The 144179-nt window shown below is 43.3% G+C and overlaps 2 protein-coding genes and 1 pseudogene across 4 annotated transcripts; 2 read left to right on the top strand and 1 right to left on the bottom strand.

Annotated features, from left to right (window-relative positions):
• The first annotated feature begins 37909 nt into the window (after window positions 1-37909).
• Window positions 37910-98417, top strand: LOC147446074 (syntaxin-22-like). 3 transcript variants are annotated; one of them, XR_015189849.1, is made up of 10 exons: window positions 37910-38064; window positions 38291-38487; window positions 84076-84169; window positions 84268-84416; window positions 84538-84609; window positions 84743-84900; window positions 97118-97218; window positions 97340-97440; window positions 97593-97887; window positions 98066-98417. XR_015189849.1 is itself a non-coding variant. In XM_086525380.1 (9 exons), exons 2-8 carry the CDS (start codon window positions 38297-38299, stop codon window positions 97412-97414), a joined length of 840 nt encoding a protein of 279 aa, XP_086381506.1. In that variant the 5' UTR covers window positions 37910-38064; window positions 38291-38296; the 3' UTR covers window positions 97415-97440; window positions 98066-98417. The 3 variants fall into 3 exon arrangements, 2 of the variants coding, with proteins under 2 accessions (XP_086381506.1, XP_086381507.1); XM_086525380.1 differs by lacking the exon at window positions 97593-97887; XM_086525381.1 differs by lacking the exon at window positions 98066-98417 and having other exon boundaries at window positions 97593-97929.
• LOC147446076 (uncharacterized) lies at window positions 53258-54144 on the top strand (the record flags this gene model as incomplete). Its single annotated transcript, XM_086525963.1, has 3 exons — window positions 53258-53320; window positions 53411-53572; window positions 53686-54144. Coding segments are annotated over 3 exons (684 nt in total), but the record flags the coding sequence as incomplete, so codon positions are not given.
• On the bottom strand, window positions 78898-81562 carry LOC147446075 (uncharacterized; annotated as a pseudogene).
• Window positions 98418-144179: the final 45762 nt, after the last annotated feature.

The raw sequence follows: 144179 nt of genomic DNA, 5'->3' as shown, positions 1-144179 counted from the left end.
TGACCCTTTTGAGCTCGCTATCCGGGGCCGTCAAAAAACCAAGAAAATTACTTGCATTATCCTTCCTAGAACCTGCCGCCCATTTCGACTCGCCATATTTTACTGACCAAGCATCCAATCGACGAATTGTCAATTTGTGCTAACTCCACATGATGGATACTATCACCAAGAACATTGGTGAGGCCAAAAATATGCCAGATGGCGCATCCTCTGATGCAAGGAAGTGGACACACTCAGCCCCCAAAAAATCTTCAAATAGACATAACTTGCTATCCAGAGCTCTAATTCGCAATCTGAGAAGACATGCATGCTCCATAATTCATGTTGAAATTAGGGTTGCAGAGAAACGCACATAGCTTGGAGAAGAAGAAGGAAGCTCAAGGCACACAATAGAGAGTGTGTTACTTAGTGTGCAATGGAAGGATAGATAGCCCTAGGTAGTGATGGGCGTATATACAATTCTCGGGGGGAAAAACCTCCTAAAGAGGGAAAAAATGCCCCGGCGGTCCTAGTGTGTTCACACACGTCACTACCACATGTATATGGTAACAAATACCCCCTGGAGTGATGCGGTGAACAAGAGTTGGCACATGAGTAAAGGGAAGTGCCATGCCCGAGGACATGATCAGTCCACAAAGGGGAGTAAGCCCAAAACTTTGCAACAAGCTTCCAGCTTCTCATGAGACAATGCCTTTGTGAAAGGATCTGCAAGGTTGTCCTGTGTTGGCACATAAGCCAAGCTGATCTCTCCTACTGAGAGCCTCTCCCTGACATAGTGGTAATGCACCTCAATGTGCTTTTTACGAGCATGAACAACTGGGTTACTCACAACTGCCAATGAGCTCTGACTGTCAGTGTAGATAGTGTTGGCAGTGTCCTGTCCAACACCCAAATCAGCCATTAGGCGTCCGAGCCATACACACTCAACCGTAGCTGTGAAGACTGCCATGTACTCAGCCTCACAACTCAAAGTGGCCACAATAGGTTGCTTCTCGCTCAACCATGATATGCATGAACTACCAAGCATGAAACAAAAACCACTTGTGGACACTCTTGTGTCAAAACAACCAGCCCAATCTGAGTCCAAAAAAGCATGTAAGTCTGGCGGCAATGATCCCCCCTTGGGATAAAACAAGCCAAAATGTAAAAAGACACTAAGGTAGCGGAAAATCCTCTTGATAGCCTGCCAATGCTTAGACCCTGGGCTATGCAATTGCAAACGAAATATCCGGCCTCGTGTTGCATACATAAATGAGGCAGCCAACAGTACTTTGGTAAAGAGTGACATCAGCAGGATCACCAGCATCATGTAGACTCAAGTTCAAACCTGTTTCCATGGGAGTGGCAATAGGTTTGCAATCCTCAAGTCCAAACTTACATAGCAATGTCTCTATGTAACTTTTCTGACACAAGGAAATACCACCATCACACTGCCTAAACTGTATGCCCAAACAATGATGCAACAACCCCAAATCTTTCATCTTAAAAGTAGCATTCAAATCAGCTTTAATTTCAGCAATATGTCTCTTATTTGGTCCAGTGATCAACAAATCATCTACATAAAGAACCACAATGAGAAGTACATGACCCTCACACTTTACATACAATGTGCTTTCTGTTGGATGTTACGAAAGACTTGTTTGAACAAATGAGTGTCAGCTTTCTCATACCAAGCACGAGGAGATTCCTTCAACCCATACAAAGCCTTGTTACATTTGCACACTTTGTCCATTTTTCTTTTCTTGACAAAACCGCGAGGCTCCGTTACATAAACTTCCTCAAATATGTCACCATTCAAGAAAGCGGTAATAATGTTTGATTGATGTACATGCCAACCAAAATGAGCTACCAATGCACATAGAAAACGCACAGTAGTCATACGACAAGTGGGAGCAAAATTCTCTTCATAATCTATGCCTTTTTGCTGTGCATAACCCTTTGCAACAAGTTGAGCCTTATGGCGATCGATGTCACCATCCGGCTTGCGTTTCAATTTGTAAACCCACTTCGTTCCAATGACCTTTTTGCCAGGAGGAAAATCACATAAAGTCCATGTATCATTTTCTATAAGTGCATCATATTCTAATTGCATGGCAGCCATCCAATTTTCTATAAGTGCATTGCATGGCAGCCATCCAATTTTTTGAATTCTGTGCTTCATCAAAAGACAGAGGCTCCTCAACATCATGTAAGCTAGACACAGCCAAAGCATAACAATCTGATGCATAAGATGCATGGCAAGAGCCTGAACGAGTACGACTAGACAAAGGTGCATCCAATTTACTATCACAAAAAGTGTGCACCATCCATTTTTGCATACCTCTAGCCTGCTCATTTTCAGCCCTTTCCTCATCAAGTACATCATGTACATCTGCATTAGTAATAGGTTGATCTGTAACATTTTTGGAAACCCCCATAGGCTGTACATTTGCTTCATTGGAACTTACATTCGTATTTCCACCACTGAAAAGAGGCAACAAAGTGTCATAAATGTCATGTGAGCTTACATTACTGTCTCTAGTACATGACAGCAAGGGCTGAACAGAATCTTCCACAAACACTACATCCCGTGAAACCAGAATATGCTTTGTTTGCGGATGATACAACCCGTAACCTTTGCTTTCAGTACTATAACCAACAAAAATACATTTGACAGCCTTATCATCCAATTTTCAGCGCTGTGTTTGTGGCATCAAAGCATATGCCAAATAGCCAAAAACACGCATGTGCTCAATAGAAGGCTTTCTATCATTCCATGCTTCATATGGAGTAATAGACTGCAAAGCTTTCGTAGGAGACCTGTTTCGTACATAAGTGGCACACACGATGGCCTCAAGTAAAAAAAAATGCGGCAAAGCTTGACTTTTGACCATACATCGTGCCATTTCCGTAAGTGACCTATTTTTCCTCTCAGCAACACCATTTTGCTGAGGTGTATAAGGCACTGTACATTGGTGTTTTATCCCACGACTAGCTAAAAATGCATTAAATTCATGAGACATATACTCCCCCCCTCAATCGGAACGGAGGGTGCCCATAGTACATTATGATACATTTTCAACCATAGCCAGAAATTGTTTGAAGCACATAAGAACTTCGGACTTTGCTTTAGGTGGAAATACCCATGCATGCCTGGAGTAATCATCAATGAAAGTCACAAAGTACAGGTAATTGCCCAAGGACGGAGTTTGCATGGGCCCACAAACATCACTATGCACAAGCTGCAACCTGCATGTGGCCCGAACAACTGAACCATCCTTTGGAAACTTAGAACGCTGCATCTTACCCAAAATACAACCTTCACAAACATGTTTGACAGGTGCTTCAAGAGGCGACAAAGAAGCAACCATATCAGATTTTTGCAAACGCAGCAAACTGGCAAAATTTAGATGACCAAATCGTGCATGCCAAAGTTTTGCATCTGAAATAGCCCTTGAATCTGCAACAGCATCTGCAAAATTTTGTCTACACTTGTCATACAAAGTGAGCTTATACAGCCCACGGCACAAAAGGCCAGATGCAACAATTTCATCATCAGAATTGAGATCATGAACTATACATCTATCATCCACAAATTTGACTACAGGTCCAAGTCTAGCAAGTGCGGATACAGACAAGAGATTCTTCTTGATCCCAAGTACATAAAGTGCATCAACAAGTGTGAAAGAACTGCCATTAGCAACAGTAAGCACAATCTTTCCAACTCCCTGAACCGGATAAGAGGCACTGTTGGCACAAGTGACTGAATTTCCATGAGGGACAGACTCGAGAGAGGTGAACAATTCACGATGTGAGGTAATGTGCTTTGTAGCACCACTGTTGAAATACCACACATGTGAATCTGCAGCAACTGACAAGCATGCATCATGGACATCCGGATTGTAAGTGCACTCTGCACTAAAAACCCATTCTACATCAACATCAGTAACACAATCGCCTTTCACAAAAGACTCAACAATGGCTGCATTTGTAGTGAAACCAGTATTTACAGTGGAACCACCCTCTTTCTTCTTAGCCTCTTTGGCCTTCAACTTAGGATACAACTTGATCAAGTGATCATTAGCTTTACAATAATGGCAATGCATTTTCTTTTTGCCCTTATCACCAGAATTTCCAGACGAATTGCTGCCAGCAGAAGCATTAGGAACAGGTAGTAATATTGACACACAACCTGGGCCATTACCCACTATTTGGGCAGCCCAAACTGGCACAATCCTTTTTCCAAAGGAGGTGCACAAATTGTACGAAGGTGGCTATTGTGTCGAACATGCTACAGGGGAGTGTGCTCTAGATATTTTGGTACACCAGGGGAGCGGTCCTTTCAACACTTGAGATGGGTTGCAAACAAAGTATCGCACCACAATCTCTTTGGAGGCAAGTCAAAAATTTCTTCCACTCTAGCTTTGAAGGTGAGGGTGGTAGAGAAAATTTGCCGGGTGAAAAGAGTGAACAACGTCTTCAAGGTCAAATCACATGGAGACCATAATCATGTGACTTTGTACAAAGTTCAAATTTGCAAAGAGCCAAGCTGTACATGCCCAGATGTTCAAGATTGTAGAGTGTCATAATAACTAATATCTAATTCTCCTAAATGATTTTCTCATGTTAAACTGATCATTTAATATGGGGAAGTATCAGGGGAGAAAAAGCTAGAATATTGGTTAAGCAGCATACTAGCCACAGTAGGGATCCAAAGGAGGGAAAATAGGGATCCAAAGGGGGGGCCATATGCAAAAGAGCAATGTGCAACAATGGACTTTAAAGACCTTAAGGTTCAGCCCATTAAGACTTCCAAAATGCTGAGGTTCCAAAATTCAAAGGTTGTGTCCAATGGTGAAATCTTAGGGAAATTGGATGCTTTGTGAGTGTACACAAAAGTCTTCAAGACTCCTACATAGGAGGGGACAATCCCTGTAAGTAGAGGATGAAAGAGAAACACACACACACACACACACTCACAAGCTCCCTTTACACAAAGGGAATAGGGGACACATGTCAGCTCCCTAGCCCAGTTGCCCACAAAGTGCACGCAAATCCTATTGGAAGCCATAGAGGGGGACCAATGAGAATTAGGCTAGAGTAAATCTAGTTTAATTCATTTAAAAACACTTAACAAAATAATCAATAAGAATTAAGCTCTCTAGAAGACTATCGGATAGTCTCCCAAGGGGTCCAATGAGCATTCAGCAGCCCAATGGCTTGCCTGATTCCTACTGGCCAGAAGACAAAGGGGTCCAATGAGAGTTTAGTTGCATTATTTAATTAACTAAATCTCTCACAAAAGGGGAAAGGGGGACACATGTCACAAGGCTATCACTTATGCTTCTCAATTATGATTGGCTAAGCTTTGCAGGGTCCAATGGGGTGCCAACAAGAGTAATTTGCAAGAGGGGTTGACCAAGAGAGAGAGGGGGACTGATTTTGATAAGGCATTATCACACACACACACACACACTGACACAATCTCATGTGTGAAGAAAGAAGACTCTCTCTCTCTCTCTCTCTCTCTCTCTCTCTCTCAAGCTTTAATGGAAAGCTCATCATCTACTCCAAGCTTGTGAGAAGGGAGGCCTACACCAAGAACTCTTGGCTTTGTGATGCAAATCCAACCAAGAGCCAAGCTTCAATGCATGCTCATCTCCTCTACCATGCTAATTACTAAGCTATGGTGAGCTTTTATGAGTTATTATGAGAGGAGATATACTTCTTTCTCGTAAGACTACTCCTTCTTCCTCTCAATCTACACACACACACACACACACACACACTCACAGGCTCCCTTTACACAAAGGGAATAGGGGACACATGTCAGCTCCCTAGCCCAGTTGCCCACAAGGTGCAGTCAAATCCTAATGGATGGCCATAGAGGTGGACCAATGAGAATTAGGCTAGAGTAAATCTAGTTTAATCCGTTTAAAAACACTTAACAAAAGAACCAATAAGAATTAAGCTCTCTAGAAGACTATTGGATAGTCTGCCAAGGGGTCCAATGAGAATTCATCAGCCCAATGGCTTGCCTGATTCCTATTGGCCAGAAGACAAAGTGGTCCAATTAGAGTTTAGTTGCATTATTTAATTAACTAAAGCTCTCACAAAAAGGGAAAGGGGGACACATGTCACAAGGCTATCACTTATGCTTCTCAATTATGATTGGCTAAGCTTTGCAGGGTCCAATGGGGTGCAAGCAAGAGTAAGTTGCAAGAGGGGTTGACCAAGAGAGAGAGAGGGGGCTGATTTTGGCAAGGAATTATCACACACACACTGACACAATCTCATGTGTGAAGAAAGAAGACTCTCTCTCTCCTTCTCAAGGTTTAACCGAAAGCTCATCATCTACTCCGAGCTTATGAGAAGGGAGGCCTACACCAACAACTCTTGGCTTTGTGATGCAAATCCAACCAAGAGCCAAGCTTCAATGCATGCTCATCTCATCTACATGCTAATTACTAAGCTATGCTGAGCTTTTATGAGTGAATATGTGAGGATATATACTTCTTTCTCGTAAGACTACTCCTTCCTGTCAATCTACTCTCATACCCCACTAGCTCTCACCATCTTTGAAGGTGTGTGAGGTCTTGGGTCTAAGACCGTGAGGGAATTGATGTTGTGTTTTATAAGTGTTTGCTTAGTGCTTGAAGCTTCCATCTTCATTGCACTAGCTAGTTATTGAAGGAACACAAAAAATTGTATTGTAAAATGTCTCCCTTGATGGGGGAAACCTATAATACAAAGCCTTTTGGAGGGGGGACCAGCTCCATGTAAATCCGGTCCTCAAACTGTTGTCAATAGCTTAATTTCTCTCTCTTTTGAAGTATCGGTTATGCCTATCTAACTAGGTGTTATGCTTTTTGTTGCTCTCTCCATCCAAGCACTCTTGCTATGCTCATTAGGAATCTATTCTAACGAAATGCTCACTATGTCTATGTCATTTTTCCGCTACACACAAGTTACTAGGCCATTCAATGTTACATAGAGCATGCAAGCGAGCATATCTTGCATGTAAGCACATTGACTTCATTTTTTTGCATGCGTTGGGCTTAAGCCAAAACAAGAGTATGTTTATCTTCCATCCAATTATTGGGGAGATCCAAGTCTTCACTGCACTCAGCAGAGAGTACACCTATCCCACCATAGATATATAGCTAGTTTTTGGTCTGCTTTTTCTATAATGGCCTATGTTATCTCTCCTCAATGTGTTTGCCATGTAAGAATTCTATCGATGAAAGTTTTTTGAATATAAGTTTTTGTTTGGCCCCACTTATATAGATCATTGTCCAAGATTTTTTATTTTTTTTTGCATAATGTCACAAGGAAAGAGACTATTGAGCTATCAAATCAATCTATTCAATTGAATATCAATTTAATAGCTCTAAAATTTCATAGAATAGCTTTGTATTGACATCTTTTTTTAAAAAAAACCACTCAACAAGTAATGTTGTGCACTACTTTCTGTAACAACAATGCTTGACTATCTCAAGACGTTGGTGCAACCAAAGTTGGTCCGTGCTTGGAAGTGTGCAGTGCAGTGTTGTGTATGTTGACAGGAGCATGGTAAATACAAAGGCCATGGGAAGGATAGTGGTAGCGGAGATGTATGCGTAAAGTAGGTTTCTTAGGCTAGGAAGGCCTCCAAAGTGGGCTAATTGGGACGACAGGTTTAAGTGTGTGAAGTGCAGGGAATGTGTCTTGTAATGTAGTGCTCAAGGTGCTTGAAATATAGGTATGGACAAGTAGCCCGAGCTAGAATGGTTGGATAGGTGTGTAAAGCTCAAGTTGTGGAGCATGCCGATCTTCTCGGAACGTCGATTAGAATCCCAGGCGGAAAGCTATGCCAGATTGAAGTTTGGGGCACCAGTTCAGAGCAAGGTACCATATGATTTTTTACCATTTTGGCAGCCTCAAATGGAGGGCATGACAATGTCCAAATGTAGCAAGATTTTGGGTTTCTAGAGCTAGCAACAGGGAGATCCACCTTGGCTTTGCTGCTTGCCCATTGGGTTATCAAGCAGGGGAAAATAAATGCTCAAAGTTTACCCTTGAAATGGGTTATTTAGTGACTTTGAAAAATTTGGGAGCTTGGAGGGGTGGTTTGTTGGAGGACTGCCATGTGTTGTAGGGACTGAACCCATATGCACAGTAGAGGGCCAAAATGAAGGGCTATAAATCTTGGAGCATGTGCCATTTAGGGATATCACATGAGGAAAGTAGCTCATGGAGCTCATGAGCTATAACGGCAATGAATAGAACTATGCTAGTGGCGATCTTGGTACCGCGCGGCTCACGTGGGCAGCCATGGGACGGTTTTGGGTGGTGCTGCTCAGGCAGACAGGGTGATGGTGTGGCAACAGGCCCACGAGGATGCGTTCACATGGGCGGTCAAAGCCGCCCCTCCCCCAAAGGATTTTTGAAGGAAAGTGTGTCAAGGGAGCAATGAGGGCGTCGTCGTTGCCCCCACTTGTGTAAAGTGGGGCTCAATGTGTGCATAATAGAGAGAAAGGAACCATCTTCCAAAATTTCCAGATGGGGGAGTTGATGCCGTCGTTGCTCCCACTTGTGTAAAGTGGGGCTCAATGTGTGCATAGTAGAGATAAAGGCACCATCTTCCAAATTTTCCAGATGGGGGAGCCGAAAATGGACCAACCGGGTGCAAGTTTCCAAGTGATGAAGGGATCTCTCCATAAAAGGGGAAAAAAAAAGTTTTTTTGAGGAGAGTCTTTCTTTGAAAGTCAAGAAGGAGCTCTGTGGAGGACAAAGAGCAAGCCCAAGGGTGCATTCTTGGACAGTTGAAAGCTCACTGGAGCAGTGAGAAGAGAGAAAAGAGTTGCAAGCTCAACTATATATGCCTTGTAAACAAGTTTTACTCAGAGAAAAGCATCATTGCCACAGTCCGGAGTCATTCCCCCTTCCCCCTTTCTTTTTACTGACTTCTCTTGTGCAACCCACAATGTCGTGTACGTGTGCGGGTGTACACCGAGCCGGTAGTGTTCGTGTTGCAAAGAGGGTGAGAGAAAAGTTGTGTGTGTGCAACAGGTTGAGGAACACACATTGTGGGATGAGTGAGCTTAAGCGCAGGGCTACATGGAGGGTGTGAGTTTATGAATTGTGTTGGCAAGACCAGGCAGGCGTGAGTTGTGGTTTTTGAAGGTAGAGAGGATAGGGGTGTTGTGAATTCCCTAAGCTATATAGGGGCATTAGTGTATGTGCTAGGTGTGTTCCCTATTCCCCCTCGCTAACGTCCATCAAATCTATTTGTGATGCCCTCCCCCACGGCAAAACAACATATGGAAAACAATTATTCAAGTAAGGTGTCAATACAACGGTGGAAATGTATGGCCTTGACCAAATGTGCATGGAGCTCAAAATGTACTTGCTTGCAAAGCTTGAACAAGAAGGGTAAATCCGCCATCAATTTCTAGAAAAGAATTGGGATCTCACAAAGGATGATTAAGAGAAATTGAAGGAGCACCTAGGGTGCATGGTGAATAATCTCTTACCCACACAAGAGAGCAACACTACAAAACCAAGGCCTTCTAGCAATTGATTAAAGAAGCAATATATAAAGTGATGTCGTATGTACTACAATTGATATGAAATGTAATGGTTTCTATGAATAATGAATGTTCATCTTTTTGTACAATGGGTATGAAATGTAGCATTATGAGTTCTATTGAGAAGAATACAAATTTCTCATAGGATCTATTTTTTCTTTTACCCAAAATTTGTCCATATGCCGTATGTACTCCAATCAATATGAAATGTAGTGGTTTAATGAGTAATGAATGTTTATATTTTTGATGTTTTGATCTGATTGTACAATGGGTACCGAATGGAGCATTATGAATTCTATTAAAAAGAATGCATATGTCTCATAGGATCTATTTTTCTTTTATCCAAGATTTGTCACATGCCTCTCTGTCCATACATTAGAATGGACTTTGTGTAATGCATTCCCTCTCCTCCCATCCTCCTCGATCACATATCTTCTCTCTCTCTCTCTCTCTCTCTCTCTCTCTCTCTCTCTCTCTCTCTCTCTCTCTCTCTCTCTCTCTCTCTCTCTCTCTCTCTCTCTCTCTCATCTTTTTTGGAATCTGCTTGTCGGATTCCAAAAAAGCAATTGCCATGAAATACTCACCAAAAGAAAATCCCTGTCGTGCACATCTCCTCTGAGACAAGGGACTTGACACTCATCCACAACTCAATGCTCTCGTGGTATTGCTTTTGCTATGAGCAGAATGGCTCAAGAGGGACATCCCTACTTGAGGAATCCACTTCTGATACAAGTCTCTCCTTTTGCGTCAATCCCCCGTGGGTTGACTAGTTTTGACATTGGTTGATGGTGGGATTTCTTTGACTACAGCTTCACCCAATTTGTCGATGACCCATCTTCTGACCTTAAGGCAACTTGTTTTTAGTACATGCGCTCTTTCTAGCCGCCAGAGGCATTGTGGCTTTGGATACATCAGTAGCCTTTTCCTTCCTGTTGTGTGGCACAGGGATCGCACAGAGTGGACTTTGCATACAACCCTTGGCTAGCTTGAAGTCTAGGCTTTAGAGTTCTCTCACCATAGGAGGGACCTAGAAGTGATAGATTTGATATAGAAACTTTTACCACTAGCCAAATTCAATGTGATGCCACTGGATGTAAGCACATTATGGTCCATTTCTTTGCCAATACTTAGAGTACCCCTTGCTATGTATATGTACATGAGGATTGGATAGAGGATGTATACTACAGACTGCATTCTTTCCTTGGGCTTGGGTGGGACATTTACTACAGACACACCTATCTCAGGGTCGCTCGGATGCGGATTACTCCCCGTAGCCTTGAAGATAGCGAGGTTGAATACTATTGCAACATTGATCGTTGCCCATACTAATCCCATGAGTATTGTCTCATGGAATGTACAGGGTTTAGGTGGACCCCAATTTCAACGTGAGAGGGGTTGCTTGCGTCAAGAGCTTTAGAGATGCCTTGAGGATTGATATACTTATTCTCCAAGAGCACCATCTTTGTGAGAACCTCATTTGGCATTGTGATCAGATTCCACATGGCTGCTATGAGATCTTTTGGTCAACTGCTTTTGGTCCTGGAGGCATAAAAGGAGGTGTATGTATATGACCGTTGCAGACTCATGGCAGCAAACCACTGTGGGAAGAGGTATAATTATGCTAGGTAGGGCCCAATGGACAACTATGTAGGTGCACGATAGCATCATGGGCTTCTTGAACATCTATGCGCCCAACAATGCAATTGCATGAGCTATGTTTTGGTCACACATTGTGAGCCTTTGCCTCATGCAGAGCAATGGTGTGTTGGGAGGACTTTAACATGTTGGAGGACCCGTCAGATAGGATTGGAGGCAGCCATGCTACTGTGCATGGGGATTATTTGGAAGCTTGGGAGTGCTTATCTATGACCTTGAGAATTTTAGATGTTTGGAAGCATGCAGGCTTTGTACGGGCCCCATACAACCTATCTTTCTATTAATCTGACCTGGGAGTAGGAGGTGTGAATATTTCTCGGATAGATCGCTTCTACGCCAGTGACTGCATCTATGACATGGAAGGATCTGTATTCATTTTGGCAGGGACTACCTTTTTAGATCATGCATTAATGATTCTTACTATGGTAGACAGACAGAGGAGTGGGAGTCCAGGCTTCACATCCCCAAGTAGATTCTACTAGATATAGAGCTCGGCAAGTAGGTGGTGGTGGCGCTTTGAACAAAGAGTTTGGGCACTCAGGACACCCCTTCTAGTAGAGTGGCCATTGGACTTGCCTAGCTTAGTCATTTCTTCCTCCAGGATTTTGCAGCGTGCTCGGTTGTAGCCAATTGGCTATGGAGAAGCATCTTCAATGGGGCATTGCTTCCCTACAACGGATAAAGAAGCACAACCCTAATAGTCCTTGGTTGGATGAGCAAATACAATAGTCTTGTAAGGAGTTGATCATTATTTAGGAACAGCTATGAGTTTTTCTTCCATCGTCATGCATCTTAGTGGACCGATGTTGGCAAATAACTAGTGAGCTCTTTAAGACCATGGATCCTCACCATGCGGACAACAATGCTTGTCACTTGAGGAGATGTGATGGGTCAATTGCTATAGAGTCGGAGGATATGTGTGTAGTTTCTATAGACTTTTACCATGAGTTACTTTTAGCTAGGCCACAGTCTCACATGGCTAGGATGTATACAAAGCGCACATTTGGGTACAAATGCCTTGCCTAGTTACTAAGGAGATGCATCAGAGATTAGAGATGCCTCTCCAGCTAGAAGAACTCCATGAGGCCCTTAGGGGACTCCCCTGAGGTAGCTGCCCATGGGAGAATGGTTTGACTCTTAGCTTCCTATTGGAGTACTTGGAGCTACTTGGTCGAGATCTTTGTAGCACTTACCAGCACATTCTGTACACTAGAGAGATGATTGAGAACATGAGTGAGGGTTTGATATACATTATCCCCAAGGAGGGAGGCTCCTTGGATGAGATTTGGCAGTGGTGGCCCATTACCATTCTCAAATCAGCCTACAAAATCTTAGCAAAGGCTTTGAGTTTGAGAATTTAGCCACTCCTCCAGAGCATTATAAATGGGACCCACATAGGTTTTGTCAAGGAGCATTGTATCCTTGAAGCATGTTCACCTTTTGGGAGGCATCTGCCCTTGCACGTCTCCAAGGAGAGGATCTTGTGATACTCCTTGATTTTGAGAAGGCATACCACAAAGTTGACTTGGATTTCCTAGAGGGTTTACATATGATTGGATCAAAGGGTGTCAGCTCTCTACAAATGTGCACACAACTAGGTGCTCTTGGCAAGGGGAAGAGGGAAATGCCTCATGCTCACGTATTTGGTTCGACGAGGTTTCCCTCTTGTCCCTTTCCTTTTTCTCTTCTATGCTGAGGAGATGAACAAATTTTTTGACTTCACATGAGGTTGGTTTGCATGGTTTAGAGCTTCCTATTAGGGGAGATGAGCTAGGGGATGCTAAGTTTTCTGATGAATCAGACATGTGCTTAGAGGGATAGGTTTGTTGTGCATTAGGAGCACTAATCAACAGTAGGAAGATAGTGGCTTTCTAGGTTGGCAGTGCTCCTACACCCAATTGGTTGCTTGGAGAGGGCTTCAATTGGATCCCTGCAGGGACTTATGTATGTTACTTGGGCTGTGAGGCTGGTTTGGAACTATCTCCAGAGTATCGGACTACTCATTTTCGTTAGGAGGAAACTGCTACATCGGAGCTCAACACAACTGTCTTTGGTTGGCAAGGTTTTAGTGGCCAACCAGGTGCTTTTGGTTACTATGTGGCACATCACATCTTATTGGATCTTCTCAAGCTCTTGCGTTAGCCAGCTGGAGAGGCTGACCAAGAAACTCTTGTGGTCAAGGTGTGGCACCCAGTTAGCCCGGACCAGAGTGTCCTAAAAGTCATCACTTTACCATGTTCTCAGGGAAGGCTAGGGATTATTGACTTAGCACAATAGAGAAGATCCCTCCGTGGGAAGCTTGTGGTTAGAGGACTTCGTCCAGGGGAGGAGCCCTGGGTGGAGTTGTTGCGACACCGAATTCGTACTGCATTTCCTCACACAGGTGGTCCTTGGACCCTGTTTATCAACTGGATTTTCAGAGAGATGTGAAGATTTGGCCTGAGCTGGAGTTGGGCGGAATTCTTTGTTGCGAGCCTGCTTATGTCTTGGGAGAAGCTGCAAACTAGCCTCTAGAAGCACCAGCCCACATGCATTGAAGAGCGCTTGAGGCAGCCTCTTGTTTGGAACTCCATGGTCAGCACATAGCAAGGCCACTTGGTTGGTAGTAGGCCTCATGTTTCTTGGGGTCCCATGGAAGAGGATCCAACCCGTAACTTTGGAGATTGAATTCCATTTGCTAATTAGTACAATACCATGAGCTAGGTCTCTAAGATCTATGACTTATGATATATCAATAAAAAGCTCCTGAAACAAGGAATCCAAATATACAAACTCCGACAAATTTTGATACTATTTGTGAATATTTTACCTTGCACCCAAGGTTTTTTAAAGATATGCTAACTAGCATAAAAAGCATGTTACATTTACATGCTTTTACCCAGTAGCCGCTTCAACATATATGACAATATGTACATGATTGCTTTTATTTCCATGCATTAAAAGGTGTCAAAAGTGAGGTGAATGTTTTTATTTCACATTGTGTACATGCCACAACACAACATCTACCCCCCCTAAACATGCACTTCCTCTAGTGTGTGCCACAATAGTATTTGATAAACATCAAAATTCATGGTCGAATACCATATCTTCACTTTGATCCTTAGTTTTCATGTAGTTGGACCCATCATTCTCTTCACTGGGTTGTGCATAAAATTAATCAAGATCCCCTCTTTTTTTGAACAACTTAACTCTTTTTCGTGCAATGGGAATTTTCATTTCCGTCCCATCTAGTTCACACAAGATGTAAGTTGCATTTCCATGCACATGCTCGACAACATATGGGCCGAATCATCTCTCCGAATCATCTCTCTGTAAGCTTACTTATTGTAGAGTGTTGGTTTTCAAGGCTACTATCATACACCAACACCAAATCAATTTCTTTAATGGATTTTAGTTTGAGCCTATGTTTCTTGTCAAATCTATCTTTGTTTGTCAACCTTGCATCCCCTTTAGTCGAGCTTTTGCAAGCTCACTGTCTTCAAGCCTTCTATTAAATTGCGGTATGTGCAATGAAATAAGGTCTTTATTACTCATTCCATCTTCCCATGGTAATACATTCCATGTAAGAACTACATCTTCAATTGGCATCACAAGTTTTTGACCATACACCAATTCAACAGACATATAGCCAATGACTGAACAATATGTCGTACAGTTAGTCCATAATGCAAATGACAATAGCCTTGGCCACTCTCCAAGATTACCTTCACAAGCCTTAGACAAACCTTTAATTATAGGAGGATTCCCTCTTTCACTCTAGCCATATTCCTTTGGGTTATAAGCACAAGTTAAAGCTAGTTTGATGCCCATCCTAGAGAATAATTCCGTTGCTTCACAACATCCAATTCTTCTCTATATGGAATCATCTTTCAACCCATAATGATAGATCACATCTTCAAGAACGAATTTACATATAGCTTCTATATTCTTTGTCCTCAATGCATGCCTTTCAACTTGATTCTCTTGCAAGCACAAATACCTCATTTGCCGAAGTCTCAAAGGCATTGTGACTAAGTCCACAACCCATTTGTAATGTATGGCCAATGGATAAGTAGGAAGTATTCCATCATTATGCCGTACATTTGAATACATTTGGCATGTTATACAAGACTCCACAAACTCAACCACATCCTTATACATCCCTTTCCACCAATACCTTTCTTTTACTTTGGCAAATGTTGCCCATACACCTCAATGTCCTACCCATAAACTTTAATGGAACTCCTTGATAAAATATCTTGTTGAGTAGCCTTATCACACTCTACCCATAATGGTATTCCATCTCTTTGTTTAGGATGCTTCCATAAGTAGCCATCCTTCAAGAAGTACCCATATTCTTATCCTCTTAAATTCTTGCTTAGTCCAATAATTCTATTTCTACAAGGTACTTAAGTAGTGACCTATCAAGAGACATTCACCCTCATATAGATCCTTTAAAAAGTATTCAAGTGAAGATACAAAACATGCATGATTACTTTTTGCATGAGCAATAGTGTAAAACTTTGTGCCTACATCATCTCCCTCAACAATCATGTCATGTTCATCTTCATGCCTTACCCTAGATAGCATATCTACCATTGGATTGTCCTTCCCTACAATATGCTTGAACTTGGGATTCAAAGACTTTATATAGGCCATCCATCACAACATTGCAATGTTAGGAGGATAACAATTTATAATCATTCCAAAAAGAGGCAAACAATCAGTTTTGACAACTATTGATGCCCCTATCAAGTACTCCTTGTCACATCTCAATGTTGTGACCACTTCCCATAATTGCCTTTTTACATGCGCATAATCTCCTTGGCGAGAACTCAAAACCTTGTCCCCAAACCTCACCACATATCTTATTCCCGCATCATCGTCTTGGTCTATTGCCCATTCTATCCCTGTAGGACTCCTGTCCACTGTCATAATGACAAGTCTTTCACATGCATAATCTACATTTCTTAAGCTTGCTCACGGATTTTGTGTGATCTTTAGCTTACTCGTGGCTTTTGTGTGCTCTTCTTCCCATTGAAACTTATGATTCTTTCTCAAAAACCTATAAAGAGGATTTGCTACATGTGCATAATGTGGTATCCAAATAAGATAGAAGACACAAGAACCAAGAAATCTTTGAAATTCAATTATAGTTGTACATGTTTTTTACTGCATACATCTTTTTGGGACAAGTCTTTCTACCATAAGGACCACACATATGCCCCATAATCAACACTTCATTAACTCAAAATATAGATTTTTGTCCTGACAGGGTAAGATTAACTTCTTCCAACCTTGACAAAATCTTCTCTCACGATCTTCAATATGATTTGCAACAAACTTACGGCACCCTTCAAATCCATAGCTTCATCTGGATCAGAAACAATTCTAAGGGATGAACACCGTGAGAGATCATATGAGAGTAATGTGAAGAAACTAGAAACCCCCTCATTACGTAGAAAACCGGGTGACACTAAGGCCAATTCAGGGCTACATGAGTCACTATTTCCAACAGACTGGTTTGAAGGACTCGAAACAGGACCAACTCCCAGAAGACCGGGAGTTGAACCAAATAGACACGTCGTCAGACCAACTAATTTTCAAAAATGGATCAAAAAATACAGTGGATCAGGGGATCCATATGACCACTTAGCAAGCTTTAAGCAAGTGCTAAGAGCAGAGCGTATATTCGATTTCCATACTCAATTCGAGGGGTTTGGAATGACATTAGAAGGAAAAGCATTGACATGGTTCCAAAACATTCCACCAAGGTCAATCATGGACTTGAACACATTAGCTCAAGGATTTGTAGCTGCTTGTTCCAAAACGGGGATCAAACATAACATGGTAGCTCAAATCTACAGCTTTAAACAGAAACATGGTGAGTCTGTTAGGGATTGTGCAACTCGAATGAAAAACAAAGAACTTCATGCTATACTCTATAGTAAAAAGCATACAACCCTAGAAGCATGTGTGTCTCATGCTATTGACCTAGGGGACAATTGCGAGATGTTCAACGAAGAAGATGTCCCTAAGGATAACCAAAGTGAGAAAACAACATTCACTAAACTAGCACAAGTGGGGACGGATTTGCGGCACCACTCTTAGCAATAGAAGATATGCTAAAAAGGATGAACGACATGGATGAACAACATGCAAAAAGCACCTATAAGAGGACCAGCACAAGGGATACCTCCAAAGGGACAACCAATTAGGCCACAAAAATGGTGTGCAATCAAGGATAAATGGACCAACCATGAGACCCACGAGTGCTACTTCAGACCAAAGTATGATGGGAATGTTCAGTACGTGCCCATGAGGCCACAAGGAAAACCCATATACAGATATCAGCCTAATATGGCCCAAGCTCAAAGACCACCAATGGGTATGGAAAGACCTCAACCTGTGTTGGGACAACAACCTCCGTATCCAAGACATAATGCAGTGCCTGTAAAGTACATGCACTCTGAAGGAGTCATAGATGAACAAGCATTAGTTGTTATGGTAGAAGGAGATTGGTATAATCCACATCCACCACCAATGGAAGAAACAATGACTTATGCTCCACCAGAGCTAGCACCAATGTATTATGTAGCTAATCAAGGTGTCAGACCTCCCATGGGAAGACCCATGATGAAGCCAAGAACAAGAAACTGTCATAATTGTGGTGCTGATGATCATTGGAAAATGAATGCCCAGAGCCTGACAAAACCTCAAACCAATTGAAGCCTATTGCATATAATGTTGCAAAAAAGGAGGACACTTTCCAGAAGATTGTCTAAAAAGCCTTTGAACAAGGGTAAAACCGTAGTAAACGTAGTCCAAGTGATGCCTAGTAGCTCATCAGAGAGTGAACCGATTGTTCCAATCAAGGTAATCACTAGAGCCTAGGTAAAGAAAAAGAAACACAACTCCTCGGATGATTCGAAAAATACAAAAGTTTCTTCTCAAAGAATCAAAAGGAGCAGAAGCTAAAGATATGAGATGAGAAAACAAAAACAACGGGTTGAAATCAAGGAGAAAGCAAAGAAGCTAGTCCAAGATAAGTTGAAAGAAACTGGCAGTGAATTCAAGGAAACAACCGTGTAATCTAGAGAATCCATTCTGGTTGATAAAATCTTTGAACCTATTAATGCCGCTTTGGAAGCCTACCAAGCAGGACTTAAAGAAGGCCAAAACATGAAAAACAAACGGAAAAATTATCCATCTCCAGACATGGAAGCAACTAAGCTGGAAGCTTATCAAAATTCGGTAAGAATCGCGCAAGAAATGCTGGAAAAACAAAAACCCAAGTTTGAAAGTATATTTTCATGAGGAGCTTGTAGTAAAAGAAACGAAAGAAAAATACGATGTGGTGGTGGCAGAACCCCACCTTGAAACAAACGAACCAGAGCTTATAGTGCCGGACAACAAAGATGCCTTAGATGGAATTCCGTTTGTAGAGGAAGACTGGCCAGGACACTTATGGGAAAAAGTAAGAGAGATCAATGATGGAAGCCTAACTCTAAAGGCAGCTCCTATAGAAGAAGTCTGGTTGGATAACCTACCTTCTGATATGAACATGGATGTACAATCCTTGTATGGGGATTACGGATCGGAAGCTTCAGGAATGTCGAAACCATTGACATTAAAAGCATTACCTTCTTACTTGGGAGATAACGAAGATGAATCCATCGTGTGCAAGACCACTCAAGTAAAAAGAGTTGAACAGACCCTAGAAGTAGACAACATTCATTCAATCATGTCTGCACCCATCCAATGCACTCTTACCTTGGGAGAATTGTTAAAACTCATAACATACTTATGGAATGATTTACAGAAAACCCTAGAGAAGGTGGGGATAACGGGGTTAATCTCGAAGAATTCGGAAAAATTGAAAAATGAAATGGAAAACAAAGAGATTCCATCAGTTCCTATGAACAAAGTCGGAGAATATAATGAAGGGGAAGAAGGAAACACCACCCTCCTAGTGAAATATAATGACATTGAAATTATGGCAATACTGGATGGTGGATCTGGCATAGCCATAGCCACTAAAGCAATATGGGAATCCTGGGGACAGCCAACCATTAGACAAACTCAAATGAAATTGCAGTTGGCTGATGGACACATTGAGAGACCATTAGGGCTGCTTGAAAAAGTGATAGTCAATTCCAGTGGAATTGAATATCAACACACTTTTGCCATAGTAGACTTTGGAAAAAAACTCAACTATGAAATCATATTGGGAAGACCTTTCATGCGACAGGTACAACTTATCTAAGATTGAAATAACAACTATTTGTACTTGAAGCAAGTGGGATCTATAACAAGAGTAAATCTAAAAGATCACACTTATAGAGATGTCTTGAAAACACCCATCCAAGAGTTTGATTTAGTCTCTTTGGCTGAGACTAAACTCCCAAACTTGTTAAACAAAGACACTCCTATTTGGATGTGTGGAGCTTCAAAAAACGGAAGCTTAAGACGAGAAGAATGTATCCTAGAAAGGGACTACACAGATGAAGCCTACGTACCTGAACCCTTTCCAGAGCATTTGTTTGAGCCACTCGAGTGGGCTCAAATTTTTAGCAACAATGGATGTATGTGTGAATACGTCTATGACTACTCAATTTTTCAATGAGGATGGCTACGACATAATTCCCATCCAAATGATTTCAATCCTCAATATTGAAAACGAAGTTGAGGAATCCAAGGACTTATTGAAAGCTCAACTTGTCTTTTTAGATCTCTATTACGATGCAACTGATGAGTTAGATGAACACTCAGCTACCTCAGAAGATTCGGGGTCAGAAAAAGAGCATACGGGATCTAAGTTACTCATGAAAGGAGGGGAGGAAAAGTTTTTTAACTTTCCAAACCAAAAATCAAGAAGACAAAAATATTATAGACGAAAGAGAGACACCAAAATTGTGAAAACACGACCTATGCCATCAGTCTCCAGTAAAACACAATTCCTGATGCAGATCGATGCTAATGATTACGTCAAGGACAAAATAACTGGCAGATATCCTTCAAACAAAAATTCAGAAATATCTCAGACATCGAGAAAAACAAGGAAGGGTACTCAAGAAAAATCACAGGATAAGAAACCACGCATCACGAGAGTCGAGCGGAAAAAGAAATATCAAGAGTTGAAAAAAGCTCTAAAGGAGATATACACAACCGAAATGGAAACCACGGAAGAGGAGGGTAAGGATGTAATGCATGTCTCATCCCATTACAAAAAGTATACTCTCCAAAATCGGAAAATCATAGTTAAACAACCTGTTAGGGAACTACGGAAACAAGGCGAGTCTTACGAAGGGCCTGAAAATGCTAAAAGGATAGCTTGGCTAAACCAAGAGAAGAGCCTAAACCTACTTACATTGCGAATGACCTAACAAAAGAAGAAGAAAAGCTTTTGTTGAGCTTAATCAAAGAATACCGAGACATCTTTGCTTGGTCTTACAAGGATCTCAAGGGTGTTGATCCAGAAATCTGTCAAGATATCATACCCAGGAGAGATGACGCGAAACCAAGTAGATAGAGACCATACACGTATAACAAAACATTTGCAAGGAAGATAAAAGAAGAGATTGAAAAACTGAAGGAAGCCGAATTCATTTACGAAATTGAACACACCGATTGGGTGTCTCCAATTGTGGTAGTATCCAAGAAGAATGGAAAATTACGAGTGTGTGTTAATCTCAAAAAGGTGAATGCAGCTACCATCAGAGACAACTCTCCTCTTCCGATAACTGAGCATGTTTTAGAACGAGTTGCAAGAAAGGAAGCTTCAGCTTCTTAAACGGCTTTTCGGGATACAATCAACTTTTGGTTGATCCGAAAGATCAACATAAAACTGCTTTTGCAATAGAATGTGATATTTTTGCCTATCGGGTTATGTCGTTTGGGTTAACTAATGCTCCAGCCACGTTTGAAAGGTTGATGAGCCATGCTTTCAAAGAATATCTTAGGAAATTTTTAGAAGTATATATGGATGATCTATGCGTACATTCATCAATCCGGGCTGATCATTTTGAACACCTCAAAAAGGTATTAAAAAAATGTAGACTTTATAGGATTTGCTTAAATCCTGAAAAGTGCACATTCATGGAAAGATAAGAAAAACTTCTTGGACATATAGTGTCTAAAAATGGCATAGCTACTGATATTGAGAAGATTCATGTCATTGCAGATTTGCCTAGACCAACAACAGTCAAGGGGGTACAAGCCTTCATGGGGCATTGTGGATATTACCGACGGTTCATCTACATGTACACTATAATTGCAAAACCCATGTATAGCTTGATTATGCACTTTGAATGGACCGAGGCATGTGAAGAATCCCTCATGAAGCTTAAGCAAGCTCTCACCTCAGCTCCAATATTGAAAGCACCAAATTGGGATAAGGTATTTCACGTACATGTAGATGCTTCTAATTTTGCTATCGGTTGTATACTAGCTCATCCAGGAGATGGAAAAATTGACTTTCCTATTTCTTATGCTAGCCGACAATTGAACATGGCGGAAAAGAATTACACCACCACCAAAAGAGAAGGAATAGGAACTATCTATGCCGTTAAGGAGTATAGACATTACTTATTAGTCAACAAGTTTGTGTTCTTTGTGGACCACCAAGCCTTGTTGTATTTGGTTAACAAGCCCTGCAGCACAGGGAGAATAGTGAGATGGTTCATCATTTGATTTCACTGTGGTTGTAAAAAAAGGCACTACACATCAACGAGCAAATCATTTGTCAAGGATTGTTTTAGGGGAATCACCTAAAGGGGTAGACGATGATCTACCAGATGCCTATTTATTCTCCGTAGAAATGATAGCTAGATGGTCGGAAAACATTGTATCATTAATAACAATAGCTCAAGTGGATTCACAAATACCACTTCCTATCACAATCGGATTAATCAAGCAATCAGCTATGTATCAATTACTAGCTGGAAGGCTATACAAAAGAAATCGGGACGGGATATTGTTTCTATGCATTAATCCTGAAGAAAAAGAACAGTACCTAAGTCAAGCACAAGTTACCATAGTAGGACTTCACTTTGCGGAAGACCAAACTATGCAACGAATCTTGAGACTTGGAGTCTTTTGGCCGACTATGAGGAGAGATGTTCAATCTTTTGTAAAGGATTGCCCTCAATGTAAAAAACAAACACCCATTCCTCATGTAACATTGTTTCAAATGTCACTTGTCCCTAAGGGGAGTAATTATTTGGTTACTTACTTACCGAGCCGAATTTCCTAAGGATATGAGTAAACACCGTCAAAGAGCAATTGAAAATGAAGCAAGAGACTATGCTCTTATTGGGAACCAATTATATCGGAGAGATAAAGATTAACATTTGCGTCTTTGTGCAAATGAAAACGAGTATATTCCAATCATAAAACAAGCACATGCTGGATTAGCTGGAGGTCACTTTTCTAGTGAAACCACCGTAAGAGCAATATTGATGGCAGGCATCTAGTGGCAAACACTTTTTGCAGATGCTAAAGAATATGTTCGAAGATGTGATGCTTGTCAACGAGCAAAAATGCCAACACGAGTAGATAGCATGCCCTTAAGACCAATGATGGGGGCTAGAGCTTTCGCAAAATGGGGTATAGACGTAATAGGACTAAATTTTTGAAGTTCTTAAAGTCAGAATGAATTTAGTAGGCCATATCTTTCGTACCGCTATAGCCATCTGCTTATAGAACCCAATGTCAATATATCATTGTAGCTACTAACTAGTTGACCAAGTGGGCCGAGGCTAAAGAAACTCAAAAAGATGATTCCAGAACCACTGCTACATTCTTATATGAGTATGTATTCACGAGGTATGGACTGCCAATAGAGATTGTCAGTGATCGGGGAACTCATTTCCTCAATGAGGTAATAGAGTATTTGCTTAATGAGTTTATGGTCATCGATAATAAATCAACTCCCTATCACCCACAAGCAAACGGACAAGCTGAGCATACGAATAAAATTCTTAGCTCAGTGCTGACTAAAGTGGTTAGTTTAGGAAGGACAAATTGGGAAATGAATCTCCATATTGCTCTATGGGCTTATTGAGTTTCATTCAAAACAGATCTAAATGCTACACCCTTTAACCTTGTTTATGGTCTTGATGCCATACTGCCAATAGAATTCCTATTGCCGACATTAAGGGTAGCAAAAAATCTTGAGTGGACTGGACATGAATTTTTAGAAAGACTCGAAGATTTGGAAAAGCTAGAGGAGCCAAGGCTAATTGCTGTAGCTCATATCTATGCATAAAAGAGGAAACAAAAATAGTTTTTTGATTCCCACTTAATCACAAAAATCTTCAAGAAAGGGCACTTAGTTTTAGTCTATTCCCTTAAGCAACACATTCTCAAGTTTAAGAAAAAGGGAAACGAACCATTTATCATTGAAGATGTATCTCCAAATGGAGCAGTAAAATTGTCCACCCTAGATGATGAACCAATGTCTAATTGAATTAGTAGATGTCGTTTAAAGAAATACAATTTGCCACTAACCAATGAATTGCTAGAAAGAATGCATGCAACCAAACAAAGGAAGATCAAACGATAGCAGGTTATTGATGAAGCCCAAGAGGAAGCTAGGCTTCGGGTACTCAAGCGGAAAGCTGCTCTCAAGAATCAACAGATACCGATTTTCATCAACACTTTGGAAATAGACGATCGACAATGGAAATTACCTAAAGACGCAGTTTCAACAGATAATGACTGGTTAGATGGAATGGACATGCGCATCAAAGTACAGCTCAACAATCATAGCACCAATGCTTTGGTCGACACATGAGCTAGAGTAAATGCAGTCAGTTATTCCACATACAAGAAGGCCACAAGTTAAGCATTGACGGCATGAATAGCGACAATCAAAGGATGCAACAAGAACCCAATCCCAACATTGGGAGTAGTCAACTTGAACGTGATAGTACATAGATGTTCATGTCTTCATCAGTTTGTATGCTTACCAAATGAATACATGAATGAGACGATGATTGTTGGAATTCCCTGGATGCGAACATACAAAGCAGTACCAGATTGGGATACGAATCAGCTAAAGCTATCACCTACAGGAGGGCAACTCATTGTTCCAATTGCACCAAGCAAAGAGGAATGGAAAAGAAGCAATCAGCAGACCAATCCACAAAGTCAATCTTCTCCATCCCCTCGACAATCAAATGCTACATATAGCATACAAGGAGTCAGGAAAATTTGGGTACCAAAAGCATAGCTTAAGGATAAACCAATTCAGATCTGGGTGCCTAAAACTTCACCGACGAAACAAAAGAAGGTTCCAAGGGTTAAAACACAGAGACAAGCATCTCCGAGCAAGGAACCTAACATGAAAATGATTTGGAAGAAAAAGGAGCACTTATCTTCTCCACAAACTGCGAAACCAATCAAGCAATGGCTAGTTAAGTCTCAATAGACTCCACCACACCATGCAGCACCAAGCCGACCAAGCTACCAGTGGCGACAAAAAGCTCGACAACAGTCAAAAGTGATACCAATAGCTCAAGCAATAAAGTGTGCCAAAGCATCCTTATGGTACAATCAAACAGAGAGCACACAAGCTACAAGACTTGCTCTTTGGAAGACATCAGCAACAAACCTCGACATCGGAAACTCTTGAGTCAATTACTCAAGACCCAGCTCTTGCACAGCATATTGGTTTGAATTGGATTGATCTTCGTATTATGGTAGAGACAACCACGGCTATGCATAGACACGATTGTTCAACCCATAGACACAGTCCCGAAGTACGCCATCTAGAGGGGTGGAAGGGCACTAAGTACTAAGTACTAAGTAATTAAGGGCAATGTTTGAAGAGGGAAGAAAAAGTTCGATGTTAACGTGTGAATTTTTTACAAAATTACCTAGTAATGCCCTTATAATTGATCATCAAGGAAAAATTCACTGTTAATATCTTCCCGATGAGTGTAAATAGTGTATATACTATCAGAAAATCATAAAAAATAGTCATTTTTTGCATATTTTTCATCATTTTTATTGATGCTGAGGTTTAAAAATAGAAAAATCCAACAAAAAACAATAAAGCTGTGTTTTTCAAGGGATTTTCTTAACTATTGGATTTTTACTTTACTTTTTTAGAGCATTTTGCTATTTTCTTTGACTTTTTCAAATAAACAGATAAAAAATTAATAATAAATAGCAGGGAAGCTCAGATGGAAAAACGAAAAACACAATGGTCATCAGAAAGACAAGGCAGACAAGCGCAAAAATTTTCAATGTAATCAGAAGATGGAAGCGAGAAGCCTAAATTAAGCGGCCAGGCCTACTTATGCAAAATTCTTGCAAAATGAGCTACAAGAAACCGATCAGGGAAATTTTTGAGTCTAACATAGATTTCACGGCCTAGTAGGACTAACGAGGGAATCTGGAGGAAATTTGGTCGGGAGATTTCGGCCTCTTTTGCGCGACTTTTTCGGAGTCCACAGTTGACAATTTTCAGCGCCGTCTCACACAAGACATGAGGGGTAAGTTCTTTACTCGACAATAATCCATTTTGTACGGCCGGTAGCTAGTCTAAAGCCCTATAAAAAACCCTAGAAACCGAGCAGTGCACGATAACCTACAACCTAAAATTGACCATAGCGGCCTGCCAGCTTGACCAAATCAGATGGGATTTGAACCATAGCATGCCCTAACATAAGAGAACCTTTCTATACCATCAAATGACCATTCCGCTGGGGTCGAGGGGGTCCCCAGTAGAAAAGTTAGGTTTTTGGCAAATGCCAGAATTTTGACCTGACTCCACAGATGGCTTGCTTATGAGGTCCATATACAATGTATATGATTGGTTTGGTGAAATCCATCAAGCAAAGCCCTCGAACAGCACAAAACGGCTCGAAGGTTACAAAGCGTCAAATTCGACATACGAGGTCAAACTAACTCCAAATGAGCCAGAATTGGACAGGTTGCTTCATGACTATGTTGCAGACAAGTCCAAAGCCTCAAAGTTGACCGACAAACCCAACAGGAAGTGTAGTCAAAAAAAGCGATGATTTCAGAGTCGACAGAGCACAAAGTGATGCCGGCATGAACAAACTTGACCAAATTCAATTTTGGACTTGTATTAGGTGTATTGAACATGTCTAGGTAAAAACTTGTAGGTTTTGGAAAGTTTTTGTCACTATTGTAAATAATCGTGATTATTTACTTTTGCATCAGTTTTGCTTGGAAATTGTCAGATCATCTCACCTATCATGTGTACACACCTATTACATGCCAAAAATCAAGTATGAGCCAAAATGGCCACCCATTACTTGTAAAATTGTCAAAAAACTCAAAGAAGTCTTTGCAAGCCAAAATTTGGGTTATGGACAACATTTCTTGATCCAAATCACTTCATATCTCATACTCAAGGTCTATAAAATGCCTAGAACCAATTTGTACAAAAAAAAATTGTCAATTTTGGAAGAAAATTTAATAATCTCGATTATTTATTTTTTGGTCAAAATTGAGAAATTTTGATATTTTGCCATCATACATCCAAAGTACATGATGTGTTAAGCCCACTAGCCAATTTTGAATCAATTTGGAGCTCAAAATCTCAAATTTCCCTTATATCTACTGTTTCAGAGACCTAAAGCCAAAATCTGGTACCATTTTCACCCTATGCATCCAAATGAGCCCATATTTCACTCAGAGCATGTATTTGGTATATACTTCAAGCCTATAAAGCCAAGTTTGAAAAAAGTTGAAAATTTTTCTCAGCTGTAAATAATCGCGATTATTTACTTTTGTTGCAAATATTTGTTTTGACCATACAGTTTTGTTCCTTACATGTTTTTATACATCTTTGCTTGTTCAAAAATTGATTTGAAGCAAATTGGACCAAATTGTCAACATTTCAGCCTAAAGGACATTTCAGAGATAATTCCGACAAATCTGCTAACTTTGTACTCTATTCACTGAACAGGAGCAATGCAAGCAGCAGAGAAGGCTAAAAAGAAGCTCAACCAAAAGGAGAAACTAAAGGAACTGTTCGCGTATCAACTAGACCCCGAGTCAGTCAAAGCAGCCAAGGCATCATACCTCTCTAGAGAACAGTTGGAATAACACCACACTACAGTCTTCACTGGCAGATTCAAGAGTGAAGAAGGACATCCGGTGGAGTTGCAACTCCTACCCAAAGAAGTCTATGATGTAGCTGCCAAGCCAGAGACAAAAGAGGCTAACCGCAGGCTCGGGCTCAGGGATTTCTATGAACAAGAGCTTTGCGGAGTGGATTTTCATTAGCTTACGAGCTTCTATCCACAATCAAAGAAGAATGAACCGCACAGATATCCGACACCCAAGGGAACAAGGTCGAAGTAGTGATCACAAAAGAGATAGTGGCAGAGGCACTCGGACTGTCCACAGAAGGAATGACCTTGCGAGCAAGAGACACGAAAATTGCAGGCACATTTACCAAAGAGACAGTCGTGGCTACATTCACCGATCTCATTCACAAACAACTGGAAGAGCCAGCCCATTTGTACCATCAACACTTCCATTTCTTGGCAAAAAGGCCATCAAGGTACACTACACCAAATCACGCCGTGGCCACCACATTCACTCAGGTTCTCAAGTTGACAATAAGACGACCAATGGACCACGTGCAGTATGTCTTGACAACCTTGAAGGGCACCAAAAAGGAAGGAAAAATCACGTACTTGGGTGCGCCAGAGGTCTTGACTAGAATAGCATATCATGCCATCAGCATGGCCGACAACCTATTGCCTGCCCCTGATAAGAATACATGGATATTGGCAGCACAACCCTCTCCAAGAGCTACAAGGTCAAGTAAAAGATCATATAAATATGATGAAGAGTTAGCTGACAGCTCGCCGGAAAGACACAGTAGCGAGAGCTCTGACAACAAAGAAAAGAGAGCTCGGAGGGAAGAGATGAAAAGAAAAGTTGTGGCCGCACACCAAGAAGAGCCAGCTCAAAATCAAGCGCGCTTTGAGAGAGAGAAACAGGCATATCAGTGCAGTAGACAAGCACAAGGGAAGGACCCAGAAAAATGGGTACCTGTTGGACTTAAAGGCCCTCGAACAAAGCATCATACAAGAAAAAAGGTGGATGATCCAGCAGAGCATTTAGAAAGAATGTACCAAGAGATTGAAGCTCTAAAGCTGAAGGAGGCAGAAGAAGCTGCTAAGAAAGCCAAGGAGGCGGAAGACCAAAGACAAGCCGAGGAAACGGCTAGACAAGAACAAAGTTATGGATCTCCTCAACCAACCTCACCGCATACAGAACAACAAGACCATCCCATGCCTAGCCCACCACCATCACCTGCAAGCAAAGACACCAATGAAGAAGCGGAGCCTAAGAAAGAGAAAGATTTTGAGTCCAACAAACAAACAAAATCCGCACAAGAAGCTAACCACCCCGATGGAAAAAAAGAAAAAGAAGCCAAGCCGGAACAGGAGAAGGCAACAGAAGATACTCAAAAGCCAGAAGAGGAAAAGGCAAGTAGATCTGAACAAGAGACTGATGCAGAGAAAGAGTCTACCACTGCACATGAGACAGAACCTGAGCTAGAGAAGGAAGAAAGGCCGGCACCTGAAGAGACAGCAAGGTCGGAGCCAACACCCTCTACTTCTACTCAGCCAAAAACTGCAGAGGCATCCAGGCCTCAGGATACCCAAAAGAAGACCGACCATCTACCTCTACACAAGAAGCACCAGCAATTACGACGCAGCATGAAGCCACACATGAGGCTGCAGGCACATCCCAACTGGCAAGACAGGAGGAGTGGCAGTCAAACGACGAGGTAATCATCCAAGTCAATGAATATGCACGACAGATGTAGGAAATGACAGAGAGACTCCGTTTAGCAGCATTAAACTGCAACACAAAGGCCAAGGAACTTGAGATGGTGATCAATGATCTCCAAGGAGAGTTAGAAGATAGAATGACTGTCATCATTGATCTTTAAAGGCAGGTGCAAGAGCTGAAGGCAGAAGCGGAACAACATTAGTTAGCCAGAGATAAGCAACAAAAGAAATGGAGGAGCTAGGTGATCTACTCACCAAATTATCCGATGCCTACAAAGCAAAAGATGAGCAGCTGACAGAAGTTACGAATGAAATTCTTACGACATCTCTGTCAGCTCAAAAAATTCAAGTGCAATAAGATGTTGCCAATGCTTCTCTGCAGTATTCTGAACAGAGGATCAATGATTAGGCCATTTTCTTACGGCAAATCAGAGAAAATCCAGCCGTGGCCTCGATCAAAGGAACTCATGAAGTGTACAAGGCACTCGAGAAGAAAAACAAAGACCTTGAATTGGAATTAAAGCTAGGACAATCACAACGCAGATAGCAGAACTCAAGCACATTAACCAACTCCTCAGAGATGGGAAACCAGACACGCAGGAAGAGGCAGGCACTTCAGAGCTGCCACATAGATAGACATACCCTCGGCCTCGTTTACTGAGTTTGAGACACATTTCACAGCAGAGCCGAGTGGTGATGAAGATTTTCAGATTAACATCATGGACAAAGACACAGTGCCAATGATCCAGGTGTCAAAAGTTGAAGAAGACGCACTGAAGGAGAAGATCACCCTAGAGGTGGATGAGCAGTGGAAAGTCGCAATGGATTGGGAGTTGAGATTTTTACACTCTATCAACGCCACTCAACTTACTCCCAATCAGATCAACGCTCAATGGCATCAGCAATCCCTGTCGTACCCTCTCATCAAAGTGGAATTATTACAGGTGAAATAAAGGCTATACAAAGATATGCAAGAAGATGGCGTAGATAAAGACCACCCAAAGTGGAGGTTAAGCTGGTTGAACAAGAATCCGAGATACCTGATTCTGTTCACAAGAGCACCTGCAACCCTTCAAAGAGATCCAACCTTATGTCCTGTACCTAGAGTAAGGACATGGCAAGTGCATGAAGCACTGCAAAAGAAGAGGCCAACTTGGCTTAACTTCCCCAGGCTGCCAGCTCCAGAGAGAGGACAAGCGACAGAGGAATACATGGTGAAAACCCTAACGGACGCCATGTCTTTCTTCAAGAGTCTACCAGATCTCTCCTGCGCTATGTTATATAAAATCTGCAGAATGTTGCTAACATGTATACAAGTTTTGAATGAGCCTGAGCAAACAGGAGCCCCATGGATATCATTCTTGGAAGGAAAGAAAGGCTTATGCTACGATATGAGTGGACAGCCTTTAAAAGAAGTCCTTTACGGATTCTATGCCAGATGTATGTTCTTGCCATCCAATAATATGCTGGCCTTTGAAGAATCTACACTAGATTCTTCACCTGGCGACGAAGATATTTGCGTCGGTGATCAGCAACCTAACATCCAGGTTTGTAGGCTACTCAGCTGTGGAGTTGAAGAATAAAGTAACAATGCAATTTCTGCAAGTGCTCGACAAAGAAAGAAGAATCAGATACCAGAAGGCACTGGATGCGCTAAAAGACCGCCTCTCCAGCCGTCAACCCGAAGACTATTTCAACCCATAAAGTTGCGTCAAGGGACGACACAGGCGAGGAAGGGGGGAATGTTAGCTTGCAGCAAGCTAACACGGACACCATTTTTCGGAGTTCTCTTTGTAAAACATTTATTATTTTGATAAATCGAGAATATTGTAACTCCTATTTTCTCGGATAAACTTTGTAATTAATGAACCGGGGCTACAAGCTTCCAGATTGTATCAGCCAGTCATTTCCCAGCTTTGGTAGAACTCCAGATTATTAGTTTTGACCACCCAAAAACCTTGGCTAAGGTATAAAAGCCAATTTTTATAGTTTTTTCATAAGTTTTGGATAAGAAATACATAGCGTGAGCTAACGGCGCTCACTTCTCTCCTTCTCATGCTTCCTACTCTCTCTCCGGTTGTCACATTGCGATTGTGGTGTTGCATTGCAACCGTAGGTAAGAGCTCTACGCATTGACGTAAGCCATTCACAGTATTTAGTAGCTTTTAGGTAATTTCATCATAATTAGGAATTTACACTTTTAAATCAAAAACTAAGCATAGGTAGGGTATTGGGGCATCATTGCTAAGCATTTAAATGCATTCTGGGTCGAAAACCACTAAGTCAAAAATCCATTGCTGTTAATAATCGCGATTTTGGAACTTGACCTAAAGTGGGGTTTGAGACCATAAGCATGTGTGCTTAGGTCTTATAAACTTGTCCTAGAAGTTTCGTTACGTTTGGATGTCATTTGATATTGTAACGGATGTGATTTGCTTGCCGATGGCTTTTGGTGATTTCAGTCACTTGAGTGTAGCCTGAGTTAGATGCGAGTTTTTAGTTGTTTTCCGAGAGATTGACAACCTCTTGTAGACTGTATGCACTAGTCGAGTCAGCTTTGTCCCATAGTTTGAAATATTAATCGTGGTTCTCGCTAATACTGTAATAAGATAGGATGGTGAAGTTAGACACGCGTCCCACAGAGATAGGATTTTTGGGCCAGGCATGCTTTGAAAGCAAGTTTGATTGGGGCTTGTATATGGCGTTGTTTGTTGAGAAGTAAAGCCATCATTGCCCATCATTTTGTGTCTATTCTCCCTTCTCCCTTCTCTTCTCTACTTGCGTGCGTGCATTTTTGGACGTGTGTTGGTAGGTATGCCCCCCTGAGGTCGATTGTGCAAAGAGAGATTCAGAGAGGCTGTGTGTGTGTTGTGAAGGTAGTGAATCGGATAGTGTAGAATGATTGGTTGTGTTTATGGTGTTGCAGCGAGTGTGTGTGTATTGTTGTGTGCAAACAGTGGTTTGCTTGCAAATTGTGTCAAGTTTGAAGGTGAACTCTAATGAATTGGGGTGTTGTGCATATCTTGGGCTATAGAGAGGCGCTCGTTTGTGTTCCGAGTGTGTTTCCTTAACCCCTTTCCAACGTGAAAGGTGCTAGATTACTGTATGTATGGTATTTCTAATTTGATTTTCCTAGCCTAGTAAGTTTTGTCAGTGAAAATTTTTGGGTTTAGTGAGAGATTTATTACCAACTGACTACTTCTCTTTGGAAGTTTTATGTGTATGGATATGTGTGATTAGCACCTTGTGTGTGCTTGTGCTCTATTAAGAGCAATTTTTACTCCCTGCAAGGAGCTCACTTTAGTCTAGATTTTGCTTGCATCTCAACGGCGCCTATTTGAGCACGTGTCGTATGGTCTTGCAATGATAGTTTTACATTTTGTATGTACATTGAGTTGTAGATAGTACCTTGTACATCAATTGTGGAGCCTGTTTTGGCTTGTTTTGGCAATCTCATTCATTTTTGAGACTAGATCCAAAAGAGGCCCTTGTAAGACTATGGCTAGTTGTGTCTGCATAGCCTTTTGTGAGGGTCTTGTGTGAGGTTTCTTAAAGCTAAACACTGGGGGCAGGTTACCCCGTGAAAGGTGGATTAGGTTGTTGGAGTTGGCATACTCATTGCCTCACCATAGGACATGTATAGATCTAGTTAGGTGCTTTTGACACCTAGTTGTCACTCATGTTTGTCAATTATTTTGATCAATTCTATGTTGTTTATGCTCAAAGAGCACTCTTGATATTTTATGCGTTGATTTTGTCTTGATTTGGGTTGGGATTTGGAGGAGAAAGTGTTGGAATTTTCATCCTCTAGTTTGCTTACAACACTCTTTTGCATTGACATTGCATTGATTTAACTAAGTTTCTAATTGAGATTTTGATCTCCGTGCAGGGAGAGACTTTTTTGTCAAAAAAATTGCCATAAATTCTTAATGTTACTCTCTTGTAGTTAGATCTTGCCATGAGTATGGTTAGATCTTTTTAGGAAGAACATTACTACATTAAGAAGTTTGATGGCAAAAATTTCACATATGGAAGCAGAGAATGCTTGATGCGCTAGACAACAAAGGACTTGCAACACCATTAAAAGAGCACAGAGAGGGTTTGTACACTGATGATCAATGGGAGGAGCTTGATGCTCATGCCATGGAAACTATTAGGTTGCATCTTGGTGTCAGATGACTCTATATTCTTCACAATTATGGACAAGACCAATGCTAAAGAATCGTGGGAGTTCTTATGCTCATCATGGGATGGTAAGAATGCATCAAACAATGTTTTTTTAATGAAGAAGCTTATGATTCTTAACATGAAAGAAGGTAGCAGTGTCAGTTCACACCCAGATGAGTTTAATAGTGTGTTTACCCATTTGACATCAAAGGGGCTTAATTTCAATGATGAAATGAGAGCTATTTTCTTGCTATGTTCTTTGCATGCATTATGGGACACATTTAACACTAACATTAGTAACTTTTTTTCTAAGGGCAAGCTTATTTTTAGTGATTTTACCATTACTTTTCTCACATAAGAGATTTGACGTTAGTCTCTTGACACTAGTGGGCATGGTGATGCGTATATGGCAAGTGAAAGTAGCTAGAGGAACAATCAAAGGTAGAGAGCTTGTAGTCGTAGATGTGGTCATTCGCAAGATCGCAAGAATGCACGTAGTAAGAATCGTGGATGTGACACAAAGAACATTGAATGCAACCATTGTCACAAGAAATAATTCATGAAGAAACATTACTGTTTGTTGCAAGGAGAGCAGGGTGAAGCCATTGTCATGACTCACGCACCTCTTAAGAGCAGTGTAAAGAGAGAGTAACTCAATCTCATTGAGTCTCCACATGTTGATGTCGATGTCAATTTTCATGTTACTCCTCACAAGGAGTGGTTCTCCAATTATGCTTCTACACATGGTTCAATCAAGCTAGGCCATTCTCATCAGCTTGAGATATGTGGCATTGGGGATGTGAAGTTGTGTACCACAATGGTATTGAGTTCATGTTGCGAGGTGTCAGAGCTAGCTAAGAGCTTCATTTCAATAGGACAACTTGATGATCTTGGATACACTAAAATGTTTGGGAATGGTTCTTGAATTATCTGAAAAGGTAATTTGGTCATGCTCAAAGGCCAAAATTTTGGCTCATTATATTCCTTGTATGTCTCTTCTATGAAAGATAAATACTACAAGATCCATACAGAGTGGATTGTTTGAGTTCTTGCTTCCCAGTTGGCACATTCATAACTTTTGAGGACGGAATATATATCAAGAATATGGGCATGCTAACTTAGGATGGAATTTTTATTATTTGTCTTATATTGAGTCATGGGTTGAGTTTGTTGGTTCCACATGTGCATTGATTGGGTGATCGCCGATGATAGGTGTACCACAACATTTAACAAATAAGGACATGTTTTGATCGATCGAGTGTGAGCACCCGTTTGTGAATGGGACTACCCGCATACAAGTCTTGTAACCTAGTATTTCTTCTTTCTCAAAGTACTAATGCAATGCTCTTGCTAATAATCTCAGCCCACATGGCCTTTTGAACCTTCAAATTTGTTTGTCAAGTAAACTACTTAATACCTTCTGTCGGTATACTTGCAATGCCCACCTCTCTAAGTTTTGCCACCACACTATATGTTGCACAATTTGTAGGGCCCCCATATGAGAAGAAGCCAATGGTGCACATATATTTGGTGGATTCCAGCTTTGCACGCTGATAGTACGGAGCCAATTCAGGGCTAACTTTAGGGGTATTCCTTTTTGCCAGAATATCTTGGCCAGACGACGATCGAAAGACAATCAAAAAATGGCCGCCCAGTGGCTGGTGGCTGGTGGCCCGTGGTCGGCGGCCGGTGGTTGAATTCTAGGAGGACTTGTCTACCCAAAAGCGGCTACACGTGGGCGCATAGGAGAGTCCTACTTGGACTTGGCTCCCTTACATCTATATAAATAGATCCTTATTGTATTCCACATTTTTTACACCTTCATGGTCAAACACAATCTCAGACGCCTTATGGATTATTTGGGTGTTGGACAGGACACTGCCGAGTATGATACTCAATTACGATATCGCAAGGGTTGATATAATTTTGTAGCGGATGCTCTTAGTTGAATGCCTGAGATGAACTCTCTTAAAAGTGAGTTCCTTGAATATCTTAAAGGAAAATGTGAGCACGATGAGGCATACTCTAAGGTGTGGAGTCATGTTTTAATGAGGGATCCTTCTCACGTCAATGTTGACCATGCATCAAATTCTTCCACACACAGTTCTCCTCTCTTGAGTGACGAACTTACTCGACAATTTTTTTTTCTATTGAAGCTGGGTACTTCATCAAGGGAGAGTATGTGTACCGAGGGACGAAGGCATCGGCGTGCCACATTTTTTATAAATTTCATCATAGCCCAAGTGCAGGGCACCCTGGTATAAGAAAGACTTATGCACTAGTACGATGACAATTTTACTAGCCAGCTTTACATTGCAATGTTCAAGACTATGTGCTGCATTGCCAAAAAAGTCAAGTTAAGAAAGCAGAGCGCTTGAAAGCATGATGACTCTTGCATCATTTAAAGATCCCCAATGGGAAGTGGGAAAGCATCTGTATGGATTTTATTATTGGTTTACCTTCTACTACACAAGGTCATGACTCTGTGTGGGTGATCGTAGACAGGTTGACTAAAAACGTGTAAGTTTATACTTACCAAGTCAACTATTAAGACTCCCGAATGGCCACAAATTTTTGTGGAACATATTTATAGGTTGATCGTGATGCCAAGTTTAATAGCCATTTTTGGAGGGCTGTTTTTAAGAGGTTGGGAACTCAACTCAATCTAAGTACTTCAGAACATCCACAAAGAGATGGTCAAATTGAAAGAGTCAATCAAGTGTTGGAAGATATGCTACGAGCATATGTCAACAAAAAGCAATCGGATTGGGAAGAGTAGCTACCCATTTTAGAATTTTCTTACAATAGTACTAAGCATGTGACTACTAAGTTCAATCCCTTCATGCTTATGTAAGGTTTTCAACCCCGTTCACCAAGTTGCGAAGGGGTTGGCAATTGAAAAAGTATAGCAAGCTAAGGACTTTGTAGCAGATCACATGGATATGTTAAAAAGTACTCGTCAAAATGTTCGACAAGCACAAGATCGGTATAAGAAGTATGCCGATGAGAAGAGAGGAGTAGTGACTTTCAAGGAAGGTGACTTCGTTTTCTTACAAGTACTAGACAACTTAGGAAGTCTCAAGATTGGGCCTACGCCAAAATTGTCTCCTTTATTTTATGGACCTTTTAAGATCCTCAAGAGAGTTGGTTCTATGGCGTACAAGTTAGAGCTTCCAGCTAATGCTCGTGCTCGTCCAATTTTCATGTAAGCCGTTTACATCAATGCTTATTATTGGATGACAATGTAGTTGATCAAGGAGTCCTTGTTGACTACATTGAATGTCCCAATTTACCACATGAACCTGAACACATCATGGATTTCCATGAGTTACGCTCACGACATCATGTCCTTTGTCAAGTCCTTGTCAAGTGGAAGGATTGACCTGAGGAGGGTACCACTTGGGAAAACATCAGTGTCATAAAGAAAAGGTTTCCATTCCTTAAGGGGGGAGTAATGTTAGGACATAAGTCATGTTGATGCTTTGGACAAGGTTCGACACGATGGCTGGGTGGGCGTGGCCCCTAGAGTAAGGCTCTGCCCCATGGCAAGCATACATTTATGGGATCTCTTGGGCCAAGGGCTAGATAAGAGGATGGTTGGATGGTTAATGGTATGCTTGCCTCCCCCATGTTCTCTCATCATACATAAGATACGAGACAAGGTAGGCTACATAGGGTAACAATGTGTACACTTTGAGCATTAATGTAAATAAAGAAAGTCATTAAAGCAATCTGTGGTAACCTCAAAATTGTCAATACACACTAATAGATTTCCAAGTGATCGAGCATTTCAATAACTTGATAACAGAATGCAAAACAATTTAGCAAGTGAGAACATGCCATAAAGCTTCACGAGGGCTCACCTGCTTCAAAATCCATGCTCTTAGCACCTTCAAATTCACCTAGTACTCACATACCACTCGTCCGCCACAGTCGCAAAGGAACTTGCAATGCAAGTTGTTTGGAAGCCATTAACAAAGAAGGTGAAAGATTCTGAGATTTACATATTTGTCTCTCTAACCTCACAAGAAAAGCAAATAACAAGTTTATTTCGATGTGCCTCTACAAACTCACAAGGGAACACACCCACTGCAACCCCTTATAACAAGCCCCAAAACACTAACGACATGCTTTGCTGACGATGCCATTGCTTTCAACCGTTGACCAATCAGCCCTGACCAAATAGAGCCTGGCACAACACACACCACACATGGAATGTGCCAGATGCAGGTCACCGACCACAACAAACATAGGGATGGAATAGACAGCCCGAGCACGTGCCCTACATGCAGGGAAACACTTCAAGCACTTATGGCGCCTCCCTTCAGCGAGTCCTATCCCACAAACTGTTGTAATGGAACCGGCCTTCAACTCCTCCCGCCTTCAACCCCTACATCCAGGGAAACACTTCAAGCACTTATGGTGCCTCCCTTTAGCGAGTCTTGTCCCACAACTTGTAGTAATGGAATTGGCCTTCAACTCCTCCCGCCTTGCACACGGTGCAGGGCATTCTGGTCCATGGAAAGCAACATTTAGTATAGAAAATCTAAAACTGAAAGCAACCACACCATGTGTCGCCAATCCAACCAACAATGATCTACGGCTTAGAAGATGCAACTTTTTCCGACCTTCTCCTATGGTCTTGTGCATGCCAAAAATGTTTTTGGCAATCCCAAGAGTACTCTCCTTCTTCTTCTTCTTCTTCTTCTTCTTCTAGGTACTCAATGTTAACAAAAGCTGAAATTTAGGTAATAAAGGTAGAAAAAAAGTCTCTTAGCTTTTTTCAGAACTTCAGAAGTCATAGCTTTGACACGTGGTGCGAAGAGTAATAGAGTGCCACTCAGAGGGCCGGCTATGGTGTCTTTTGCACTTGCAGGCTTTCACTTGCAAGTTTGGATCCACCGTCTTGCTTAGCGCATCCTGTATGTTCCTTGATCGTCTTCCCTGTGTGTGTGTGTGTGTGTGTGTGTGAGAGAGAGAGAGAGAGAGAGAGAGAGAGAGAGAGAGAGAGAGAGAGAGAGACTTTCTGTTTTTCATTGTACGTGCGCGTGTCTGTCAGTTGTTTTCTCTCTTTCATACAAGGTTCTGTAGGCAGATTTTATGCAGTTGCCATTCTGAATATGCTCTGTGCTTGTTTGGAATGTGAAGGAGAGGATGAGCTTCCAAGATTTCGAGGCTGGGGGATATGCTCCAAGCAGATCCACATTGGCTACGTCTTCTCGGCAAGATCCCAGTCAGGCCATAGCAGCAGGCATTTTTCAGATAAACACCTCTGTATCCACCTTCAAACGCTATGTGAATTCGCTTGGGACTGCAAAGGATACTGTTGAGCTTAGAGAAAAGCTGTAAGCCTTTGATCCTTGTTTTCCTTGATTCTGAGCTTTTTCACTAGTTACGCGTGCGTCATTATAAGGGTTGTTTCTCAAGAACGGCTGTGTGTGAGGTAGTTGTATGTACACTTGTGTGCTTGTGGGTGGAGAGTGCATTTTCTGGTGTGTAGAATCCTCTCCAGGGGGGAGCTTGTGCACTCTCTCTCTCTCTCTCTCTCTCTCTCTCTCTCTCTCTCTCTCTCTCTCTCTCGCTCCTTGTGTGCTTGTGGGCACCAGTTGCACATTGACATTGTAGCAGAGCCTAAGTAGACTATTGCCTAATGAGGCCTTTAAGTGGTTTTGGAGGGGTTAATTGGAGGGCTGCTGTTAGCTGTCCGAAGGGTCAAACAGCAGCTACATTTTCATTTCAAAGAACCTCTTAAATTTGTTGTTTCGGGAGTCAGATAGCCTCAGCACATGGAGAGGAAGGTAGTCGGAGCGGCGAGCCGATGATCGAAACAAGATCACATTTATCACACCATGGGGATGTTTTTGTAATTGCGTGCTTCCTTTTGGTCTTATGAATTGTTGTGCGTGGTACCAAAAGTGCGTTAATACGGTGTTCTCTCCCTTTCTTGGCAAGTTTGTGAAGGATCCTATTGATGACTTTTGTATTTATAATTCTAGAAAGGATCATTGTGTAAAGCTTGGGATGGCTTTTTAGCAATACGATGAAAGTGGAGGTCAACTCAATCCAAAGAAGTGTCATCTTGCTAAACTAAGAGTGAAGTTTTTGGGGCGTATGATCTTTGAGAATGTGATTGAAGCGGATCCTGACAAAGTGAAGGCTTTGGTGCTCCTCCCATCACCTAGGGATACAAAGCAACTTGTTACTTTCATTCAAAAGGTGAAGTATATGTGAAGGTTCATTCCTTTGTTCTCTCAACTTCTTTATCCTCTACAACAAGTAGCAAGGTAGGATCCTTTACAATGGACAAATGAATGTGAAGAGGTTTTTCAAGGTATCAAAGAAGTTCTTGGTTCTCTTCCTGCTATGCAAGCTTCCTAATTGGAACAAGGAGTTTTATGTGAATCCATCAATAAGTGGGGATGCTATTGGAGCTATGCTTCTTCAACGAGGTAACAACTCCCACTACATGTAGCATAGTTACCCGGAACGCGGAACGGGAACGGCAACGGGATCCCCGCGGAACGGGGGAACGGCTAGGGGTCCGGAACGGGAACGTCGCGGAACGGGAGGTATAAAAAACACCCAAATAGTGCAATTTTTAGCTCCTTGTGTTTAAATACAAGGAGTATTAGAGTGCTTTGACTCTAATACTCACAAAAAACTCGTTTTGAAGACCATTCAACCTTGCTATGACTAGATGATGAGAGAGAGAGAGAGAGAGAGAGAGAGAGAGAGAGAGAGAGAGAGAGAGAGAGAGAAAGATATTTGAGAGAGTGGGAGGGAGAGGAAGAGAGCTTGAAGGCTTGAAGCCTTGAGCCTTGAGAGAGTGAGTCTTGAGAGGGAGAGATCTTGAGAGTGAGAGGGAGAGAGCTTGAGCCTTGAGGATTAGCTTGTGAAGAGAAAGGGGGAGGGGGGTGCATTTTATGAGTCCTTGAGGCATCGCACACTTTCAAAAGAAGCCCAAACATTTACTTCAATTTTTTCAATCTTTGCCAAATTTGTTTGTAGCCGTTGGCCGTTCCAGGGGCATTCCGGAACGGTCCGGGGGCGTTTCGGAACGTTCCGGAACGGCCGTTCCGGTTTGCATTGGCCACCCGGAACGTCAGACATTCCGGGACGTTTCGGAACGTTCGGGAAGGGAACTGCCCCCCGGAACGCCGGAACGGGGGCTAGGGGGCGTTCCTCGGTAACTTGTGCTAGTAGGGTGAAGCTAGAGGTGAAAAGAGGCTATACTGAGGTGGAGCTCATCATGGTGAGTGTGATTTATGCATGTAAAAGGTTTAGGCACTACCTTCTTCCCAAACCATTTACATTTCTCACTAGCTATACTCGTCTACCTCAATTGGTGAATAGCCTTACTTTGTCAAAGAGGCTCATGAAGTGGATTGTGGAGCTACAGGAATTCCAATTCTCTTTTCTTGTTGAGAAGAGTAGAAGGGCTACATTGGTTGATTTGCTTACTTATAAGGAAAGCTCTCTTCTTCTTAGGGAGGACTCGGTGAAGAAGCAATACATGGAAGCTCCTGACATAGACAATGCCTATCTATTGCTTTTTGATGGCTCTTACAGGAAAGCGCATGGTGAAGCTTCAAGAGGTGTTGTAATTTATGATCCTCAAGGTGCTTCGGTAACTAAAAGGAGTTTGAAGCTTACGGCACAAAGCAAAAATGAAGCCGAGTATGCTAGTTTGGAGAAAGGGCTCAACCTTTGCCTTGAGCTTGGCATCCATCGTGTGAGGGTAAGAGGTGATGCTCTTTTGGTGGTTAAGCAAGTACTTGGGGTGTGGCAAAGTAAGAATCCAGGAAATATGTGTTTTCAAGTGAAGAATTTGCTTAAGCGTTTTGAAGCTTAGGAGTTTAAGGCATGTGGACAAGTCTCAAAATGAAGAAGTGTAAGGTGCAGGGGAATGAATGTTGAACTTTGCTCAAGATGAGTGCTTCGAACCGTGGTCAAGGGTTTCTTTTACTTACGGAAGGGAGAGCCTTCCATTCCTTTAGTGAGAGAGTGCAATGGACACAAACAAAGTGAATGGACACAGTGAATGGAAGTGCATGAGACAGAGATAGAGAAGAGATTACGACACCAGAGACGTAACACCCTCCTCCGAAGGCGCCACTCTCGATGGCGAGAGTGGTCTACTATTGATTGCACAAATCTCTACAATGCTTGGACTTGCCGACGATGTCGACGACGATGAGGACGACAACGAGACGGGCTGAAAACTGAAAAACGCTAAAGGCTGAAATCTGCAAATCTTTATCTGCTGAATTCGGACTCTATGTCGATGACGATGTCGATGGCGACGATGCGACGACGCGCTGAAAACGCAGATGCTGAAATCTGCGTTTTCCGGGCTGAAACTGTAAACCTTGCGGGATCTGACCGTGCAGCGAGGATATGCTGCGGAAGGTGAGATCTGCGAGGTTCGAGGCTTGATCTACGATGTCTGACTGTTGAAAACTGAAAACGCTAGTACTTAAAGAGGTTCCGTCGCGAAGATCTGCAAAAACGCTGGCTTGTCTGGCAGATCCAAAAACGCTAGGGCTGATCTTTGTGCTGATGCAAAAACGCTGGGGTTTTGCGGTGGGAAACGGCTAACGCTAGGGCTGATTTGTTCCTTGCTGTCTTGTCGGCTTGATGCAGATGCAAAAACGCTGGCTGATTCTGGTTCTTGTCCAAAAACCGCTAGTTTTGCTGCAGTGATGCAAAAACGCTAGGCCTCTTGGGTTCTGCTGAGAAGTTGCTTGTTGAGCTTGTGCTCTTGCTGCCTCTTCTGCCAATTAGTGCTAGCCTGGGTTTGCTTATATACAAACTTACTCAATTTGCCCTACCTACTTTCCAACAAAAGTCACTTAAAAATAATAAGTGAAAAATGTCAAAAATAGGCTAAATGCACTAGAAAATTCTCCTGAAGGATTCTGATGGGAATGCTTATAATCATGCTGTGTGCAACCGGAGGATATGCATGTAATCTAAGTGTCTGGACATGCACGGTCTGCAAACACTCACAAAAGTGCCAGATCACTTCCTATTCTAGACCGACTTGACTGAACTGAACCCTGATCATGCTGTAGCTTGTCCACGGACACATAGGGTTGGATGTGTCATGTGACATCCCCTCCTTTTCAAAGTGAGGTACTGGTCCCGAACTATATGGCGTAGAGGGAGATCGCCAATAGCATCCGGAATCCTGGAAGGGACTCTTCGTCGGTCCACTCTGATGTGTGGGTCGTTTGGTTGTGCGGTACTTGAACTTCATAAAGGTCTGCAACGCTTGCTTCTTTGGGCCGTGCCAAAAGCGACACAAAGTCTTCTGTGGCTCCTTCGATGCTTCAACTTTGTCTAGAGTCCTGCTTCTTTCTTCTTCAAGAATCTCCATGGCTGAAAATTCCTGAAACCATTTCCAACACAAAACCATGAACATACCTATTCCATGTAAAGTGACTGGAAAAAATCTTGTCTTCCTCAAAGACTGTGCATGCAATGTAGATGAACAAAGAGACGGAGTGTCAAACCGTTCACCACACGCACGCAAACAATGAGATCGAATCTTTCTCTTCTGATCTAAAGCAATCAACTGTGGCAATTCACAACGGAAATGCCCATGCTTGCTGCTCATACTTCCATGTGCTCGTTCTACGAATGTATCATGCCAAGGAAGAGACATGGAATGTGACTTTCTTGAATGTATACTTTTCAGTTTTTCATGAATAATCCGTATACATCCGTGCTCATTCATGAGTGAAACGTGCTCAACGTACAATATGTCATGCCTAGGAAAAGGGATCACATAAAGACGCTGACGAAAATATAGGAAACGATCACGAATGAAACACTCGAACAATGCGTGTGTACTAATCATGCGAACACATAATACTTTCTGTGAGGGTTCTTTGGACCTAGGCTCGAGAGCCAAGATCGATCCTTCGTGATTGATCGAATCTGCAACGAGGTTAGCTTGCTAGAAAAAGCATCAACTAACTCATCATCCTTGTGAACAATCACGTCATCTTCATTCAAATCATCATGCTTGTGAGAAATCACATCTTGATCATGCAAATCATCAAGCTTGTCATTGTCATCCAAATCATCATGCTTGTCATTATCATTCAAATCATCATGCTTGTCATTATCATTCAAATCATCATGCGTATCATCATGCAAATCATGTGTGTCTTGCTTTGGAGAAGAAGAGACCGAGAGAGTCTCCTTTCCCGAATCTGTGCAAACTGCGCCTGTACAATAGAAAAGAGTCGCAAGAACTCTTTCATGTGTTGGTCGCGCTGTTCTTGTTTTGCTTTGGTCTTGTGATCAAATGTTGCTTGTCTTTTGTAGACGGCTGAGACAATTTTAATAGGTGTGAACGCTCTCCTGTGAAACGGACAGTGAATCAGTCAGTAATTACTACGATAATTACCATGGTAAACCAAAGACATATAAATAGGACCCATTACATTGTAATTGGGTTAGCGTTTGGGTTGGCATTTGTTGGCAATTGTACTCGGGTTGTCAATCATTGGCAGTTGTTGTCGGCTGTACTTTGTTCATCCTTTTGTTCATAAGTCACATCATCTCCTTTGTAATCCTTTATCTGTAATTCCAATTACAACAGTATATTCCAGTTATACTTACTCTATACTCAGTACTCTGAATTTGAATCTGAATCTGAATATCATTCTCAATACTTAGTCTGGTTCTTATTCGAGTAGATGTATTCTAGTTCAGTTTCTGTTCCTTTGTCCAGTCTACTGTCTGAACTAATACATCACCAGTAGCTGAAATCTTCTAACACTGGAATTAGCTATCTCAAAAGATCAGCTCCAATTCCATTTTGGCGATCACGGTGACTAGAGCTGAAGCTCGTTGACTGAAAGACTCTTCTCCCAGTTAGAAGTTCTGAGCTACAGCAATGGCACCCAAAACTAGTCGTGGCCGGAAATCAACCATCCGTGTTGATCCTATTCCTGAGGAGTCGGGAAGAGAATCTGACCCTAAGCAAGAGAGGGTGACTGACACTGAAGCTCATGAGGAGCAGAGTCAGGCTGATGAGACGCAGGACTCACAGCATTCCAGTCACTCTAGACGCAGACGGGCAGAAAGGGAAGCACGGAAGGCCAAAAGTTCTCGGTCCAGGCAAGGGAATGAGGGTACCAAAGGGAGTAAAAGCAGTCGGCACACTTTCAGCAGATAGCCGTTCAGACTCTAAGAAGAGAAGCGGCCGAACCAGCGGTAATCGGCAGGATTACATATCCTCATTGAAAATCTCTTTTCCAGTATTCAAAGGGGACAAGAAGGATGATCCGGATGTTCACATCCAAGCTTTTGAGCAGTATGCAGAGCTGAAGAATATTGATGAGGATGATTGGGGGGAATACTTTCCACAAACCTCGAAGGAGGCAGCGAGAAAGTGGTACTACCATTACCCCGCTTGTCAGCTTCGATCCTATAACAAACTACTTAAAGCCTTCAGGCTGGAGTATTCCGACAACAGAGGTGATGAAGATATCCTTTGTGAACTGGATAAGATCAAGCAGCGGAATCTGTCAGTCAGAAGCTATGTGGAGAAAATCAAGGAGTTGACAAGGCAGTTGCAGGAACCGCCGTCAGAAAAGCGACTGCGTGCATGGTTTCTGAATGGCTTTCGAAGCAAGAAGCTTAGAGAGCAGGAGGTACCAGCACCAACCAAGAAATTCAATGATCTGGTACAACGAGCACTGAAGCTGGAACAACAGGCCAAGAAGGAAAAGAGCCACAAGAAGAGAAGATCCAGTAGCAGTAGTTCTTCTACTGAGAACTCTAATTCCAGTGAAGTGTCCAGCAGCTTTGAAAGTAGCTCTAATGAGCGGTCTAAGGACAAGTCAAAAAAGGGGTCCTGGACTAAGAAGATTGAAGAGATGGCTAGGCAATTTGCTGAGATTAGCCATACCAGACAATCAGTTAGGAAATTGGAGACTCGGTGTTCAAAATGCAAATCCAAGGACCATTTTTCCAACGAGTGCCCACAGTGTACTTACTGTAAGGCCTTTGGCCATTTATGGAATAATTGTGGTATCAGGATTCATCACTTTAAGAAGGGCAAAGACTTGTTAGTGGTAGCATACACTGAACCAGTAAGATTGGAACCAGCCAAAGCCTCATAGGAGGAGAAACCAGGTACCAGTGGTATTGGTCTAGGCAGAGGCAGATACCAAGCGGGTATTGGCCGAGGCCGGGGGCGTGGCAATTTTCAGAGCCGGAGTTTAAATTGCTATACTTGTGGAAAGTATGGGCATTTCGCGGCTCAGTGTCCAGATACACCTGCACTTGTTGCTACTGAGGCAAAGGCACTAGAGCCAGTTCCAATACGGGCAGTAACAAGGAGCAAAGGAGTGGTAATTGAAGAAATTCCAGATACTCCAAAAAACCAGTCACTATTGAAAGCAGCAAATGGGCTCAACAGAGAGAGGTGTGGAAGGCCAAGGGTAAAGAGAAGGTGGTAGATGAATGGCAGGAGCAGAGAGAACTAGCGACGAAAATCACGGAGGATTTAGCCAAGAAGCTGCCAGAGCAGCCGAAAAGTTCTGAAGCCCGAGTCATTCAGAAGATACCAGCCCAATCTACTAAGAAAGATCAATCGAAGCCTGGTATACCTGAGACCATGCTGACTGCGGTACAAGGAATGATTGAAGAACGGGGAGTTGATAGAAGAACTGGAAGCAACGCAAGGGAGGAATGGCATTGCGAAGATATGACCAGTTCTTCGAGCTCTGACAACCAGTCTGATCAGGAGAAGGAAGAAATCCATGTTAAGATTTGTAATAGAATTCAAAAGCTTACTGTGGACCTGGAAGATATCAGAAGAACCTTGCCTGAAGCGGCAAACTTCACCAGACAATGCAGGAAAGCTGAAGCAGAGGCCATAACACTTGATCTGACGGCTGTCCAAGATGATGAGGTACCGCTCATTCAGGTGGATTACAAGGTTCGGAAGCTATGGGAACCTCTTTCAAGTGTTATCTTGGATGGAGGAGCAAGAGTCAATATAATGGGAGTTCATCTCTAGCAAAGGATGGGCATCACGAATCTAAAGCCAACACCATTTAAAGTGAGAATGGCAGATCACAGAGTAGTACAAGCTACGGGCATGATTGAAAATATGCAGACAAGAGTAGGCAGGGAAAAATTTAAAGCCAGCTTCTTAGTTCTGGATGTGCAAGGGGCATATGGGATGCTGCTAGGGCGCCCATGGTTGAGAACAGCACATGCTATTCATGACTATGCAAATCAAACCTTAACCATAGAAGGGGCCAGCGGTAGAATTCAGATCCAGACGAACAATACTAGGAGCTGGAGAAAAGAGCTGAGACCGAAGGAATTATGCCAGAAGTACAAAGCAAAGAAGATTGAACGAATGTTAGCAGCTCTGAACATATTTCCTCTAGCAGAAATCGACTTGAATGCGGTTTTACTGAACAAAGAGCATGTCGACAAGCAGAAAAAGCAATTCCCAGATCAGTTTACTGAAATCAATATAGGAGAAAGATCAGTTCAGTTAACTGGGAGGCTAGAGGAATCAGTTGAAACTGGCATGATAGGGGAAACTGACATGATAGGGGAAACCGAATGAATCCCAACTATGCTAAGAAGGTCAAGGAAGAGATTGACAATCTTCTCAAGGCTGGGTTCATCACAGAAGTGGCCAGTAGTGATTGGCTGTTTCTCGTAGTAGTAGTTCCTAAGAAGAATGGGAAATTGAGAGTCTGTGTTGACTATAGGAAACTCAATGCCCAAACTATTAAAGATCCATTCCCATTGCCTTTTACTGACATGTTGCTTAATGAAATTGCAGGATACGAAATGTATAGTTTTATGGACGGTTACAGTGGCTATAACCAGTTACAGATCGCTCTTGAGGATCGAGCGAAGACCACTTTCATCACCGAGTGGAGAGCTTTCATGTATTTGGTGATGCCTTTCGGCCTGTGCAATGCACCAGCTACTTTCAGCGGTGTATGATGGAAATGTTCAATGAGTTCCTTCATCGGTTCCTCGCCATCTTTATGGATGATTTTACTGTATATTCAGATGAGGAACAACACTTACTATTCCTAGAAATGGTTTTCAAACGTTGTCAGGAGAAGCGGATTTGTCTGAATCCATTTAAATCCGTTTTCCTAGTCTGGAAAGGACAACTACTGGGACATGTAGTATCCCGTAATGGAATAGAAATGGCCAACGATAAAATCCAGTGTGTTCAGCAAGCTAAAGCACTTAGAAGTGCATCTGAGTTAAGCTCTTTCCTGGGTTATATAAATTCTACAGAAGGTTTGTGCATAAGTTTGCCTCTCGAGCAGTACCATTATATGAGCTCACAAAGAAGACCAGTAAGTTCAATTGGATTGCTGAGTGTGAGGAAAGCTTTCAGAACTTGAAAAAGGCCATTATCAGTAAACCAGTCCTCAGGCAACCAAACTGGGATGTTATTTTCCATGTACATGTGGACGCGTCGGGACTGGCAATGGAGGCGATATTGGCTCAGCCATATGGAGGACTGATCATCCTGTTTATTTTGCCAGTCGCAGATTTACTCAGGCTGCTGAACAAGGTTATACGACCACTGAACGAGAAGCCCTAGGAATGGTTTTCAGCGCTACAAAATTCAGGCATTACCTGCTAGGCAAACTATTTCATTTCTATGTGGATCATTAGGCTCTTCTGTTCTTGATTAATAAAGTCATTATTCAAGGCAGGCTAACACGGTGGATGATATTCCTCATGGAGTTTAAATTCAGAATTTTTCATAAGCCTGACAAGAATCACTGTGGAGCTGATTTTCTATCCAGAAGTACAGAGGGTTATTCAGAAGCATCTTTGAGGGATGAACCAGTGGATGCTGACTTATTCCAGTTGGAAGCAGGAGAATTAGTTGATCCTGAATAGTATGATGTTTATCAGTTTCTTTCTCAAGGTGCTTTCATAGATGACTGGAAGCAGAACCAGAAGAAGGCTTTGGTCATCAAGAGCTTGAAGTTTACCATCATCGCAGGCTCACTCTATTGGTTAGGGGTTGATGGTATTCTTCGGTGTTGTGTGCCTATGGAAGGGAGAATGCGAGTTATCTCAGAGGCACATAATGGCGAATCAAGTGGACATTTTTCCAATGAAGTTACCTACAAGAAGATTCTGCAAGCTGGTCTATGGTGGCAAACATTAATCACTGACATTAGAAGTTTTTGCAAAACTTGTGATATATGCCAAAGAATGGGTAGACCTACAGCTTCAGATATGACTCCTTTAACGTCAGTACAACCACTGGGTATTTTCATGAAATGGAGCCTAGATTTTATGGGACCTTTTAAGAAGGTTACTCCCAAAAAGAACAAGTACATAGTAATGGTTACTTGCTATGTCACTAAGTGGGTTGAAGCTAAGGCTCTTCCTGACAACACAGCCAAGTCAACTGCAAGGTTTCTTTTTGAGAATATTGTCTGTCGATATGGATGTCCGATAGAGATTGTGTCGGACCAAAGGACACATTTTATCAATGACACCATGGAGATTCTACTGGATATGCTTTCAGTCAAGCATCGGAAATCTACCCCTTATTATCCCAGATGCAATGGACAGGCTGAAAGTAGTAACAAGACAATCAAGACTGTTCTAACTAAGGTTGTGCAGAAGAAGCGAGACCAGTGGGATTTGAAGCTCCAGAGTGCTTTATGGGCATATAGGACAGCTTACAAGGTCACTATAGGGTTGACACCATTCAGACTGGTGTATGCCACTAAAGCTGTGGTTCCTATGGAGTTTGTTATCCCAAGTCTGAGAATGGCTGTGAAGTATGGCTTAGACTTTAATCACAATCTGAAAAAGCGCTTGGATGAGCTTATGCAGTTAGATGAACTCAGGCAACGGGCTATGTTGGAACAAGAGATTGTTCAACAACCCGGGAAGCACTGGCATGATCGCAGAATTAAGGTCCGAGAATTTCAGAAAGGAGATTTAGTGCTCATCTATTAGTCTAGATTGGGTCTTAAGAAGTCAAACCTCAAAATTGCCTGGGCAGGACCATTTGAGGTAGACTCGGTTTTCTCCAATGGCATAGTAAGATTGAAAGATTTATCTGGATTACTGTTGCTAGGAGTGTATAATGGTGCGAAGATCAAGCTCTACTATTCCGAAGCTAGAGAGCATGACTAGGAACAAGGTACTAGGGAGCTGGGAACTGAAGATCAAGAGATACCAGAATCAGATATTTTTGGGCTTTTTCATGTGCAGCCAGTTCCAGTTTCAGAACCAGTGTCACTGGGACCAAGCTAGATGGATACTGGTACGAGTACTAGTGTGATCAAGCCAGACTGGAGCCCAGCCCAGTATGAGTGGAAACACAGTTTTCAATTTTTAAGCGCCCAACAGTCAGATGGCACGCCAATAGTAATCATTTCAAGGATGAGTAGAAGTCTTGTCCAATGCATGTCTGCCACAACAGCAGCGACGCACAAAAGTCTAGGAATGGCGAGTGGTGGAGCTTTTATGGCGTGAACGCGTATAACAGTAAGGAGAGTCGGCATTTTTCCTCACAAATCTCCTGCGTGACGATTCCCTCCTGTTGTTCATTCGCCATCGCCAAGCTCTGAGGTATCTTCACTACAGCCGCAGACTTCGTCTTCTGAAGAGACAGTCGGCTGTCGTCTAGCTTTGCTAGCAATACCTTGGTACGGCTTTGAAGTATCAAGTAAGTCTTCCTCTTCCTCACCTGTTTCGTCATCTTCACAGTGTATGGGTAGGAGGAAACTTTCAGACAAGATGCAGGAATCTCTCGATGAAACCCAAGGTATTGTCACTGCTGCAAAGGCAAGCCTTCCCATCATTCCTTACAGTAAGATTCAACGTTACTGTTCACTGACCAAGCTATGGCTTTGGTGCAACTATGGGATTTACGGGTGGTTCTGCAAGCCACAAGAATTGCTTTTGACGCAGTCATCATCAAGCAGGTTCTCGACTCTTTCGATGTTGAAGATGGCAGTTCTATGGTGTATGGCAAAAAGGTGTCTGCCACACTAGACGACATAGCTTTTGCATTTTGGATGCCAAATGAGCCCAAGCCGTCTGTGGCAACTTCACAGCAGATCAGTATAGTCCTGAAGGAGGATGAGGCTGCCAAGCGAAAAAGAAAAACCAGTGGTCAAGGGATTCCAGTGGCTGGACTGGAAGCTTCTTCTACCTATAGGTTTGTAGCTGAAGCCGTCAGTCTTAAAAATAATCCAACATATGTGTCAGACAAGGTTTTCGCTATGCTGCTAGTAAAGACATTGGATTCAAAGGTTTCTATCAACCTTTGTCAGATCCTGTCACACAACGTGCTTCAACAAACTGCCAAGTTGAAATCCTAGAGTGTATTTAAAGCTTGGTATGTTTGGCAATTTTTATATTGGGCAACTGCTCCAAAAGTTCATGACCAGGTAAGAATGGCTTGGAGTGAGAAGCCAGTTCTAGAATCAAAAAAAATATTGATTTGTCTTCAGATGAAGAAGCCACGGACAGTCAGACCACTCCGACTGGTCTGAAAAGGAAGGCTACTCACGATGAATCTGGCAGCTCGAAGAAACCGAAGACGACACTGACGAAGAGCAGTGCTTTTCTGAAGCAGATAGAGAGTCAAGTCAAGACAGTGACTACTGAAAAGACTCTAGTTAGCCAGGCTGACAAACAACCTGCTCAGACCACTGAAGTCAAGCAGTCAGTAGGACAGATTATAGTCACTACTGGTACTGGTAAAGATCAGTCTAGGGTAGTTTTCGTACGTCGAACGGAACCTGTCGTTCCGTCTTGCCGGACCCATCCTGTTCGTTCCGTCCGGTCATTTTTTTCGGCAGTTTATGACCGTTGGCAATTTTTTTAACGTTTGCAGCGTCCACTTTGTAGGCCTTTTGGAGCCGTTTACGGGCAGTTTTGAAGCCAATTGCAATGCCCATGGCCCATGGGCCATTGCCATGCTTATTGCCCATTGCTCACATGCTCTTCCTCTAGGCTCTTCCTATTTAAGCAACCCTTTCCCTTTGTTATCCAACACAACCTACAACTACAAGCTACATTGTACAAGCTCTAGCCCTAAGCCTCTCAATGCTCTAGCCTCTCATCATCCATGTGCTTCCATTGAAGCTCTCAAGTGGGCTCAAGCTCTCGAGTCTCCATTGGGTCTACCGTCTCTCTCCTTCAAGCTCCCTTGGGTGACGGGTCTCTCCTTCAAGCTTCCTTGGGTCTCTCTCTCTCTCCCTCTCTCCCCCCCCCTCTCTCTCTCTCTCTCTCTAATCTATTCATACATCATACATCATACTAGTAGCTACTAGCTACATACTACATAATGCCGCCTCCTCTTCATGAAGCCTTTGAGAAGCATTGCCGATATTTTGAGCGGGTGGGGGCAAGCAAAACTCTTGCAAGTGGTGGTGCAAATATTGCCCAAAAGCTATGACCTCTTCCGTCACCCGTCTCATCATCCACTTGACTAAGATGGGAGGACAAGCGGAGCCATGTCCTAATATCCCTGAAGATATCCTTGCGGAATGCAAGAGAAAGTATCTTCCATTGAAGACACGCAAGGGTAGAGTCACCTCGGATGAGTTCGTGTCGCCGGATGTTGATAGCTCCGATTCAGAGGAAGAGGCCTCTCCAACTATGTCCATGGCTACCGGTGCCACCGCGGCCTCATGTGATGGTAGTACCTCCTCCAAGAAGTCCAAGAAGTCCAAGGGGTCTTCAAGTGATGGTGGCCAGCCTCCGAAGATGGCAAAGCAAACTTCTCTTGCGAAATCGGTGGGTGGATGTTCCGACCCCTCGTCTTCCTCAAGGAGAGAGAAAGAATCGTGGAAATAGAGATTGCCCGCACGGTGATTGAATGCAATCTCTCCTTCAACATTCTTCAGTTGGAGTACTTCTTGCGGGCGGTGGATGCGGGTTCGAGAGGGAAGAAAGTGACCGGGGCATTCATTTGGAAGCACATCCGCCAAGCCATTCTTGAGGTAAAATCGTAAATCGAGCCTTTATGTCTTGAGCAATTGCCAATGAGTCCTATGTTTTAATTTTTAAGTTTTAACTCTTCTTGTCACAAATGCCTCTTGTGTAGGTTGGTGCGGAGCATGTCGTGCAAGTGATTACCGACAATTCTTCAAATTGCAAGGCAATGAGTAAGAGGCTAGAGAAGGAATTTCCATCCATAGTATGGACTCCATGTGCCTCTCATTGCCTTGACCTTCTCTTTGAAGACATAGGGGAGCTAGGTTGGGTGAAAGATATCCTCAACCAAGCACTCTCCATCATCAATTTCATCAATGGCAAAGTGAGGGTGCTTGCCATTTACCGCACCTACTCCGACCTTGAGTTGAAGAAGCCATCGGCCACTCGCTTTGCCACCATGTGGCTACTTCTAGAGCGGCTCTATGATGTGCAAAACAAAATACAAAAGACCATGGTCTCCGATGAGTTTAAGGAGTGGATGAATGAGAGTCCGCCGCTTCCCAACAAGATGCAAAAGCCATCCAACGGCTTTGCTTGCGGGAGGAGTTTTTGCAAGAAATTAAGGGTCTTGTCGTTGCGATCTTGCCCTTGTACAAGGCTCTCCGCATGACCGACATGGAAGGGGCAACTATTGGGCTTCTATGGCACTTCATGGAGGAAGCTTACAAGGAGATTGAGAAGTCTACAATCCTAGATGGGGCTCCCGATGGAACACGGTATAACTACATATTTATTATTACATAATACATTCTCTATATATCTAAATTCTACATGCTTGTTTCTCTACTTAGTACATTTCCTCTCTCTTCTTGTAGTGATTACCTCGAGGACTCTCCCAAGAGAGACGACATTCTCCTCCTAATCACAAAGCGGTGGGATTGGATGAAGAGACCTATCCATTACTTTGCGGCTCTCTTGCATCCGGCTTACAAGAAGCCCGAACTCTTTGCAAATCAAGAGCTTATTGAGGAGTGCAACAATTACCTCTTTAAGGTGCTAAAAGAAGAGGACATTGGAGCATTTCTCCAAGAGGTAATCAACTATAGCGACCAAAGAGGCACCACAATTACTTCCAACTTGTGTTGGAAGCGGCAATCCTTGGTGAAGCCTTTATTTTGGTGGGAGAGCTTTGGCTATCAATTGCCTACTCTCAAACGACTTGCTTTGAGGGTTCTTGGCCAAGTAAGCGACAAGCCTCGAACTTTTACATTTTGTGCTTAATCTCTTCAACTATAGTCTCTTATAGCTTATGCCTCTCTTGATGTATTTTAGGATTGCTCATCGGGAGCATGTGAGCGTAATTGGTCCGCATACTCCCTCATCCACACCAAAATCCGAAACAAGCTCTCAACGAAGCAATTAGAGCGAGTTATCTATTGTCGCTCCAATTTACGCATGTTGCGCTCTATGCATGAGATGCCTATGGCTCGACAGGTATAAATTATAAATTATAATCACGACTCACTCCATTTTCTATACTCTAGTCTTTAATTAGTTTGAATATACTAATTATGTTTTCATTGTCCAATGTTGTAAATGTCAAATAGGTCAACGTGGATGAGCTCACACTTACGATTGACTCTCTAAAGAGTGTCAATAAAGAGCAAGACCCTGAGGAGGAAATGATTTTTCGTGAGCTCTACTTGGAGCTTGAGGAGATTGATCGTTGGGTTTCTCGCACACGATCACGCAAGAAGGTCGTCATCCATGTAGTTACATCGGCTACAAGAGGCAGAGGTGCCAGGGCTACAAGAGGTAGAGGCAAAGCATCAACAACACCCATGGAGGCTCCTAGGACCTATGTGCGGCGAGGCTCCGGAAGCAGCTCTTGTGCGGCGGCTATCACTATGGAGGATAGAGAGCCTCGAGAGCCAAAGTATGATGATCAAGGCAACCTCATTAGTGATGGAGATTATGAGCCGTCATCCTTCGACTCTTGTGAGGAAGAGGATGATGTTGATAAGCAAGGCTCAGAAGAGGAAGATGATGAGAGCACTAGTGACTAGTGACTTTACTATTTAGTCTCTCTATTATGGTGTGCCACTGTTAGGTGCAGCGGAATGAATGTTGTATTTTCTCAAGATTAGTGATCTTTACTGCTCAAGGTTCCTTTTAGTTCTTAGGGAAAGAGAGAGCTTTCCGTCTTGTGGAGAGTGCTATGATCACGAACAAAGTGAGTGGATATTGTGCGTGCAAATGAATGAGACTAAGAGAAGGAGAGAGAAGAGATACGACACCGAGAGGTTTGTAAAACCCTCCTCCGAAGGCCCCACTCTCGTCGGCGAGAGTGGTCTACTTTGATTGCACAAAGGTGTACAATGCGTATGCTATGGACTGATGCAATGGGACTATGCCGATGACGACGACGACTCGATGGTTGAAATCTGTAGGCTTCTAATGTCTGAATTCGGTGGTTGTTTCGAGGCTGAAAATGACTGTTTTCTTGCTGTGGTTATGGCTGAAAATGATCTCTTCGGGGTTCATGCTGCAGATGAAAACGCTGATGCTTTGTACCTGCTGAGCTGCGTTTTAGGGCAGATCTGCACCTGCTGAAAACGCTGCCAATGATGAGGAACACTTGCTGAAAAACGCTGGTCTAGAGGGCTGAAATCGCTGATGATCTGTTGGCAAAAACGCTGGGATGGGCAGCAAGGTCTAGCGTTAGTGCTTGATGAGAAAACGCTGAAGTGACTTGCTATGATGGGGCTGATCTGCATGTGGTAAAAACGCCAGGCAAGGTTGGTTGTTGGCGATGTTGGATCTAGGGACTGTGGGAGGAAACGCCAGGCATGGGAGGTGGATGGCGATGGGTCATAAAGGGGGGTACTGCTGAGAAGTTGCCTGTTGAGCGGGAAGCTCCTGCTGCCTCTTCTGCCAGAAAGTGTGAACTTTGGTTTGCTTATATATTAACTTAGCAAAATTGCCTGACCTACTTTTGTAGGAAAGTCACTTAAAAATAATAAGTGAAAATCCCAATAAATAGGAAAATAGGCTAAATGCATTGGAAAATTCCCCTAACTGATGCTAATGGATTCTGATGGGAATTCCGATGATCATGCAACCGGAGGATATGCATCTATGCTAAGTGACTGGGCATGCACAGTCTACGAATAGACTCACAAAAGCGCCAGATCACTGCTAATCTAAACTGATTGGACTGACTGAACCCTACTGTGGTATAGCATGTCCACGGACACATAGGGTTGGGATGTGTCACGTGACATCCCCTCCTTTTCAAAGTGAGGTACTGGTACCGAACTGTATGGCGTCGACGGAGATCACCAATAGCATCCGGAATCCTGGAAGGGACTCTTCGCCGGCCCACTCGGATGTGTGGGTCGTGTGGTACTTGAACTTCATAAAGGTCTGCAACGCTTGCTTCTATGGGCCGCGCCGAAAGCGACACAAAGTCTTTTGAATATCCTTCCTTGCTTCAACTTCGTCTAGAGATCTGCTTCTATCGTCTTCAAGAATCTCCATGGCTGAAAATTCCTAAAACAATCTCCAACACAAAACCATGAACATACCCATTCCATGTAAAGTGAAGGAAACAAATCTTGTCTTCTCTAAAGACTGTGTATGCAATGTAGTTGAACATATAAACGGAGTGACAACCCGTTCATCAAACACATGCAAACAATGCGATCGAATCTTTTCTGTTTGATCGAAATCAATCAACTGTGGCAAATCACCATGGAAATGCCCATGCTTGGTGCTCATACGATCATGTGCTCTTTCCGAAACTTTCATGCCAAGGAAGAGACATGGAATGCGACTTCCTGACATATAAACTTTTCAACTTTTCATGAACACTCCGCATACATTCGTGCTCATCCATGAGAGAAATGTGCTCAACATACAATATGTCATGCCTAGTAAAAGGGATCACATCACGATGCTGACTAAAATACAGGAAACCTTCACGAATGAAACACTCGAACAATGCATGCGTATCAATCATGCAAACACATAATACTTCCTGTGATGGTTCTTTGGACCAAGGCTCGAGAGCCAAGATCGGTTCGTCCTGAATGATTGAATCGTCCTGTGGGGGTTCTTTGGACCTCGACTCGAAAGCCAAGATCGGATCTTCGTGATTGATCGAATCTACAACGAGGTTAGCTTCGCTAGGAAAAGCATCCACTAACACATCATCCTTGTGAACAATCACATCATCAACATGTAAATCATCATGCTTGTCATTGTCATCCAAATCATCATGCAAATCATTATCCTTCAAATCATCATGCTTCACACAATCATGCAAATCCTGTGTATCATGCTGTGGAGAAAAAGAGACCGAGAGAGTCTCCTTATCAACCTTGTCCTGCATATTAGCAATGAGAGATGGAGAAGGAACAATGTCCACTCCATGAAAGACAGTAGGAGAATCACTTTCGGCATTGAGAGTTAAAGTGCTAGCCTCCCAATCAACGAGAGGGTTTATTTCATGAAACCATTTCATGCCTAAAATCATATCACATCCTGAGAGAGGAGAAACAACAAATCTTCGAGTGAAGGCAGTCTGTTGAATTGCAAATAACACATCAAGGCACTCCTTCGTGATGAGAGCGTCCATAACAGGACGAAAGCCAGAGACCTCGATAGGAGATCTCAGACTAACTTCAAGGCGGGCTCTCTCAACAAGAGAGGGGCTAATCACATCATGCATACTACCTGGGTCAAACAATATGACAAAACGGTGCCCCGATGTACGACCATAACATTTAATGAGAGAATCATCAATGGAAGGGTCCTGAAAAACTTTGGGTACCATCGTGTTATCATTCATTGCATTGACAGATGTAGTGGGTGCTGTGGGTTCTCTAGATTCATTCGATTCAAGCTTAGGACATGTTCTTTTTATGTGACCCTTAATGTGACAATGAAAACAACGACCTTCCTTAGAATAAGTGCTTTGTTCTTCCGAAGTGATGTAACCTCCTACAATTCCTTGTGCTACCTTTTCATCTGGAGTAAGCTTAGGTTTAGCAATTGTGTTAGCCTTACCCTTAGATTCATTGGAAGAATTCTTTGATGAGAGACTGTTGGTAGATTGGTTAGAAGAGTTATCATTCTTACCATTCTTACCGTTCTGAGGAGTCTGCGAGGTATTTGTGGAAGTCTTGTTCTCCTTAGGCTTTCCTTTGTTGTGCTTCATCTCCTGTGCGAGAGCAATCGCTACCGCCTTGTTGAGATCGATTGGATCGAATACCTCGACATCGTACTTGATATACTCGTCCAATCCAAAGAGAAAAGCCTCTTTGCGTTCATCATCCGACATGCGAAGTTGGGTACCTAGCTGCAAAACACGATTAGAAAAAGACATAACCGGCATACCATTTTGCTTGAGAGCTCGCCAATCGTCCTTCAATCGTGCAAGGTACTGAGGTGGCATAAACCGCGCCTTGAGCTTTGTTTTGGAAATCAGCCCAACTAAAAGAGAGGGGCGTGAAATCGTCGGCTGCCTCTAGGTGCGCGGCTAGCTGTGCCTCTTGCCATGCGTGGTACCAATTAATGGCATCACCGGCAAGGTACATAGCTGCCGTCAAAACTTTGCTGTTGCTTGTCTTCTTAGTTGTCGCAAGATAAGCATTAAATTGATGCAACCAAGAATGAATCACTGTAGCATCCATCTTACCGTCATACTTACTGAAGGTCAACTTTTCTATAACTGGATGGTTGGAATCCGCGTCGTGGCTTGCGCCACTTGACGAACTTCCACGATCTTTGGGTGGTTTGGTCTTCGAGGCTAGGATGTGGGAAATAAACTCTTGATGACGAATCTCCCTTTGAGCCTCGCGTTCATCGAGCTCGCGTTCAAAAGCAAGTCGATTTTCTTCTTGTTTTGCGGCAAGAGCAATGCGCTCACGCTCTTGAGCAAGGCGCTTATCGTCTTGTCGATTCATCATGGCCATCATTTGCTTCATCATTGCCTCCATAAGGTCTGGCGTAGATGGCGATGGGGCAGGGTTGGAAGAACCTCCTGGTGGGGAGAATCCTTCGTCGCCTCTCTCATGCTCATCACCTGAAGGCAAAGTATCCATGCGGCTTCGGGTGACGACCATGCACTATGATCTTGGGGTCTTAAGCTCGTGAGGAACTTGGTTCTTGAGGTCCTTGATTCGTGAGAATCTTGGGTTCTTTTGCTTGCAAATCGCGTTCGAGAAGGATCTTCTCTTCACCCGAGTTCTACTCCTTTCTGCGGGCGCACCCCTTGGCGGCCTTGCGCTCACACCAAGGTTGCTTTTTTCCACCTCACGTCCATTGGCCGGCCGCTAAGTGCACGGTCCGCTCTCAATGAGTGAAAAGAGACACAAGGGGAGGCTGGACAAGCCCTTCTTTCTTGGGATTCCTGTCACTCTTCAACAAAACACGATTAGGAATCGCCACGCCCAAGTAAACTTGGGTTCGTGCGATCGCAACAAGCAAAAAAAATTCTTGTGGTTCTTGTGGTTCTTCCCTTGAGTAATGTAGAACACTTCCAAAGCTCTGATACCAATGTTAGGTGCAGCGGAATGAATGTTGTATTTTCTCAAGATTAGTGATCTTTACTGCTCAAGGTTCCTTTTAGTTCTTAGGGAAAGGGAGAGCTTTCCGTCTTGTGGAGAGTGCTATGATCACGAACAAAGTGAGTGGATATTGTGCGTGCAAATGAATGAGACTGAGAGAAGGAGAGAGAAGAGATATGACACCGAGAGGTTTGTAAAACCCTCCTCCGAAGGCCCCACTCTCGTCGGTGAGAGTGGTCTACTTTGATTGCACAAAGGTGTACAATGCGTATGCTATGGACTGATGCAATGGGACTATGCCGATGACGACGACGGTGATGACGACGGCGACTCGATGGCTGAAATCTGTAGGCTTCTAATGTCTGAATTCGGTGGCTGTTTCGAGGCTGAAAATGACTGTTTTCTTGCTGTGGTTATGGCTGAAAATGATCTCTTCCTTCGGGGTTCATGCTGCAGATGAAAACGCTGATGCTTTGTACCTGCTGAGCTGCGTTTTAGGGCAGATCTGCACCTGCTGAAAACGCTGCCAATGATGAGGAACACCTGCTGAAAAACGCTGGTCTAGAGGGCTGAAATCGCTGATGATCTACTGGCAAAAACGCTGGGATGGGCAGCAATGTCTAGCGTTAGTGCTTGATGAGAAAACGCTGAAGTGACTTGCTATGATGGGGCTGATCTGCATGTGGTAAAAACGCCAGGCAAGGTTGGTTGTTGGCGATGTTGGATCTAGGGACTGTGGGAGGAAACGCCAGGCATGGGAGGTGGATGGCGATGGGTCATAAAGGGGGGTACTGCTGAGAAGTTGCCTGTTGAGCGGGAAGCTCCTGCTGCCTCTTCTGCCAGAAAGTGTGAACTTTGGTTTGCTTATATATTAACTTAGCAAAATTGCCTGACCTACTTTTGTAGGAAAGTCACTTAAAAATAATAAGTGAAAATCCCAATAAATAGGAAAATAGGCTAAATGCATTGGAAAATTCCCCTAACTGATGCTAATGGATTCTGATGGGAATTCCGATGATCATGCAACCGGAGGATATGCATCTATGCTAAGTGACTCGGCATGCACGGTCTACGAATAGACTCACAAAAGCGCCAGATCACTGCTAATCTAAACTGATTGGACTGACTGAACCCTGCTGTGGTATAGCATGTCCACGGACACATAGGGTTGGGATGTGTCACGTGACATCCACTTTTTGAGTACTTTGTAGCCCTTGCCACTTGGTCCTCCACTTTTTTGTATCCCTTGCCACTTTTTGAGTACTTTGTAGCCCTTGCCACTTGGTCTTTACTTATCAAATTTCAATGATCATTTTGGTTTATGTAATGCTCATTCTCTTTAGTCTTTGAGTCTTGACTCTTTACATTGTAGTATTGTAATTTGTAACTACTAACTTGTAATCTATAAAAATGTCAAGTTTTTATAAGTAAGTATTAAGGCCTAAGCCTTAGGCCCTTAGAGTTGAGAATTATTTGTTTTTTTAAATTTGAACGTACATAACGTCATCGTACATCATAAATTTTTTTAGTTCGTTTAGTACCGCACATCATCGTACGCGTACAAAACTTACGGGACCGTATGAGACTACTATGGACCAGGCAAAAGCAACTACCTTTGAAAAGGCAGCAGAATAGTTGGGTAAGGGCAAAGGTCAACTGGATAAGGGCAAAGATCTAGCATCTCCAACCCTACTGGGTGGTGTCTCTATCCCAAACAATGAAGAAGCTCTGCACTTGATAAAGAGGGACAGGTTGCAGCAGCTGCAGACCCATCCACTTAAAGGACGTCTCTTCCTACAAAAATTGATTATGCTACCTTACCCTATATGGCTCCTGTTACAGTGTATGAGCCCACTGATTCTGACCCAGCAACGGTCAATGACGGATGTTCAGTCCTCATCTAGTCCTCATGGAACACTATTGTCAACTGTATGGGACAGATGCTGGATGGTGCAGGGTCAGAGGAAGAACTGAATAAGGTTAAAGCTTAACTGAAGGGAGCTGAAGGCCAGATTGAGAAGCTGAAGGAAGCGCGAGACAACCAGAATCTGGGCCACAAGCTACTTGAAGCTCATTCAGAGAGGTCTATTAAGCTATTGGAAAGCAAGCTAGCTAGGGCGGAGTCTGCTATGCAGATTGTGAAGGAAGAAAGAGATGAAGCACAAAGAGCTGCAGATCGGGCTGAAACGATGCTCAAAATGAAGAGAGTTGACTTCAATTCCTTGCTGCTTTGTCATACAGCTCTGAAGTCTTCTCTCACTGACAGATATTTATAATAACTTGGCTGAAATTTTAAATCCAGCAAGCGATGCTGTCTTTGATCTGGAGAACTTGAAGTCTCTTATGGAGACTATGCAGAGTGACTTGCAGGACAAAGTTGTTGAATATAATAATGCTCTGGCAAATCAAGCAATTCTGGATTATATTGAACAACAGAATTTCCTGGAAGAAGCAGAAGAAGATAAGGAAGGAGAAGCTGATAAGGAGGAGGATGACCAAGACGAAGGGCATACTAATGATGATGATGATGCCTCGTCTCCATCTCCACCTCCAGGACCTGGTACTGGTGGCACAGGGCCAACTGAAGGAAGTCAGTCATAGCCAGACCAGCCATACCAGAATGAAGGGCAGAAGTCAGGCACTCAGCAGCTAGAAGAACGACGACCCAGTCACACTGGGAATCAGCCAACAAACCAGTCCCAGCATAGTAGGGAGAATAAAGGGAAAAGTAAAGTTATGGTTGAAGGACCAGCACAGCTGAAGAGCAGAATTCATTACAGCTCATCACATTAAACAGGAGATTGAGACATCAGCAGGCTCCCATAACCAGGCAATATCTGGAGGATGATGATCTCCTATCTGATCTGGAACGCTTTCAACGATTGTATGTCGGAGCCAGGGAAATGGTGGAGCACTGGAAATCAGTTGCTTTTCATGATAAGAGACCTGCCATTTACCTGCGCATCCCAACACAGTCCAGTTGTTGGAACGGGTACCTGAATGAATAATCAGTGCTGAAGAGAGAGTGACCAATCCACATTTGCAAAGACAGTCTACTGTAGATTGTCGCTCTCTAGCTCTCGAATTAGAACTTCTGCTGGGAAACAGGCCAACATACAAATGTATGAAGGATGTCAGGGATCAGTTGAAAGAGGTTTTGGGGCAGATGCAAATTGCTCGACGAGTTTTGGATCAAAAGGTGCGGGCCATTCTTGAAGATCAGACAGCCACAAGCGAAGGACCTCAGACCAGAATGTCCGTCGGAGAACATGCAACTGCTCTCCGGAAACTGTTTCAATTGGTGAGAGCAACCAGAAAAATGATGCAGTAAGAGAACGAGGCTGTTCTCAATTTCTTAGAATTTGTGCCTGATTCACCAGTTCTCTTGTATGCCTTACCACCACCACCAAGAGAGACAAAATTGCCAAGATTTTTTCCAGTACTTTACTCTCAACATCCAGAACCAGTCGATCGCCTTACATATTTCAAGATTATTGATGAACTCCAGGATTGGTATGAGCGATCGACTGTGGAATGGAAAACTTGGCAAACACTGTTCAATGATGCTCTCCAACTCAATGATATTCAAGAGCTGAAACAGGAGATGTAGAGGATCCGACTGTGTATGAGTCAGTGGAAGATTCAGATCAAAGGCCTCACCAAGATCACCAATCAATTGCTGCAACTTATTGTTGAGTCCTCTAAATTGCCTGAAAAGGATATTGCAGCTAAGTCAGGCCTAGCACCACAGTATAGAGAGATGGTTGAGATTCCTTTTGAAACTCGGGTCAAAACCAATCAGCCTCCCTGAAGGATGGATCCATACAGCTTCGCATTGTCACAAGCTGGCCAGAACTAGGATCACCAAAGGCAGACGCACGCTCTATGATCCTGTCACCAAAACCTATCATTCTCTTACGTCTTATGAAGTGGAGATGACCACGGAAAGGCGGGATCAGCTTGAGCAGGAGGCCATTTACAGATTCATTCAGAAGGAGAATGCTGGCATTGAGACTTCTCAGACGCCAACCAGGCCAAAGGGTAAACGGAAGCTGGTTTAGTGGAAGCATATTGGGTAGTTCCATCTCAGAATTCAGTCGGAGGCTTTTCCTTCTTAGCTGGAAGGTTGATATCAGTCTGTAATGACGAGAGCTCTACACTGACCTTTCCAGCTGGCTCTCTATCATTGGTCAAGTCCGATCTCCAGAATCAGAATCAGAATCAGACGGTGGATTTTTTATCTTCAAACTCGAATCAGACGGGGGAATTTTTCAGAAATTTTGGAATCTTGTCAAAATTCAAGGAGGGAAGGATGTAGACGGTTGAGACAGTTTCACTAGGTGGGAACGCTCTCTTGTGAGATGGACAGTGAATCAGTCAGTAATTACTACGGTAATTACCATGGTAAACCAAAGGCATATAAATAGGGTCCATTACATTGTAATCAAGTTAGCGTTTTGGTTGGCATTTATTGGCAATTGTACTCGGGTTGTCAATCATTGATAGTTGTTGTCGGCTGTACTCTGTTCATCCTTTTGTTCATAAGCCACATCATCTCCTTTGTAATCCTTTATCTGTAATTCCAATTACAGTAGTATATTCCAGTTATACTTACTCTGTACTCAGTACTCTGAATCTGAATCTGAATATCATTCTCAGTACTTAGTCTGGTTCTTATTCCAGTAGATGTATTCCAGTTCAGTTTCTGTTCCTTTGTCCAGTCTACTGTCTGAACTAATACATCACCAATAGCTGAAATCTTCTAACACTGGAATTAGCTATCTCAAGAGATCAGCTCCAATTCCATCTTTCGTTGTTCTCGCGATCCAATTTGGCTTGACTCTCTTTGGCTTCCAAGTCGTACTTACGCTCTATGGCTGACACGCTTTCTTCGTAGTCACGATCTATGGCTGCCATTGTTCCTTCGTAGGCCTTTCCTTTTGCTTCTCTTTCTTCGCGTTCTAACTTTCTTTCCATAAACAACTGCTTCAACTCCTCCATAGGAGTTAGTGCAATCCTTGGTGTGGATGGGGAAGGGGGAGGGTCGGAAAGACCTCCTGGTGGGAAAAATTCTTCTTCGCCTCTCTCATGCTCATCACCTCCAAGCGAAGTATCCATTCCGCTTTGAGTGATGACCATCCACTGAAGTCGTGGGTTCTTGTGGTCTTGGGTTCTTAAGTTCACAAGGAACTTGGGTTCTTGGGGGTTTTGTTTCTTGAGTTCTTGAGGGTCTTGAGTCTTGAGGTTCTTGGGGTTCTTGAGGGTCTTGAATTCTTGCGGTTCTTGAGATTCCTGTGGTTATCTTTCGCTTGTAATCTGTGCTAGAGAAGGATCTTCTCTTCACCCGAGCTCTTCTCTTTCCTGCGGGCGCACCCCTTGGCGGCCTTGTGCTCACACCAAGGTTGCTTTTTCCCACCTCATGTCGATTGGCCGGCCGCCAAGTGCACGGTTCTCTCTCAATGAGTGAAAAGAGAAACAAGGGGAGGCTGGACAAGCCCTTCTTTCTTGGGCTTCCTGTCACTCTTCAAAAACACGATTAGGAATCGACACGCCCAAGAGGACTCGGGTTACTTGCGACCTCAACAAGCAAAAAAAAATTATGTGGTTCTTTCCTTGAGTGATACAGAACACTGCCAAAGCTCTGATACCAATGTAAGGTGCAGCGGAATGAATGTTGAACTTTGCTCAAGATGAGTGCTCTGAACTGTGCTCAAGGGTTCCTTTTACTTACGGAAGGGAGAGCCTTCCGTTCCTTTAGTGAGAGAGTGCAATGGACACAAAAAAAAGTGAATGGACACAGTGAATGGAAGTGCATGAGACAGAGAGAGAAGAGAATACGACACCAGAGATGTAAAACCCTCCTCCGAAGGCCCCACTCTCGATGGCGAGCATACACTCGTGTTGGATTGTGATAGCCAGAGTGCTGTCTATTTAGCCAAAAATGCCATGTTTCATGCGCGTACCAAACACATAGATGTGCGGTACCACTTCATACAACAGGTATTGGAAGATGGTCTAGTCAGCTTGACTAAGATCCATACACAGGATAACCCTGCAGATGTTCTCACCAAGAGTCTTGCTAAGGCTCAACATGAGCATTGCATACAGTTGGTGGGAGTTGGTTAACTTAAAGGCGTCATTTATGCCTTTAAGTGGGAGGTTGGTGGGTTAAAGGCCTAAATAACCCCTTTTTGTACATTTTTATACTTTGTCCAGGTTCATATTGAACCTGGACAAATATGAACCTGGACACATTTCTTAAAGGTCACTTATAATAAAAGTGGGAAAACCCAAAACTCACTTATTGAGTTTTTCCCAAAAACGTGAGCTCTCTCTCTCTTCCTCTTCGTTCTGCTAGCGCTTCCCTTCTGCAGCACAGTGCCTCCGCTTCAAGCCTCAAGGCCTGCACATCTTCGCGTGCTCATCAGCTATAGGTTGAAGAAGTATATTGCAAGGTTGATGACTGATGGCTAAGGGTGAGGATGAAATAAAGATTCTCTCATGCGGTTTACATGATCTCTTTTTTGTTGCTGATCATGAATGATCTAGCAGACTGGGGTGTGGCAAACTATATTGGGCGCACTTTCGACACCTTATTTTTTATAAATTTGTATATATGGACATGACGCCCGATGTTAAAAGGGTGTGTGGGAACATGCAGGGCAAGTCACTAGCATAGCGTCAACTGTTGGGTTACTGTATGTGCCCGTTAGTGAGCTTTTTAAGCGAGACTTGTATGTAAATAAAACTCATGTACAAACTTAAAAAAGTTCTTCAAAAGTCCAGAAATTTGTAGGTTTTAGCTCGTTGTGTCTCCTTGATGGTTTCTGATGCAGTTTTTGTCCTCGCCTTGCCTTCTCTACGTGTAGTCGTACTGGGACAGCTCTTTGTTCGCGTCAATTTTGCATATAGCGGCGTGTAGATTCAATTTTGGTCATCTTCAGCTTTCTCGCCAGTCATTTTTCAAGCTTTTTAAAGCGTCCCAATTGGACTTGTGCTCTTCAGGGTACGACTAGTTCTCTGTAGGGTTATGGCTATGGCAGCCTAGTGGCAAATTGTGTGCAGACAGATTGGGAGGGCATGTATCTGTGAATTGTGGAATTGATGTTGAATTTGTGGGTTTGTGATGTTTAATTGTGAAAGGGGAGGCCCTTGTCTTCATATGCATTGGTCGGCGTGTGTTGTAAATCCGTGCTTTGACAAGGTTTTGATCCTATGTGCTATGGTCCTTTGGGTCGGCGTGTGCTTGTAAATTCCCAAGGGAGCATAGGCCTTTTGGTTGGGGTTTACTAAAAGTGGTTTTGTTATACTTTTTGGTGCTGAAGTTGAATTTTTAACGCTCTTGGGCTATAAAGCTATAGAAGTGTCCCACTTTATTTTTTGCCCAACAACGTGTACATCTAACCCTATGTGCATGTGGAAAAGCTGTAACTCCTACTCCTAGGGTTTAGGTTAGCCATCGTAGTCACAGATCCCTCTGCATCACCAGCATTTTCAGATTTGGTCATCATCCTTACCGTTTTCAGATCTCAGCATTTTGCCTCACAGTACCTCATATCTACCGAAGTTCCCGTTAAGCATCTCAGCATCTAGAACCATCGTATCAGCATTTGTGCAATCTAAAGCAAATAACTCTCTAGCAATAGAGAGGGGGGCCCTTGGAGGGAGGTTTGGGACCCCATATAGTGTCGATCTCCTCTCTCTCTCTACCACTCACATCACTTTCACCCACAGTTTGCATTCTCTTGTTTTGGTCTATTGCACAATCTCTCATGAAGTAAAGGGGGGCTCTCTTTCCTCTTCAGTAAAGGGAACCTTGAGTACACACTAAGCACTCATCCTGAGCATTCACCATCATTCACTTCCGCTGCACATTACAGGGCATGGGCTACAACAAAGACAGCGAGGTAAGCACTACAACAGGTCATGGCAGGGTGGTGGTGTAAAAGGTGCTGTCATAAAAACTAACATCTAACCAACCCAAATGATTTTCTCATATTACACTGATCACTTAATGTGGGAGAATTAACGGGAACAAGGGTTAAGATATAGACATGTGCTTATAGATCTATCTCAACACGGGACCAATGGTAAAGGAGCCCAAATGAGAGATGGTCTATCAAAGAGCAAGGTTAACCAATGGAGCATAAGACCTTAGGGTTAGCTTCATTGAAGACCTCCAATAATGTGTGTAAAAGTCCTTTGACCTTAGGTAAGCTAGGGTTGAGCTTGAGGCGCGGGAACCCGACCCAGCTCGAGGTGCTTGTCCTGCTTGTCATGCTTGATGACTAAGGTGCTTGAGGTGCTTGAGGTGCTTAATGATTGAGATGCTTGAGGTGCTTAATGATTGAGATGCTTGAGGTGCTTGACATGCTTGAGATGTTAGGGTTGCACTTGAGGTGAGAACCCAGCCCAAGCTTAAAGTGCTTAAGGGCCAAGCTTGTGGTGGGAACTGGGCCTATGCATGAGGGGTTGAGGTGTCAAAAAGTCAAAGATTCAATCCCTACAAGGAGGGGGCGAGCCCTACATGAGGGGGGATGAGAGAATACCCACACACTCACACAAGGCATGCATGTTACAAAAAAAGCAAAAGGGACACTTGTCAAGTTCCTCCTCATGTTGCCCTCATGGTGTGCCTAAAGCCTATTGGTTGGCCACCCAAGGGGTCCAATGATAATTTAGGGGATTTAATTAATTTATTTTGCATTTATCAAGTCCTCTCTCTCAAAGGGGAAAGGGAGACACTTGTCTCAAGGCTACCCTTGCTGCTTGTAATGCCTCCTGCTTATGATTGGCTAGGCCTGGAGGGGTCCAATGAGCTTCAAGCATGAGCTACAAGGGGGGGGTCGACCCAAGCAAGCTAGGGGGTTGCTTAGGGGGTATAGTCACCCACGCACACTCACAAACACTCTCATTGTGTGCTAGGCAAGGTGCAAGAGCTCCATCTCCTTCTCCAAGCTCCTTGAGAAGTTGAGAGCCTACACCAACACTCTTGGCTATGGAATGCAAATCCAACCAAGAGCTATGCTTCAATGCTTAAGCTTTCCATCTTCTCCATCTTCATTACTATGCTATTATGTATGCCAAGCAAGAAGAATGATGATAAGTGAGGAATTATTTCTTTCTCCTATGGAATACTTCTTCTTCCTCTTCCCTACCCTCATTCCTTGCTAGCTCTCTCCACCTTCGAAGGTGTTTGAGGTCTTGGGACTGAGGTTTGGGATAGTTAATACTTTCCACAAAGTGCATGTTATGCTTATTGCAAGTAGATTAGTTACTTAATGTAAGTAGATTAATTGTATTGCAAGGTAGATTAATTGTTTCTTTAGACACAAGTTGATGCATAAAAGTATACATCCTCATGCACTCAAATGATTAAGGGAACACAAAGACTAATGATGTTCATGAGTTCTTGATTGTTTTCAAGCTAAGATTGATTGTTGATATTATGCAAAAGCTTGGTGTATGAAGCTTCCATCTCCATACTACCAAAGAGGTCTCAAGGAACACAAAGATTGTATTGTATCAAGTCTCTCTTAATGAGAGAATCTATAATACAAATGCCTTTTGGAGGGGGGACCTGTCACCAGCGTGTGACTACTATCTATCCTTTTTGTTGATTTCTTTCTTATTATCTATTTACTTTCACTTTTTGGAAACACCCCTCGGGAAATCTAACTGCCCTGCATTGCATAGCTAGTGTGGAACTGTCCAGAGGGAGTCCAGGCCTGAGGGCAAGAGAGCACTAAGGTTGGACAAGGACTATGGTTAGCCAAGTGGGGTCATTGACTAGCCAAAGTGGAATCCTTTGCTACAGAGGCTACATTTCAGTTTTGGATGTGGCCACAGTGTACAAAGAGGGTCGGATGACCTAGAAAGATACAATGGCAGCATCTCCTAAAATTTAGGGAACTGCTATTTTGGGACCTGAAAATGTCTTCGCGTCATTACGTGCAGTTTGACATGGGGATCATTTTGTTACTCTGTGGCCAAGTCAACAGAGGCTGCAGGTGAGATATTTTTAGACCCGAGGGTCTAAAGCGGGAAAATGCACAAATGAGTGACACTTGGCACTCTGAGGCCAGTTTACTACTTATAGAGAAGGCAAAAACGTGATTTATAGCTGGGAGGCTCATTTTGCAAGTCTCTGTCACAGGTTAAGAGCTATGGAGTGCTTGCTTTCCCTCTTATGCACAGTGCGGTGCCAGGAGTGATGCCCTGCACGCTACGCACTGCCCTCTCTCTCCCCTTTGGCAGTATGTTATGCCCCTCTAGTGGGCTCTTCATTTGACCAATGTACAGTTGTGTGGGTTCATGCGCGATTGCCGAGGCAAGAGCCTCTTGCACAGGTACTGGATTAGCTAGCGGCTAATCCCCCCGCAGGTACAGGTGAATTCGGAGAGGTTTCACGCCAGAAATCTCGTCCGATTCAAAGGGCAAGTAGCCCTACAGGTGCGGGAGCTCGAGGACTTGCTAGGGATGCGACCGGCACGCGAAACGGAGCCCGAAACAGTGAATTACAGCCTGCTGTGTATTTTTGCAGGTTTAGGGTTTTGGCCCTAAACGGACCCTAATACCCCCAGGAGGTTCGGGGACGCAAGGGGACCGCTGTACAGGCGATCTGGCGCATTTTCAGGGCTGAAAACAGAGAATTCAGCGTGCTGCAGATTCTCGCCAGGTTTTGCAAAGTGCCCGTATGCGTCGGGAAAGTCAGTCAATGCGTGGGAATACTGACCGTGAAAGGTTCTAGTACAGTTATGCTGCCGAAATCGGGCTGGAACAGTGGAAATTCAGCCGAGTTTGTGCGGGGCAGCTTGTAGGAACCACAGCGTTTATTCCCTCTTTTGAACAATAAAGAAATACCGAAAGGGGCGCCTAAGTTAGGGGCCAATCTGGTGTCTGTCCACTCATACAGGTGCAATCTAGCAGCCTGTATCCCTCTCCCCTTTGTTGTGTCTTGAAAGTACAGGTAAAATAGACGACTAATAATGGGTGAAAGCTAAATCAAGGTTTAAAGTAAAGTCTACCGCCCTTTTCGGATTGAACAGGCCGGTTTCATGGTTCCATCGACGGGATTAAATCACTTTTTCCCATAGAAGTGAGCCTTGGGCAGTTTTCGGCTTGAAGACACAGGGATCATAGACCAGACACAGGGAATTGTAACTATGGCTGACAGACCAGATGATGTGACTGAAGAGGTTTCCTCTTCACAGGGTCAACAGACACATGAAGTGGGTGAGTCCTCAAGACCACCACAGACTGATGATGATATATTCAGGACCCAGTTGGCTACTGCTGTGGCTATGTTCACACAAGTAATGCAGAATCCGAGGTTTTTAGCCTTTCTGCAACCTCCGGTTCCGTCTCAGCAAGTTGGGTCACTGGATCATATTCAAAAGCCTGTTAAGGCTCGAACACAGGTGATTCATACCGCACAGTCAATGGAAACACCTGTACACTTGACGGAGAACATGCAGTCTCCACAACGTATGCCTAAGGTGCAAGAACAGGTGGCTGAGATGCCAGTTTTTCAAGCTGTACCAATTCAGCCCGCCACCTTTCAACAGCCTATAGCTGGTTCTAATGGGCAGGGAAGCAACTTACAGGCTATGCAACAGGTCTTCCCACCACCTTCAGTACACCCTGGCTATTTTGGAGGTGGATCCGTATTCCAAAGCATGGCTGGTCATGCACCTGGAAATCAGTTTTATACGCCAGGAACAGTGTTTGCGGGTGCTCAAACGATGATGCCTAACCCCATGTACAGTGTCATGGGTATGCAACCAGGGTTTCAAAGCACTCAGGGACAATTTGGGATGCCACAAGCAAATTTTGGTATGGCTGGAATTACAAATCAGCAGCCAAATATGGCATTTCCAGGTCAAGTTAATAGCGGCCAAGGAACACAGATGAACCCTAATAGTGTTCCCATGTTTCAGTCACTTCCATATGACAATTTAACGCCGCTGGAGAGGCCAACTCCGTACAAAGAAGGTGGCAAAGGAGTGTCATTCACGACCTTTACAGGGTTTGATGACAGGAAGAAGGCTCTTTCATTCCTCCAGCAGTTTGATAAGGCCTATGCAGGGGGAAACTTTACAGAGGCTTCAAAGGTCCGCAAGGCAGCCACTTTCTTGACAGGGAATGCGGGACAATGGTGGACAACTTTATTGCTTCAAGGGCAAGCTCCGTCCACATGGATTTACTTTAAGCAGATTTTTGCAGCAGCATGGTTATCTGATGATTTCGAAGCAGATGTCATGACAGAATGGCACCAGCTTAATGCTGCCACTTGCAGAAATCTGGATGATTACAATCGGAAGTTTTGGAAAGCTCTACTTCCAGTAACTTCCTATAGGTTTGTGCCATTGACAGAACAGATAGAAAAATACTGTTGTGGCCTACCCAAAGGATTGAGAAAATACTGCACAAAGACCAAAGTCACTACTTTGACGCAGCTCATCGAGGTAGCAAACACTGGCAATGGTTTGCTCAAGGGAGAAGATTGTGAATTTAACACTGGCGTCAAGAGATTTCAGCTTTTAATCTCTTAAAGGAAAAGATGACTTCAGATCCAGTCATTGTCTTGCCAGATCTTAGGAAGTCATTTGTGGTCCAATGTGATGCCTGCGGTAGTAGCATTGGTGCTGTGCTAATGCAAGATGGCAGGGTAGTAGCCTATGAGAGCAGAATTTTGCAAGGGCCAGAGATGACCATGCAGGTCTATGAGAAAGAGTTACTGGCTGTGATTCATGCGCTCTTAAGTTGGAAACACTACCTGCTAGGTGCAGACTTTGTTGTCCAAACGGACCATCAGACCTTGCGATACTTCTTGACACAGACAAAGTTATCTGAGAAGCATATGCGATGGGCAAATATCTTGTCCATGTTCCATTTTCAGATTGTGCATGTGGAAGGCAAGAAGAACGTTGTGGCTGATGCCTTGTCAAGGAAGCCACAAATTTCAGCTGTGTCGATTCCTTATCATCATGAACTTGATGATATGAGAGAACAGTATGCAAATGATGAAGATTTTGCAAGGGTCTTCGAGCAACTAATGGATGGACAACGTCATGAACACTATCTTCTTAAAGACGGGTTCATGATGATGCATGGCAGATTGTGTGTCACAAAGCCATTGCGACGCAAAGTTATGGAAGAGAGTCATGTCCCACCGTATGCAGGGCATCGTGGTATCGATGCTACAGTTAAAGCGGTAGAGACATTCTTCTATTGGCCTACATTGAGAAGGGATGTGGATGCCTTTGTGCGAGAATGCCTAATATGCCAAAAGGTCAAGTTTGACAGGCAAAAGGCACCAGGGTTATTGCAACCACTACCTATTCCAGATAAACCATGGGAAAGTATTGCTATGGATTTTATCTTTGATCTTCCAAGAACGCAGACAGGAAATGATGGTATTTGGACCATTATTTGCAGATTCAGCAAACAGGCTCATTTTATTCCTGTCAGGAAGAAGATAAAGCCAGATCAGATGGCACGCTTGTTTATGAGCAATATTTTCAAGTATCATGGCATGCCACAGTCGATTATTAGCGACCGTGATCCACGCATGACTAGTTTGTTCTGGAAAGGCTTGTTTGAGAATATGGGTACCACGCTCAAATTCTCTTCGTCATTTCATCCTCAAACAGATGGACAGTCAGAAGAGGCAAATTCTACTGTCCTAGATCTGCTGAAGTGCTATGTGTCAGAGCATAAAGGAAAGTGGGAGCAGTATTTGCCATTGGTGGAGTATGCATACAATAATACAGTGCATTCATCAACTGGCAAGGCACCCTTTGAGATAGTTGAAGGTGGCAAGAAAGTTCCTCCCATACTGCATACAAAGGACAAGATATTTGAAGCAGATAAGTATGTTCAAGACATGGATGAAATGTACAAGAAGGTCAAAGTGGCCTTAGAAAGGACTCAGGCAAAGCAAAAGAAAGCAGCTGATCGTCACCGTCGTGAAGTGGTATATTCACTTGGTGATTGGGTGCTTTTACGCTTTGAAAAGGCAAGGTTAAAGAAGATGAAGGGCAAGGAAAGAGTGTTTCCAAAGCTCAGCATGCGTTACTATGGGCCTTTTCAAGTGTGCGACATAATCAGTGATGTTGCATATAGGCTGAAATTGCCTGACAGTTGGAAGATTCACAATGCGTTTCATGTGAGTCTTCTCAGACCCTATGTGGGTGATGTGCCAGAAGATATACCAGCTGAAGATCAGCCGGAAGTCGAGGAACTTGACGAGATCTTGCTCCCTGAACAGATTTTGGCACACAAAGAAAGGAAAGTGAAAGGCAAGGTTGCTAGGCGTTACTTGGTAAAGTTCAGAAACTATCCACCAATGGATGCTAAGTGGATGGAAGAAGGTGAACTTGCAGAGTCACCAACTGTGTTATCACTTTACCTGGAAGCCTTCGATTTGCAACCTACCTTGACCCCTTGAGTTTCAAAGCTACATGGATTGTCAGTGTGACAATGGCTTCTGAAACAAATGATGTACATGGTATTTAAAGTGAGCTCAAATGAAATACCTGTTACATGAATGTTAGAGCTGTACAGATTGTCAGTTTGGCAATTGCTCTTATGGAATGTCCAAAAGTTTGGTTAGTGCTATAGAAGTGAGTATTTCTTGTCAGTTTGTCAAGGATACAATGATTGCTTCTATTCAGGAGTACATGTGTAACTGCCTTCTTAAACTGTCGGTTTGGGTATGCTCGAAAGTGTTACGGGATCCAACGTGTACTATAAGACAGTGGCAAAATGTGCAGCTACCATTTTGTCATTGGAAAGTTAGTGACTCAAAGCAATGGCAGAGTGCGAAGCTACCACTATGTCATTGGGACAGGGTTCACACGCAGGCAATACATGAGTCAACAAGGTGTTGAATACACCAGGGTTGACAATGAGCATGTATGTGTCGTACATGTGTCGACAGGTGTGGAATACATCAATGTTGACTAGGAGCTTGTACGACATAGATGCAAACGAGGACGTTTGAGATTTCAAGAGGGGGGTATGTCACCAGCGTGTGACTACTATCTATCCTTTTTGTTGATTTCTTTCTTATTATCTATTTACTTTCACTTTTTGGAAACACCCCTCGGGAAATCTAACTGCCCTGCATTGCATAGCTAGTGTGGAACTGTCCAGAGGGAGTCCAGGCCTGAGGGCAAGAGAGCACTAAGGTTGGACAAGGACTATGGTTAGCCAAGTGGGGTCATTGACTAGCCAAAGTGGAATCCTTTGCTACAGAGGCTACATTTCAGTTTTGGATGTGGCCACAGTGTACAAAGAGGGTCGGATGACCTAGAAAGATACAATGGCAGCATCTCCTAAAATTTAGGGAACTGCTATTTTGGGACCTGAAAATGTCTTCGCGTCATTACGTGCAGTTTGACATGGGGATCATTTTGTTACTCTGTGGCCAAGTCAACAGAGGCTGCAGGTGAGATATTTTTAGACCCGAGGGTCTAAAGCGGGAAAATGCACAAATGAGTGACACTTGGCACTCTGAGGCCAGTTTACTACTTATAGAGAAGGCAAAAACGTGATTTATAGCTGGGAGGCTCATTTTGCAAGTCTCTGTCACAGGTTAAGAGCTATGGAGTGCTTGCTTTCCCTCTTATGCACAGTGCGGTGCCAGGAGTGATGCCCTGCACGCTACGCACTGCCCTCTCTCTCCCCTTTGGCAGTATGTTATGCCCCTCTAGTGGGCTCTTCATTTGACCAATGTACAGTTGTGTGGGTTCATGCGCGATTGCCGAGGCAAGAGCCTCTTGCACAGGTACTGGATTAGCTAGCGGCTAATCCCCCCGCAGGTACAGGTGAATTCGGAGAGGTTTCACGCCAGAAATCTCGTCCGATTCAAAGGGCAAGTAGCCCTACAGGTGCGGGAGCTCGAGGACTTGCTAGGGATGCGACCGGCACGCGAAACGGAGCCCGAAACAGTGAATTACAGCCTGCTGTGTATTTTTGCAGGTTTAGGGTTTTGGCCCTAAACGGACCCTAATACCCCCAGGAGGTTCGGGGACGCAAGGGGACCGCTGTACAGGCGATCTGGCGCATTTTCAGGGCTGAAAACAGAGAATTCAGCGTGCTGCAGATTCTCGCCAGGTTTTGCAAAGTGCCCGTATGCGTCGGGAAAGTCAATCAATGCGTGGGAATACTGACCGTGAAAGGTTCTAGTACAGTTATGCTGCCGAAATCGGGCTGGAACAGTGGAAATTCAGCCGAGTTTGTGCGGGGCAGCTTGTAGGAACCACAGCGTTTATTCCCTCTTTTGAACAATAAAGAAATACCGAAAGGGGCGCCTAAGTTAGGGGCCAATCTGGTGTCTGTCCACTCATACAGGTGCAATCTAGCAGCCTGTATCCCTCTCCCCTTTGTTGTGTCTTGAAAGTACAGGTAAAATAGACGACTAATAATGGGTGAAAGCTAAATCAAGGTTTAAAGTAAAGTCTACCGCCCTTTTCGGATTGAACAGGCCGGTTACAGGACCGGCTCCACATAAATCCGGTCCTCAACTGTTGTCATATTCTCTAAAATCTCTCTCTCTCTCTCTCTCTCTCTCTCTCTCTCTCTCGCAAAGGTATTGCTCATGCCTAGTTAATTAAGTGTTATGATTAAGTTGCTACTACCAATTAAGTCCACCATCTATGCTCCCAAAGTTGCTCACTCTAATTCTCTTAATTCCGCTATTCTCTAAGTTCATAGGCCATTTCCATTACAGGTGCTACCCAGGAAATGAGAACAATTATTATGTGGCTACATGCATAGGGGGTTGGCAGGCCAAAGGCGGGGCATGGCTGAATTGCAACAGGGAGGGCGAGTTCAATAGGCCATGGGCGGTGCGAGGTAGTAGGTGGAGGCAGCACCGTATGCAGGGTTGTGGCATGGCAGGCAGAGGGTTGGGCAGTGGATTTGGCGGCTGGCGTAGATGCAGCAGCCGCTCGAGGGGCTTGGCATCGTGGTGATGGACAACACCACATACCCAGGCGAACGATGATGGCGGTGGACAAATCTGGCTGGGATAGATAGGGACGACGTAGGTGATGGAATTGGAGCTAGGGGCATATCCAGGTGGAGTACCAGTGTGATAGGGACGAAGAGGGCTCGTGTTCACATGAGCTTTGGGTCAAGGGAGGTGCAGGGCCAGCGAAGATGGACTAAAGACATACAGAGGTGGGGCTATGGAGCGTGGCGAGGTGTGGACAGTTGGCATGGCCTGGGTAGCATGTTGAAGGGGAGCATGAAATGGGAGAGAGCGAGACTTCCCAGAGGCAGTCGGCGGGCTACGGCCTTGTGGAACGATGAGAGAGAGAGAGAGTATGAGAAATCATGTGACAGAGAGAGAAAGTCAAAGAAAGAGAAATGAGAAAAGCAATGGAGGGAGAGAGAGGGACTGGAGGAGAGGTAGGACCATACAAGCAATAAGGGATATTCAATGGTAAAAGGCTTAAGTTTCGATAATTTTAAATGATTCCAGAGTCCAAATATTTATTTTATTCGACTTTTTGGCGCAATGGTGGTCTTTACCCTCAGGTGCTCTTCTCAAGGGCAGGCCTCGTGATTTTATCACTTGTTTTACTGGAGTTCCTTTTTGGAGTGCTAGTTATAAGGAGCTGACTTTTAATGTGCTTTTCAGTACAAACGTATATAGCAGATGGATTTTAAGTTGCTTTTAAATTGGGCCAAGTGCCTAAAAAAATAATGGCTAAGGGCCTCAACTGTAATTTATTGAGTTTGCTGTCACACTGAAAAGGTGTAAACTTGATAGCTGATCAATAAAATAAAGAAGTACCGCAAGGTACGCCTATTTGGGGGCCAACACTGCCTAAAGGGGAAGTGTGCCTCTTTTGTGTTTCCTTCAAGTGTTTTAAGTGTGAAATTTTCAATTCTACTAATAGAATGTCAAGTCTGTTCCAATGACTTTCTTTTGTTGGCACATGGTGCGGGCAGGTTAGAGTGGTATCAAAGCTCAGGAGTTTACCTTTTTACCAAGCAAACCAATCTTATTTCTTCTATAATTTTGCACGTGAAATGAAGAATACAAAAGTTTCTCATCAATGAATTGCAAGAGCTGCTTTCTAAGCACCCTCAAGGCAATGCAGTATTTGCACCAGTTTCTGAACTACAAGATTCCTCCAGTCATGCAAACTTGTTCCACCACCAAATCCACCTAATATTATAGAGCTTGAACCTAGAATTTGGGAGTGTTGACCTCTACGCCACCTGGAGGTGTTTTGTAAGATGGTTGCAACCTACACTTGGATCGACCTCCACTACCCCAAATTCTGAACTGGCATAACTACGGGTACTATCCATATTATCTGCAGCAAGTGGCCTCTCCTCCTCAATTGAAGACAGTCACCGATGGTAGGTCTATAGTGAAATTCTTTACCTTCTGTGCTTGAGATAGAAAGAAGTCCTGTAGTTCTTTCGATAATTTGAGAATATCTATTTTCTCGGCAATCACACTGAAGAATGTAATCTCTCGTGCTGCAGCTTTAGAGTGCTTTATCGATCAAACCTCATGCTCCGAGGATACGGCGAGGCTTCAAAACCAGTTTTGTTTACAACATCTTATATCCCTCTTTGAAGTACCACCACTTGCAAACTGGGGCAACTTAAAGATGGTGTAATCCTTCCGGCGAGGGGTCGGACGGAAACATAGAGGCAACTCCAATCTATAGACTTAGCAACACTTTAGCACTTTAAAACACTTGAATAATCGTGAAAGAAGGAGAGAGTAGACGACATGACTCGGCGAAGTTTCGAGCCAAGACGTACTAGCCTCAAAGACTGGCGTTCCTTTCGGTATTTCTTTATTATTACACTTCACAATGTACAACTCTGGAGGGTCTGTCTCTCTCCGAGACTCTGCTTTCAGATGCTCTTGAGAAGTGGCCCTCTAGGCACTTTAAAACTTACAAGGGATGCCCAAAAGCAGAGCCCCAAAAGCACTTGATGCTAAAAACATCTTCTCTTAAAAGCTGGTGCCAGAATCTACTTGCAACAGCTAGCGCAAAACGCGGGAATCGGTATAGTAGTGCCACATCATCAGCCAGCGGAGAATGCGGAATCAGCATGTCAGCGCAAATCTCTGGATTCTGTACTGTTTCCATGTGTCATCCTCTATGCAAGTGTGTGTGAGTGTTTTATTTGGTCCCCTTGGCAAGTTCCTGCTAGTTGGGTTGGGAGTTAGGATTTTCAATCCTAACCTCTTATTGAATTTAGGCCACTCAGCAGGACTTAGTTCTAGGTTTTAGGTCTCTTTACCGATTCCTGCAAAACTTAATCAAGTTAGTTCAAGACCCGAAGGTCACGTAAATGTTCCTAGCACCACACAAACGTCTTTAGATGCAAATTCCACATAGAGAGAATTGATCATGGTCTCTGAAACTCAAAACCATGCTTAATGACTACCCGCCCTAGAGCCATGTATAGGGAAGTAGGGCAAACACCCAAAAATACAGACCTTGAGAAAAACCTAAAAATCCCATAAAATGGATAAAAATGGGAACCCATACCCAAAATGACCGGCCGGACCAAACTGAAAGTGTTCGGCCCTACATGCAACGGAGTGGATGGCTGGCTTGGGAAAATCAATAACCATACAAAAATGCCAAGAATTGTGAAGCAGTGGGGCATGAAACTTTGATACAATCAGCTTCCATAAGAATGACAACCATTTTGTCACACTTCATTTTTGTGCTAACCTTTAGAGCAGTGTTAGTCTCGACAAATCTATCTTCTTTGACAAGATTGTTAAGGAGAACAATCTTTTGGTTATCATCGTTTGCAGGGTAACTATAGTAGTCTCGTACGTTTTGTACGCGTACGATGATGTGCGGTACTAAACGAACTAAAAAAATTTATGATGTACGATGACGTTGTGTACGTTCAAATTTAAAAAAACAAATAATTCTCAAGTCTAAGGGCCTAAGGCTTAGGCCTTAATACTTACTTATAGAAACTTGACATTTGTATAGATTACAAGTTAGTAGTTACAAATTACAATACTACAATGTAAAGAGTCAAGACTCAAAGACTAAAGAGAATGAGCATTACATAACCAAAATGATCATTGAAATTTGATAAGTAGAGACCAAGTGGCAAAGGCTACAAAGTACTCAAAAAGTGGCAAGGGATACAAAAAAGTGGGAGGACCAAGTGGCAAGGGCTACAAAGTACTCAAAAAGTGGCACACCATAATAGAGAGACTAAATAGTAAAGTCACTAGTCACTAGTGCTCTCATCATCTTCCTCATCTTCCTCTTCTGAGCCTTGTTCATCAACATCATCCTCTTCCTCACAAGAGTCGAAGGATGACGGCTCATAATCTCCTCCACTAATGAGGTTGCCTTGATCATCATACTTTGGCTCTCGAGGCTCTCTATCCTCCATAGTGATGGCCGCCGCACAAGAGCCGCTTTCGGAGCCTCGCCGCACATAGGTCCTAGGAGCCTCCGTGGGTGTTGTTGATGCTTTGCCTCTACCTCTTGTAGCCCTGGCACCTCTGCCTCTCATAGCCGATGTAACTCCATGGATGACGACCTTCTTGCGTGATCGTGTGCGAGAAACCGGCGATCAATCTCCTCAAGCTCCAAGTAGAGCTCACGAAAAATCATTTGCTCCTCAAGGTCTTGCTCTTTATTGACACTCTTTAGAGTGTCAATCGTAAGTGTGAGCTCATCCACGTTGACCTATTTGACATTTACAACATTGGACAATGAAAACATAATTAGTATATTCAAACTAATTAAAGACTAGAGTATAGAAAATGGAGTGAGTCGTGATTATAATTTATAATTTATACCTGTCGAGCCATAGGCATCTCATGCATAGAGCACAACATGCGTAAATTGGAGCAACAATAGATAAGTCGCTCTAATTGCTTCGTTGAGAGCTTGTTTCGGATTTTGGTGTGGATGAGGGAGTATGCGGACCAATTACGCTCACATGCTCCCGATGAGCAATCCTAAAACACATCAAGAGAGGCATAAGCTATAAGAGACTATAGTTGAAGAGATTAAGCACAAAATGTAAAAGTTCGAGGCTTGTCGCTTACTTGGCCAGGAATCCTCAAAGCAAGTCGTTTGAGAGTAGGCAATTGATAGCCAAAGCTCTCCCACCAAAATAAAGGCTTCACCAAGGATTGCCGCTTCCAACACAAGTTGGAAGTAATTGTGGTGCCTCGTTGGTCGCTATAGTTGATTACCTCTTGGAGAAATGCTCCAATGTCCTCTTCTTTTAGCACCTTAAAGAGGTAATTGTTGCGCTCCTCAATAAGCTCTTGATTTGCAAAGAGTTCGGGCTTCTTGTAAGCCGGATGCAAGAGAGCCGCAAAGTAATGGATAGGTCTCTTCATCCAATCCCACCGCTTTGTGATTAGGAGGAGAATGTCGTCTCTCTTGGGAGAGTCCTCGAGGTAATCACTACAAGAAGAGAGAGGAAATGTACTAAGTAGAGAAACAAGCATGTAGAATTTAGATATATAGAGAATGTATTATGTAATAATAAATATGTAGTTATACCGTGTTCCATCGGGAGCCCCATCTAGGATTGTAGACTTCTCAATCTCCTTGTAAGCTTCCTCCATGAAGTGCCATAGAAGCCCAATAGTTGCCCCTTCCATGTCGGTCATGCGGAGAGCCTTGTACAAGGGCAAGATCGCAACGACAAGACCCTTAATTTCTTGCCAAAACTCCTCCCGCAAGCAAAGCCGTTGGATGGCTTTTGCATCTTGTTGGGAAGCGGCGGACTCTCATTCATCCACTCCTTAAACTCATCGGAGACCATGGTCTTTTGTATTTTGTTTTGCACATCATAGAGCTGCTCTAGAAGTAGCCACATGGCGGCAAAGCGAGTGGCCGATGGCTTCTTCAACTCAAGGTCGGAGTAGGTGCGGTAAATGGCAAGCACCCTCACTTTGCCATTGATGAAATTGATGATGGAGAGTGCTTGGTTGAGGATATCTTTCACCCAACCTAGCTCCCCTTTGTCTTCAAAGAGAAGATCAAGGCAATGAGAGGCACATGGAGTCCATACTATGGATGGAAATTCCTTCTCTAGCCTCTTACTCATTGCCTTGCAATTTGAAGCATTGTCGGTAATCACTTGCACGACATGCTCCGCACCAACCTACACAAGAGGCATTTGTGACAAGAAGAGTTAAAACTTAAAAATTAAAACATAGGACTCATTGGCAATTGCTCAAGACATAAAGGCTCGATTTACGATTTTACCTCAAGAATGGCTTGGCGTATGTGCTTCCAAATGAATGCCCCGGTCACTTTCTTCCCTCTCGAACCCGCATCCACCGCCCGCAAGAAGTACTCCAACTGAAGAATGTTGAAGGAGAGATTGCATTCAATCACCGTGCGGGCAATCTCTATTTCCACGATTCTTTTTCTCTCCTTGAGGAAAGACGAGGGGTCGGAACATCCACCCACCGATTTCGCAAGAGAAGTTTGCTTTGCCATCTTCGGAGGCCGGCCACCATCACTTGAAGGCCCCTTGGACTTCTTGGACTTCTTGGAGGAGGTACTACCATCACATGAGGCCGCGGTGGCACCGGTAGCCATGGACATAGTTGGAGAGGCCTCTTCCTCTGAATCGGAGCTATCAACATCCGGCGACACGAACTCATCCGAGGTGACTCTACCCTTGCGTGTCTTCAATGGAAGATACTTTCTCTTGCATTCCGCAAGGATATCTTCAGGGATATTAGGACATGGCTCCGCTTGTCCTCCCATCTTTGTCAAGTGGATGATGAGACGGGTGACGGAAGAGGTCATAGCTTTTGGGCAATATTTGCACCACCACTTGCAAGAGTTTTGCTTGCCCCCACCCGCTCAAAATATCGGCAATGCTTCTCAAAGGCTTCATGAAGAGGAGGCGGCATTATGTAGTATGTAGCTAGTAGCTACTAGTATGATGTATGATGTATGAATAGATTAGAGAGAGAGAGAGAGGGGGAGAGAGGGAGAGAGAGAGACCCAAGGAAGCTTGAAGGAGAGACCCGTCACCCAAGGGAGCTTGAAGGAGAGAGACGGTAGACCCAATGGAGACTCGAGAGCTTGAGCCCACTTGAGAGCTTCAATGGAAGCACATGGATGATGAGAGGCTAGAGCATTGAGAGGCTTAGGGCTAAAGCTTGTACAATGTAGCTTGTAGTTGTAGGTTGTGTTGGATAACAAAGGGGAAGGGTTGCTTAAATAGGAAGAGCCTAGAGGAAGAGCATGTGAGCAATGGGCAATAAGCATGGCAATGGCCCATGGGCCATGGGCATTGCAATTGGCTTCAAAACTGCCCGTAAATGGCTCCAAAAGGCCTACAAAGTGGACGTTGCAAACGGTAAAAAAACTGCCAACGGTCATAAACTGCCGGAAAAAAGACCGGACGGAACGAACGGGACGGGATGGGTCCGGCCGGCCGGAACGACATGTTCCGTTCGACGTATGAAAACTACCCTGAGGGCAAGGTAGAGTAACTAATTGTTTTTTAATGAAAGACCTAGTGCATGTTATTGCTTTTGAAGAGAGTCTTTAGGTTGATTAGTGAAACTGTACCTTTGCGTTTTAAGAAATAGTTTAAAATTGTTGATCCTGCTAGCAAAATTAATTCAAGAGAAGACCAAACTTCTTTGCCAGTCTTGGTCAAATCAAGATAATAAAGCAAATCGTTGGCTAAACCAAGATCGATAAGAGCTAAGGCTGACCCATTCTTTTCCATCCAATTTGAATATCGAAATAAATTAGTGCGAATGTGTTCAGGCTCTTCTTGTGTAGATGTGTTCCAACATCTTCCTTCATCATAAGCTACTGCATCTTGGTTTTCCAAAGTGAAAACCCTGTTCTTGAAAGCTTCCAACGGTGATGCCATATTTAGAGACACCAATGCTTGCCATGATGAAGCTTTGTGAGAATAAGCTCTAGAAAAGAGAAAAGTAATGCGAGTTTTGAATCTCTCTCCTTGTAAAGCGTGCCCACGTTGGAGGGTTGATGGCGATGAGGTGAGGCGTTGCCGTTTTTTGAGGCAGCAAGAGAATGATGAGGGCTACCCTATGGGTGCTTGTTCCTGAAGGCCTAGTGGCCAACATAGGTGGCAAGTTGAGGTTGCAAGGCGATGGAGCACCCAAGGGAGGAGAAGGTGATGGAGCATCTCAAGGATGCATAAAAGATGAGAGTGCTGGTTGAAGGAGGTGGAAGCTTTCTGTGAGGCTTACTACAAGCTCTTGAGTGCACAGGCTCAGTAATTCGATGATGGAGAGATTTTCTCCTTGACTATGTGATCTTATCTCTAATGCTAAGAAATCTTATCCAAAGTCATAATAGGCGCTTGTAACGATAAGGTAATATCACAAGGGAGGAGAAGGTGATGGAGGCTTGAGCTTCTCAAGGATGCATAGAGGGTGAGAGCGCTGGTTGAAGGAGGTGGAAGCTTTGTGTGAGGCTTACTACAAGCTCTTGAGTGCACAGGCTCAGTAATTCGATGACTTTTTATTTCTCTTTTGAATATACTAAGCATAGAGGCTTTATTAATAGAGTTGACTATGTTAACAAGAGACGATGAAGAGATTTTCTCCTTGACCATGTGATCTTATCTCTAATGCTAAGAAATCTTATCCAAAGTCATAATAGGCACTTGTAATGATAAGGTAATATCACAATAGAGAAAAAACCTTTTTTATAAGCCTTTTAGACAGGCTAATCATTGACAAGTAAAGCAAGATAAATGACAAATGAATAATTAAGGCCTAACTTACCTTTGGCTTTGATACCATGTTGGAAATAAGAGACAAAACGCAAGAGAAAAATAAATCAACTAGATAATTCATGAGAGTGATGGCATGAGTGAGAGTGAGCATGGAGGTGTATATTAGTGTGTACAATGAGTGGAAGATGAGAGCTTATATAGATGTAGGTAGGGAGGTCGTGTCATCACTGCCTGTGGTAGTGATTGCATTCTTGCCTAGAGTGGGTTCTCACCTAGGTAGAGATAGCCTATGCTAACATAGATATCTCAAGTTGTTTGACTCCCAGTAGCAGAGTAAGAAAAAAGCCTCCCAACGAAGAGAAAAATCCCTTCGCTTCTTGATTTTTGTAAAAGTTATGATGTAGGCGATGTGAGATGAATTAAGATATTGATAATAACTTTCGGGGCTACATCTTTGTTGTATTCTAGGAGCCTTGTTTTGTTTTACCTTGGGTTCTATGTTGTAACGGTTGACTGGTCCTGAAGTCTTGTCTTCATTGAATCCTAAGAATGTGCCATTTTGTCACAGCCGAAGCTGGCAACTAGCTTTGGCTCCCGATGAGTTAGAATCAACTTTTCGTTAAGCTTTAATTCATTTTGGGTAACTTCAGTTGTTTATCTCTTTGAGAGAGAAGTATTCATGACTATCTTATTCAGGCATCAAACACGGCAGCACATTGGGCAACTGGCAAAGGATGTTTCTGCAAAGCTAAAGGCTGTTAGTGAGACAGACAAATCTACAGAAGTGAAGGTAAGTTCGTCGTGTGTGTTGTCCTTTTGTGCTTCATTTAAGCATTGTTCTTTTATCTTTTGTCTTATGTTTTTCATGGATTTTCTGTGTCTTGTTAGACAAGCAAAAGAGTCAGTGATGCAAAGCTTGCGAAGGATTTTCAGGCTGTTTTGAATGAGTTTCAGAATGTCCAAAGAATATCAGCAGAAAGGGAAGCCACCTATGCACCCATAGGTCTTCAAGTTGAAGTTGGCCAAGCTTCTTCAAAGTAAAGTGACTTGGTTCTCATTTTTTTGTGAGGTGACGCTGACTGTGTTTCAAGCTCTACAAAGGAATTGTTTAACCAGTGAATTACCACTTCTCAAATGAAACAATTCTTATGGGTGCAGCCAGACTGCCGAGGAACCACAACTGAATGATGAAGCTCAAGAACGCCAATATCTGCTTTCACAACAAAGAAGGTAAAGCTGTTCAGTGAAAATAGAAGAATCTTTTTTAGTCCTAAAATGTACCTGTGATTGTTTTATAAGAAAGTATTTGTCTTTTTTTTCAAAAAAAAAAGAAGTTAGCATTTATTTGTGACTTTGAGTGCAGGCAGGAGTTGGTTCAACTAGAGACTGAAGTGGTCTTTAATGAAGCAATTATTGAGGAAAGAGAACAAGGAATTAAAGACGTTTCACAGCAAATTGGTGAAGTGAATGAAATTTTCAAGGACCTGGCCGTTCTAGTACATGAGCAGGGAGTAATGATTGGTAAGTGCATGACAGAGAATGTCCAGGAAATTAATATAATTTTTTAAAGGTGCCTGATTTATTTCAAAAAATGTGATGCCTCATAGTTGATCCCCTCTTATTAAAAGAAAGTTGTGTGCATACATTCAAGAACCACGCAAAAATCCTGAAAGACAAACGAGAGTGTAGCATTGTTTATTAGGAGCCACTCTTCTAGGCTGACCATCCATCATCTTAAAGACATTAGAATGTATAAAGAAAGACTCTGTGGAATGCTCTCTGCTCAACTGTTGTGCTCTTGCAGTAGTAGTGTTACATGACAGTTGAATCACAGTTCACCAGATCTCTCCCAAATTGTGCTGGTACCGATGGTGTAACCAAGTTTTGCCACTTCAGGTGGTAAAGACATCGTACTATACTATCTGCCATCAAGCTGAAAACAACTGCATCTTTAACGCAATAAATTATATAACAAAGCAGTTAAGGATAATGACTCTGACACAAGCAGCTAGAGCACTCCTACACCAGAGAGCTGGGCTGCTGATTGGCCAGAGTCGGATGTATAGAACTTTGATGGATGGATTTGGGTCCCTTTTGAAAGGAAGAGTAAGTTGTTGGCTACCCTACTTACTCCATGGAATTCATCGGCCTACAATGGGATGCCCTTGGGTTTGATGCTTGCATGTATTACCGGCATAATTTAAATCATATATGGAATAAAGATGTTTACAAGTGAAGCAGACTCAAGCAGGATTATGACAGTTTGCATGTAGTTACCTGACCATCCTTCTGCCAAGGGATGGCTGAAGTCAATGCTGGAATTTGGTACTCCAAGTATGGAAATCAATGATAGCAAGCATTTCGATGGAAAACAGGCTTTGACTGAAAAGTAAGACAAGCCATTGAGTCATGTATACAAGAAGACGCCCTGAATATGTGTGTGGATCACTGTCAAAATGCAAGACTTTGAATGAAAATTAAGTCTCCTTTCAAGTCAAAAAAGGAGGTGCATGGAGACATGCCTTGTCGAGGTAGTGGAACAAAGGTCATGTGAAACAGTTCGGTGTATGGAAAATGGACAAAAAGCATGATCATTTGACAAGTTTGCAATTGATGTGAAACACATAAAGACAATGTTCTACAACTGCAGACCAATGTTGTGCAAAAGCTTTCTTTGATCTTAGCTTGGCAGTGCAAAACATGCATCTTTGTGTTTTCTCTGTTGCCTTTTTTCCAGAATAGTCCATAGAATAGTAAAATATGGGTTAAATACTTCATTTGGTGGGCACTCCACATAGGCTCCAAAAGTTTGTGAAATGGATATTTAGGCTTAGCTTAATTGATAGCATGGGGGATTGATGAGTTGATGTTCCAGATAGGAAAGCAAACGGTCTTGATTGTGGTCAGGAGGTGGGTTTTTCATGGAAGTTTAAGGGGGAGTCCTTGTGTTTGTTACCATATACATGTGGTAGTGATATGTGTGAACACACTTAGACCGCCGGGGCATTTTTTCCCTCACTAGGAGGTTTACCGTTTTTCCCCCGTGCATTGTATATACGTCCATCACTCTAGGGCTATCTTATCTTTCTATTGCACACTAAGTATTACACTCTCTGTTGTGTGCCTTGAGCTTCCTTAGTCTTCTCCAAGCTGTGTGTTTCCCTGCAACCCTAATTCCAACAATTGGTATCAGAGCAGGTTACGTCCTCTTGGGCTTAGTTGCTAGCAACTCCCGCACACGCCTGCTCACTCTCTCCGATTTCTGTGAGCTTTGGTGAGCGTCAGTATTTCGACAAATACTTCGGTGAAGTTTGTAGAGCGAAGTCTGCTCAATTTTTCGATTCAGGCTCATTTCGGCCTCCGTTTCCACTACTGACAATCCTGTGTAGGCAATTTCGTCATTTTGTGCAGAATTTTCGTCAGTGCCGTTTTCTGCAAAATACTTCATTTGGTGGGCACTCTACATAGGCTCCAAAAGTTTGTGAAATGGATATTTAGGCTTAGCTTGATTGATAGCATGGGGGATTGATGAGTTGATGTTCAAGATAGGAAAGCAAACGGCCTTGATTGTGGTTAGGAGGTGGGTTTTTCATGGAAGTTTAAGAGAGAGTCCTTGTGTTTGTTACCATATACATGTGGTAGTGATATGTGGGAGAGTCCTTGTGTTTGTTACCATATACATGTGGTAGTGATGTGTGAACACACTTAGGACTGCCGGGGCATTTGTTCCCTCACTAGGAGATTTACCGTTTTCCCCCCGTGCATTGTATGTACGTCCATCACTCTAGGGCTATCTTATCTTTCTATTGCACACTAAGTAATACAGTCTTTACTGTGTGCCTTGAGCTTCCTTAGTCTTCTCCAAGCTGTGTGTTTCCCTGCAACCCTAATTCCAACAATTGGTATTAGAGCAGGTTACGTCCTCTTGGGCTTAGTTGCTAGTAACTCCAGCACACGCCTGCTCACTCTCTCCGATTTCTGTGAGCTTTGGTGAGCGTCAGTAATTCGACAAATACTTCGGTGAAGTTTGTAGAGCGAAGTCTGCTCAAATTTTCGATTCAGGCTCATTTCGGCCGCCGTTTCCACTACCGACAATCCTGCGCAGGCAATTTTGTCATTTTGTGCAGAATTTTCGTCAATGCTGTTTTCTGCATAACAAGTCCCTTACAGTCTTCTACAGGTTGTGCTATATAGCACGTGTTGGTCCCGCTTGGTCTCTCCTCTTTTCGGGCAGTTAACACATCAGGTGCAGGCATTCGCGATGGTTGACAACAACACAAATGTGTTTAAGATGTTTGTTGCTGAGCATAGATTGGATGGGGACAATTACTCTTATGTGGGCAATATGTCCTTGTGTCAAAGGGCGTTTGGAATATTGTGCAGGGCATTGATGTACGTCCTGGTTTTGAGGATGTAGGCGATGTTGAGGATGTTGCAGGTTTTGGTGGCAAGGTTGTTGTTGCCCGAGCTGTTTTGCCCACGGCTGAGCAAGCTCGTTGGGATGTAAGAGATGCGCAGGCACTGTTACTCCTCATATTCGTTCAACAAAATTTGCAAAACAGGCTAGGGATTTTTGGATGGTCTTTATGCAAGTTGCAATGAGGCTAAAATTGCATTGGTGCGTAAAGAGTTGGAGTCGAAGATTATGCAAAAGAAAGAACAGGTCGCTTATGGAGATGGAAAGATGTATGGTCAAAAGTAAAGCTTTGCCAAATTCGTTTTGGCTTGAGGCCATTATGTGTGCCACTTATATACTCAACAGGTGTCCTAAGAAAGCTTTGCAGTCTATGACTCCATCTGAAGCATGAAATGATAGAAAGCCATCTATTGATCACATGTGCGTTTTTGGGTGTTTGGCTTATGCTTTGGTGCCACAAACGCAATGTAGAAAATTGGATGATAAGGCTGTCAAGTGCATTTTTGTTGGTTATAGTGCTGAAAGACAAGGCTATAGGTTGTACCATCCGCAAACAAAGCGTATCTTGGTTTCACGGGATGTTGTGTTTGTGGAAGATTCTGTTCAGGCCTTGTTGTCATATACTAGAGACAATAATGTAAGCTCGCAGGACATTTATGACAGTTTATTGCCTCTTTTCAATTGTGGAAGTTTGAATGTAAATTCGAATGAGGGCCTATGGGGGTTTCTGAAAATGTTACAGATCAGCCAATCTTTGATGCAGATATATATATGATGTACTTGATGAGGAAAGAGCTGAGAATGAGCAGACTAGAGGTATGCCAAAATGGCTGGTGCATACTTTGCGTGACAGTAAATTGGATGCACCTTTGTCTAGTCGTACTTGTTCAAGTTCTCACCATATCTTATGCATCAGATTGCTATGCTTTGGCTGTTTCTAGTTTATGCGATGTTGAGAACCTCCGTCTTTTCATGAAGCACAGAATTCAGAAAATTGGATGACTGCCATGCAATCAGAATATGATGCACTTATAGAAAATGACACATGGACTTTATGTGATTTGCCTCCTGGCAAAAAGGCCATTGGTACGAAGTGGGTTTACAAGTTGAAATGCAAGCCGAATGGTGAGATCGATCGCTATAAGGCTTGACTTGTTGCAAAAGGCTATGCACAACAAAAAGGCATAGATTATGAAGAGACTTTTGCTCCCACTTGTCGTATGACTATCTACTGGGCGTTTTCTATGTGCATTGGTAGCTCATTTTGGTTGGGATGTACATCAATTAGACATTGTTTCTGTTTTCTTGAATGGTGAGTAACGTAGCCTCACGGTTTTTTCAAGAAAGGACAAGAGGATAAAGTGTGAAAATGTAAGAAAGCTTTGTATGGGTTGAAGCAATCGCCTCGTGCTTGGTATGAGAAAGTTGACACTCATTTGGTCAAACGAGGCTTTCGTAACACTCCAACAAAAAGCACTTTGTATGTAAAGCATGAGGGCGATGTACTTCTCATCGTTGTTTTATATGTGGATGATTTGCTCATCACTGGTCCGAATGAGGCACATATTGCTGAATTTAAGGCTGATTCGAATGCTACTTTCAAGATGAAAGATTTGGAGCTGTTGCATCATTACTTGGGTATACAGCTTAAGCAGGGTGACAGCCCCCCTCCCCCCAAGTTCCCCCTCTCCTTGTCAGCCCCCCCCCCCCGCCGCCTCCTGCTCCCGCCGCCCCTCCTCCTCGCCCCTCTTCTCCCCCACTTTCCCCTCCCGCACCTCCCCTTGCTCCTACATGCCCCCTTCCGCTCCAATTCCACAGTCGACCCATGGGGCAGGGCCATCCCCGGCGGCTAGGAGATCTCTTGGCAGCGCCTTTGCCACGAGTCGCTTGGCGAGAGAGGGACAACCTTTCTTGCGACCCCCTCTACAAATACAGGCGTCTCCCTTTTCAGTAGTCCCTTGTGGTCTGACGAGCTTCGACATTCGGCGCCGATGAGACTTCTTTGACTCCTCAGCAGACCATGAGGCAGTGTGCTTCAGGGTTGATGTTCTGCTCCTTGCAGCTAGGAGGATAGAGGCCTTGGACTCAGCGGTTGACTTCTCTTTTCCCCTCTGCGGCAGGGACCAGATTGAGTGGACTCTCGACTCAGTGTTGGAGTGGATCCAGACACAGGCCCTAGAGTTCTCTCACCACATGGGAGACCTAGGAGCTACAGACATGCTTCAGACTCTGTGGCCTTTGGCCAAGTTTGCTATGACCCCTCCAAATGCAGCAGGATGTAGACACATTGTGGTTCACTTCTTTGCTGATACGCAGTGCTCGCCATGCTATGTACACATTCATGAGGACTCTTGGACAGAGGAGGTTGCTTTACGCACGGCTCGGTCTACTTGGACTTGGGCCAGGTACTCTTTGCAGTCACGCCTATCTAGAGGACGCTCGGATGCTGATTACTCCCCATCCAAGCTAGCCTCTAAGATAGTGCGGCAGCATCTGTTCTCTCTCGCTCCCCATGAGGATCGTCTCATGGAACGTGCAGGGATTAGGTGGGCCCTAGTTTCAGCGTCAGAGGGGCCGATTGCGTCAGGAGCTTTAGCGTTGCCTTGTGGGAGGAGAGATTGATCTCCGCATGCTACATGAGCATCATCTGTGTGAGAGCCGCATTAGACGATGTGGTCAGCTCTTGCGTGGACAATACGATACTTTTTGGTTAGCTGCTTTTGGACCTGGAGGCATCCAAGGCGGGGTATGTATGACTATTGCGGAGTCTCTACAACAGGCCATTGTGGACAGAGGGATTATTGTGCCAGGTAGGGCTTAGTGGATCACTATGCAGATTCAGGGTTACCTTGTGGGCTTCCTGAACATATATGCGCCCAATGTGGCGAGTGCACGAGCAGAGTTTTGGTCACAGATTGTTGAGTCTCTGTCGCATAGGCAGAGCAGTGGTGCATAGGGGGTGACTTCAACATGTTGGAGGACCCTTCTGACAGGATTGGTGGTAGCCACGCTATTGTGCATGGAGTTGAGCTGGCAGCTTGGGAGAGGTTTTGTATGATTCTGAGGGTTTTGGATGTGTGGCAACACTCTAGCTTTGTGAGGCCCCTAGACAGCTTGGCCTTCTCTCGTTCGGACCGTAGAGTGGGAGGACTGAATCTATCGCGGATACATCGCTTCTACACTAGTGACGTTTTCTGTGACTTGGGTGGGACAGTTGGCATTCTGGCAGGGACTTCCTTCTCGGACCATGCACCAATGATTCTCTCAGTGGCAGATAGGCAGAGAAGGGGCATCCCTGAGAGGGTCTTACTGGACTCTGCACTCAGAGAGCGAGTGGAGGCTCTTTGGACAGAGAGCTTGGACATGCAGGATTCTCCTGCTGACAGAGTGGCCTTAGGACTAGCTCAGCTTAGTCGTTTCTTTCTCCAGGAGTCTTTGGCTCGCCTGGCTCTCACGAGAGAGGAGAAGCAGCGTCTCAGACGGGGCGTTGCTTCCTTGCAGAGGATGCACGAGCAGCATTTAGACAGTCCTTGGTTACAGCAGGCTCGCCAGGCGCTTGTTAGCACAGAGGAGTGGCGCCATGAGTTTGCTTTCCATCGACAGGCATCTCAGTGGACGCAGGTGGGTGACAGAGTGACTGGTGCTTTCTTCGAGGCAGTGGGACCTCGGCATACGCATGCGAAGGTCAGTCAGTTGAGGAGGCTTGACGGGTCAGTTGCTTATGAGCCAGAGTACATGCGTGCAGTTGCTACTGACTTCTACCGTGAGTTACTGTCTGCAGAGCCTCAGTCAGAGCGTCAGGATGCATGAAGGGAGTAGGTGTGGGCACAGATGCCTTGCCTTGTGACTGAGGAGATGCGTCAGAGACTTGAGCTGCCACTTCAGCTTGAGGAGTTGCACACGGCTCTTAGTGCACTCCCTCGTGGTAGCTGTCCAGGTGAGGATGGCTTGACTCCCAATTTTTTCTTGGAGTACTGGGACTTGCTTGGCCCAGATCTTTGTAGTGCTTTCTAGTACATCTTGCACACAGGAGAGATGCCTAACAGCATGAGTGAGGGTCTGATCTACCTCATTCCCAAGGAGGGTGGCTCCTTGGATGAGATTCGACAGTGGCGCCCCATCACCATCCTCAACTCAGTCTACAAAATTCTTGCCAAGGCTCTGAGTTTGAGGATCCAACCACTTCTAGAGAGCCTTATACATGGGACTCAGATTGGTTTTGTCAAGGAGTGTAGTATCCTTCACAACATCTTTACTTTTTGGGAGGCTTCTACCCTAGCGAGGCTCTGTGGTGAGGATCTGGTGATTCTTCTTCTCGATTTTGAGAAGGCCTACGACAGAGTTGACTGGGACTTTCTGGAGGGCACTCTACACAGGATGGGCTTCTCAGATGCTTGGATTAGAGGGGTGTCAGCTTTGTACAGACGAGCACACAGTTAGGTACTTTTTTCAGGAGGTAGAGGTGATCGTTTCATGCTCACACGTTCGGTCAGACAGGGCTGTCCTCTTGTCCCCTTCCTCTTTCTGTTCTATGCTGAGGCAATGAGCCGGTTTTTGGTGTCGCAATAGGTTGGTTTGCGGGGCTTAGCACTTCCTATTCGGAGAGATGAGCTACTGGACGCTTAGTTTGCTGACGACTCAGCCTTGTACTTGGATGGCTAGGAGACCAACCTTCACAGGTGTGAGCAGGCTCTTGAGACCTTCTGTTGTGCATCTGACGCACTGATCAACTGGAGAAAGACAGTGGCTTTCTCGGTTGGTAGTGTTGCCTGTGACAGCGGCTTCGTGCTAGTGTGCCTCAGGCAAGAGGCCCCTGGCGACCTTCGATCGGATGGATCTTCACAGAGATACGCAGAGTTGGTTTGAGTAGGAGATTGGAGGACCGCTTTGCTGTGAGTTTGCTTCGATCTTGGGAGCATTTGCGGCGAGGCCTGGAGCAGCGATAGCCTACTTGCACGGAGGAGCGCCTACGACAGCCCCTTGTTTGGAACCCCATGGTTAGCACTGAGAGAGGCCACTTGGTTGGTAGTCAGTCTCATGTTTCCTGGGGTCCCATGGCAGCGGGTCCAGCACGCTCTTTAGGTGATTGGTTAGAGTTTTCAGGCTTGTCAGAGGAGCTGCAGGGTTTCCAGCTACAGGGCATGAGAGGGGTGTAGAGCATGTGTCAGGACATCTCAGAGGCAGTTCCAGCTGAGTGGCTCACACCTCTCGAGCCGGTTCTCATCTCTGTTCGGGCCTGCTCAGAGACTGTTCCCTCCTTGTTTTCGAGTTACAGGGTGAGAGACGCTTACAACGAGTTGCAGTAGAGGCCCCGCAGGTGACAGTGCTGTTGTCAGAGGATCCGAGTGGTGGGCATCTGTGGGAGGACTTGTGTCATCGATCCTGACCCAGTAGCTCTTGAGACTAGACATTGGAGACTATGGGCTTGGGAGTGCTGTCCACTGGCACGAGTACAGTGGGATCCTGGAGAGTGGCTTTGGAGGGACGCTTTCTCTTCTGTAGACCACCCAGGTGTCCCTTTCTTTTAGTACACTGTTCGACTGGGACGTCACATACTGGCAACACAGAGAGAGGCTCGCCCTGCTGCAGCACCTCATTGGCAGGAGGAGGGTCTCACAGCTGAGTTCTTGGCAGCTTTTTGGGAGAGGTTGTGGTTGTGACCATCTTGTGGAGAGTTAGCGTCATTGTCTTTGGGATTGTCCTTTGGCATAGCAGGTGTGGCTTCGTGTTCTTCGACTGATGCCTGCTCTTTCCACGGCTCGGCAGTACACTTGGGGAGCAATTGCTTGGTCCACCCTCACGGGCCCGACACTTCAGTTTGAGCTATCTTCCACCAGCAGGATGATAGTGATGCAGGGGGGGCCGACCTACACTCCAGCCTGCCACAGAGCTTACTCCATAGGAGTGGTGCAGTGAGAGAGAGGAGTGCTGGGAGCTCATCAGTGGCCTGACACTCTGGTTCATCTGGCGGGTCCGCTGCTTCCGCATCTTTGAGGCTCGCCCTGTACCACCAGCAGAGACTGTTCGCGATCTTTGGCTAGAGCTGATCCACACTCTCAGAGGACAGCTCGAGAGACTCCAGGGCAGCTCCGACCGCATGTGGGAGCGCAGAGAGGCTTTCCTTTGACTCTGGCGTCCTGGGCCTTTTTACACCATGGTCTAGGGTCTACTCAGATAGCACTACCGTCCACCTGTGTGGCTCTTCCCTCCTCCCATCTCTTGATTTAGTCTCTTTGTACATTTGGTGTTTTTTCATTGGGAGAGTCTCCCCATCATGGTTGTTTTAGCCCTCTCTCGAAGAGGTGGTTGTAGCCCTATGGCAGTTTCATTAACTAATAGAAGGATCTTTTCTTGGGAAAAAAAGGAGTGGACTAACTCACGAATACCCAGCACCTGGTGCTATCCTGAGTAGAGAGAGAGATAAGATAGAGAAGAGGAGAAGAGAAAGAGAGTGTTGACACGGAGTGATGCTGAGTCATAACCTCTATATGAGGCATGCATTAATAACAAAACTATATAACTTGTTCAACTCAGTTCATGAATAAATTCAAATCAAACTTGAAAACAATAAATTGAAGAGCCCCGGACCATTTAAGGATCGATCGGGCCACCCATTCGCTCGCTCCCCTACGGACGAAGAGAATCGTGCTTCTACGGTGTGGAGCCCGACACCGCATGACCAACACTCAGGTCATGGGCCGTTGCGGACATCTCCACAAGCCCAAGCTTCGAAAGGATCTCATACCCACCAGTGACAGAGATCAATGCCGACTGGTGAGTTTAGGCAAACCGGCCTCTTCAGGATGCTACATTGATCCTGGACAAAAACACGGAACATACCCGACAACACACGGGGACATACTCGGCAATACTTATTTATTACCAATTCATATACAGATGATCCAACTCATTGGTTGATACCATCACCTGGACCATATAAAGATGCTTCTATGAGTAGTGAAGAAGAGTACTCCCACGAAGAAGATGACGACTGCTTACGAGCGCCTCTCCGAGAGATCCCGTGCCTCCCGAGGAAGAAGATGGGAGAAGCCGAGTAGAAGCCCTTGCAAGAAGCTCTCTATGCTCAGCTCTTTGTGCGATGCTCTATAGCTCTCCCAGAATTTCTCTCCCCATTTTTTTCTAGTGCTAGTTTTTGATCTCCTCCTTTTGTAGTAATCTCCACAAATCCACTAAGGTTCTTTTGAGTTATTGTGTGGTCCAATTCCTCATGCTATTCGGAGTTCCTGTTCACAGTATGAGTGCATGGCTTCCTTCTGGCTTCTCGCAATCTATTTGGTTCATCACTCGTAATACTCCGGCTCCTCACGTTGGTTAATTTTTCCTGCCGGATGTCCCGTAACATATTTTTGTTTTTGAGTAGTTACGATTTATTCGCGTCTTCTGAGTAGCGAAAGGCGATTTTTATTTTTCGCGTACTGTAGGAATACCTGCAGCCTTGGCAGCAACTGAAGTTTCCGTGCACGGGGTCTTCAAGACTATCCCGATCTCGGAACCAATCTTGGAAAGAAGCAGGAGGTACTCTCTTCTCTGCCCCAGGAAGCAGACCGAAATGGTCAGATCTGCTTCCTCGGCAAAAACATCCAAAGCGGGGTCGAAATCATGGCGCCACTGTCGGAAATGAGCCCTGATGGCTCGGATGGCCAGCGGGCTTATTGAAATGACCTTGGCAGCCATCTAGGGAGTCTCAAACTCGATCAGGTAGTATCCTCGTCCGAGAAGCTGTATGTCGACGATCTTTTCCACCTCTGCTAGGAGACGGGCTTGTAGGAGGTTGGGCACCTTGCCTCTACTGGGTCGACTGCCAATGATCTTGCAGATATCAGAGGTGGCCTGAAGGCGCTCCACCTCTGCTGCAAAGCAAGTCGGACGGTGGGCTCGGCGGGATCGGACGAGGGAGTCCCTCTGAGGCAGAGCACGAGCCTCCATCTGTGTTTGCTATTGCGAAGAATGGTGAGAGCGGGCGTTTTCCTGCTGAAGTGAATCACGACTAGCGTGATTGAAGATAAACAGGAGGAGATCAACGAGGAAGATAAAAGAACTGCCGGGGGTGGGGGGGCAAGGTAGGGGGCTGGCTGGTTGAGAGAAGCGTGGGGCGGTGGTTGAGAGGAGCGTGGGTCGCTGGGGTGGGAGGAGAGGGGTACTAAGGAGCGGGAGGAGAGGAGAGGAGCAGAGTGTAGGAGAGCAGCAGGCAGCAGTGAGGGGGCGGGGCGGGGGGGGGGGGGCAAGAGCAGCGGGGGGGTGTGTACGACAGTGCACAGGGTGGAGGTGAGAGGTGGACAACGCGCACAAACAAGGGGTGGGGGGTGGGGGGGTGTGTGTGCGTGCGTGTGCGGTGAGCTCTGGCGATGACGAAGGCAAGCGAGGGGGAGAGGTGCAGCAGCAGCGAGCTCCAATGACCTACCAGCCTAAAACTGTGTGCACAAAATTGTTGGCATCAGCTGCTTTTGATTTTGACGCCCAAAAGCTGCCATGTCAGTCTGTCCGTACAACTACCACATCAGCACCCGCATTTTCCACCTGGATTTGCGGCGCAAATCCAGCCACGACAGATGGTGGTCCCTTGATCAAGTGCCGGTTTGGGTTGACTCTGTCCCCTCTCCTCAGGTCCGGTCCAAGGTCATACAACGTCATCAAGTTGTGACACTTTGCGACTTCGATCTCTCTCAGAACAGTAAGTTGGGATGAGACCACATCAATTGTGACCTGCATGCTTAGAAGAAGAGACCACTAGCGAGGAGGCGTCTCTGTAATTGGCCCAAACCCCGTGCCAAATCATTAATAGCAGGTATTTTTAGAGTATTTTTTTGCACCAGGCACCAATAACTTAATGGCCTAGACACCAATTGTTAATATCAATAGCATTCAAGTGTGGAGTGCTTTTCTGTTCTTTCCAAGCACTTGAATGCATTGATATTAAAAATGACTCTGGCACCAAGAGCAGCGCTGGTCAAAATCCAGTGTGGGAATTGCCATGGCAGCATCTGCCACATCATCACTGTACAATTCTGCAATTTACACAGTGATTTGCAGCGGAAATTCCTGGTACACTCTCTGCTCCAGTCGGCTCTGAGTCGCAGGCTACATTTATGATTGTCATGACCAAAGGCCACCAGCAAAGATTCCTAGGCATTGCTGTTCTGAACAAATTTGTGGTAAATTCACAGTTTCATAAGTGATTGAGCCCTTTTTGAAAGTCTTCTTGCCATCAACAAAACTGTCATATTAGGGATCCTTTCAAGTTAGTCGAAAATTATATTGACCTACATCACTTGCCTAACATTTTCAAGTGCTTTTGAGCAGATGACATAGATTCCAACATTGAAAACTCTTATTCCACTACAAAGCAAGCAAATGTGCAACTTGGCAAGGCTGCAAAAAGTCAAAAATCCAACTCATCTCTGGTAACTCCAACGTCAACAAGCTTCTCAAACTCTCTCTACAAACTTTGACCTACTAACATAGCGCCTTTATTAAAGATCTCTGGATGTGCGGCTTCGATAATGGTTTCTTGTTTTTGTACAGATGTGTTGGCTACTTGTCGCTTTTGGTGTCATTATAGTCGTTGTAGTTATCGTGTTAGCTGTGGTGAAGTCATGATGTATTTCTACGCCTTCATAGACAAGGTACTACCTGAATGAAAATGTCCTGTTTATCTTGTATTTGTCGGGGTAAAATTGATGGTAATTGTTAAAAGTAATATCAGTTGTATGCATGCATTAAGTTTAGCCTTTCTCCTGGCAGTAAATTGTTCTTTCTTTTCTTTTCTTTTCTTTAGGCAGCAGGATGGAGGCACTTCCTTCTAGCTCACACCTAGAAGAGAGCTCCCAACACCCAGGCAAAGGCTTTTGTCACTAGCTTCACCTACTCCTTTTGGCACCACCCTGACTACCTCGGGAGATAGGCTTATTCTGGCCGCGTGGGTAGAGGCCCTAAGGAAAGGCCCTGCCAAGTGGACGGCATGCATGCTAGGGGGGCACTCTATAAAGGTGCATGGTTGGGCGGCTAGAGGCATGCGGGTCTCCCCTTCGAAGGTTTATGTGTGTAATATCTTGTACCGTGCTTGAAGAGAGGTTTGTGTTTTTAATGCATAAATACACCTGCTTACAGACTAATGTGAAGGAAGTTTGGTGAGCTTTGTCATATAATGACCGTAAATTACGACTTTTTTTAAAATTACGCATACTGCCCCAAAGAACTATGAAACTGCATCCATGCACAAGTTTTTGATTAATTGATTGATTCGTGTAGGTTACCACATGCAGACTTCGCCGAGGTGTATTTTTCCAAGAGCGTTGTCCTACTTAATTGGTTGTCTTCCACACATGGAGAACTTCGATTAATTTTTTGATCATTGGCTTCTTATTGCTTCTTCTCTGAAGACTCATCATATATATAGTTGAGCTGCAGCATTGCACATATTGACAGGTTATGGTTGCATCGGCAGCTACATCTTCTTGCGGCAGCACACGGGATGATGACATTTTCGTCAATGGGGGAAACAAAAAAAATTGAATAAAAGAGTGCAAATCTGGATCTGTTTTTCTATGTAAAGTTGTCTCCTCAAATTACGAAAACATATTTTATTTTTTCTCCATTTTTAGATCGACGTGTCCTTGCTCAACAAGAATTCCTGGACTCTTGCGCATTTCCGAGATTGTTTCAAAGTGGATCTTCCTCATTGGAGTGTCAAGTGCATGAGATCAACTTTTGAGAAACTTACAGCCTTCTTTTGGATTTCTTATGGCTATGCAATCAATCTCTCCTCATTGTGCTGCTTCTACTCCTCGTCTTGCTATCATAAGATGAGGAAAATGCCTATTGCATCCAATTCTCATAAAGGGTTGTAGGTGTGTCAATATTCAACCTAAATGCTTCACATCTTTCTCATTCAATTTGATGAAAATAAACTGCCACGCGAAAAGTTAGATTACAAAAAACTCTCTAAGAAATATTGCCAACCATATACGTATGGAGAATGCATGTTGAAAGACAAATTTTTGGGTTTATTTTTGCACCTTTTTTTGCATTTTTGGATGAAGACTTTTGGTGAACAAGTTAATTTTTTGCATAGGAAGAAATTATCAGCTAGACTCTCTCTCTCTCTCTCTCTCTCTCTCTCTCTCTCTCTCACACACACACACACACACACACACACACACACACACACACACACACACACACACACAAACGTGTGTACAATGTAGTTAAATCCACAAGGTTTAGGCTAAGGATAAAAAAGTAATTGACTCATTACAAAGATTTGTGCCAAAGTAATCAAAGTTGGTAGATATTCTTTTAATGTAGACCTAAAATCCATCTTTTATCTTAGATGATTGGTGAGTCAAAATATACTTTGCTTAATCATCATAAAGTCCACCATTCGCCCTTAGAGATCATTGGCAAACTAGGAAGTCTAACCTACCAAGACTAGAAAAGATATCTTCACTATTCTTTTGTTTAAACCTTTACTTTATGCCAGTTTGTGAAGTTCAAGAAGTGCATAGTTTGAATCAAGTTTTGATTTATGATCTTATAAGAAGATGAATGAACATTATAAACATATCCTTGCGTCGTCAATCCCTCCGGCAATTTCACTATGCCAAGAGAGAACCTGCCTATTGGCGACTCCCATTCCTTAGTCCTTTTTGTTATGAAAGGGGCTTTCATATTTATATATATTGTATAGTCTCTTAAGGTTTACCTAAGAAATTACAATTTGTTGAGATTAGGTTATAATTACTTCAAGCACAACATTAGTTTCTCATCTAAGTTTTCTCTATTCCCACAAGTTTGTGTGATAGTGATGTTGCAAGTTAGACAACATTCATTGTGACACTTGATTCTCTAAAATTTTGGATTAGTTATGAACCTTGTACACATCCTTGTATATTATTTATATTGCTTCTTCTTTTGTAGCAATTCTCTTATGTGATGAAAAAAAATAAAAGATGCAAACCATACAATGCCAATCCCCATGCATAGACATGAGAGATACATCATACAATAAGTCCATAAGATGTGTCTTTTTACAAGGAATCTTTAACCTAAGAAACACCCATAAAAGAAATATCATCATATACACATTAAAAGATTCTACACAAGGAGGTCCTATGTCACGAGTGCCATCACCTTAGCTGGTTTGCCATTCCACCCCAAGTTTCCCAAGACACAGGAGATCAAAATCAAGCAATTTTGAGAAACCGCCACTCCACCCCAAGTTTCCCAAGGCATAGGAGATCAAAATCAAGCAATTTTGAGAAACCGTCAAAAGACGAGCTTGTATATGCTCCATATCGCTTCTTGTTGGCTTCCAAAATAATTAAATTAAGCAGACACAGTGCAAAGAAACTAGGAGGAGAAAATACTAAGTGAAAGGTAAAGAATGCTAGCGTTATGTGCTTTAGCTTATGCTTGTGTGTAACACCTCTTGTCTATTGGGATGCATAGGTGGCATAAAACCATGTGGTAGCATGTGAAAAAGGCACCTAAGTACTCATGGGGCCCATTACTAGATGGTGTGGACTCACCTAGAGATAGTCAAGAGGTTCTTAAAGTGCCTTGAAAAGTCACCCATTAATTTGCAAGTTGGTTTGGGCTATGGGTCCTCTATGTGATATCATGCATGATGCCAACTGAGATGCTTACACTAGCTCTAGATAATGAGCCTCTTTGTACATACTTCTAGTTCAATCACATAATCAAGTTTGTGTCTACACTCTACTCTATTCCATTATGTACTCAATGTTATTTATCATGTCAATGCCATGAGGGGTTCTCTAATGTACCCTCCCTAAACTCTACACTAGTATCAAAGCCTTATATTTGTGATTAATATTAATTACATTTGGTTTACATCCAAAGATGGATCTAATGATTCCCTCGCTTTGCAAGCATTAAATTGATTCATACCTCTTGAGGATAGATTATCTTGATGCTAATTAAATATTTCATTAGACTTGGATATGTCTATATGGCCGCTTTTCTTGCTAATGGCATGTCTATTTGGGATTAATAATTAGGTGTTTTTTCTTCCTTTTTAGGCATGCTTCTCCTTGATTTTCAGTTCCTTTCATGCACCAATTTAATTGGGAATCGTGATGTTGAAGAGCTGCCCGTCATTGATTACTAGCCATTGACCAACCGGCCAACGGATCGGTCATTTTTCGATCACTTTTCGACCGTCGTCCGGTCATAATATTCTGACAAAAAAGAATATTCCAGCATTAAATTTTTGTTTTTTTGACGAGTGATTTTTCTTTATGCACGATGGCTTCTCCTCATAATGGGGGCTTTCTAAATGTGCGTTTTTGAGACTAAAAGCTACAAGGGGTGAATCAAGCTCCATACTTAACAATCTCCCACTTGGAGATTGATCTCCACACAAAACTAGTGACTACTTTCTATCCTGGCTTCTTATCCTGGAATCCCGAGTAGAAGATGAGCAAAAGCTCAACTTCTCCTTGTTAACCACCTATGTTAACATGTCCGCATGATTTTCATTTATGTGCACCTTTCCTAGCTTTAGTTGTCTATCTCCAAAAAAGTATATATGAAGTGATATCTCACCTCAATGTGCTTTGTCCTTGAGTGAAAGGATGAATTCTTCGCAAGATGAATGTCGCTTTGACTGTCACTATACAAGACACAATTATCTTGCTTGTATCCAAGCTCCTCCAAGAATCTGTGAAGCCATAGAATCTCGTGACTTGCCTCCGTCATTGCTAACATATTCTGCTTCCTTGGTAGAAAGCGAGACCACTTTCTGCAACTTTGAAGCCCAGCTTGTTGCTACCTTGCAAGAAAATTTCAGTGCCTCCAAAATACAAAGCATTCGTGGTTGTCCCCTTTAGATACCTAAGTATCCACTTTATAGCTTGTCAATGCTCTTTATTTGAATTATTCATGAATCTACTCACAACTCCCACTGCATGTGCAATATTTGGCCTTGTCGAGACCATATCATATATTAGAGAACCTAATGTTGCAGCATATGGAACTTTATACATATAGGCTATCTCTTCTTATGTCTTTGGACACATATTCTTGGCTAGTTTCAAGCGACTAGCCAAGGTGTAGAAACCGATTTTATACCTTGCATTGCAAACCTTTTTAGTACCTTCTTACTCTTGAGATAGCTTTAATTTCTTTTTCGTCCTGTCCCTTGATATCTTCATACCGAGTATCTGCTTTGCAACACCTAAATCTTTCATTGAAAAAGATTTAGATAGCTCCTCTTTTAGGTCTTAGACATCCTGCATGTTAGCACTTGTTGCAATCAACATGTCATCAACATACAACATTAGGATGATGAACTTTCCATGTCTCAAATTCTTCGCATAGATGCAGTGATCTGAGTTGCATCTTCTAAATTCGTGATCCAACCACTTCAAGTACCATTGTCTTGATGCTTGCTTTAGACCATACAAGCTCTTCTTGAATCTGCAAAAAGTTTTCTCCTTACCTATTACTTCATATCCCTTTGGTTGAAGCATGTGAATTTTCTCCTCTAAGTCACCATGAGGGAATGCCGTATTTACATCCATTTGATCAAGATTTACGTCATAATCAGCCACAAGGCTTAAGACAATCCTAATTAAGTTCATTTTTACAATAAGAAAATATTTCATTGAAGTGAATGCCTTTCTTTTGAGAAAACCCTTTTATCACAAGGTTGGACTTGTACCTTTTCTTCCCACCTTCTTCTTCCTTCAACTTGTACACCCATTTGTTCTGTAGTGCCCACTTACCTTTAGGCAGCTCGACCAACTCCTATGTTTGGTTGCGATGTAATGAGTCCATCTCCGCTTGCCTGCTCTTCATCCATTCTTCTTTGAATTCATGTTGCACAACTTCTTTGTATGATTCTGACTCTCCAAAATCTGAGACCAAGAGATGGTTGAAGGAAGGAAAAAACCTTTTTGGAGGTCTACTTGCTCTTGTAGATCTTCGGGGCATAGATTGAGGCTCGTCATTTGGTTGACGTTGTTGCACATTGTCACTGCTTACACTCCTTGAATCTTCACCGTCCTGAATCTCCATGTACTCATCACCTGTATTATTTGTTTGTTTTCTTTCCAAGTAATCTTTGTACATATTTTGTTCGTTGAAAATAATATCCCTACTTACTAAAATTTTTACCATCTTCAAGATTCCATAGGCCATACCGAATGTCAGCTTCTGCATAGCCAATGAAGAAACACTTTTTGGATTTTGCATTTAGCTTTGACCAGGCTTCTATTTATGTACATAAAAACCTCGCATCCAAATACTTTGAGAAATGCATAATTCACCGGTTTACTTGTCCATGCCTCTTTTGAAACCCCCCTATCAAATGCCATTGAGGGTGACCGGTTGATTAAGTACACAGACGTACTTACTGCTTTTGCCCAAAGCTCAAGTGATAGGCCTACATATAGCCGCATGCTTTGTGCTTGCTCCATGATTATTCTGTTCATCCTTTTGAAAATTCCATTTTGTTGAGGTGTCCTTGGGTTTTTCCTTCGCCTTCGAATGCCATTGCTAGCACAAAAGCTTCAAAATTTTGGTTGCAATATTCACCTCCATGTCAAATCTAAGGCATTTAAGCTTGTTACCTGTGTGCACGTCTGTCGCACGTGTCAATGCAAGGGACTTGCCGATACACTCTGTGTGAGCCACAAATGGCTCCAAGCACGCAACTAGCTTAAACTAGTAAGCTCAGAGATGACGATGGTGTGTCACTCACCGCTCTACGCTTGCTGTCGTGGAGGATTCTTCACCGCGAAGAAGAGGGAGACGCCGCTACGCCGCGCTCAACCGCCGTTGTGCCGTCGCAATGCTCAATCACACACATACTCTCTCTCTCTCTCTCTCTCTCTCTCAAGCACGCACACACACACACACACACACACACACACACACACACACACACACACACACACACACACACACACACACACACACTAGTACACAAGGAAGACGAAGAAGAAGATGGAGCAAGAGCACTCCTCTTGCATTGCATAAATGAGAGAATGAGATAGTTTAGGTTTAGATTGACTTTTATATGGGCTTGCCCGTTCACATTTGGATGCCCACACTTAGCCAATCTTACCTAAACATTATAGGTTCCAGTTTTAGAGTGTGCCTCTCATCGGCGATCACTCTTATCCATTTCTATTGGACCGACAAGCCCAGTACCTGACTCTACCAAATAAATAATACGGCGTCTATAGTAGGTGATATGAATGTGCGTGAGGGAGATTCCGTCCTCGGAAGCTATTGAGTTGAAGATCGTTTGTCAAGGTGGAAGAGCCTTTGAGATGAGTGTCCTTAGCCTTCTTCAGTCACTACAAAATCAAACAAAATTGGCACAGTAATTGCATTCTTATATACAATTAAAAAGCATATGCAGTTGTAGGCAGACAATGTGATTGGTAACAGAATCTTAAACCATTTGTCAACAATAAACATTAAATTGCAATATAATCAAACGCATAAACAATTGTAAAGATAAAAAATTAAACAAGTATGGGGTCATTAATTTAACGATCGAAAGGCACTAAAGATCGACTATTAATACCATGGGCAAGCTTCTCAATTTTCTCTGGTCAATTAAGATGTTTAATCGCGAGAGCCAAGTATTTCATGTCCGAGGGCTGACTAGAGGCTATACCTAGAAGACCTTGTAGTTAAGATACGATAAAAGGAATTGCTGATGAAATCATCGCCTAACTTATTTCTTTGACCCCCCAAAGTCTTTTCACAGTGATTTTAATTTTGGTGTGTGTGCTTATTTTGTATGCCTTGGGTTTTTTGCTTTTCAAGAAAAAGCGCCCACACTGGGAACCCCTAGGGCTCTAGTACCATAGGCGATACATGTGAGTGAAGTACCAAATCAAGCTAAGATTTCTCTTCCAGTTTAAGATTTTACATTGTGGCACTTTGATTTTTTTGTTTTGTTTGTTTTCAGCATTTTAATTTTGTAACTTTGGGGGGTCATATAACACTATTACCCTCCCCAGGCTCATCACACTAGTGAACTCCCTTTATAATACTTAAGCTAAAGGTCAATAGAACTAAGCCCACTAAAAATCCCTAGTGCATTGCACACAATGCTGCCTAAATCGAATTAAGAACCTAAGTAACCATAGATTATTAGGAAGGCATTCCCCATGGTATTAAGAGAAGATCTCTAACGCCTAGCTTGGTCAAACTAGCTTAGTCGGACTGCTTGCTTTTTAAACCTAGACAAGTGATTATGACAAAAAATTGCATTGAATTTAATGTTTGGTACTAAGCAAATGTGCTGAATATTATGCTACCAATCACAATTAAAGTAGACAAACATAGATGCAAAAAAGATAAGGGACAATGCTAATGGACAAGAAACACTTGTTTGTGCTGATGATCGCGCTTGGTTTGAAGAGTGAACGAGAGAAAGATTCCATAAAGGTCCAAATCCTAACCACAGCAACACGTTCCTATACACACTATGAAACACAAGAATACCTCTAGGAGGCACATCAGTGGGAAAAAAGGACTTTCCTAGTCACTAAACTTTAAAACAGAAACACTCCTATTGTACTAATCCTACCTACCCTCCATCACTTGAGTGATGAGGATCAAAGGTGTTTGATGACATAGGTTTCTGTTTCAATGTACCGAATGTGAATGTGTAGGTCTGGGTCAATGTTTTGACTTTTATTATGCACACTCGTTTGCTAATTGCTCTTGCTCTTTACTATTTTTTTTGTTTTTTGTGAGTATAAGGCTTTATATATATACATTCCCTTAGATTGGGAGATTGAGAGGTCAGGGAGAAAGGTTGAGAGGAAGAAAGTGAATGATGGATGTTAGTAAATACTCCCCCCTTCCTTGGGTAGATCATACCTTTTGGAATGATGTCGTCACCTTTTGAAATCGATTGTTCCAAGTTTTTATGGGTGAAGGCTTTAACCAATAGTTTTCGACCACCCTATGCGTTTCATCTACTTGCAAGGGTGGTAAGGTACTCTCCCATGATTTTATTTGCAACATTGTTGTAGGTGGTGAACTTACAACTGGAGGTGCAAACTCTTCCTTGTTTGTATGGATATGTACAATGGTGGGTGGAGGTTGTGTCAAAGCTTCTATTTCCGTATAGGAACTACATGAAGATCAAGAAGCTTCATTTGACTTCCCTGTTTCTGAGCTAGGTGGAACAAATCGTTCTTTCTTCGGTACCCAAACTAGCTATGGAGCGGATGTGTAGCATTCCGTGATTTTTTCCTTTTCGCGATCTTCAATTCTTTTTGGAGCCACAAGATTGGGCTCACATGGGTCAGGTGACAAGTAAGAGCACAATTTACGTTTTGGCACCCAGATTTGATCATTTCCTTGATAGTAGCCTTGGGCTTCCAATAGTCGTTTAGGAATCCAACGCCACATTTCCTTACATTTCTTGGAGCGAGTGGGACATTTCTTACAAGGCTTCTGTTTTTTTTAGCATCAACCATGGTTGCTAAAGAAGATTGAGGGACCCACTTGTATGTTTTCTTTGTTATATGAGGATGAGTCTTGATAGAAGCTATATGCATTGCTTCTAGCATATTTAAGGGTACGGGTATTTCATCCCTCTCAGGTGTTACTCAGGTCGTCCCCCTGTTTCCCCAAGTGTCTATGGTTGTTGCTAGGTGGAACCAATCCACATTCTCTGATTTAGTCATCCCAGGTAGTACATCCATATAAGGAGAATCTTCCCCAACATCAGTGTCCGCTTTACACGTGTAACAATACTGCAATGGGGCCGAGTGAACTGTGGTGTCAGATCTATGATCAATTATAAACCTGTTTCCCAGAGGATGTGCTCTACCAGTACAAGATCCACTCGAATGACAAAATCTTGGAACTGCAAGTAGACATGGTTTTTAGACCAATCATGCACCTTTGCTTCCCTCATAAAAGGACGTCCTAAGATCATCTCATATGCCATAGTGTGCTTGGAGATATCCATACAATGAAGGTAACTCTTATTTTATGTTCAAAGACCTTGATCTTGAGAACTTCTAGCATCCCAATAGGTTTAACAATAGACCCATTGGCCATCTTCACTACTATGGTTGTGGTCGCAAGGTGAGGTCTTCCTATAGTTTCCCAGCAATTTTTAGTCACAATGCTAACCCCAGCGCCACCATCAAGGATTCCGGTATGGTCGCATTGGATTCATCACCCTGAAAGTATTGTCCCAACTTGTTAATAGGTATTTCTACCACAAGGTTCTCATCTAGGTTGGGTTGTGGATCTAAGTGTTCCTCCTCTATTGGCATCTCCCCAACTCCATCCATCTGTGCAAATTGTGGTAGCCCAAACTTCAGTTCTGTATTGAGGAAGGCTCGAAGAGCTGAGACTAGCTCAGGGTCTTTATATAGTTTGGACATGATGGTGGTTCTAACTTCTGAAGACATGAAATCCATCAATTTGGCAATGTTTAACGGCACCATTTGGGCTTCAGTCCCTTGACGTGGGGAAGATGGGATCTCCATTTCTTCGATAGGATCAGACAGTCTCTCTGTAAACATTCTTTCCATAAAGAAGTGAGTACACCCACTTTCCCATGACTTTAAGTCACTTTCTTCTTGGATGACACTAGATATGGCTAAGGGTCTATGGACTTGGTGAGGTTGTTGTTGCATAGGGAACACTGTGTCTATAATTTGGATCTGCCTAGGTGCTGGCTCCAGATCCCTTTGGGTATCTTCTACCAAACTCCTTTATTTGCTTGACTCGCTCGATCTTCTTTGTAGGGTTTGTGTAAGTTCCTATCTTCTTCTTGGATCCTGGCCATTGTGGCTCATGACATGATCTTCCTTGTTGGTTTCTTTTCTAGTGGTCGTTTTGGTCTCCATGGTTTCACCTAAATCAGAATCCTCTTCATCGTCGTTCATATATACGGGATCGTGACTAGTCCCTATGTTGGTCTTTGAACTGGGGTCTGACTGTGCTGCTTTTTGTGATCTCTTCCTTCGTGTTTTCTTCTTTTTCTGAGATTGGGCAATTGATGCCGTTGACGGGAGCAAAGTGACACATGAACCCCGACGGCCTCTAAAACGCCAGGAGCCGATGCAGGCCGCAAGCCGGTCACGGTTAAGTGAACATGGGGCACCACCTAGCTTTGAGCGGCTAGGATGCAGACAACGGTGATTTGAAAAATCATGAATTCTACACACACACACACACACACACACACACACACACACCGTAGAGAGAGAATAGAGAGAATAGACATGTGATGAAAGCCATCGGGGGTGTGAGGGAGAATTATTCTCTTGCCATGTTTACAGCAACCTTAATTTCGACGAGGTGGCACATCATGGTGATAGAGAGATATAGGGAGAGATAGTGAATCTACTTGGTGCGTTCTCTAGAGATGACTCATTGACGTGAAAACTTGCTAACATGAGTGTGTGTGCATCGACCGTTGGAGTCGAGATGTGAACATCGCTTCCTTTACATCATAAAATTCCCAAAGCAAACCACTATGCTAAGTCCCCTCTCTTATGATGCAAATATTGACAATTCCTCCCACCAAAATACTACCAAGTGCTGACCTCTTATGAACTTTCCCCCCCGATAGTGACCTCTCAGTGCCTTTTTATAGGTGTTGGCTGCTTTAGATTAGGGTAATCTGGCTTGATTAGGGTAATCTAATCAGGGGAGACAAAGCAAGGCGGTGGGCCCTGAGTGGTTGACCCATGCTTTGTCTTGGGGAGTTATTATAAGGAAAACCTCTAGGTGGGCCTTTGTGACCATCACCTAGAGAGATGAAAATTCACAATTTTGAGATTTTTACAAGGCTTGGTTTGAAACTGGAAAAAAATGATGATAACCTATGGTTTTACTAAAGAGAGCGTCGTGGACGTGATACCGGTGAATGGTAGCCTAGCTGGTGCGTCGGTGTAGCACGTTTGTCACTTCGGGGTCGGTCGAGGCATGCCTTCGACACCTTTTCTTGTTTCGGTGTCGGTGTCGTGTAATTTGGGTCGTCCTCCTTCTTGTCGATGTCGTCGTTACCGGTGAATCCTCCGTTTTTGTATTTAACATTGGTGTGTGTGTTTATGCGCGTGTGCATGTATGGGTGCGTGTGCATATGAGTGGGTAAGTGGGTGTGTATGTGTATATATATGTGCGTGCACAAGCGTGCGTGGGAGCGGGGGGGGGGGTATGTATATTATATATATATATATATATATATATATATATATATATATATATATATATATATATATAAATATATAATTTCGGCGGTTTTGGCGATGCAGACGGGGAGAGAGATGGAGTGAGAGAGAGAGAGCGTGTGTGTGTGTGGGTGTATGTGAGTGTGTGATTATGGTGCAGCGCCTGCTCGGGCTAGGAAGATAGAGAGCGCGAGGAGCGGAGAGGCGGCTGCGGGTGAGTGCGCACAACGCGAGTGAGAGAGAGGGTGGGTGAGGTGGTGAGGAGGGGATGGGAGGATAGGGTGTGTGTGTGGTGTTTCTTCAAGAGCGCCCACATGGGTTGTGTCCGGGAGAGAGGGCGTGCGTGGGCGCAGGCGGGTTCGACAGAGGGCAACGAGGGGGGGGAGTTTAGTCAACGAGGGGGCGGAGTATGTTATAGAGAGAGAGAGAGAGAGAGAGAGAGAGAGAGAGAGAGAGAGAGAGAGAGAGAGAGAAGAGAGAGAGAGAGAGAGAGAGAGAGAGAGAGAGAGAGAGAGAGAATTGGTCCTAACAGCGGGACCATGAGGAAAAAAGAGAGTGAGAGAGGGTGTGAGGTGGTGATGGAGGGTGAGAGGGTATAGATAGGGTGTGTGGGGAAGGGAATTGAGAGAGAGAGATAGAGATAGTGGATTCATTCCATGGCTTGCGGGACCGCTCTCTCTCTCTCTTTCTCTCTCTCTCTCTCTCTCTCTTCTCTAGTGGGAGGGAAATGAGGGGGGGGGGGGGGGGGGGGGGGGGGTTAGGCTGGTGGTCCGCTAGAGTTTGGGGAAGAGAACAGGGGGGGTATAAGACCGAAGGGGGTGTGGACGAGAGGGGAAGATGGGTATAATATGGCGGCCCGCCGAGGCTGGGAAGTGGACGAACAAAGAGAGAGAGATAAAGAATATTTGAAAGAGAGAGAGAGAGAATATACAATATCTGTGGAGGCCCGCCAGAGGGTGTGACAGAGGTATCTCATCTTATGCGCCCACTGCGCCAGGTGATGCAGCGACAGAGTAACTGAGAGAGAGAGAATTGGCGAAGCCGAGCAGTAGGAGAGAGAGAGTCCATCTTTTGGCGATAATGAAGAAGTGTGGCCAATCTGGTGGCGCCCCGCTAGTGGTTAAGCTTAGAGGGGGAGAATAAACTTTATGTTAATCGAAAGAAAAGTGAATTTTTCTTGCAAGAGATTCAGTATTTAGGTCATATTATCTCTCAAGATGGCATCCAAATGGATCCATCTAAGTTAGAGGTAATAAAAGGATGGCCTAAACCAAGGAATCTTCATGAACTAAGAAGCTTTATAGGTATGTGTGCATACTATAGACGCTTCATAGAAAAGTTCTCACAAATTGCGGGACCATTACATGACCTAACAAAGAAAAGCGTTAGGTATACATGGTCTTCTAAGGAGAACAATGCTTTCAAAAAGCTTATTTCTCAACCTGTGCTTACACTATCGGATCTCTCAAATCCATTTGAGGTCCAATGTGATGCTTGTGGTGATTGCCTTGGAGCTGTTTTGCTCCAAGAAGGGCATGCCATAGGCTATGAGAGTCGAAGGCTCGACCCTGTTGAGCAAGCTCTAGGCATATACGAAAAGGAACTCCTTGCAGTTCTACATGCCTTAGACTCATGGAAGCACTATTTAGTGGGGACTCCTTTCATTCTGCGAACGGATCACCAAAGTCTTAAGTACTTCATGACGCAGACCAAGCTCTCCGACAAACAAATGAGGTGGGCAAATTTCCTTTCGCAATTTCATTTTCATATTGCTCACATTGCTGGCAAGCATAATCAAGTAGTTGATGCACTCTCAAGGCGGCCGAGAGTGAATGCGGTTTCCATAGAAACTCACAATGATCTATCTTCAATGATAGATGAGTATGCTATTGATCCCGATTTTAGAGATGTGATTTCAGCCCTTGCATTGGGGAAGAAAGAAGAACCATTTACCTTACAAGATTATTATCTTCTCTATGGCAATAGACTATGTGTTACTAACTCACTACGTGAGAAAGTAATGTATGAATCTCATGCTCCACCTTATGCGGGGCATAGAGGGATTCAGTCTACCTTAAAGGGAATTGAAATATATTTCTATTGGCCTACCATGAAAGTGAACATACAAGAGTATGTTTCTAAATGTGGTATGCCAAAAGACAAAATTTGATAGAGGGAAGAAACTTGGATTGCTTCAACCCTTGCCAATCCCTAATTCACCATGGGAGAGCATATCCATGGATTTTATCTTTGGATTGCCTAAGTCTATCCATGGGAATACGGAAATATGGACGATAGTAGACAGGTTCAGTAAACAAGCTCATTTTATACCTGTCAAAAATACTATCAAAGCCCATCAAATGGAAACCCTCTTCATTTCACAAATTTTCAAGTACCATGGCTTGCCAATGTCCATAGTGTCGGATACAGATCCTAGAATGACCAGTAATTTCTGGAAGGGTCTCTTTGAGAATTTAGGAACAAGGCTAAACTTATCTTCGGCCTATCATCCACAAACGGATGGCCAAAGTGAAAAAGCTAACCTAAAAATTCTCGATCTACTAAAAGCCTATGTAACGAAAGTAGATCAAAGATCCCAATGGGAGAAGTACTTACCCTTAGTGGAGTATGCTTACAATAACACTGTACATACTTCCACGGGAAAAGCACCTTTCGAGGTAATTGAGGGAAGATCAAAAAGTCCCTTGCTACTTAAGGTACATGGGACGATCTTCGCTGTAGATGAGTATAGCCGAGACCTACAAGAATCTTTTCAAAAGATTAAGGATGCTATCTCTATCTCACAGCAAAGGCAAAAGGGTGCTGCTGACAAGCACAGAAGAGCCCAAGCCTTTAAAGAAAAAGATTGGGTCTTGTTAAAGTTTCCCAAGGCTCGATTAAGGCACATGACGGGCAAGAATCCTACGGGCCACCAAAAGTACTATGCTAAACTAGCAAAAAGGTACTATGGTCCCTTCCAGATTCTTAGGCCAATCAATGAGATGGCCTATCAACTCAAGTTGCCTAATCATTGGCTCATACACAATGCTTTCCATGTGAGCCTATTAAAGCCTTACAAAGGAGAGCCACCTCAAGAACCAACTATTGAAGACCCATCGGAGATCGAGGACCAAGAGGAGGTGCTGCAGCCCAAGTCCATTCTCCGACATGAAGACAAGGTATTAAGAGGCGGTAATACTATCTGACGATATCTTATTAAGTTTAAGAATTATCCTTTTGAAGATGCTAGATGGATGCAAGGCATACAATTAAAGGATAACCTAAACCTTGTCAATGCTTACAATGTTTCCCAAGAGTAAGCAAATGTACAAAATGTTAAAAATGAACAAAGTTGTTTTTGTCTTATAAGACTCTCTTTTTCTTTATTGTGCACAAAAATGAAGTAGTATGCATGCTTAGATCAAGTTTGCGGAGATGACATCTCCCAAACACCAAGTAGAACTTGTCACTCTACTATGGAAGATTGATAGGACTAATGTGCAGACATGCTTGCGGCAGCCTCAGGCTCTCAAGCGCCAAATGGACTAGTCATCCATTGTGGAATGATGTCATAGGGTAACATAGGGATCCTCTACCCGCTAAGAAAAGGACTCATGAATATGCTTTATCTTCTCTACACCATAGTCGAGGACGACTATGATTTCAAGAGAGAGGTAATGTCATAATAATCAATATCTAATTCTCCTAAATGATTTTCTCATATTAAACTGATCATTTAATGTGGGGAAGTGCCAGGGGAGAAAAAGCTAGAATATTGGTTAAGCTAGCAGACCGGCCACAATAGGGATCCAAAGGAGGGAGAATAGGGATCCAAAGGGGGGGCCATCTGCAAAAGAGCCATGTGCAACAATGGGCTAAAAAGACCCTAAGGTTCAGCCCATTAAGACTTCCAAAATGCTAAGGTTCCAAAATTCAAAGGTTGTGTCCAAAGGTCAACCCTAGGGGAAATTGGATGCTTTGTGTGTACCTAAAAAGTCTTTGCAATCCCTACATGGGAGGGGGCGAGCCCTTCTTCTAGGGGATGAGAGAGAAAGTCACACACACACACACAGGCTCCCTTTACACAAAGGGAATTAGGGACACATGTCAGCTCCCTAGCCGAGATGCCCACAAGGTGTGCCCAATTCCTATTGGATGGCCTTGGAGGTGGACCAATGGAATTTAAGCTAGAGTAAATCTAGTTTAATTAATTTTAAAAACACTTAATAAAAGAACCAATGAGAATTAAGTCTCCTAGATGACTATTGGGCAGTCTCCCAAGGGGTCCAATGAGCCTTAAGGAGCCCAATGGCTTGCCTGATTCCTATTGGCCAGGAGGTAAAGGGGTCCAATGAGAGTTTAATTGAATTATTAATTAACCTAAAGCTCTCACAAAAGGGGAAAGGGGGACACATGTCAAAAGGCTATCACTTATGCTGCTTAATGGTGATAGGCTAGCCCTGGGGAGGTCCAATGGGATGAGAGCAAGAGCATTTAACAAGAGGGCTCGCCCAAGAGAGAGGGGGGGCTGATTTTTGCAAGGCATTATCACACACACACTCACACAATCTCATGTGTGAAGAAAGAGAAGACTATCTCTTCCCAAGCTTTAATGGAGAGCTCATCACCTACTCCAAGCTTGTGAGATAGAAGCCTACAACGACACACTCTTGGCTTGTGGATGCAAATCCAACCAAGAGCCAAGCTTCAATGCATGCTCATCTCCTCTACCAAGCTAATTACTAAGCTAAAGCTATGCTAATATGAGTGATTATGTGAGGAGATGTACATCTTTCTCGTAAGATACTCCTTCTTCCTCTCAATCTACTCTCATACCCTGCTAGCTCTCACCATCTTCGAAGGTGTGTGAGGTCTTGGGTCTGAGAACGGGGATAATCAAAGTTGTGTTTGTTAAGTGTTTTGCTTAGTGCATGAAGCTTTCATCTTCATTGCACTAGCTAGTCTTGAAGGAACACAAAGAATTGTATTGTACAATGTCTCTCTTGATGGGAGAAACCATAATACAAAGCCTTTTGGAGGGGGGACCGGCTCCATGCAAATCCGGTCCTCAACTGTTGTCAATAGCTTAATTTCTCTCTCTTTTGAAAGTATTGTTGATGCTATCTAACTAGGTGTTATGCTTTTTGTTGCTCTCTCCACCCAAGCACTCTTGTAATTCTCATTAGGAATCTATTCTAATGAAATGCCCACTATGTTCATGCTAATTTCCGCTACACATAAGTTTTTAGACCATTAAATGTTACAGAGAGTGTAGCTCAGGCAATTCTAGATCCACTAGCACCAATTATTGAGGAGGGTAGTGATACTGACAACCAGCCTACTACATAAGACCAGAGGAGGTATATCGATTGGGACGTGGAGATCCAATGATGAGGTTTGTAGACGATTGTAGAATTAGACCTTCTCAAGTGCAAAAATGGGTAAACAAGAAATACACAGGAAACAGAGATCCAAGAGATCATGTAGCAGTCTTTGTGTGTGTAATTAGAGCGGAAGAGGTGTTAGACTTCCCTACCCAATTTGCAGGGTTTGGACTAACCCTAGAGGATGACACTGCTACTTGGTTTGACTCTGTGGACCGTAAGACTTTGAGTCTATGGAGGAGGTGTTTGACAAGTTTATCGAGGAATTCTCACAAAGGGGGATAGCTCATAATACCGTCTCACAAATCCATAAATTCAAACAGAAAGACGGAGAATCTGTGTGAAAGGCAGCCCTAAGACTAAAAAGGTATGTTAAGTTCTGTCCTGTGGAAGAACTACCAACTCATTCCACACTTATGATTATATTTATCCAAGGCTAAGGAACTAAGGAATGTAGATCTCCAGAAGGACTTACATATGAAGAGGAGCACGACGTTGAATGAGTTAACCAAGGAGTCTCTTTACCTTGTAGACAATTGTGTGGTCTACAAAGAGGGTGAGTTCAAGGATCTTGACGACGATTCCTCTTCACAACAAAGTGGGAGCAAGTCTTCTAAGACATCACCGAAAGGAGAAGTGGCTGTAAACTAGGAGCAGCTTGTAGAGAAAGTGCTAAAAAAGATTAACTTGTACGTCAAACCCCAGGCTAAACAGCCCAAGTGGTGTGCTATTGAACAAAAATGGACAAACCATGGGACGGAGGAATGTTATTATAACAAGGGATATGTGAGAGAAAGACCTTACGCTCCCCAAGCTCAGGTAGCTTTTCCTCAAGCTCCACCGATGCCTAGGTATCAAGCAGGCAACCTACCGGGACCTGTAGGTGTAGAAAGACCACAACCAGTGTTGGGGCAACAACCACCCCTACCAGGATTACGACCAGTCGGCATAAGATACACACCAATCGTAACCGAATCATAAGAGAAGGCTTTGGTACCTATGCATGCATATTATGAAGATCCCAATGGATATGCGGCAAACCCTGTCTATTATACATCGGAAGAATCCTCGACACCAGAACCATGGAGCATGATAGGAAATACAGGACCATCAACAGCTGCACAGGCAGCATGGGAAGGAAGATATAGCTTAGATGAACGAACATTGTTGTTCATAGCCAACGGAGGCATGGGCGGACAGAGACATGCATACCAACAAAGAGGAGCTCAAGGAGCACCTCAACAACCCAAGGGACCCTGCTACAAGTGTGGTGGAGACCATTGGCTAAGAGACTGTCCTCATGATGAAATCATTAGAGTCAACACATATTGCACCGAGTGTGGAGTTACTCATTTGATTCCTGATTGCCCTAAGAACCCGAGAAAAGGAGCAAAAACTACCTTGAACATGCTCGAAGCAGTGCCTTCCAGTGGAGGGTCAAAAAATAAACAATCATTACCTATTCAGACGGTGACACGAGCCCAAGCTCAAAGAATGACGAACGAACCCATAATTGAAGAGCCAAAAACCGATGCCCGAAGTTCAGAAACGAAAAATCAAGCTTTTTTTCTTTAGTAAAACACGTTCGGAGCGAGTGCATTATGCCAGTGGGGGTCCGAAAAGATCGAATGGTCTCTTTTACTTTGCGTTCTTGGGATCGTGTGAAAATCCATGGTGCTTTAGGGAGTTTTATCCATCCATCAGACGCTGTTTGCGGCCGATATTTCTCCATATGATCCACATTTCTAAGGTCAACCCTCGATCCCAAAGTATCTTTCTTGCCGGTCAGATGGTCCCATAGTAGATTACCCACATTCTTGAATATGTGCATTGGATCGAGCAAGTGATTGATCATGAGTCGGGTCCAGTATGGTAACTCGTACCATAGAGATAGTCTCTTCATCCTTGGGGGCAAGCCGTCATCACACATCTCCTTCTGCTCTAACCATGCTTGTGAAGACATCCTCAGTGGCTCTCTTTCCAAAAAGCCATCGTGTAACACATGATTCTCTAGAAGATATGCTTGATGACCTTCCTAGATTTGCTTCTTCAATGAGGGCGCCCTACGTGCATTCAGTCTAGGTCCACATGTGACATATGCTCTGTATCCGCTTGTTTGAAGCCTTGCATGTATACACATGATAATAGATCAGCTTGAGAAAAACCAAGATTTACAGTGTTTGAGTGAGGAGTGTAAATCACCTGAGCATTCTGTTAGTCCGGGATAGTCATGCATGGTCCACATTAGAATGCCTCTGATCAAAGCATTCCGTCGACCTGTGTGTCGGCTCATATCCACCACTTCTATGCCAATCCACAATTGTTGTAGCTCTTCCAATAGTGGACGAAGATACACATCCATATTCTTTACTTTATATCACCCCGGCACAATAAAGCTTAGCAATAGGTTCCCCTTCTTCGTAGTCAACGACGGGGGAATGTTGTAGTTGACGACAATGGGCCATACACTGTAAGATGTTGATCTTTGACCAAATGGATTTACGCCATCCATAGCTAGGCCTAAGCGCAAATTTTGAGCTTCCTTGGGAAAATCCGACCATGTTTCATCTATATGTTTCCAGGATGCGCAATCTGCAGGAATCCGTAGCACACCATTCGAAGATTTATTCTCCTCATGCCATGATGCTAGGGCAGCCATGGATTTACACTCAAAGAAATGCTTGATGCGAGGAAGCAGAGGAAAATGACACAAAACCTTTTGCGGAATTTTTGTTCCGTGGAGATCTACTCGATATTTCTCGGAATCACATTTCGGACACTTCTCCATGTCTATGTATTCCCCTATGAAAAGAATGTAGTCATTAGGACAAGCATGTATCGAATTCTAATCCATCCCCAAGTTTCCCAAAATCTTTCTTCTTCTTCTCGGGAATCTGGCATCACATTATCAGCTGGTAGTATGTGCTCTTTGAGCAATCTACACAACATAAAAATACAGTACAACTGTGTAAAATTCTATCAGATCATTATACATTTAGAGTTTTATTAAAGTAAACTAATTGTAATGGATCACCTGAAAAGCGCTATGAGGCTAGTGTCACTCCATCCAAACTTTGCCTGCATGTTGAGAAGAACCAGAAGCGCTTTCAATCTAGACACACATGCTCCATTATACAATGGCGTATCGGCTTCACTTTTCATATCATCATAGATAAGCCTTTCTGAATCCATGATCATCTCGATCATTTCATCAATCTCGGGCTCAAACATTGCCTCATTGGGAATGTGGTCTGCATGATCATCCCTCGAGCTGTCAGAGGCTACATCTTGTGGCCTCACATATGCTGCTTGACCAAAGCGCCTGCGAACACGTCTATTGGGTTGCAAGATTGCTGCTTGTTGGCCAGCGTCAGAGTCCGACAAGTTATAATTGGAAACAACTCGATCTATAATAGATGGATCGAACTCGCCAAATTCGTGAATGTGCTGCAAAGAAACGCGTCTTGTCTGTCGCACAACATGCTTGCATTGATTACAAGGACATAAGATCCTCGTTGAGAGATAGGTGTTTCAGTTGGACGGCCCCACATCCTCGTCACTACTCATAATGAGGGTAAAAAACTTATAACCTGGAGAACAAATTTAATCTTCTATTGGAATTCTTCGTATTTTATCTCTCTCTCTCTCTCTCTCTCTCTCTCTCTCTCTCTCTCTCTCTCTCTGTCTCTGTTCACACTGTAAACTACCTCACATTCTCTAGTTATGTCCAATCCCCGCACACCTCAGTCTAGAGGTGCACGAAGATCATAACCACTGGGTTATAATCCCGTCTTTATTGGTCAATGCCTATATTTGTGGGTACAACAAATCTACACACCCACGTCTACATGATAGTCTGGTAGTGGACAAAACCCCTTTGTGTCTTCTCTAGCTGTAGCATTTTGCAGCATCTTAACATCTTTTCACATTAGATCTTTTCACCGTTCGTCTAACTCTAATTTTTTTACCGTAATCTCGAAGGTAGACTCTAATAAAAAAACTCAATCCAAAATCTTATCTTAAATCTAACCTAATTGAACATGTGGTGATTCGCTCCATTGAAGGGTAAAAGACATACCAGTGGGGCTACTAGCTGTGTAGATGTGAATGGGCCTCACATATACAAATACTTCAATGCAAGAGTTTAATACTCTCACCTCTCCACCCCGTCAATCCATGACCCAAGTGATGGGACAAATCCTCCTCGAAGCTGGCCCAGCCGCCACTCCCCAGGTGATGGGATAATCCCGTCTTGATGCAAACTCTTGCTGTGTCCCTTTGCTGCCACCACTTGTCTGGATTGGTCGTCCTCTCCTCCCTGATACCCCTCCGCTCCTCTCTTTCACGCCAGTCAGGTCTGGCATCCAAGCATCGTCAAATGTATTCTCTAGAGAAGGAACTGAAAACTCCCGATGCAACGTAGCAATAAGATAATCCTTAGAGTCTTTATCCTGATCCCTCCAAGAGACCATGACAGACTACAGCGTGTCAAAAAACCTGTTTACACAACTATTGTATTCGGCCCATCACTTGCTTCCCCTCAGGGGTCATGATGGTCTCATCAGATATACGATTGATGAGGTAGGCATATCACTTTGGCATGTCCCTCCGTGAGCTATAGCAACCCTATCCGATGAATGCTCATCATTCAGGCCTCTAGGTGACCCCGACGCAGTGTTCGGGTCACTCCTCAGCATCTCCGGCGCAGTGGCTGGGACACCACTCTCAAACGCGTAGGTAGTATAATCCTTCGGTGTAGTCTGAGCAATCTCACAAGCACGAACACTCCTCGGTGTGTCCTAGGGACTCTGCAACACATGAGCTCCAGAAACGACGTGCTCCTTGCCACAACCACCACCACCGCTAGACTGTCATGGAATTGTTGGTCCGCATAGTCCATCAAACATAAATCTAGATCTAATATAATCTTAAACTCAAAATAAACCTAAATTTAATCTAATCTAACATAAATCTAAATCTAACGCGCGTTAATAAACCTAACCTAATCTAACATAAGTCTAACTCAAAATAAACTCAAATCTAATCTAATCTAAGCTAAATAAACCTAAATCTAAATCTAACCTTATCTTAAACGATAAAAAGAGGAAAATGGTATAACCTTTCTATCACCCAAGTGTGGTAGATTGGTTATGCCATTTCCCTCTTGAATAACAGGTCTTGAGTTCAACTCCTCGTCGGCTAGATCTTTAAGGTCTCTTGGGATAGTTTCCTACGACGTAAAAACTCTTTTCTTCTCGGGTGTGTGTGTGTGCACCAATAAAAAGAGAAAAATGGTATAACCTTTCTATCACCCAAGTGTGGTAGATTGGTTATGCCATTTTCCTCTTCAATAACAGGTAAATAACCTAAATAAACATAAATTTAATTTAATATAACGTAAATCTAAATCTAACGTAAATAAACCTAAATAAACCTAAATCTAATCTAATATAACGTAAATCTAAATCTAACGTAAATAAACCTAAATCTAATCAAACATAAATCTAAGTAAAACCAAACCTAGATCTAATCTAATTTAACTTAAATAAACCTAAATCTAATCTAACGTAAGTCTACATCTAACCTAATCTTTAACGTCTTTTGGGATAGTTTCCTACGATGTTAAAACTCTCTTCTTCTCGTGTGTGTGTGGGTGTGTGTGTGAGGTCCCCACCCCGCCGTTTCAAACGGCGGATCTGATCGTAAACCTGGTGGCCACTAGATCTATAGCAGAAACAAACAAAGTGGTTCAGGGTTCATCTAGCGGACGATCTCTCATCACAAAGTGAATCTAGTTTGAGCCTACTTACCTAGCGATCCTAAGACCCACCTTCTAAGAGGAGAGAAATCCCGAGTTCCTTTTTTCCCATGTTTCAGAGGCAGGTACACTTGAGACTTCGCAGCTCTAGGGGCAATGAGTAATACTAGTGTCGATTTAAGAACTATGGGGATGGAGAGTTCCCGACCAATCGGGACCACCCTTCTCATAGGCATTGGCAACCTGAGCCAAGTCCCCACTTTCCACCCCCACACTCACAGTTCCTTGTGTGTCCTAATTACTACCACAATGGTTGTTCAACATAAAAGTTCCTTGTTTAGATTCTGATTCACAAGGTTCGTTAAGACAGTCCTTCAACGAGTATTGCAAAGCGGCACCAGGACAGTAATTTCTAGTGAAAATTCTACTCAAACTTATTCATTAAAATTCCAATGTTCTGGAGGTACAACATCCCCCCTCCAGTGAGAGTTTACTCCTCCCGTTTTCGCCTAGCTGCCCATACAACTAGGTATGTCCACCGCATAGAAAGCACGACATGGACATTTCCACCACATAGAAAGCAAGACGTGGGTTCCCATCGCATAGAAAGCAAGTTGTGGGTAAAGGCCCTAAGCTAGTAACTCTAGCTACTGCGAAATCGTCGCGAGCCTCCCTCTTGTGATCAATAGGGGGATTGGGACTAGTTCAACATTGGAAATAGAATGAACATGCCCAGCTAAATTTTCCCTAGCAGAAATTCTTTCCTATTTCAAATAGTATATCCATCAACCAGTCTTTCCTACTTAGACTTAAATATACAATTGAATTCAAATGCCGAGGTTTTCGTCGGATTTCTCCAACATGTTTGGGATATGTTCTTTCCTAACTTATCGTATGCAATGTTAAATTAAACAACTTGAATAAAAGGTGACCTACCTCCTCCATTTCCACTACAACATAACATCAAGATATCGACGCAGTATATATCGACGGCTGTACCTTTCCACGTGGATATCGACGTACTTTCATCCCGTCGATATATGCATCATAATAGCCGTCGATATGCGCATGGAAATACGCGTGGCAAGGCGTGCTTTTCCACGCGTGTATTGACGGACATTACCACGAGTATTTCGACGCACATTTTGACGCTAAAAAATTGGGGGAAAAAAAGGGAAACCCGCACGCAAGGGCCATTTTCGCCTTCAACGTGCATGCTCAGATCTTGGCCGAAACCTGCTGCGCACGTATTATGAAACTCCCCCCTCCCCCCCAACCCCTCTCTCTCTCTTTCTCTCTACATCGTGTGTGTGTGTGTGTGTAGGAAAGAGATAGATAGATAGATAGATAGAGAGAGAGAGAGAGAGAGAGAGAGAGAGAGAGAGAGAGAGAGAGAGAGAGAGAGAGAGCGGTTTGTGTGTGTGTGTGTAGGAAAGAGAGAGAGAGAGAGAGAGAGAGAGAGAGAGAGAGAGAGAGAGAGAGAAATGTGTGTGTGTAGGTAATCAAAGAGAGAGAGAGAGAGAAACGTGTGTGTGTGTGTGTAAGAAACTAAAGAGAGAGAGAGAGAGAGAGAGAAATGCGTGTGTGTGTGTGTGTAGAAAATCAAAGAGAGAAAGAGAGAGAAATGTGTGTGTGTGTGTGTGTGTAAATAAGAAATTAAAAAGCTAGAGAGAGAGAGAAGTGTGTGTGCGTGTAGGAAATTAAAGAGAGAGAGAGAGAAATGTATGCGTAGGAAATTAAAACGAGAGAGAGAGAGAGAGAGAGAGAGAGAGAGAGAGAGAGAGAGAGAGAGAGAGAGAGAGAGAATTAATGTATGCGTAGGAAATTAAAATTAAAGAAAGAGAAATTAAAGAGAGAAATGAAATGAAATGTTATATTAACGTCTTCAAAAGGCCAAAGTGACCTATAAGATCAGAAAGTTACAATGTGGTGGATCTGATACAAAGTCAGAGTAACAAGATGACAAAATGACAAAATAAAATATTACGGAATCCTAAACTGCTGAGTGTGGACTAAGTAGCTAAAATAGCTAGCTGGAATAGGTGGATCATACGAGATCCAACATCTGTCGCGCTGGTGGATCTCATCAATCTCCTCCATGGTCAGTAGTCTGACTGGGCGTTGTGCATGTCGAGCCAAAGTGACCTGATGCAGCCTCTGTCGATGTTGTGTAGTCTGGCCTCCGCAGTCGTGGGCGTCTGGATCTCCCTAGCTCAGTCGCTCGTTCGATCAGTAGAGAGAGAGAGAGAGAGAGAGAGAGAGAGAGAGAGAGAGAGAGAGAGAGAGAGAGAGAGAGAGAGAGAGAGAGAGAGAGAGAGAGAGAGAGAGAGAGAGAGAGAGTGATATATATATAGAGAGAGAGAGATTGGGAAGTGGAGAGCGAGACAGAGAGAGAGATAGGGAAATAGAGAGAAGAGAAAGAGAGAGAGAGAGAGAGAGAGAGAGAGAGAGAGAGAGAGAGAGAGAGAGAGAGAGAGAGAGAGAGAGAGAGAGAGAGAGAGGGAGATAGAGAGAGCGAGATCGAGAGAGAAAGAATGAGCGATAGGGTGCATAGACAGAGAGAGAGAAATAGAGAGATAGGAGTGATATATATATATTATATATATATATATATATATATATATAATATATATATATATATATATATATATATATATATATATATATATATATATATATATATATATATATATATATATATATATATATATATATATATATAGAGAGAGAGAGAGAGAGAGAGAGAGAGAGAGATAGATAGATAGATAGATAGATAGTTCTATTATCGTCCTGGGAGGTCAAATATGACCTATGGGACCAAATGAACATGTCACGTGGTGTGAGTGGAGTTCATAAGTGACTCTCGATGCTCAAAAATGGCTGAAATGAGCGTCGCAATAGAGAGTCCACATCGTGGCTGGGAGAGGAAGGTATGTAGGGAGAGCTCATGGCTGAATATATGGGGAAAAGAGGACCTAATGTGGTCAAAAGCTGAGCACTCAAGTAGTGTGTGGTACTCACTCTCTCGCACTTGACGAGGGCATAAGGTGCAAAGTCGATGACACTCCTCGCCAGTGCCCCAACGTCCTGTCTCGCAGCGTAGAGAATGGGAGCTAAGACGAATGGAGGCAATGGTGCGGATCGCACTCAACGGGATGGGCTCAAGGATGTAGGAATGGGTTCGGTTACCTCGTTCCGAGAAGAAGAGAGATTTGTAGTTTGGGGCAACGTGTGTGGTGTAATGGCTGAAGCGAGAACCTCCGGATTTCTCCCAAGCCATGATACATTGGCGTTGTAAGAAGGCCTCATTAACTTGGGAGTCGATCGACGCATCCTTGACCAAGTGACATGCATCCCATCTTCCAAACCATTTCTTGATATCAAGCATCCACCCCGAACTTAGTATTTTGCTCTTGCATGTCTTTTGAACCTTTTGACTTGCTTCATATGCGATTCTAGGAAGTCGATGCAAAGGGCTACGTTGTGTCTTACGCATGAACTCCACAACCCTTTCCATGCCCAAAACCTCAATGGGAAGCGATCCGGACTCAAGAAGTAAGAGCATGTAGGGTGTTTGTGTCTTGACTTGGAGAAAGTTGGTGAGAAAACGCTTTTGGACATTCTCAAACTCTTTCCAAGTAGACTTCCCGATGCTTCCACCCCACACCTCCACTCCATAAAGAAGCACCGGTGTCACCAATGTGTCAAAGAGGTACTTTTTGAGAGCCCAACACTTGATCTCTCCTGCATTGCACATGTTCTCAAATGCATAATAAGCCCTCTTTCCGGCTTCCAAGCGGCGCATTGCACAATCCTTCCATTTATGATTGGATGGAACCTCAAGGCCAAGGTACTTGAAGTGATCTACCACTTCAAGTTTCTCATTGTTGTATACAATGCATGGATTTTCGTCATTGAGGGTCTTTACAAGCATAACCTTGGTTTTGGATCCATTCACGATCAGCCCGCTATGTAGGCAAAAGCGTTCCAAGACACTCATAAGCTTTTGTGCATCTTCTAAGGTATGTGCCAAGAGCACTACATCATCGGCATAAAGCAAAAGCATGATCACCGCATTCCAATCTTAACCTCTTCTATGCCTTCTTGCTGCATAAAATTAAGAACCATGTATTCCAGTTCATCAATGAGTAGCCCAAAGAGGGTTGGGGAAAGTGGGCATCCTTGTTTGACACCAATAGTGCTTGCAAAAAATTCTGAAATTCCATCTCCCATACGTAATCGACATATCACTTTTTGGTAGATGCGAAAGACTGCATGCATAAATTCTCTCGGCACTTGAAGGCTTTGCATACGTCTCCAAAGATTTCCTCGCGGTACCATGTCAAAAGCTTTCTTGAAATCCACAAAGCAACAATACAACTTTTTTCCTTTCAATCGAGACGCTTCCATAAGAACTCGAAGAGTGACAAGGTGATCAATAGTGCTATGATGCTTTCGAAAACCTGCTTGGCCAAGCGCACGTTTGCCATTCTTTTCAGCCCATTCACTTATCTTCATCTCCATGATACATCCAAATAACTTTGCCATCAAAGAACCAACCATTATAGTGCGATAGTTGTTCACATTGTTTACATCTCCTCCTTTGTGCAAAGGTTTGATCCAATTTGCACTCCAATCATGAGGCATGCCATACTGAAGTGCAAGGTTAAACATATCCCATATCCAATATCGTGTTTTCTTGCTTGTCCATTTAATCATTTCAGCCTTGACACCTTGAAGGTCACCTGCCTTGCGAGTAGCAAGTTTCTCAAGCGCGCGGCATACATCTTCAATGGTAAAGAAGGGAGACATAAATGGAAGGGAGCTACAACCCTCCATCTTATCAACATTGGGTTGCTCATAGAGGTTCTTACAATGCATATACATATCCTCAAGAGTCAAGTCACCAAAGCTCTCAACGCGCTTGCCTTTTAGATTTTGCCAAAACTTGCCACATGCATGTGCTTTCTCTTGTGCTAAAAGAAGTTGTTTTTCGACTTCCCACCTTCTCCTCTTCTTTTGAACAAGTGCTTTGTATGTGTGTGAACATTCCAAGTAAACTTCCTTGTCTTTGATTGCATCCAATCTTAGCAAGTGTTTTCGGGCTTGACTACATTCCATGTCAAACCATTTCTTCTTGGTGCTACCCTTCTTAGACCTTTTGCAAGACATGTGTTTCACCGAAAAGCATTCCTTCGCACAAGAGAAAATTACTTCTTTGAAAACTTTCCACTTGCATTCTAATGTTGGGCTCCCTTGATGCTCTACCATGCTTAACATTTGGTCCACCATATCAGCATATATAAGTGCTCGTTTGAAGTCTAGACGTAGGTACAAATGATTCACATCATGATTGGAGGCTACATGCTCGGGCCGTTTACCACACTTGAGGTCAATACATAACATCCTATGATCCGATTCCGGATTCCATTCACCAAGTGTAAAGCTTTGTATGCATTCTAGAGTGGCTTCTGAGAACAACATATAGTCAATCACGCTAGCACCATTGTGCTTTCTACATGTAAAGTCATTGGTGCCTTGCCATAGAGATACACCATTTGCAATGAGCATTCCGGTACTATTGCACATATGTAGAAGTGACTTTCCATAGTGATCCACTTCTTTTGCATCATTAGAACTTCGATTATACATGTATGAGTCATCCACTCTTCTTGATACATGCGGCACGTCGACTTGTTGTGTGTCGTGTTGTAACATATTTGTGCGAGCATTCATGTCTCCAAAAACAATGACTTCACCTTGATCCTTGTAATGAGCAATGTCTTCCTCTAGTTCAACAAAGGGCTGATCTCTATCCATATTCAAGCGAGCATAAAAGTTGGAGTCATAGTGAGGAATGTAGAAGCCGGCCACAAACATGACTTGACCATTTGGTGGGTTGATTTTCAGCTATAAGTAGCGTTTATACTTATCTTCTTTGACAATGGAAACATCTTTCAAACCCTTTTTGGTCATCCATGCTACGCCTCCTTGGCCTCTTCGTTGCTTTGCATTTTTGGCCCACATCAAAGAATGTACATCGTATTTGTCAAATCCAAGAATTCGTTGCGCATCATGCTCCCATGTTTCGACAAGAAGTATCACATCGGAGTCATTGGTAAGATCATCAATGCCAATTCCCGCATTCCATGGATACCCGTTACAATTCCAAAAGCTTATTCGCAAGCGTGAGTTGGTCTCATAGATCATGTGTCCCTATTTGTTGGGTGGACTTGCATCCTCCTCAAGTGACTTTTCTTCTTGAGATGATACCTTAACCTTCTTGCTTCTTTCCTCGTATGCTTTGCGACGTACATTTTGTTGCATAAGAGTGCGATCCTCATATACATTACAACCCGTTCCTTTGAGGTAGATCCAACCATTGTCAAGGATGATCTTTCTCTTTACCTCATCAGCCATGGTACATACAATAGGTCTTTCTCCCGAGCGAGGGACTCCTTGTTTTCCAACTCGATGTGCACCATAAGCCATGATTCCTGACATGCCAAAGTGTGTAGCAAAAAACTTTTCAATAGCAACCGCAAGAGATTGGGGTGTTTCCATGCTTTCCTCCTTGATTCCACGAATGACGATGTTCTTTGAGCGTTTTTGTCGTTCTTGCAATTCTTGAGTGTCCACATTCTCTACATTCTTTGCTTGGACAACGGCTTGCGTGATAGGAGATGTAGAAACCACATTATCCTTACATATATCAGCCCATGATTTGGATGCATTTCTCATCTCACATACATCATGTTGTATTGTATCTATCGTTTCCTCTTTCAATACATGATCACTCTCAACTTTGCTCAAGCGCTCTTTCACTACATTCATATCCACAAGAGAGCGTTTACATTCTTGAACTTCATTCTCAAGATGCATCAAGCGTGTTGTTTGCATTTCAAGAACCTTCTTGAGGTGCTCATTCTCCACAACGAGAACTCTTAAAGTACCATTCTCCATTGCAAGTGCGCGCAACTCTTCACCTTGCTTGTTGACGGTTTCTTGTAACGAGATCAAGTAAGCCATGATCATTGCTTCCGTTGTTGTAGACGATGTGGTTGGATTAGCATCCAAATTCCTTGGAGATTTTGCATCATTCTCCATGGCGAGTGTGGCTTTTCCACCCTTGCGAGTTTTGTCTGACATTGCCTTCAAGTCGGCAACAGAAAAGCAAAGTTTTGACAGTTTTTTCAGTTCTGAGATGCTGTTACAGCAAAGCCTTCCATTACACAGAAAAATTCTGTCTTTACATCAATGCGTAGAGGGCTTCGTGCTCTTCGATTGAGGCTATAGATCACCTAAATCGGAGTTCGGATGAGCAAGTTATGGTCAAAAGAGTGAACTGCTGCCTACTAGGTCAAAAAACGGCTGTGTGTGTGTGTGTGAGAGAGAGAGAGAGAGAGAGAGAGGGAGAGAATTAACTAGAGATAGCTACAGAGGTAGAGAGAGAGAGATAGATAGTAGATAGAGAAAGAGCTAGGTTGGCTGACCAATTGTGTGAAAAGGACAGAAACTCTCTCTCTATCTCTCTCTCTCTCTCCCTCTAGAAGAAACTATGGAACTAAAAGAGGCAAAGGGGTTTTGCCCGCTACATGCATTTGCCATGTACACCTGGGAGTGCACGTATGTGTCTACCCATATAAGATTTGATCAATAAAGACGATATTTTGACCCGGTGGTCCTGATCTCCGTACACCTCTGGACCGAGGTGTACGGAGATTGGGCAAGACTAAAGAATGCGAGGTAGTTTACATTGTGAGAAGTATATATATTAGAACAACATTCATAATCATTGTAGATGGCAACGTCATCAACTAACATGGAGAAAAAGATTGCATGCTCGTGCACGCTCTGCAAGTATCAAATCTTGTGCAAGCGTAGGATATGTAATGAGCATGTGCACAAGTACGGAGAGTTTGCTAGAGAAACCATACAAAATCTACGATACGACTCCTACGGAACGGGCATTGATTTTCGCGACAGAGCACCTACATCTGAGAGAGAGAGAAAAAGGATTATGCGCACGAAGGTCCGACCAATATAGAGCCAAGGATGGAAGCAGAAAAGGGCTTACAGATAGAATAAGGGGTGTTTAACGGAGGAAGTGCAGACCTGCATATACAAGATTTCAGAGCTAGTGCGGTGGATCTCTTCCAAGGAGATACGGGAGGAATCTATTGTAGTCACAAGGACTAACTCCATTGAGGCAGTTTGCATGATTGAGAAGTATCTACCCACGAGCTGCCTAACTATCCAAATGCACTTGCTCGTCCATGTAGTAAATGAGGTTGCAGTGGCAGGTACAGTCCACAGCCGTTGGATGTTCTTTCTAGAGAGGTTCATGAAAACACTTAAGGGTTTTGTTTGCCAAAACGCGCGTCCAGAGGGGTGCATGGCAGAAGGATGGTTGGTGCAAGAGTCTCTTATCTTGACGACCAAATTTCTATCCGTTTCTGACCCAGAAATACCTTGACTATGGAGCGATGAGGAGGATGTAAGACTGGTAGGAGAGAAGCCGCAAGGGCAAGGGGTGCCGAAGAAAATGAACGATGCCATGTGAAAAAAGATCATGAAGTTATGTATACTAAATTCAGCGCTGATGCAAAAATGGCTTGAAAGGTACGAAGAAGAGAAAGAGAGACGCAATAGGGAGCGACACGATTTCAAGCGAAGCCGAACGACTAGAGGCTTACCCTTGCCAGACTATCTCGCTCCTCTACCTGAATTCCCTACAATGGCATGGTTGGACAAGACAGTGAGAGCAGCTCGAACGATCGGAGAACCCATATCTATAGAAGAGGAAGAGTTGGCTATTGGATGTGACTGGAAGTATCATACATACATGGTCGCATGGAAAGCATTTCAAAACACAATAGATTGGCAACAGAAGAAACACGTTTGACAATGGGGTAATGGTTAGTTTCATGCAAAAGAGCAGGTCCAGTGCCAGAGACACGAATGAGAGCATTAGCAACCTGGATTACTATGGTCTGGTGTCAGATATCGTGAAAGTCAGCTTTAGGCGGTTTGAGATGTTTTTGTTGGATGTAAAGTGGTTCAAGGTGATTACTTCTGGTCGCAATGCAACGGTACGCAGAGATGGAAACAAGCTTGTGCAAATAGATTCTACAAAGGTTTGGACAGATGCGAGCGACACATTTGCTCTCCCCGAACATTGCAAGCAAGTGGTCTTTGTACCGGACCCTTGAGAGCGACAATGGTGGTTTGTGGTTCAGGTTGCTCCAAGAAATAAACAAGTATTTGAAGGGCAAGAGCTCCTGGAGGAAAGTCGGTCAGACGACGTCCATACTACTGTGACATTAGATGAGATGGACGAAGGTATGGCAGAGGAAGCTGACAGATATATGAGGGATGACGCAGACGAGGCAAAATTGACACTTGTAGATGAAGATGCAATGGATGAAGACAACCTGCCAGAACGAGTTGGGGCAGAGTTATGTCTGCAATTAGAGATAGACAATATCGATGATGCCTCACTCGTCGAGGCCTAGGCCTGTAAGTGTTTTTGTGAAGACATTGATTTGAAATTAAGCTTAAAGTTAATTTAAACAAAGGTATTCTGATGCTTTATTTTACTTTGTTTGTGCAAGACTTTAGTATGGCAGACCAGTTTCCAGATCCCGCTTCTATGAGTGCAGATGCATTTATGGGCTTTGTCACACGGATGACGTCCAGTCAGATGGCAGACGCTTCTCAGTACTGGGTAGCCAAAGGCACGGGTACTATGGCTCCGGGCTTCACACCCGAGGGTCCAACGCCTATGGGGGGAGGGACGCCTATTGGGGGGGGGGAGGGGGGGGACGCCTACGGGTAGGATTCCTGCGAGGTCTCCCATCTCGGCCGCTTCAATACCTAGGGATGCGGCAGAGGCGGGTACGTCCTCATCTCCACAGCACAGGTGCACTCGCCGATCTCGGCGATCGTCAGGTGGAGGTGGTGGTTGCTGTGGAGGAGGATCCACAGATGCTTCGACCCATCCTCGCTCACAACCCCCATCCTACCTAGGCACACCTCTCGACACACCTCTTGGCACACCTCGGACACCTTGGGGGGAACACAATCCTAGTGTCTCCAAGCTCTATACTGTACGGGCAGATGGTTCTGTTGACATGGATAGAGTCGGTACTAAGATGAGAGAGCGGATTCGCCAGCTCGCGGAGCTGCAGATTTCGACCAGCATTCTGACGCCTTGGCCTGACCAAGATGAGGACAAAGTCATTTATATAGTGGAGACCATTATGAGAGAGTACCAGCCTACTCCGGGTTCAAAGGCTATTTTGCGGCGGTGGATCAAGGGTGTTGCATGGGACACCGTGAAACATCGACAAGATGCAGCTTGGAAGGCTTTCAAGACCGGCTCACCGAAGCCTTCGAGCATCCCACACGAGACGTGGCAGTAGATCAAAGAGGATGAGCGAACAATAAACACGCAGTTCAGGCAGTAGCGTCAGGCCGCGCAGATACGACAGATGACCAGGGGGACATCTAATCTTGGCAGCGTAGGCTTAGACACCTTTCGCTATGAGTTTGTGAGTTTCCAATACAATCCTAGCTATGGCGTTTTTTTAAACGTAATGAATCATGTATTCTTATTACTTTGATTTTTATATAAACGCAGAATCTTGCGATGCATAGAGTCCCGACACGCTAGGAGGAGATAGATGGATATCGCAGAGGTATCTATGAAGTATTGAATGATCTTGATGCTTCAGGAGAGCCTGTAGACTGGGAGGCCTTAGAGTCTCGTTGATCGATTGAGGTGAGACGTTAATATGTGTGAGTTGATTTAATTAAATAAGTATATGTGAAGTTATATCAATATTAATTTTGTGACTTGTCCTATGTGTAGGTTGTGACGCCTAGTCATCAGTGGATTTCATATATATGCTTTGTGAGACACAGACATGCTTCTGTGTCTCTTTTTTGTATAGACACATATGGTTATGGTTATTGTTCAGAGAGTTATTGTTTTTCTTATGGTTATGGTTATTGTCATTGTCATTGTATAGACATGGTTATGGTTCTTGTTTTGTTTATGGTTATGTTTAACTTTTTGGTTATGCTTATGGTTATTGTTTTGTTTATGGTTATGGTTATCTCCATTATGGTTTTGCACAAATTAAGTTCGTTATGTATACATGATATGGTTTTTTTTTTTGAAAAGTTTATGTAAAAACGAAGGGAACTCTGCCGAAATTTCTGCGGGAGCACGGTTTATTTTGGTGTTGCTCGCTTTCTTGGGCAGAGGACAGTCAGTCTGGCTGTGGCTGTGTCCATCTTTTCACTGGGCATAGGCCAGGCTGCATGTCCTGTTCCCAATAATTTGTTTTTCTATTATGGTCGTCGCTAAGCCCGTCAAAATATGTGTCGATAATATTATCTTTCGACGCGTATATCTACGCATATAGCGACGTTTTCGTAGGGACGCGTATATCGACGGTTTTTTCGATGGGCTACGTCGAAACCTGCATCGAAGGCCCCCTTTTTTGTTGTAGTGTTCCTTGTCAATAGCCCGTGAGATGGCTGGTACTTATTCGTCCATGGGAGCTTTTCCTTTCCCATTCACGCTGCTCGTTCCCGCCTCGCGGTCGTGGGCACCACCGAAGTGAGTTCTCTTTACCGGGGCCATTTTATACTCACTACTTAATTAATAAACTTGGAGAAAAGAACTAATGTCCGAGAGTACCATAACAATCAAGATGACAGATTAGAATCACTGAACAATTCATTCTATACGAGATGGTTAGGTTTCCTTCAAGACAAAGTATTTTATGGATAGCACCTTATATGTTCTATGGGAACTGACTCTAAAATTTAAATACTTGGCCTAGGTAATTAAGAATTTCAGAATTTTACTAATCAAATTACTAGAGAGATGAATTAGACATGCTCAATCACCTTCCTAATGCAAGTAGAAAGATGCAGAATTACCGTATGCATAGGTGAGAGAAAATTCTTGTCTTAGTGGCTTAATGACGGATTAATTTCCCTTAATTACATCCTAATCTATGAATAAATTGAATCTAACTTAGTTACACCAATATTGTGTGGTAATAGAATGAATTTAGCCAAATCCACATCATTACCGGCTTGACAATTAATTGCTATGCTGACTAGCGGGAGATTTCTCTTACTAATCATGCATTAATCTATGATTAGGAGAGATTAATGGCTACATAATTAACTATTGGATGATGATTATGTAATGGAATAATGATATGGAGAATTAGAGAGCAGCTATTGAGAAATATAGCTAGGATTAAGCATAATAGATGAGGAATTAAGAGAATGATGAAGAGGTTTGTAGAAAAGCTAATTTAAATCGATATTACCGTGATTAGGGGCTGAAATCCTCTCGAATTTCTGATCCAATGAAGTTCTCGAGACGAGAACCGGGCAACACTTCCCTCCTTTGCTTCTTTTCCAAAAACTATGTGTGCTGGCAGCACCTTCCCAAGGTGTGTGTAAGTGTGTGTGTGTGTGTGTGCTGAGTGGGTGTGTGAGCACACTCTTAAATAGACTCCTCCAAGCTGAAAATCGACCTGGCTGCTATTTGCATCTGAATGAGCACTCACTTCATGCATGGCAAGTCTAGTTACTTGCCTACCAAGTGTCCAGTTAGCTAGTCTAACTGGCTCTCACACTCACTCTCAAGCTTGGAAACTCTCCCACAACTCCCAAAAGACAAGAGGGCGCCCCCTAGCTGCTAAAGCACGTTCTGAGTGGCCTGGGACCTGTTCCCACACAGCCTCGAGCGCTGGTGCCTCCCCGCTCAACCTTAGGAAAAATTGGTTTTAGGCTAAAACGGGCCATACGAGTTGGAATTTTATGCTGTAAATTGCTATACTAAGCTCTAACTAAGGTGTATCTGTCCGAGTACCTGCCATATTTAGCAGACCTCGAGGTCTGAAAGTGCATTTTCTCAAATTCGGGGTACGGGTGCAGTTTTTCGAGACAGTCAAAGCTAGACGGGTCGGGTGACCAAAAACTTACTATTTTTGGAATTTTTTTCGCAAAGATTATTTTAATTCACGTTTTGAAGCTTTATAAAATTCTAAACATCATGGCACTGATAGAATTTGGAAAACTGCTAAAAATAGTAACTTTTTCCATTATGTTCATTCCATGGTACAAGGGTGCTCTTTTTGGTCGGGGTCAGAGACCTTACAATGTGTGTGCCAATAAAAAGAGAAAAATGGTATAACCTTTCTATCACCCGAGTGTGGTAGATTGGTTATGCCATTTCCCTCTTGAATGACAGGTCTTGAGTTCAACTCCTTGTCGCTAGATCTTTAAGGTCTCTTGAATTAGTTTCTTACGACGTTAAATTAAACTCTCTTCTTCTCGGGTGTGTGTGTGTGTGTGGGTGTGTGTGCACGTCAATAAAAGGAGAAAAATGGTATAACTTTTCTATCACCCAAGTGTGATAGATTGGTTATGCCATTTCCCTCATGAATAACAGGTCTTGAGTTCAACTCCTCGTTGACTAGATCTTTAAGGTCTCTTGGGATAGTTTCCTACGATGTTAAGACACTCTTCTTCTTCTTCTTCTTCTCTCTCTCTCTCTCTCTCTCTCTCTCTCTCTCTCTCTCTCTTTTCCTCTCTCAATGTGTGTGTGCATTCTTTGTTTATACATGTGTGTGTGTGTGTTTTTTGTTTACACATGTGCTCTCTCTCTCTCTCTCTCTCTCTCTCTCTCTCTCTCTCTCTCTCTCTCTCTCTCTCCAAAACACAATGTGTGTGTGTGTGTGTGTGAGAGAGAGAGAGAGAGAGGGAGAGAGAAAGAGGGGAAGGGAACATGAGAGTGAGGAGAGGGAAGGAGCATACCTGGCTCTCCTTCCTCTCCTCGTGTGTGTGTGTGTGTGTGTGTGTGTGTGTGTGTGGAGAAGAAAGAGAGAGAGAGGGAGAGCGGGCGTTACCTTTTCTTACTTGAGCGCGCACCGAGAACTCAGATCTCACGCTCTCGGTTATTTTTTTACCCCTGATGGCGTCGCTAAGTTACTTATAACTTAGCAACAAGTAACTTAGCGACGCCTATAGCGATGCTGTGGGTTTTCACATTTGAGAGTCACACTGCGAGCGTCGCTAATATTAAGTACCTCTTGTAGTGACATAATTTGGTAAAAACTTCCAAATGAATTTCAGTATTGATTTTTCTCACTGTGCTCGCAAAGCGGCACGACAACGCGTCCATTTTTTGAAGAGGAGGGGGACCCCCATTAGCGACCTCGTTAATGCAAAGGGGGGGTGTCCCACGAGTGAAGGGCGTCCCGCAGAGGTGCAGAAAGGGCCGGGGTGGCCAAGAGATTAGGTGGCAAGGGGAGAGTCCTGCCGTAGGAAAGTGAGCATAAAGAAGGAGAGAGAGCTAGAAGCCTCTAGGCATACAAGGCAAAGCAAAGGGACCCTTTCCAAGGCAAGGCCGGGCAAAGTCCGGGAACAAAGAGAAAGGAGGAGAGAGCAGAGGCAAGGGCAAAAAAGGCGTGGGATTCAGACAAAGAGAACCAAAGCAGGGCCAAGGAGGCAGTGCGAGCTAAGCTCCCCAGAAGGGGTAAAAAATGAGGAAAAATAAAACAATAATAAAAAGAAGCCTAGGGGGCAATAGCGACCTCGCTATTGCACCCCCCAAGTGAAAAGAGAGAGAAGGAAAAGGCAGATGAAGCAAAGCGGTGCCCCCTTCCCAAAGATACCAAATCAAGGTGCCAAATGGACCAATTGAAGTGAAAATTCCAAAATTAAAGGCCCCCCTATAAAGATCAAATTTTAGTCAAATTAGGGGCTTTTTTGGTGCCGTTTGAAGCCTGCAAAGCAGAGTTCTCTGATAGATCAACTCCTTTGTAACTTTTTCTTGAAAAATCAGATGCTGCAGATTCACACATGTATGGTATTTTGATAGGGGTGCTACAAAGCACATTACCTCGCATCATAAATTGTTCACCTCTCTTGAGTATGTCCCTCATGGGAATTTAGTCACTTGTGCCAACAATGCCTCTTATCCAATTCAGGGAGTTGGAAAGATTGTGCTTACTACTGCAAATGGTAGTTCTTGATGCACTTTATGTACCTCGGATTAAGAAGAATCTTTTGTCTATATCTGTACTTGCTAGACTTGGACTTGTAGTCAAATTTGTGAATGACAGATGTATAGTTCACGATCTCAATTTTGGTGATGAAATTGTTGCATCTGGCCTTTTGTGTCGTGGGTTGTATACGTTCACTTTGTATGACGAGTGTGGACAAAATTTTGCAAATGCAGACGCAGATTCATGGGTTGCCTCAGATGCAAAACTCTGGCATGCACGTTTTGGGCATCTAAATTTTGTCAGTTTGCTGCGTTTGCAAAAATCTTATATGGTTGCTTCTTTGCCGCCCCTTGAAGCACCTGTCAAACATGTTTGTGAAGGTTGTATTTTGGGTAAAATGCAGCGTTCTAAGTTTCCAAAGGATGGTTTAGTTAGGGCCACATCCAGGTTGCAACTTGTGCATAGTGATGTTTGTGGTCCCATGCAAACTCCGTCCTTGGGCAATTACCTTTACTTCGTGACTTTCATTGATGATTAATCCAGGTATGCATGGGTATTTTCACTTAAAGCGAAGTCCGAAGTTTTTATGTGCTTCAAACAATTTCTGGCTATGGTTGAAAATGTATCGAAATGTACCATGGGCATCCTCCGTTTTGATCGAGGGGGGGAGTATATGTCTCATGAATTTAATGCATTTTTGACTAGTCGTGGGATAAAACACCAATGTACAGTGCCTTATACACCTCAGCAAAATGGTGTTGCTGAGAGGAAAAACAAGTCACTTACGAAAATGGCACGATGTATGGTCAAAAGTCAAGCTTTGCCGCATTCTTTTTGGCTTGAGGCTATCATGTGTGCCACTTATGTACTGAACAGGTGCCCTACAAAAGATTTGCAGTCTGTTACTCCATATGAAGCATGGCATGATAGAAAGCCTTCTATTGAGTACATGTGTGTGTTTTGAATGTTTGGCATATGCTTTGCTACCACAAACACAACACAAAAAATTGGATGATAAGGTTTTCAAATGTATTTTTGTTGGTTATAGTGCTGAAAGCAAAGGTTACAAGTTGTATCATCCATAAACAAAGTGTATTCTAGTTTCACGGGATGTAGTGTTTGTGAAAGATTCTATTCAGCCCTTGCTGTCATGTACTAGAGACAGTAATGTAAGCTCATGGCACATTTATGACACTTTGTTGCTGTGGAAGTTCGAATGTGAGTTCCAATGAGGCAAATGTACAGCGTATGGGGGTTTCCAAAAATGTTACAGATCAGCCTATTATTGATGGAGATGTACATGATGTACTTGATGAGGAAAGGGCTGAAAATGAGCAGGCTAGAGGTATGCCAAAATGGCTGGTGCATACACTGTGTGAAAGTAAATTGGATGCACCTTTGTCGAGTCGTACTCGTTCAGGATCTAGCCATGCATCTCATGCATCATATTGTTATGCTTCGGCTTTGTCTAGCTTACATGATGTTGAGGAATCCTCTCTCTTTTGATGAAGCATAGAATTCAAAAAAATGGATGGCTACCATGCAGTCAAAATATGATGCACTTATAGAAAATGACACATGGACTTTATGTGATCTGCCTCTTGGAAAAAAAGCCATTGGTACAAAGTGGGTTTACAAGTTGAAATGCAAGCCAGATGGTGAGATCGATCGCCATAAGGCTCCACTTGTTTCAAAGGGTTATGCACAACAAAAAGGCATAGATTATGAAGAGACTTTTGCTCCCACTCGTCATATGACTACTGTGCATTTTCTATGTGCATTGGCAGCTCATTTTGGTTGGGATGTACATCAACCAAACATTGTTACTGCTTTCTTGAATGGTGACATATTTGAGGAAGTTTATGTAACGCAGCCTCGCGGTTTTGTCAAGAAAGGACAAGAGGACAAAGTGTGCAGATGTAAGAAGGGTTTGTATGGGTTGAAGAAATCTCCTCATGCTTGGTATGAGAAAGATGACACTCATTTGTTCAAATGAGGCCTTTGTAACAGTCCAATAGAAAGCACATTGTATCTAAAGCGTGAGGGTGATGTACCTCTCATTGTTGTTCTTTATGTGGATAATTTGCTGATCACTGGTCCCAATGAGGCACATATTGCTGAATTTAAGGCTGATGTGAATTCTACTTTCAAGATAAAAGATTTGGGGTTGTTGCATCATTGCTTGGACATACAGTTTAAGCAGTGTAATGGTGGTATTGCCTTGTGTCAAAAAAGTTACATAGAGACATTGCTACGTAAGTTTGGACTTGAGGATTGCAAATCTATTGCCACTCCCATGGAAATAGGTTTGAAGTTGAGTCTACATGATGTTGGAGATCCTGCTGATGTCACTCTTCACCAAAATGCTATTGGCTGCCTCATTTATATATGCAACACGAGGCCGGATATTTAGTTTGCAGTCTCATGGGTCAGTAGACTTATGCATAGCCCAGGGTCTAAGCATTGGCGCACTATCAAGAGGATTTTCCGCTAACTTAGTGTCACTTTCCATCTTGGCTTGTTTTATCCCAAGGGGGAATCATTTTCGCCAGACTTACATGCTTTTTTAGGCTCAAATTGGGTTGGTTGTTTTGACATGCAAGTGTCCAGAAGTGGTTTTTGTTTCATGCTTGGTAGTTCATGTATATCATGGTTGAGCAAGAAGCAACCTACTGTGGCCACTTCGAGTTGTGAGGCTAAGTATAGGGCAGTCTTCACAACTACGATTGAGTGTGTATGGCTCAAACACCTTATGGCTGATTTGGGTGTTGGACAGGACACTGCCAATACTATCTACACTGGCAGTCAGAGCGTATTGACAGTTTCAAAGAACCCATATTTTCATGCTCGCACAAAGCATATTGAGGTGCACTACCACTATGTCAGGGAGAGGCTCTCAGCAGGAGCGGTCAGCTTGACTTATGTGCCAACAGAGGACAACCTTCCAGATCTTTTCACAAAGTCATTGTCTCATGAGAAGCTCGAAGCTTTTTGCAAACCTTTGGGCTTACTCCCCTTTGTGGACTGATCACGTCCTCAGGGCATGGAACTTCCGTTTACTCATGTGCCAGCTTTCGTTCACCGCATCACTCCATAGGGGGATTTGTTACCATATACATGTGGTAGTGATGTGTGTGAACACCCTAGGACCACCGGGGAAATTTTTTCCTCTTTAGGAGGTTTTTTCCCACGTGCATTGTATATATGTCCATTACTCTAGGGCTATCTATCTTTCCATCGCACACTAAGTAATACACTCTTAGTTGTGTGCCTTGAGCTTCCTTTGTCTTCTCCAAGATGTGTGTGTTTTCTTGCAACCCTAATTCCAACATTGTCATGTGAAGAGTTATGTGAGGTTTTGGTTTCAACAAAAATTTGATTTACCAGCACTAGATATGTGCTTCCTTGATTTCTTGAACTGCTCTTTTGGCTTAAGTGTGAGAGAGAAGTGGAAATGTTCGATGTGATAGTGTTGCTTACATGGAGAAATTTTGATTATTATGAGTGAGAGACATGGTACGTGTTTTATAATTAATCAACGGATCAAATTAATGACAAAATGTCCATTCCCAAAATTATATCAAGACCATGCAATGGTGCTACCAGAAACATGTGTGCTTGTGTAAATTCACCAATGCAAACTTCAACAGTGACTTGGATTTTACAATTAAAAGGTTGATTATTAAAAACAGTTTTGACTTTGTGAGGTGAAGAAATTAGAGAGAGAGAGAGAGAGAGAGAGAGAGAGAGAGAGAGAGAGAGAGAGAGAGAGAGAGAGAGAGAGAGAGAGACAATTTTTGTTGTGTCAATCGTGCAGAAATAAAATCATGGCTACTGTTATCATCTAAAATAATGGTGACACTTACACCCTTGACTGTGCCTTGGACGTTAACAAAGTGTGAGGGGATATAAGAGTACCTGAAGATAGGTTGTCATCGTGATCATACTCAGGATCATATCCCTCACCGTAATTAGCTTCCACTTCATTTTCGTAGGGATTAGCTTCTTTGATGAGTTAACAGTAGCACCATTGGGGCGGTTGTTGTTGAAGATTTTTTGGCTTGGATTTTGGGTGATTCCATTGGATTCGCCATTGGGTTGGCCATTGCTCTTAGCAAGATATTTTGGGCACTTATCTGCATAGTGACCATACTAAAAACATTTGAAACACTTCATCTTTTTATTACCATTGGAGTTTTGAGCAGTACGTTGGTTGAAAGAATTTTGGTTGCCTCGTTGTTGTGTGTTGTTGTGGTTATTTCCATTTGGTTGAGAAGTTGTGGTAGAATTGTCAAATTTGCATTTCTGGAAAAAGGTACGGCTTTGATGTTTGTATATGTCAAGATTAGGAGAGAAAGAAGCTCTCTTGTTATATGGTTAGTGTTAGTAGTTTGTTCGGTGTGAGAGGCTTGTCCACCTTTCTTCTTCTCCGCATTAATACTTGGGCTGTGTGAGCATGAGCCACTTTTGTGGCTATAAGCAACTTTTTTGTAAATTATTTTTCTCATGGACCACAAAAAATCTCATCAAACCCTTTCAAGGATTTGTTCTCAAAGCATGTAGGGAGTGAAAAAAAATGGAAAAAAATATTTTCATGTAAATTAATATTTTTTAAGAGCCATCTTTTAGGTACAATCGAACAAAAATCACTCAAAAGTCTTGATATCCCATGTAGACCCCTTAAAAACCTTCAAAGCACATTGAAACATTTTTTGAAAAATACATGGACATGTATGCAATGAGAATCTATGCATACAGTATTTGTAGAAAAAAAACTGCTGACTTGTTTTAGGCCTCAAATATGTGTATGTCCTTAACCATTTCACGTTCGGGAAAGTCTTCATCATGAAAAAAGTCATTTAATTGACTAACCCATGCTAGAACCGTGCTAGCATCTTTAGTGCCATCAAAATCCTTGAAAATGAAGGCTTTTTTGCTAATTTTGTTTTGCTTGGGTGCCAATGTAGATTCTATGCGTGCAAAATACAATAATTTATCTTCAAGCTCTTGCCTTTGCAAACGTTCATAAGTGAGAGATTGTTGTAAATTTGCAAGCTATTTTGCAATTGTCGGCGGTTGTGGAAGATGTGCCATGATTGCGTGCTTTGTTTCTCTCTTTTTTATATATGTTTTTAAATTTAAAATGGCTATATGGAGATATTTACATATATAGTATGCAAAATAAAATAGAGAGAATAAAGTAAATAACAAATATAAATGTAAATTGTCGACTTGTTTTAGGCCTCAAATATGTGTATGTCATTAACCATTTCACGTTCAGGAAAGTCTTCATCATGAAAACAATCATCTAATTGGCTAACCCATGCTAGAATCGTGCTAGCATCTTTAGTGCCATCAAAATCCTTGAAAATGAAGGCTTTTTTGCTAATTTTGTTTTTCTCGGGTGCCAGTGCAGATTCTATGCGTGCAAATTGCAATAATTTATCTTCAAGCTCTTGCCTTCGCATACGTTCATACGTGAGAGATTGTTGTAAATTTTCAAGCTATTTAGCAATTGTCGGCGGATGTGGAAGATGTGCCATGATTGCGTGCTTTGTTTATCTTTTTTTATATATGTGTTTTTTTATGTTTATATGGAGATATTTACAGATATAGTATGCAAAATAAAATAGAGAGAGTAAAATAAATAACAAATATAAAATGTACTTAGCTTAAAGATCACGTCGGCATCCAGTTCAGTCCAGAATAGCGAGTGCACTAGGAATTTGCCAAAAAAGTGAGCAGTCAAAAGGTTGGTCTACGAGTTGGTGGAGTTTTGCAGCATCAGATTTCCCAAATCCCCAAAGGAGACAGCAATAACAGTCATAAAAGAGATTACACAAGGTATCAAAGTAATTGACAAATTGCTGATACATGTTTGATTAATGTAATGATGCCCGGATCCTTGGGAGGTAATTTGTCAGCTCCGTTGTGATAGTCAGTTTCCAAAGAGGAATTAAGTTGGTACAACAGTGGCCGTCCCAATATCTTTGGCAAGTGGAGAATCTATTGTGTGAGTACCAACCGGTTGAGTTAATTGGGGAAAGCCAACTTGCGAGAAATGGAATAGTTGAGTTTTGGGAGAGAATTGCTCCTTGAAAAGGTGTTTGGAACCCAATGGGTGGTTAGTCAATTGGGGTTTTGGTGATTTCCTTTTTTAATGGGGCACAATACTTTTAAAGTAGTGTGAAAGCATAAAATTAGAGCAGGCAGCACGAGAGAACAACAGCATGAGAGTGAAAGAAGCATGTCACCGTCTGTAGAGGCTCCCTCGACCCGCGAGGAAGGAGACTTTTTGGTTCCCAAGCCCTGGGCAATCAGGTGGAGTCCAAGCTTGCAAGTTTTGAGCAGGGTCGATGGTGGAGCTCTCTTGCATGCAAGGGGTGTATCCCGCGGCCGTCAGCGACAACCCTCCAAAAAAAAAAGAAAAACTTGTATCCCTCTTAACTCAAACTTTGGTTACAGGATCATGGTTGGTGGTTGTCGATGGCTTCGATTCCTCCGATCAACTTCGAAGGATCCTGCAATCTGTTTTTCTTTTAATCCTTCTTGATACTCTTTACTCTATGCTGGGTTTTGGCTATCCAAATTTCCTTATGAGTTCTCCAATGTCAGATTCTTAATTAAGAAGACTCTTGTTTCTTCGATTCTCAATCTCTTAGCTTCACCATCGGCAAGAGTTAATCCCTTAATTGAAATTTAAAACTTGTCTTACCGACTCTTGATCTTTGTTCAACACAATTAAAGGATTGGTTATCCATTGATTTGTGTCGTTTGGGAGATTCGACGTGACCCGCTTTGAAAATTTCTCTTCGAAATTGAAATTGGTTGCCAATCAATTTATGGGTTGCAGATTCTTTGTTGCCGATTCAGAAATTTTGAAAATTGATCACCAATTTCTTCTAACCTGAGGCTCTGATACCACTGTTGGGAGAAACAGGAGACCGGTTTCTTGGAACAATTCAACACTTGCTCACATACATCATCATCAACCTGTCAACCTCTTTCTCCAATTTCCAAACACACACACACTCACACACACACACTAAGAGCATAGAATTGACAGAGACAAATTGACAGAGACAAATTGTAAGAGGGTGTAAGAACATGGAAGAGAAGATGTAAACTTAATTAGGGAGTACACAAAACACAAAATAGCTTAAGAGAGGGGAGATGGGAAATTTAAGAGAATCTACATAAGAAAGGCCTAAAGATTGTAGCCCCAAACGCCATGGCACCTCTTGTGGAGTTTGGTATTTGATATTTGATTTATTATTGGTGCCCAAAATTGGAGGCCCCTCTTTTACACATTAGTCCCACTTTAGTTATGAGTGGTATACAAGGACTAATTATTGCATGATTGTCTTAGGTGAGTTCTCATTGTACTATTTACAAAGCAGCCATGGTGGATTATTAATAAAAGATCTAAAACACTGTGCTGGGATAAAATGATTGAGAGAATTATAATTTGTCGGTACCTCCTCGTCAACTCCCAGAGTTCCAATCTACAAACCATCATGCACTCACTGTTAGTAAAATTCAAGTACACGCAACAGGAGGGTGCCAAGTCCCGTAACATTTTCTTGGGCTATTGATCTCCAAGTTTCGAGGAACAGTCACCTTTTTTAGAACAAGAGGAGCTAGGGTGGGGCATGCTCATGGTTGAAGAAGGAGAAAGCCAAGAAGAGGACCAAGTACCAAGGGGATTGGACATGTCTAGTTGCAAGGAGAAGCGTCACAGGGCATTTTCATATGGGAAGTCATCAACGAACAGTGTGTGAGTGCTTGCAAGCCGAAAAGGGGATCGTACTTGGACTACTCATAGGTGTAGAAGGGGGTATTGAATAGTGACTGGGCCTATTGAGCTTACATGATGCGGTGTCATAGATGTTGAAAATGGGCAGGTAGGAGTTTTATGATGCCCTAACGGCCACCATGTTGTAGTTTTGTCTCTTATTTTGAGTGGTATTTTGAAACATGGATTTTTGTTATTGTTGATGGTGATTTCTTCCATGGTTAGACAAAAGGGGCCACTACATTTATCTCTAAACTACCAAGTTATGGTCCAATACTTTTGACTCTGAAGGGAATAGTATCCTCCCCCGTCCTCTACCGTCATGTGTAGCAAGTTTCTTGCTCCAGCAAGTGAGCTCTACAGCCCGGCGACGCAAGGGGGGGGGGGGGGGGGAGAGAGAGAGAGAGAGAGAGAGAGAGAGAGAGAGAGAGAGAGAGAGAGAGAGAGAGAGAGAGATTGAATTATCGTCCATGGATACATCTCAGTTAAGGACTGAGGGTCCAAAGAGGTGTCAAAAGGAAGAGCTAAAATGAACAAAACTAAGAAGGGGAAGGTGAGGAGGGAGCCATCTTGGGAGTTCTAAATTCCTGGATAATGGCTTTACCTCCTTGATAGACTGCCCATTTCCCTGTTGTGCATGCTTCTCGCATCTTTTGGAGTTCTACCTTTTTTTGTTTGAGCTGGGCAGGTGTGAGATCTTCAGTCAAACCAAATTTTAGTATCCTTGAGGAGCCTTGATTGCTCAAGGAGTTTGATTCGATCTGCCTTAGTCTTGAAGGTGAGGATTGCATGGTTGGGCGATCTCATGTGTAAGAGAGGTGATTGTTGTTGGATCCCATTGTACCAAGTGGGTTATTGCTTGGATGCGGGCAAAACACTCGTGATTGAGATCTCCCTCCTCTTTCGAGTTACTTGGGAGCCCGCCGATGCGAATATTGAGGGAGATGTCCTCTTGTCGTTGACGCTCGCGTAGTGTGGATGCCACACGGTCCTCTACCTTGCGAAGGATTACCTCCTGAACTTAAGTTTTGACCTCCTCTGTGAGTATGGTCTCCACTTCAGCCTTTGTTTTATTGAGCTTGACTTCCATCTCTTCCATCTCTTCTTTCTTGCAATTTTCCATTGTGGCAAGCCGTGTCTCGATGGCCGTAAGGCATTGCTTCAGCTCCTCATTCTCTTTGCGAAGCTTT

This window comes from Adiantum capillus-veneris, chromosome 12 (assembly GCF_014529385.1).
Source record: "Adiantum capillus-veneris isolate H3 chromosome 12, ASM1452938v2, whole genome shotgun sequence".
In the NCBI taxonomy this organism is placed as follows: Eukaryota; Viridiplantae; Streptophyta; class Polypodiopsida; order Polypodiales; family Pteridaceae; genus Adiantum; species Adiantum capillus-veneris.
This window is presented reverse-complemented; position numbering and strand designations above follow the sequence as displayed.

Bases quoted from the DNA above. Each gene is read 5' to 3' on its own strand.
- LOC147446074 (XM_086525380.1), top strand. From the start codon at position 38,297: ATGAGCTTCCAAGATTTCGAGGCTGGGGGATATGCTCCAAGCAGATCC. The intron at 84,170-84,267 runs GTAAGTTCGTCG...GTGTCTTGTTAG, and splicing joins ACAAATCTACAGAAGTGAAG to ACAAGCAAAAGAGTCAGTGA. The intron at 84,610-84,742 runs GTAAAGCTGTTC...CTTTGAGTGCAG, and splicing joins CTGCTTTCACAACAAAGAAG to GCAGGAGTTGGTTCAACTAG.